Source organism: Microtus pennsylvanicus, chromosome 10 (genome assembly GCF_037038515.1).
Source record: "Microtus pennsylvanicus isolate mMicPen1 chromosome 10, mMicPen1.hap1, whole genome shotgun sequence".
Taxonomy (NCBI): Eukaryota; Metazoa; Chordata; class Mammalia; order Rodentia; family Cricetidae; genus Microtus; species Microtus pennsylvanicus.
The window spans coordinates 45,920,112-46,064,290 of record NC_134588.1 but is presented as its reverse complement, the minus strand read 5'-3'; the positions used below and the strand labels follow the sequence as shown (position 1 = coordinate 46,064,290).

At 41.6% G+C, this 144,179-nt stretch overlaps 3 protein-coding genes across 8 annotated transcripts in view; 1 reads left to right on the top strand and 2 right to left on the bottom strand.

Annotated features, from left to right (window-relative positions):
• Nmnat2 (nicotinamide nucleotide adenylyltransferase 2) overlaps positions 1-5,527 on the bottom strand; it is a 164,159-nt gene extending 158,632 nt beyond the window's left edge. The window contains exon 1 of the mRNA XM_075988245.1: positions 5,041-5,527. Coding sequence (XP_075844360.1) covers positions 5,041-5,125 — 85 coding nt within the window. The 5' untranslated portion in view covers positions 5,126-5,527. The remainder of the gene's footprint in view (positions 1-5,040) is intronic.
• A 42,114-nt stretch (positions 5,528-47,641) lies between these two features.
• Positions 47,642-114,493, top strand: Smg7 (SMG7 nonsense mediated mRNA decay factor). 6 transcript variants are annotated; one of them, XM_075988234.1, is made up of 24 exons: positions 48,092-48,354; positions 75,956-76,094; positions 83,316-83,347; positions 85,726-85,843; positions 87,495-87,627; positions 89,262-89,433; positions 90,641-90,712; positions 91,595-91,745; positions 92,092-92,227; positions 95,049-95,211; positions 95,845-95,998; positions 97,077-97,147; positions 98,558-98,618; positions 100,999-101,118; positions 101,999-102,287; positions 105,111-105,255; positions 105,663-106,045; positions 106,991-107,362; positions 108,001-108,150; positions 109,851-109,931; positions 110,324-110,483; positions 111,121-111,291; positions 111,411-111,556; positions 112,149-114,493. In XM_075988234.1, the coding sequence occupies exons 2-24, from the start codon at positions 75,991-75,993 to the stop codon at positions 112,260-112,262; spliced, it is 3,498 nt and encodes a 1,165-aa protein (XP_075844349.1). In that variant the 5' UTR covers positions 48,092-48,354; positions 75,956-75,990; the 3' UTR covers positions 112,263-114,493. The 6 variants fall into 6 exon arrangements, with proteins under 6 accessions (XP_075844351.1, XP_075844349.1, XP_075844354.1 ...); XM_075988235.1 differs by lacking the exon at positions 48,092-48,354 and adding an exon at positions 62,471-62,556; XM_075988236.1 differs by lacking the exon at positions 75,956-76,094 and having other exon boundaries at positions 47,642-48,354.
• A 1,214-nt stretch (positions 114,494-115,707) lies between these two features.
• On the bottom strand, positions 115,708-143,625 carry Ncf2 (neutrophil cytosolic factor 2). The gene is made up of 15 exons (XM_075988241.1): positions 143,314-143,625; positions 141,246-141,328; positions 135,826-135,934; positions 131,582-131,716; positions 128,513-128,620; positions 126,907-126,966; positions 125,628-125,671; positions 122,781-122,922; positions 122,498-122,566; positions 121,529-121,604; positions 120,133-120,155; positions 119,615-119,766; positions 119,371-119,482; positions 116,757-116,934; positions 115,708-115,963 (listed from the first exon to the last, which is right to left on the bottom strand). The coding sequence occupies exons 1-15, from the start codon at positions 143,485-143,487 to the stop codon at positions 115,851-115,853; spliced, it is 1,578 nt and encodes a 525-aa protein (XP_075844356.1). The 5' UTR covers positions 143,488-143,625; the 3' UTR covers positions 115,708-115,850.
• Between the last annotated feature and the right edge of the window lie 554 nt (positions 143,626-144,179).

Here is a 144,179-nt window from a genome sequence, read left to right as displayed (position 1 = left end):
GACCTTTCAAGCATGTTAAACTGTCCCCCGTCCCCGCCCACAAATAAGGTCTTGTGTGTATCTCTGGCTGCCCTGGAACTCTCCATGTAGACAAGAATAGTGCCTTAAATGCTTTCTTACTTCCTGGCAGCTTCCTGTCATTGACCTCCATTACCAGCCATAACTACAGAAGCTACATCCCATCTGCACCCAGATGAAGCCCAGAGAGCTGTCTCACCACCATTCAGAAGGACGGGAATCAGACCATGCCTCTTTTCAAATGACCTAATTGTTCAAAGTAAAGGCATGTTGAAATAGAAACACTGGGAAATCTAGTTATTTTACAGTCATCAAAATCAGGATATATTTCAACTCCAATTAAATCATTTTATTTTTCTAGCATTTATGCCCAAACTAATCAGTCTTTTTTCCTTTTCTTTTTCAACTTTATATTTGGTTACTCAATGGTAGACTTACAAATAAATGTATCAATATAAATATCTAGTATTATTAATTTTTAAGTAGAGATTATACATTAGTATGCTAGAAATGGTATTTCAGCATAATTTTCTTTAAAGTTATGAAAACTAAGAATTTACATAAAAATTCCTCGAGCTCCACATTGCCCTTTTATGCAATGAAGTTGACCCATGAAATGTGACACCATTAGTTCATGGGTTTACTTTGCCAAAAGCTTTTAATTTATCCCTAAGAACATTTTACATACAAAATTGTCAATTATTTCAGTCACAAACACTATGTTTTCCTCTGTTTCTGTAGTCCACAAATTGGATAAATAAATTCATGTCTCCCTTCAGAGTAAAGAAAGGGCTCATTCGAAAATATTTTACAAATATCCAAGCTAGTACTCAATGTAATTTATAAAAAAAAATGAAGAATTTGGCTTGGGGGAGGACTTAATTAGTACTTTCTTCCAAAGGACCTGAGTTCAACCTCTAGAACCCACATTTTATTTTATTTTTTTACTCTTTTTTTAAATTTATTTATTTATTAAGGATTTCTGCCTCCTCCCCGCAACCGCCTCCCATTTCCCTCCGGCGTAGAACCCACATTTTAAATAAACCTTAGTGATGCATCCTTGTGGTCCCCACACGGAGGAGGTGGAGACAAGTGGGTCCCCGAGGTTTGTTAGTGAGAGGTCAGCCAGAGGCCCTGTCTTTAAAAAGGTGGACGGTTCCTGAAGATAGCACTCAAAGTTGTCCCATATCCTTTACATACCCCTGTTCACACACATGCCCCCTTACGCATACGTGTTCCTGCACACACATGAACATACCCACATACATTTCAAAAAAGAAAAGTGAGTTCTTACGTTCTAAGAGCTGATTCTGTTTGTCTGTTTGTTTGTTTATATTCTTTCTCTTTTTCCCCTCTAGTAAGCAACTGGATTTTAAAAATACAGGCCCTCTACTAAGGGAATTTAAGGTTTTCTTGAGGCAGTGTCTCATGTAACTAGCCTTAAACTATGTAGGAAAGGCTGCCCTTGAATTCCTGATCCTTCTACTTTTGCATCTAGAATTCTGGGTTCTAAGCATGTGCCACCAAATATCACACATCTAAAGAAAGTTTGGCAATTTAATTATGTTAAATACTCATGTGTTCGTGGAAGAACATCTTAACGTCGTTTTAAAAAGGAAATAGTGCATGGAAACTTGTCTCTCTTGCAATGAGAAAAAGCTCTTAAGGAAATGCATGGCCCAGAGCACAGCCAGCTGATGGTCAGCTCCATTCTAATTAGTGTATGTCTAAAGGGAAGAGTGTTCAATAGACAACCCGGCCAGATTAACTGAGCACTTCTTCCTGGCTCATGCAGTACAGCTGTGTCTGTAAGAGGGATCTGAAATGTGAGGCTCCAGACAGCCCAGTCAAGGGAGCGGTGGTGTACTCTCGTAGCCCTGGCATTCAGAAGGCAGAAACAGGAGAGTCAGGAGTTCAAGGTCATCCTTGGCAACACAGCTATGCTGAGGCCAGCCTGGGGTACTTGAGACCCTGTCTCAAGATCAGATCACTTTGCTACCTATTTAGTCTCTGAATACCAGTTTCCCACCCGCAAAATAGATGGTGATATTTGTCTTTTAAGATTGTGAATACGAACAAGTTCGAAACATACATGAGACGCTTTTAACTAGAAACTGCCATACAAGTTATTTATTCATTCATTTATTTATTTGTTTGTTTGTTTGTTTGTTTATTGAGACAGAGTTTCTCTGTGTAACAGTGCTGATTGTTCTGGACCAGGCTAGCTTCAAACTTACAGAGATCTGCCTGCCTCTGCCTCCCAGATTAAAGGCTTGTGTCACCACTGCTCAGGCAAAAGTAATTTATAAAGCCAAGCATGGTGGTTCATGCCCTTTCCAACACTTGCAAGACTGAGGCAGGAGAATTACTATAACTTTGAAACCAGCTTGGGCTAAGAGTGAGACCCACTATCAAGAAATATAAAATGAGATAAAAATCAGTTCAGGCTTATAATCCCAGTACTCAAAAGGCAGAGGCAAGTAGGTCTCTGCGAGTTCCAGACTGACCAGATCTACATAGTAGATGCTAGGCCATGCAGGGCAATACAGTTGAGACAGGGTCTCCAATAGCTAAATAAGAGAAACAAAAGCATGATTTTACAGGGCTGTTAAGATGGCTCAGAAGGCAAAGGTGTTTGCCACCAAAGCTGACAACTTGAGTTCAGTGCCCAGTACACACAGTAGAAGAACAGTAACTCTCAGAAATTGCCCTTTGACCCCCTATGAACGTTGTGGCACATGCATGAACACACACACCTAAGAAGAAGAAAATAAGATACCAAATGTATATCAAAATGTGTATCAAAGATACCAGTAAGAGAGTCCACAACATCTAGTTTATCTTCCTCTCCTTGCTTTCTTGTCACGTGTTTATATACTTCTAGAAGAGCCTCCATTAGTAGAAAGATCCCTAGACCTATTGTGAACACACACAGCTTTTTCCTGGGTTGCTCTCTAGGTTACACTAAATGGATTCTCAGGAGGCTTTGCTGACAGATCTTCTCCATTGGCCCTCAACGCCAATGGGAAGTGAATAACGGCCATGGTCAAAAATCTCCTTTCACTTATTCCAAATGTAAAACCTTCTGCTACAACCCATGCCTGCTTTCACAGTCTATCCCCAAAGCTCCTGGAGAATTGGCAGGTTAGCATCCCTGCTCCCCCTTCTCACTGCTACCAACATCTCCGGCTGCAAGACAGTGTTCTTGCACTCAATCAACATCTGACCCACTTCTGATCCTACAGCAAATGGGATTTCCCACATCCTTGGTTCAAAGAAAGGAGGAGCACCCACCGGCCCACTAAAGATTCCTAGAGCTAAGGAGCTTCCAAGGAAGCGCAGTCCTTCCTGGCCAAGGGAGAGGGAAACAGTATCAACACAAGACTGCCAAAGGAAAAGTGGAAAAGGACGAATAATACAAGAGAAAAGACGCTGGACTCACAGGAAAGTAAAAAGTGGGGAATGCCTGGGATTTGCTACTTCAGAAGACTGAGAAGGTGGCCCACCCCGCGGCCCTCAGTTTAACTGGCAAGTTGGCGCCATCTCTGAATAAACACTTTTAAAAGCTTACAGAACAATGCGGAAGGGATGGCTACTAATTAGACGCCCTCTTCCCGGTCTGTAAGGTGGCTGCCGGATCTACCCTATGCAGGGTAGTTTTGTAACCTTGTCATGAGTATTTTTAATTTTTAATCGTAGGGCCAAGTGAAGATTCATCTTTTAGGTTTAGAGACGGATATTTTTAGCTTGAGCGTTTGGGGTCGTCCTTATGGGTACGTTGTGGCTTTCATTAAACAGCCTAGGAAAGCTCTGGCAGTCCTCCAGCCCTGGGCAAACACGTGTGCCTGCAGCCAGTGGCAGTGCGCTGTGTTTCAGCACCGCCGCCTGTGGAGAGCGCCTCACCGCAGGGCTGGGTCAGGGCCTCTCACCCGTTCCTTCTCCCACCTCCGGCATACTTTCCCTGAGTCCCAGGAAAAAGCACCCTCAACTTCTAACTTCTCGATTCCTGCTTTTAAAGTGACCCCCGCGTTCTTCTCTCAGGGCTCTAAACGCGCACACACCCTGCGAGCAGCTTCCGAGCCGCGTGGCTTCCGTACCGGTGGCGAGAAATCTCCATACTGCGTGGACAATCATCTGCTGGACGTTACACACGCACCCAGACGCTGGGGCTCCATCCCTCTCGCTGTACACCCCAAACCTCGAAAACAAACTCGTGAAGACGCGTCCCTACCCCACTCTCACGCACTTCTACACATCCATCCTCACAATCAAGCTGCAAGGCTGCCGAGTACCATCGCCGCCCTGGACAGAACGTTGGCCAACTTGGACCCGGATCCATCTCGCCAGCTCATGGACCACCTCCCGCAACAGCCGCCCCGCCCCCTACCCTTCCTAGGTAGCCAGAGCCAAACCTGGGCTGGCCAAGGGGTACCCCTCGCCATCAGTCAGGATTCACCGCTCTGGGCCACACGCAACCACAACCCCCAAACATTTGTCCCTGTGCCTCCGGGAATCGCCGGCCAAACCCCAGTCCCTGTCACTGGTGTGTCGTGTGCGAGTGTTTGTGTCTCCGAGGCACATTTAACTCCTTCAAGATTTCTGTCTATCCTAAACAAACAGCACGTTATCTCCAACCCTCTCCTCCTTCGCACCCCAACCACTGCCCCCATCCCTACCCTCGCCCGCAAAGTAGTCAAATCTCCGCACCGTCGCGCTCCAGGGCTATAACCGGAGCCCCCACCCCACCCCAGAGGACATTCACCCCCCACCCCGAGCCCCGCACCTCCCCCACCCCTGGCCCTCGGCGAGGCGATCTGGCCCCAAGCTAGAGAAGCCTGGAAAAACGCAGCCTGCGTCGGCTCTCGCTAGCGGTGATCGCAGGGGCTGACCAGGCACCAGACAGATCAGCAGGCGCACCCCTCCGAGGGGCGCACGCCTTCCTGCCCAGTCGCCCTGGAAAATCCTGATATTGGCGAGAGTAGAGCAGCGGAAGCAGCCTCCGGGGTGGGCGGGAGGACTCACCGAACATCTGAATGTGCCCTTTAGTGATGGGATTGAAGCTGCCGCAGGCCAGCAGGATAACGTGGGTCTTTGTGGTCTCGGTCATGATGGGAGTGGGTCCCTCGCACTGGTCTGGAGGTTGCCTCTTTTTGTGTCTCGATATGTCTGCAGACGGAGAAAGGAAGGCGAGGCTCCGGCGGTGGATGCTGTGGACTCCAAGGAGCCGCTCTAGACGCAAACCGCGTCACTCCCCGCCTCCCTTTAACGCTTGCAACTCCGGCGAGATCCGAAGCTGCTTTTGTATTGCTCTCCTCTCGGTACTCAGTCCCACTTCCTCTCTAGCTTCTTTCGCGTCACTGGTCCTAGTGCCTGACCCTATCATTTCTATCCCCCCATCCCATTTCACTGCATCACCCCATCTTAGTTTATCTACATGGCAAGAAGTGGTAGCAAACCCAGAGCCTCGCATGCTCACAGCATGGTGTGTGGGCTATGTCCTGCCTCTTTCAGATTTTGTTATCCTATCTCACTCTTTTCTCTCCCTGTCTACATTCCCTACCATATCTAACTCCAAAAATGTCTGAACTTATGAACTTTCTTTCTCACAGCCTCAATATCTTAAGTGACAAATAACAGTTGTTCTTTTCAATAGTCTTCATTTCGGACGTTTTTCTCCCTTACTCAGTGATTCTAAACTATTGAAAGGAGTCCGGGTCTTGACCCATGGCTACTAAGAAATAGTGAGGGTTGAGAGCCCTTCTGTTCACGCTGGTTCTTTGTGTGGATTGAAGCAATGACGGATTTGAGCAAATATGAATGAGGAAATCACCAAGGCTAGGTCTTAGGAAACTCATGTTCAGTCATCACTTTATCCAAACTGAGACGGTTAAGAGTCCATCCCTATTCCTGGAGTGTTCACCCTCTAATAGATGTTGTTATGAACCCCTCTGATAATAATACCTCTTCATTAAGTTTATGTTCTACTGGAGGGAGGTTGATAATAACCAGAAAGAAAAATAATAGGTGCAATTGTGCAAAACATAATAAATGAATTAACTCATTCTCTGACAGAACAGATTGGACACAGGGGTGGTCTGAGAAAGCCTCTCTGGGTACATGGCATTTAAGGTGGGCCCATGTGCCCAAGGAGTTGCTAGTATGGATATTTAGGCACAGGATAGGGCTTCCTGCGCTCATGAACCTGAAAGGAAGCCCATGGAACCAGAAGTCCTGAGCAGGCTGGAAACAAGTAGAGAAGTGGGTGCCGGTCATCACACGGGGGGTGGGATAATGGGTCAGGAGTTTTTCTGAATCACTAACTTGTAGCGGAATAACAGAAAGAAGCCTTGGAAACCTTTAGGCAGAAGAGCGTTGGATGATTGACATTTTTATGAGATTTCTGGCTGTTGGGAGGAAAGCAAATGGGAAGCTGGGAATGTGAGAGGAGGCTGGCGGCCACAGACAGATGGTACTGGCCTGGGACTTAGGGGGCTGGCAAGGGACGAGGCTAGGCAGTGGCGGGAAAGATAGGGTAGATTTTGTAGTTTTTAATCTTTGTAGATGGATATAGAGAAGTTCAGGAATATGCCTTAAAATAGGGGGGAAGGAAAGGTTTGAAGGATGGTCAAATGTGTTGTTTGGATGCAATATAGAACCAATAATTAGCTTAGTGATTCAGAAGCAAAAGTGTTGCTTTCCCAGGCTTCAAGTTTCTAACAATTCATTGCAAGAGTCTGTTCTCTCCTTCCATGTGTGGGCTCCAGGGGTTGAACCCAGGCCATGAGACTCTGTAATAAGTACCTCTGCCTGCTCAGCCATCTTTCTAGCCCTTAAATAAGAAATAAAGATTTCTTAATTTCTGCTGAATAGTAAATCAACCTCAGCTATGGAGAAATTTTCCAGTTTATTACTTTGTACATATGCACATGTGTTACAGCACTACTATAGAGCTCAGAGGACAACCTATAGTAATAGATTCTCTCTTCTCTCCCTCAGTGTGGGTCTTGGAACTCAGGCCATTAGCTTTGGTGACAAGTGCCTGACAAGCCATATTACCCGCCCTAAAGTTCAATAGAAGAGTCTTAAGAACTAATATAATTCACAAAGAAGTTTGTAACTTTTCTAGCATAAGATGCAAATTAGTGGGGCAGAAAGAGCAAGAGATTTCATAAACTGGGCAATTAACATAATTATATAGTTAAGCAATAAATATTTATTGAATGCCTGCCATATACCAAGCACTGATTTAGGGGTTGTGAACAAAATGAAGTTCCTGCTTTAATTCAGTTCACACTCTTGGCAAAAAAACAACAGACCATTAGAAAATGAATAGATGCATTAGTAACCAGATCATATAGAAACGTAAAGCGAGGGGAAGGAACAGAAAAGGAAAGAGTCTTCTCTCAGAGGGGCCGAGGATAGACAGGCTCTTTGATGAGATAGTACTGGAGCAGGAACTTCAATCACACAAAAGGCCATGTTGCATGAGCATTCGGGGATGCACATACAATGCAGAACAGGAAGTAGAAAGGGGATGGGGAGTGAGAGTGTTTAGGGGTGCTCAGCACACAGCAGCAGTGTGGCTGAGAAAGGAAAACCCTGGAAAGGGTGGGGAGTGACCAGCAAAGTAGGACAGGGCGCCTAGAGCCTCTGGGGCTTTCAGCGGGGCTCTGGTTGCTTCGGTGAGAGAGACGGGAAGCCTCCGCAGTGATTCTTAGTAGAGAAGTGACATGAGCTGGCTCGCATTCCGAGAGATCTGTTTGGAAGAAGACATAGATTTTAGAGTCGTTAGTCTAGAGTATTTTTAAAGTCATGGGATTGAATGAGGTCACCTAGGGAGGAGCAGATATAAAGACAGGAGACCCTCAGATGCAGCCCAGAGCACAAGTGAATAACAGTAGCTACATTCACCGCTCATTCAGAAACCCTGGGACTATGCACTGTTTAATTTACTTCACATTTTATGAGTCTCTGAGTGCATCCTGTTTCAGGGAGGAGCATTTGGAAGCACAGAGAAATGAATGATCTGGGTTCAGACAGCTGGTATGTTTAAAGCCAGTTGCACACACTGGTCATTTTGATCAAAGGCTCCACTCTGCAGCCAACATTACTCTCTGTTTGCTTTGCTTTTATGCCAGAGCAACCACATTTGGACATTTATTTAGTTTAGCTTTATTTTTTGTTTATTTTTTCCTTTATCCATCTTTTTTTTTCCTTTCATTTTTTGGGGGAGGGGTGGGAGGATAGGGTCTTGTGTTATTCAAGCTTGCCTTGAACTGTCATGGAGCTGAGGATAACCTTGACTCCTGAATCTTCTGCCTCCAGTTCCTAAGTGCTAGTATTACAAGCATGCACTACTATGTCCAGCTACCAGCTACAATAATTATTATTATTATTATTATTACTATGTGTGATGTGTGTGTGCATATTCCATTCATATGGGGGATCAAAATTGGTTCTTTCCTTATTCCTTTATGTGCGTTCAAGGACCAAATTCAAATTCCCAAGTTTGCATGGCAAACACCTTTTTCGACTGAGCCATCTCACTGCTCTTTGACCACAAAAATAAAGATAATAGCATCTACTAAGACCCGAAGATGTGCTGGTCATTGGTGATGTAGGTAGAACACTGAGCGCATACTGACAGTTAAGGAGAATGCTTAGGAGAGGCAGGAGGGAAGCAGGTTTATAACACAGCTCAGTCTACATTCTCAGCCTTGTAGGCTACGCCTTAACTAACAGTTTAAATTCTAAATTTAGAGTATTAACCTAACAATGTCTCTTTTAAAAGTCCATTTTATAAAATAATTAGTAGTTTACATTTATTTATTGGGGAGGGGTAAGACATGCATGTAAAAAAAATCAAAGGGCAACTTGTGGGAATGAGTTCTGTCCTTCTGCAGTGTGGGTTCTGGGGATGGACCTCAGATCATCACGCTTGGGGTGCAAGACTTTGCTTACTGAGTCATCAGACTGACTCTGTAATATTGTCTTTCATTCTTCATATTCTTGGACATATTCATATTTGCCTAAAAGGGCTCTGGAGTTAGAATGTGAAAAGATAGTGGCCAGGGATAAGAATGTAGCTCAGTTGATAAGGTTTTCATGCTGCATGCATGAATCTCTGGGTTTGCTCCCCAGCGTGGCATAGACTGGGTGTGGTATACATAGTAAGTGCAAGCTTTAGGCCAGCTTGAGATATATGAAACTGTGTCTAGGGGGGGAAAAAGAAAAAGAAAAACATAGAAGGCAGGACGTGGCTTACTTGCTCAGCCACTTGCTAGTTAAATGGCTTTGGGCAAGTCTTTCATTGCTAAGCCTTTCTTTTCTCAAGTGGAACGGTGCCTATTTCTAGCTACTGTAACCTGCAGTAAGACTGCCTAGATCCTGCCGGATAAACACATTAAAATTCATTTAGAACTATTATCCATAAGATGCATTCTGCGGTACATGGACTGTTTCGTGATGTGGGTCAAAAAAAGTGAGTGGAGGGCAGTTTGCTTGCTGTTTGTTAATTTAGTTTTGCTTAAGGCATATTGTCAATTCTATGCCAAACTGCTTGATATAAAAAATGCAGCCATTGTTTTTAGAGTGTTTTTTTCTTCTATCGGTAGCTATAAAGGATGTTGCTGAATGAAGCAAGCACAGAAGAGAATGGGTTCGAGGGTGTACCAATAATCTGTGTACCAACTAGTAAAAGTAAATAGACAGGGACAGTAATATTAATGAAGACTTCAACACTGGTTAATAAGATCCAGAAGTGGAGGAAATTACAGACTTAGGGATACCACTTCTCATATAATGGTTTATGGTGCTCTATTTCTAGGGGGGCTTATTTTAACCTAGGTAGTATAATTTGGTCTAATGTTTCAACTTTCCAGCTGCTGGACATTGCTTTAGGCTGAAAGGGAGTCAGTTGTTCTCCCACTGCAGGCTCCTTGCAATCTGCTTCAACCAGAGAGCCTCCAAATGGCTCACAAAAGCCTGTTCCCCCAGCACTTTCCTATGTAAATCCCATCCTGGTAGGGCATGTGTACTAGGCTTGATATGAAACATGCATGTGTAAAGTCAACTCAGGCACGCTCATTGATCTCCTTATTTATTTAATGAAAATTATTGTGTATTTTCTTTTTGAAAAATATTCTTAGACTTATTTTACTGTTAATCCTATTGCTGTGCACGTGAATGTGGTGCCCAAGGAGGCCAACCGGCGTCATAGATCCTCCTAGAGCTGGAGCAACAGGCGGTTAGGAGCCATGTGACATGGTGCTAGAAACTGAACTCTGGTTCTCTGTGAGAGTAGCATGTGCTCTTAACTGCTGTTGAGAGCATCTCTCCAGTCCTGTTGCATATTCTCATAACAAATAATTCCACGTTTATGAAGCTGACTTCCAAAACAATACTAGGGATCAATAAAACAATAAAAAGGTCCAACCAAAATGGGGCTCCCTCAGCTCATGGGCCAGGCCGTAATACCAAATGTTTCTGTTTTTCTGGAAGAAAGGAAATCTGATCCTGAGGAAGCCGTGAGCTCTTGTGGTTCTGGAGCTGCACCCTCTCCTCTGTGCTCTCGACTTCTCTGCACGGAGAAGGCTAACAGCATTGCAACTGTGCTCCTGTTTCTCGACAAGCAATCACCACTACTTCATTAATGTGATAAAAATGTTTCTGTTGGGTGGTAGTGGTGCACACCTTGAATCCAGGCACTTGGGAGGCTAAGGCAGCCAGATCTCTGTGAGTTCGAGGCCAGCCTGGTCTACAGAGCAAGTTCTAAGACAACCAAGGCTACACAGAGAAACCATGTCTCAAAAAAAAACAACAACAACAAAAGCAAAAACAAAAACAACAAACAAATAAAAAGCCCACAAGTTTCTACAACAAGAGTCCCCTTTCTCCAGTTCCAAACTCCGCCTCAGAACTCACTCAGGCTTATCATAGTTCTAATTGTTCAAATCCCATTTCACAAATAAACAATGTTCCTAAATTTAAAACCTGGCTTTCAGTTAAACACAGCAATATTGCTGGTTCAATACTAAAAGAAGGGAAGTCCTCTGTTCTTTACAAGCCCTGTCTGCTAATGAATTTCTCCATCAAATTCGGGTATTTGCCAGTCTTTTTTCCCCTGCGTCTTTCAGATATCTGTGATAGTACAAACATCACTTTGCCAGGAGGCTGAAGATACCAAGACTTCTTTTTCTATTTCTTTTCCCAAGAGCAGAAATGGAGATAGAGAAATCAGCTCTAAGAGACTTGGAAAGAAATTTAATTGATTAAGAAGTAAAATTATTCCCTGAAATGTCATCTGAGAATATCTCTGCCTCCTGCCTTGAAGTCACCAAAATGGAAAACACAGACTCTGGGGAGTAGTAAGTCAAGGACAGGGAACTTAAAATACAGAGTATTTTTCCATTAGGTCAATACTTTTTGCTGTTAAGTCAGAACTAACCTATAACTTCACCCCGTGACTGAGCATATTCGAACACAGCTGCAGCTGCTGAGCCACAGTGGTAACTTGCCGGTAGTAACAAAACTCACTGCAGAGGAAACGGAATATTAGAAAGACATTGCGTTTCTCAATCTTCTGGTCTCAATCTTTAGAATTTATACTCATCCTATGCCCCGGAGAGCTAGAATAAACTTGGCAGCTGCACACTTCCAGATTTTTATGTCTGTTTGTATTACCCAGAACTGTTTCAGAAGCAAATAACAGAAACTCGAGAAAAGGTTTAGTCCTAAGAGGAAATTTTGATCTATGAGACTGAGCAATCTAAAGGGTGTTTCTAGCTTTAGGCATAGGGTTCAAATAGCCGTTTTGTTTGTTTGTTTGTATGTATTTATGTATGATTTTATGTGAGGCAAGATCTGACCCTGTAGCCCAGATTAACCTGGAACTCATGTTATGCAGTTCAGGCTAACCTTGAACTCATGGCAGTACTCCTGCTTCTGCCTCCCAAGTGCTGGGATCTGCTCCTACACCCAGCCAGGATTTACATAATCTCAAGACTCTATTTCCTTTTCTCAGCATCGCTAGTGTGCTTTCTTCTACAATTGCTTTATTCTCGGATACAAGACCTCCATATCAGAGCCAGATGACTGCTGACAGCCTTGCACAGCGTTGTCCTTATGTGGGTCATGATCCCACAGGCCCAGGCAGCATCTCTTCCAAGAACAAGAGCAAAATAAGGAGCTAGACGGATGGCTCAGCACTAAGAGCACTGGCTGCTCTTCCAGAGGCCCTGGGTTCAGCTTCCAGCATCCACATGAGGTGGCTCACAACTGCTTCTGACTTCAATTTCATGGGGATCTGATGCCTTCTCTGGTTTCTACAGGAACCTACACTCGTGCACATACACAGACACAGACATACACATAAACAAAAATATTAGGTATAAAAAGAGACTCAAGTTGCTTAGTGTTGACCTGATTTTGTGCCATCACTGGTCAGTCGCTGTGACTATAAAGAGGAAATATTCTAATTGATCAGCCTTATCAAAAAGGCCAACCCCTTCCAAAGAGTTTAGACTGAGCAGCACTTTAAGATCAGAGTTAAGATGCTTGGCAAAATTATATCCCCAATGTGACAAGAATAAGAAAACAGCACAAATATCAAAGTATAATCAAAACCAGAAAACACCTTGTTGCTATCAATTAGCTCGATTATCAAGCTAGAGAGATGGCTCAGCAATTGCAAGCATGTTCTGCTCTTCCAGAGAACTCACATTCAACTCATGTCAGACAGCTCACTGTAACTCCAGCTCCATGGAATCTGACACCATCTTCCGGCATCTCTGGGCACCTGCATTTATGTGCACACACACCTGTGCTTGTGCATGCATGCACACATACATACACACACGTAAAATAGATTTTTAAAAAATAGTTGGGTTAGTGTTTACAATTTTTAGGTTTATTTTATGCATATGGTTGTTTTGTCTGCATGTGTAGTACCTGGTGTTCTAGAAAGCCAGAAGATGGCATCAGATCCCCTCGAATTGGAGTCTCAAATGGTTGTGAGCCACGTGGTGTGCTGGGAATTGAACACAGGTCCTATGGAAGAGCAAGCAGTGCTCTTAACTGCTGAGCCATCTCCCAGCACTTGTACAGTATCTCTAAGCAACACTGAAGAGCTAGAGAGCCACCAAGGCAAATGCACCATCCTTTTCCCCATCCAAAGCTTGGAATTGGAATAATGTTAAATAACTCTGTAGGCATGTGCTTCCGAAGACCAACAGACCAGACAGCACAGTTGTCCTACTAAGAAGACAACTGATTAAAAGATTTTTGTTTCCTAATTAAAATGTGTACACCTGTAATCTTAGCATCTGGAGTGAGGCTGAGGTTGGAGGATTTCAAGTCTGGGGTATATACAGAAACTCTGTCTTTAAAAGGTCAATAAAATATCTGGGCACAGTGGTGCATGCCTTTAATCCTAGCACTCAGGAGGCAGAGGCAGGCAAATCTCTGTGAGATTGAGGCCAGCCTAGTCTACATAATGATTTCCAGGACAGCCAGGGTTACATAGTGAGACAAAAGGAATCAATGAGACAAGATTAGATGAATGAATAATTGTAACAGAGAATAAAGAAAGACAAAAAAGAATATATAGATCACAGCCAAGGGCATACTTTGCTTTCTACCAATTACCTGCTGGATGCTTCCAGAATGATACCACTGTGTCTTTCTACCACTCCCAAGTTCTTTTTTATTAAAGTCTGGTTAGAGATCTTTACTCTTGGCTTTTGCCCACACTCCAGCCAAATGTCTTCAAAAGGATAAGTGTGATTATTATACCACTCTCTTCTGGCTTTCAGTCTTCCGGGAGCTCAGAAATACCCTCAGAGTTAAAGTCAAACTCTTTTCAAAGTTCGGAAACCACCTTTGCAACCTGATTCTGCATGGCATCCCATCCTCGCCTCTACTCCTTTCACCCCAACCACACATGGAGCTGCTTTCAGTCCTCAAGTGTGCCATAAAGGAGTAAGGTGTGGAGGCATATATCTCAAATCTTGTCTGACAACTATAAACAACTTTTTCAAACAATATAGTGATTAAGTGGCAAAGATTGTTCTTGAACCAAGCAATTTAATGTTCTACTTTCTGTTTTGTCCACTACTATATCTCTAATATGTCTAATGTCTATCACAGTTTGACACATAACAACAGTTCAAAACATTTTATTTAATAAACAAGGGATTTTTTAAATTATGACTTGAAACAGTCTCCTGGCACATTTTTAAAAATACCTCCTCTAGATGTATTAAAACTTAAGAAAATGCGGGAAAAATTTAATAGTCACAATTATGTAATACTGGGAACCTCTTTTTTCCTCTGGCAAGTTCTCTGTTGAGCCACGGCTCTGTTGTGGAATATAGATTATATTTTTATTGCATAGGTTGGCATCTGTTCCTAAAGCCTCCTTTATGTGTTCTTGAAGATTAGATGGCTAAAAATCTTTGAAAGTTTGTTTTTCAGCCTCCCTTGCAGCTAGATTTCTGAACACTAACTAGATTGTATCAGAAAGTTGCCTTTGATGTGATTTAGAAGGTATCCTGAGGTGGAAGTTGTTTTTCTATTGCTGTTGTAGATAAGTGTTTGAGGTCAACATCTATGTGCCAGTAATTGCCCAGGTAATGAGCACTGAAAGGCAATTTTGACAGTTGACTTCTGTAGCTATTATAGTGTGTCCTTTAATATACTTCCAGTTTCTTTATCCCTTTTATTAGCACTTAATTCATTGTTTTTAATTCCTTTCTTATTAAAATGCCTAGTTGTGCCTGTTTCCTGAACTGATACACCCTCTTGATTGCTGCTTCTACTATATCTACTTTTTATGCAGTGAAGATAAATATGAAAATGGAGTTATTTTGTAAATGTAAATGTGTGATGAATGAAAAACCATAAATCAGTAATTAGGATAATGGGCGGAAGAGTTTTAGTGTTTGTGCATATGTGCACTTGTGCATATGCTTCAGGGTCAGGGGATGGGGATGTTGGAAAGGATGGATCGAGCAGAATGATAGAAACAACTGGAAGGAGGGTGAGGAGATGAACAGAACACCCTAGGATTCTACATGAGAATAGCAGAGCTGATTTGGAATTAGTAATAAGCTACTATTATTAACAATGTGGGGCAGGTGAGATGGCCAGCAGGTCAAAATGCTTGTCACACAAATCTAATGACAGAGTTTGATATCCGGAATCCATGTAAAGATGGAAAAAGAGCACCAGCTCGACGGAGTTGTCCTCTGACCTCCACACATGCAGCACAGTTCAATCATGTCCACATATATACACATACTATAATTCACAATTAAAACAGAATGTAGTCCATCAGTACTGACATGAGCAGAGATACCATAATGCTCACAGTGCTCAAGCACATACGCTATCTCAGTTGACTTTACAGTGACTCGGTCTATGAGCTGCACCATCAGGTCCTGTACAGATGCTGAAGATGAAGACAGAGGAAGGCTTGTTTAAGGTTTCACCTGGGTCAGACCCAAGTTCCAGAGCCCTACTGCAAGCTACTGGCAACAGAACTTGCTTTGGTTTTTGAATAAATGAGGTTGGGTGTGGTAATATACACCTCTAATCCCAGTACTCAGGCTGAGGCAGGAGAATTGAGAGTTTGGAGCCAGCCTGAACTGCATGGTGAGACTGTTTTAGACAAAACAAAACAGTACTTTAAAAATATGTGGAAGAGGAACATGGGATGTACTCGCTCATATTTGGTTTCTAGCCATAAATAAAGTACATTGAGCTTATAATTCATGTTCCTAGAGAAGCTAAATAAGAAGGTGAATCCAAAGACAAACACATAGGCATCCTCATGAATATTAACCTTCATCAGGCGATGAAAGGAGACAGAGACAGAGACCCACATTGGACCACCGGAGAGAAATCTCAAGGTCCAAATCAGGAGCAGAAGGAGACGAAGCACGAGCAAGGAACTCAGGACCGCGAGGGGTGCACCCACACACTGAGACAATGGGGATGTTCTATCGGGAACTCACCAAGGCCAGCTGAACTGGGTCTGAAAAAGCATGGGATAAAACCGGACTAGCTGAACATAGCAGACAATGAGGAAGAATGGGAACTCAAGAACAATCGCAGTGGGTTTTTGATCCTACTGCACGTACTGGCTTTGGGGGAGCCTTGGCAGTTTGGATGCTCACCTTAGGAGACCTGGATAGAGGTGGGCAGTCCTTGGGCTTCCCACAGGTCAGGGAACCCTGATTGCTCTTCGAGCAGATGAGGGAGGGTGACTTGATCGGGGGAGGGGGAGGGAAATGGGAGGCGGTGGCGGGGAGGAGGCAGAAATCCTTAATAAATAAATAAATTTAAAAAAAATAAAAGACAACACAGACAAAAAAATAAAATAAAAATATGTGGAAACTAAGGAATTTAGGCTGTTAAGGACAAGAGGCATGCTGGGTATACAGCCTAAGTACAAAGGCTGCTGGGCCCTAGTGCAAAGACCCTTACTGTTCTTGGGACTAGGAGATACTCTCTTTGTTCTTTTCCTATGTCAAGTCCCAGAGAAGAAGGGACTAAGTGGTTGGTCATGGAGCTAAGAAGCAAAGTGAAGACAGTTTTTGTGTTGGATGACTAAAAAAATTGACACTTTGAAAATAATCTAGGAGTGCAAGTGACTTGGTGCCCTATACTAGCAACTTTCTGCTTGAAAATAGGACTGAAAACTTCTTGGCTCATTAAAGAGGAAACTAGGGAAAAGTGAGAATAAGCCGGGTTCCAACTGCTACTAACCTAAAGAGGACAAACATCCTTTGCAGACTGGAGTTGTCACTCATGATGAATAGACACCTTCTTTCCAAGGACGTATGCTTCTACATGGCTTCCTTGTTGTTCCCACACGTGTCATCTTGGTCATTCCTGCTTTAAGTATGATCCAGGGAGGAACCTTTTTGAGGGGGTTGGGAGAGCAAGATGCTAATGGTGTATAACAATTTCCTCTGAATTTAAACTTACAAATTAGAGGGAAGCTTACTGAGACTCAGAAAGCAAACAATTTACCAAGCTCTGAAAATAAACAACTCACAAGTCTCAGAAAAGTCCTGAAACTTACATGATTCACAAATCCTTTCCTCAAGGTTAAAAGCAGTGAGGATAGCTGGAGAGACTCTCCACCTGTGGGACTGCCTGTGAGGCATTTGGAAGACCTCGGGGGATTCTACTGTCTCAAGCTGTCACATGCTGAGGTGGGCCTTTGGTAATGTAGCCGCTTCTGAGTCATCCATGATCCTGTAAGTAACACTTCACCTGTACTCTGTAGGTAATCCCAATGAGTTCATTAGTTCACCAAATTGGACTTCAGTGAAATTACTTGTTGTCAGTGGCTTGGGTGAGCAGATGTTTGTTCTCATTTCATGAGGAAAAGTCACACAAGTGCCCCTCATGTTCAGCGTCAGAAACAAATAGCCTTTCAAATGTAGTTTGGAGGAGAGAAGAACAAGCAATTAGCCATTTAGGAAAACCAAAAAGAGCTGGTTCTCTTTCCTATTTCCTCTGTCTGGAAAAGGAAGATAATCCATGGCAAACAGGCACAGCAATTCATACCCATGCATCTGGGCCCAGCCTCAGAATTAAGGGAAGACGGAACCACCCCCTTAAGGTGATTGTATAGCTAGGCCTCTCCCTTCTGTCGGGTTTGCTGCCATCTGACTTGTACTAGCCTCTTTACCAGCAAACCCAGGTGGCAGTCGCTCTTGGTTAATAGAGCCTGGAGCTTAGCTAGGTAGAAAAGAAAATACAAGAAGGAAGGGAAAGCTCACTCTGCCAGCAACTTGGAAAAGAAGGTGTAAAGAGGATGTGGTGAACCGGGAGAGTCTGAGATTAAGAGCTACATGTGTGTGTGCATACACAGAAATTTCTGAACTTAAGTTCAGATGTACGCTGGACAGAGGGCATGACAGCATATTGGATGGCCACAATATTATGCGTATTGTCAGTCTTAAGACAGACAGATAGTTTGTAGTTACTTAAGCTGAAGGCAAAGAGATATTTCAGGCCTGTAAACTCAAAAGTTCCAAGATTTCCTCTTGCGAAGCAGGGGTGGAGGGGACTTTGGGTTAATGTCGTTTTCCTAAACACCCAGCAGCCTGTATAGGAGAAGTGGCCATGCGATTTTCTCCCTACATTTTTCTAGACAGGGCTCATCTCACTCTCCAGACCAGGGCAAGGAAACCAGTTTTCAGGGGCAGAAAATGAAACTGCGGGGAGCCTGAGAGATGAGATGCTTTTTGATTTTTCTCTTTTCTCCCTGCGTGTGTCCGGGAGAGCTTTGCAGAGATTATCATCACAGTTTGCAAGTGAGGAAGACTTCAAGAGTTCAAATAGTCTGCCTAAGGTCATCCAACCACCGTGCATGGCAGAGGAGGGCCTTAGCTAGGTCCTCCTGAGCCCAGGACTTGTTCATGCCAGGAGGCTGCAGGCTGCCGTTGGGAAGGGAGACTTGCCTCAGAGTCTAAGGCTCCTCTTGGAGCCCCAGGACTCAGAATGCAATGAGGCGGGGGGGGGGGGGGGTCCTCAATTGTTTGTTACCTTTGAGAGCTCAGACATGACAACTAGTTTGAAGGGGGGCAAAAAAACCCCACTTCTGTGTCAGCCCAATTGACACCTCAATGACTTCAGCTGGAGACTCCCCCCCTCCCCATAGAGCTTCAGTGGCACAAGGAGAAGGGACACAGCACCAGAGTGGAGAGTCAACACTGCCTCACTCGGCCATGGCCTATCCCCTCACTCACCTCTGCTGAGGCCTCTGTTGCCCACTCAGCTGTGGGACCTAGAAGTTACACAGCAGAGAGACTTCCTAACAGAGGAAAGGGCAGACCATTTGTGCTGACGGTGCTTTAAATCTTCCTTTAGGCCAGTAAAGTGGCTTCCAGAATGATCTGAGCAAATTCATCACTACGGAGCCATTATTAATACATAGTGGAGCATTCATTTCCCTATATGAACGCGCGGAAAGGGTACTTTGAAGTAATCAAACTTGGCATAATTAGAAATGATGGGACTTTTGCTTTGTCAGTCTCTCTGGAAATAGTGCAGGAGCCAGAATGTGAATTCAAATTAAATACACCACCAAAAGGTGGTGATTTCACAGTGCTGCGGCAAGAAGCTTGCCTTAGCAGCAGCCCTAACACACTGCTCCTCGGGCTCTCACCATCTTGCTCTTTGGATCTTCAGGACATGGGGAAGACATGAAGCACTTTTCTCATGCTGCTGGAATTCATTGTCTAGGAACTGGGGCTTGGCCGTGAGTGTGTGTGTGTGTGTGTGTGTGTGTGTGTGTGTGTGTGTGTGTGCGTGTGCACCTGAAAGCTCCCTAATAAAAAAAAGCAAGCTTGAGCAAGACAAAAGTTTTTGACATAAATAGAGGAGGTTTGGTGTGCACATATGTGTGCTTGCTTTGAACAGAGGGAAGCAGGGAGGGGTAGGGAGGGAAGAAGGAGAAGGGGGAGGATGAGGATGAGAAGAGCAGGAGGAGACCGCTACTTTGGGGATTAAGTAGCTCAAAAGTGAAAGCACTTACTGCTTTGCAGAGGACCTGGGCTCGATTCCCGGCGCCCACATACATCTCACAGCATCTGTAAGTGCAACTCCAGGAGATCCAACACCTTTCTGACCTCCATGGACTCTTGCACACACATTGTACGTACACATACACTCAGGCACACATACACAGAAAATGAAGATATTTTTAAAAGATTTCAGCACAGGAAATTTGGAGGCACACATTCATACCACAGCAATAAGCTTTAGTGATTTATTTATTTATTATGACAGAAAAATTCTGGGCAGATAGTATTTTTTTAAAAAAATCAGCATAGTCAATCTCAGAATATCTCAATTACACTGTCTTGTCTGTGGACACTGGTTTCCATAGTACCAAAGTAGATGCAGGATTGGGTCAGGGTCAAGATGGTTCACCTGACTTTACTGTGTAGGCTCTAAATCCTCCAACACGGCTGTCTAAGCCTGTGTTTTGAGCTTATCAATCATCAGAAAACAAACATGTCTAAAAATGTGGCTGCTTGAAATATATGGCAGACATGGACCTTCCCAGAAGTCCCAGCATTAGCCACACCTCTGACTTCAGTAGTGGTCCATGTGGTAATGGCCCGGGCAGGAGTGAGAGTCAGCCGTGAGTTATGATGGGCTCACTGTCAGCTCTTCGCTTTCTCACTGGCACGCCATTCTAAGTTAAGATAGCCAAGGTTGCCCTCTCCCTAGAAAATGCTTTGTAGTTCTACATGGCTGAGCTCTTTCTTGCTACATGGCTTTTGTAGAGCTACAGTGATGTCGTCTTTGCTTATCATTTATGCTTCTACCTTCTTCCAACCCTTCATTCTTCTCCAGACCATCTGTTTCTCTTCGCTGCGAAACCACAGCACTAAATTTGTGACAGCACAATCATTGCCATGGCAACAGGACATGGTTCTCACCATTGGCTGCTGATTTCACTCTGACCAAAACCAAGCAACAACAGTATGAGTTACTTTTCTCATTGTTGTGACCAAACACATGACAAGCAGCAACTGAAGGGAAGAGTTACTGGTTAAGCCTGTAGTCTGAGGGGGATACAGTTCACTGTGCTGGGAGAGGGTGTGGCACTGGCTGCTCCATGGTGGCAGGAACATGATGTGCGTGACACTGGCTCCCTAATCAAGAAGCAAAGATGGGGGCATGCGATAAGACTGAGCTGTAAAACCTCCAAGTACACCCCAGTTGCCCACTTTCCTCATCAATGTTCCACCTCCTAAAGCAGGGGTTCTCAACCTTCCTAATGCTGCAACCCTTTAGTTCGGTTGTGGTGACCCTCAACTGTAAAATTTCCCTTGCTACTTCATAACTAATTTTGCTACAGTTACGAATCGTAATGTAAATATCTGTGTTTTCTGATGGTCTTAGGCGACCCCTGTGTCAAGAACCATTGTCCTAAAATTCCCCAACTCTAAAACAGCGTAAGCAGCTGAAGACCAAGTGTTCAAATACTTGAGCCGGTGGGGCATAACTCACACTCAGATCACAGCTGAAACTATTATTTTCCGAGAGTCTCTTTTCTAAGTCTGTTTTTTCTTTGCTATTGCTATTGTTCTGTGTTTTGTTTTTGAGACAGGGTCTCAGGTAGCTGAGGTTGGTCTTGAACCCCTGATCCTCTTGTGTCGGTCTCACACATACTGGGACTATAGGTGTGTGCCATTAGCCTTGTTCCTTTTTGTTTTCTCTTTGAAAATTCTCCTACCGTTGACTCTGTAATCTTGGACTCAGCCTGAATATATGTTTGAATAATTTAAATGTGAAGTATTTGTTCAGCAAACAATTAGATATGCAGGTCAAAAATAATCACAATTTGGAAAGATCATAGACAGCTACCCCTTCCCCACTGTGCTCTAAAACGTGATTGAATGTGCATGACTAGCTCACAGCCTTCTGGCTTGGAGAGAAGACAATGCGGAGTCCGTTTAATAGACATGAAACTTCTAAGGCTAAGAAGCAGGCTTTGATGACTGATAAGCAGCGGAAGGCAGCTGACCTAGTTCCTGCTCAGTGGTTCTCTTATCGTGCTCAGCACAAGAAAGACACAAAGGGCCTTTTCATCTGAGTTCAGACTGTCTAACCAAAGGAAGATAGAGGGGAAGCTTTGTTCACTTAATTGACCAATACCTGGAATATTTTGTTCATTTGCTTTAATCATATATGACTTAATTACTATTTGGGGGAAACTCTGAATCCATTTGCTATGCTGTGATATTAAATACTGGTATGAATTTTTTAAATGAACTGGTTGCAGGAGCATCAATAAAAATGTCTTATTGCTTCACTAATTTGTCAGTCTTTTAAATGGTGAAAAGAACTGTATAGTGGCGCTCTGCTGGACTTACAACATAATGTACAGGTAGTATGTACAGAAGGTAACGTTTTGTATAGGACACATACATGTATATATTGTATAGCATGTGTAGATCAGAGACAAGTGTCCTTATAAGAATTGGCCATCTTTGCCTTTTTATTTCTCTCCAGCTTTGTTGAGAATGGAGGACAAAGAGGTACAGTGATGAAGGGAAACGATGGTGCAGAAAACAGAAGAGAAGCAAAAGTAGTTCCTGTTACTGAAGAAAAAAGAAAAGGAGGAGGAGAAAGGGGAGGAAGAAAAGGAAGCAGAGGAGGAGGAAGCTAGGTGAGTAACCACACCTATTATCCCAGCACTGGGGAGGTCGGAAGTTCAGGGGCATCCTCTGCAACCCTTTCTCAAATAAAAAGAGAGGGGGAAATTGCAGTGGAAAAGATCTGAAGAAAGAAAGGCATGGAAAAAGTCAGGAAATGTGAGATGAACGCAATGACTACAAAGCAGAGCCAGGACGGGAGGCAGCTCTGCACTGTGGGGCTTCAGGGGAACAAACGGGAAGAAAGGCTTTAACCAAATCCTGTTGTTTGTTTGCTATGCACTGTGATCAGCATCTTACGACTCTTTCCAGAGACGGAAGAAAACAAATTATTTAAAAACTCTTTAAAGACAACTTTGTAATATTTTTTAAATGGGACAAAATAGTCAGATGAACACTAAGGCTGGAGAGAGCCTAAATTCATATATTCTGCCCCTTACACACACACACACACACACACACACACATGCATACACGCATGCACACGCACGCATGTATGCATGTGAACACACAAATATAAGTGTACACCCTCTTTCTGGTGCAGGTTTTTTTTTTGTCAGTTTGATACAAGCTAGAATTATCTAATGAGGCGCTTCAATTGAGAAAATACCTCTTTCAGGCTGGCTGGTAGGAAGTCTGTGGGAGTGTTGTCTTGGTTAATGGTTGGTGTGGGAGGGCCCAGGTCATGGTGAGTGGTGTGCAAGTGGTCCTAGGTTGTATAAGAAAGCATTCTGAGCAAGCCATGAGTAGCAAACCAGTAGGCAGTATTCCTCCATGGCCTCTACCTCAGTTTCAGTTTCTGGATTTTTGCCTTGAGTTCCCCCTGACTTCCCTTCATGATTGTGGTGGTTTGAATAAGTATGGCCCCCATAGAGTCATGCGTTTGAATGCTTAGTCCATAAGGAGTTGCACTATGATGAGGTGTGGCTTTATTGGAGTGGGTGTGGCCTTGTTGGAGAAAGTGTGTCACTGTGGAAGAGGGTTTGAGGTCTTTATGTGACAGTCTCCTTTTGCAGCTTGCGGATGAAGATGTAAAACCCTCAGCTCCTTCTCCAGCACCATGTCTACCTGCACGCAGCCATTCCCACCATGATGATAATGGACTAAGCCTCTGAACTGTAAACCAGCCCAATTAAATCTTTTCATTTGTAAGAGTTGCTGTGGTCGGTCATGGGGTTCTCTTCACAGTGATAAAAGCCTAAGTCAATGTTTGTACCCGCGCAAAATAAATGCAATGCAGATATCAAAGAATATTTACCACTTTAATGATAAACTTACAGAACCAAAGTTCCAGCGTAGTACAGGTAGGGAGGAAAAGAGGTCGAGCCGCCTCTCCGCGCACCATTTATTGGCAGGCATTCGCCTGAGGCAAACCCCGCCCTCTAAAGGGGGCTGTCTTAACCCTACAAATGTTGAACTATAAAGCTATGAGGTGAAATGAACCTTCTCCTCCCCACGTTGTTTCTGGTCATCATACTTTATCATAGCAATAGATAGCAAACTAACACACCCCCAGCCTACCCCCACAGACACACGATCAACTTCCATCTCTCACCATTAGACACTGTTGGTCAGGACTCTCAAATCAATGTTTGATTGTCTAGAACCTCTAATCTAGTGAAATTTAATTTTAACCTCACCAGAATTTAAAAATTTTAGGTGAATCAAAGAAAATGAGTGAGAAAAAAACCAATATAATTTCCTCAGGGAACCCTAAGGCCAAAATCCATTTCTTAGACCAAAGAAGGTTAGGATATCATTCCAGAGGGCACCATAGTACCCGAAGGACAGGCTTCCCTGAGATGCAACGTGTACATTTGCTCTAATTTGACACTATTCTGACTCTTGTAATATATTGTAATTGCTTCAGAAGACACAGGACTTAACCAGATCCAGGCCAGCCTGGACATACCATGAGACTCTGTTTCCTAAATCCTCAAACCACAAGGGAGAGCTTCCTGTTTGAGCCCATGCACTGAGGTGTGGTTGTTAGTGTTGAAAGTGACCTGGTGTAGCGGTTTCCTCGTCATTTTGCATCATCAGTATCTTCCAGGCTTGAACCATCCTACAGGATATGTAGTCATTTGGGGGAGAGTAAGGCAAAACAAGGTAAAAGTGATGATCCAGGGAGAAATGGGAGGTGAGGCCAGAGCAGGAACAGCAGTAAATCCAATGTCCCCAACTGCAGTCTGAGCTGTGTTGTCATGAAAAGGAGTTCTGTGAAAAGATACTTTTGGGTACACTGCATATTTTTCCTACTGGGGAGGGTCACACTTCTGTGTGGGAGTTCCTGAAATGCCACCAAGAGCAGGAAAGATTACTTGAACTACTAGAACTAACTTACCCACTCCTGGGAACATACATCATGACAGCAACATTGCTCATCCAATATGACACCAGTTTTTGAGAATATACATCAACATATATTTGGAGTAGATGATGTATATAAAAGTTTTATAATTGACATGCTATTATGACAGCCCCCCCCCCCCCGCCACATCTGAAATACCCAGGGACCTAGAATTCAATCACTGTTAGTTTTGACATTTCTTTTTTTTTTTTTAAATGTGTAGCCCAGGCTGGCCTCGAACTCGTGATCCTCCTGCCTCTGCCTCCTTCAGCAAATCCTACTGGCGTGCGCCACCACAACCGGCAAGTTTTGACATTTCTAAGCACCTTTCAGTGTAGAGCTTCACTTGGCTGTAAGTCTGGGTGCACTTCATAAATCTGCATATTTAAATTGTATCCTTTCTTTAATTTCTCCTAAATGCTTAGTGACCCTTACTACCCAGGAAGTCCTGTGACAGGTATCTAAATATCAACTTATTTGTAGGCTATATGAGTTTTTCATCTTCCTTCCAACATTCTAATTTTGTTTCTCTAGAAACAGCGTACTTCAGAGAACCTGCAAACCTACCCTGATGTTATGAGAGGAGCCACGTTGAATATCTGAGCAGAACACAGGCTAATGGGATGCTTTTATAACGAAATGAAATGAAATAAAATAAAATGAAGCAAGAGCTTCTTCTAGGATTAGTGCAAACAGGAGGAAATATTTGGGGTTAGGTGGTTCCTTGGCAATCCATGAATGGTACCACCTGAAAAGTAGCCTTAGTTGATTAATTGGTTGGTTGGTGGTTAGTTTAGTTCTAGCTTTCTTAGACAGGGTCTTGTGTAGCTCAGACTGGCCTTGAATTCCTAATCCCTCCTACCTCCTGCTTATGAGTACAGTGCACAGGACAGACATGTCTGGCTAGCCTCTTCTCTTCAGATGAAGGAAATTTAGCCTATAGGATAATGTTCTCTTTGAAAGTTTATGCTTGACTGTGTGGTATATTTCTTCAACTGTCAAAGAATTGCTGTTTCACAATGAATTTAAGTATTCATGTGTTGGGGAATATTATTTTAAGGTGTGTTACTTTTGTTTATGCTGCATTTGGTTAACTCTGTGAAGCTGTGATTCTTTACCTGTCTAAAATACCTGATGGTCTAATATAGAGGTGAATGGCCAATAGCAAGGCAGGAGCAAGGATAGGCAGGGCTGGTAGGCAGAGAGGATAAATAGAAAGAGAACAAGGTGAGGAAGACATCAGTGTCAGCCACCCAGCTACACAGAAAGCTATGGAGAAAGAAGGAAAGTAAGATACACAGAAATAAGAAAGATAAAATCCCAGAGGGAAAAGTACACAGGATAACTTAAGTAAAACTGAAAGAAACAAGGCAAGCTAAGGTCAGGCATTCATAACTAAGAATAAGCCTCCATGTGTGATTTATTTGGGAGCTGGGTGGTGCCCCCCCAAAATACCAAAAGAATAAAAGAGAAAAAGAACACTCATGTGTGCGCGGGAAATCGATTTGAATTTAATGAATAAGCAAATGGCTATCTCTGACTTCAAGCAGATTTTGCTTTTGAACACGTACAAGTCACCCAAAGGCAGGAAAAGGTACGTTATGAAATGTATTTTTTCTCCCTATTCTGTCCCTCAGCAATTGTTTTCTCTCCACTTGTTTCTCTTTAGCAGAGTTCTAGGTGTTCACAAACATGCATGCCTTCTTTTCTTCTCACAGATAACACAGGGACACACTGTGTTGCCGACTGTCGAGTCTTAGATGTCCTCTGCACTAGTAGAGTGAATGCAGAGTGAGGGCTTGGCTGTTTGGTCAGCCACCTGGTTCTCACTGCATGCCTGTGGTGTTGTAGTTCACAATTCCATGGGAAGGTACTGCTGCTGTGATATCATATTATTAGTACTAGGTTTGCCGATAAACTCTCACAAGTAGAATTTGTGTCCATTGGCACATGTACTTTTAATTGAAAAGATAGTTCCAAATCTTTGTTCATTATACAGCCATCAACTATATATGGCCATTTCCCTAAACCTGTTATCAAACCTGCATTTTACAAAGAATTTGACTGTATGAGAATAAGCACACACAGAGAGAGAGAGAGAGAGAGAGAGAGAGAGAGAGAGAGAGAGAGAGAGAGAGAGAGGGGGGGGGGGGCGGTGGGGGGAACTGTCATGGTTAGAATATTAACTATCCCCACAGGTTCACGAGGGAAACACTTTGTCCCTAGCTGAAGATACTTTAGAAGGTGGTGGGAATTTTAGAAGGTGCCATTGAGCTATAGGAAGTAGGTCCCCAAGGGGGTGCTTTTAAAGGTTACGTGTAGTCCTTAATCCCCTCCTCTCTCTCTCTCTCTCTCTGTTCCTTGTGCTCCATGAGGCAAGTTTCCTTCTTCACTCATTTCCAGACACATGGTATGCAGTCTTACCTCAAGCCCAAAGTAGCGGAGGAAGCCAACCACAGACAGAAACCTCTGAAAGCATGAGCCAACTCTTCCCTAAGAAGTCCTCTCAGATCTATCGGTCATGACTAAGAAAGCTAACAGGAGCCAAGAATTTGGGAATTTATGATCCGGCCATTAACTATCTTTTCCATTGATATCAAGGGGCAGACTTTCTCATTTGCCGAACTCAAGAGCCTGTACTTGAGGAGAGAATCAGAATTTTAAAAAATTATCAAAGGATCAAAATGAGATGACTTTGAAAAGTTACACTTTCTACATCAAGAGCCCTTGCATACACTCGCTTCTGAGTTTGGCACTTTGGAAGGGGTGGGGGAGATCATAACTCCATGGGGATTTTCTAACCTACAGCAAGCAGAACACTTCCATTATCAATGTACCCGTGAGTATAGTATTTGTAAAATAAACAAAAGCATTTAAAAATTACTAAATGTAAATGACAAGAAAAAGATCTCTTCAGGTGAAATCTAGTTTAGCTGTCTTCTCCTCTGGTTCTCTCCATCCTCCCTGCCCTGGGCCATCCTTGGGACTTTATATGAACTGGAAGCATTGTATAACACAGGTTTCATTTTGGTTTTCTCCTCTCTCTTTCCCCTTCCCTCCCTTTTATGCCTCCCTTCCCTCCCTTCCTTTGTTCCTTCTGTTTCTATTATGTGGAATAATTTGAGGAGTATTGATAGTAGTTCTTCTTTGAAGATCTTGTAGAATTCTGAGCTGAGACCATCTGGTCCTACGTTGTTTTTTTCCCTTTGGTTGGGAGACTTTTGATGACTGTTTCTATTTCCTCAGCAGTTATAGTGCTAACTCTTTCTTTAGGTTGCTTTTGGTCATAGTATTTTATCACAGTAAATAGAGAAATTGAATCATCAGAGGAATGAGGTTGTTGCTGGGAAGAAACTGACTGTGTTATACTTTGGAAGAATATGGACACTTTTGGAAGTCTGGGATAGAAAAAGCATTGAATACTATAATGAAGAACTTAATGGGCCATTCTGGTAGGATTCTGGGAGACAATAGTGCTGAAAAGTGTGGAGAGTAGAGACTAGAGGTTCAATTCATAATGTTTCATTGAGGAACAAAGACTCTATCAGCAACAGAGTTAGAGGCATTCACGTGGTAGTTGACTGTTTTCTGTCCATATTCTAAGCACTTACCTGAGGCTAAATTAAAATGGAATGGACTAATTTCTTTGGCATAAGAAGTTTCAAGATAACATAAAACTGAGGCTGTGGCATGGTTATTTCTAAATAGTTATATATATATATATATATATATATATATATATATATATTACAAAGAGTCACAGTTAAAGAGATTGCCTTGAGTCGTCACAGAAGAGACAGACTTTGGAACTTTGAACAATGTGGAGTCTTGAATATTGTCAGGACTTTTTAAGTCAGACTAAATACACCCTGCATCATGATATGGCCATGAAGCTAGAGGGGGCAAATGTGATGGTTTGAATGAGAATTATCCACTATGGGAGTGTATATTTGAACACTAAGTTCCCAGTTTAGGGAAGATTATGGAACCTTGAGGAGGTGCAGCCTTGCTGGACAAGGTATGTCACTGGGGGACAGCTTTGAGTGTTTATGGCTTTGCCCCACTTCCTGAACTTTCTGGATATTTCCTGTATACATATGTAATACACTCAGCCAGCTTCCTACTCATGCCTGACTTCCTGTATACAAATGTAACCAGCCAGCTTCTTTGTGCCATGCCTTCTTGGCTATTACAGACACGCTGTGCCTGTGGAACCAAAAACCAAAGTAAACTCTTTCTTCCCTAAGATGATGGCGTTGATCACAGCAGCAGAGAAATACCTAATACAACATGTGTGCTAGAATCAAGTCCTCTCAGATTGTGGCTTTCTTCTTAGATTCATTTTTGAGGTATTTGGTCAAACAGAAGTACTAAACTTAGGATGTTCAAATTGTTTTTCCATTCCTTTACAGTTTGTGCTATTGGTGTCAATTTAGGGGATCCTTACTTTTCCTAAGGTCATAATGTGTTTTCTTACAATTTATTATAGTAGTTAACAAAGCTCTGAATTTCTTTCAGGTTTAGACATTTATTTAGCTTTGAATTTGTAGAACTTGTTTGTTTTTAAATTGTAATATGGAGAAATTTGGAGTCCCCAAACATTTTTATATTATTAAAATACTGTCCCTTCCATTCTGATTTCTTCATGAGCAGTGGAATCTTTCAGAGGCTGAACAACATGTAACGATGCATATGAAGTTATCACATCATATGACTTATAAATTTGTTTTCATTTCTAATGTAATAAAGATCAGTGGATATGATTTACATAAGCAAGGAGATGTGAGAATTTCAGTTAATTTTTAGCAAAAAAGTATCCTGAAACAGTTTGAAAACTTCTAGATATGAAAACCCATGTCTCATAAGATTATGAGGTATCAGTGTAGTTTTTTCTTTTTCCTTTTCTTTTTCTTTTTGTGGTTGTAATCTTTTTTTAAAATTTATTTATTTATTTATTAAAGATTTCTGTTTCTTCCCCACCACCGCCTCCCATTTCCCTCCCCCTCCCCCAATCAAGTCCCCCTCCCTCATCAGCCCAAAGAGCAATCAGGGTTCCCTGCCCTGTGGGAAGTCCAAGGACCACCCACCTCCATCCAGGTCTAGTAAGGTGAGCATCTAAACTGCCTAGGCTCCCACAAAGCCAGTACATGCAGTAGGATATTAGGACAGAAATTTTCTTTTTCCTTTTCTGTTTAGGACAGAAAGTCAATATGCCCTGGACCCACCAGGTTTATGGTATACACTTTATCAATTATCCTGTGTCCTACTGTGTTGCTCTTTTTAAATACTGATGCATGGTATCTAATTACCATGATTCTACAATGAACATTCTTCCTTGGGGAAAGGGAAGCAAACTGCACTTCATTCTCTTAGACCATTTCTCTAGGTCGTGTCTTTAGTGTCAGCTTGTCAAGTTCCACACACACAAAAAAAAAAAACTTGTTGGAATTTTGAAAACACAGTGAACTATGCAGAATTATAATCCTTACCCTATTGATTTTCTAGTCTGACATTAATATTATGTACATTTTATTCTAGTCCCTTTCTTGACTTTTGGTACTCAAAATATTCTTCATGAAGGTTTTGCACATTCTTGATTAGGTTGCTAAGCATCTAAGATTGTTTCTGTTGTGTCTGTAAAGATCTTTGGTGCAGAGGTATATGAGTTTCCTGTTACTAGGGGATGAAGAACTGCTATTGATTTTTCATATTGATTCCACATTTAGCAATAACACTAAGATAGTTATCTTATCTTTTCTTCTTGTTGAATCTCTTGTAAGGAATGATATTATCTACATATATTTTCATGTTTCTTTGTTTTTCCTTCAATAGTTTTTCTCTTACTTCCAGAGAGTAGAACTTGAGTTATAATGTTTACGCAGTCCACAGCAAGCCTGTTCCTGATTCTAGCAGGAATGATTCTATAACCAATTTAAGCTTAGTTTTAAACTCTTCATACATTGGTATACCAAGTTAGTCAAGAGATTTTATGTTTAATTACAATTCTTAAGTCTTTAATGTTTTACTGCTTTAAGTTTTTGTCTACATGTTTATATTTCGCGAGGATGAGGTGTGTGCACTCCAGCGCACAGGTGGGAGCCAGAGGACAACAAGGGAGCTGATTCTTCTCTTCTGCATTTGGATCCCATGCAGGGACTGAACTCATGTGATCAGGCTTAAAGGCAGGTTTCTTACCCACTGGGCCATCCTACCAGCCCGTAATTCTTTATTTCTATCCATTGAGAGAAGCTATGGATTTCTCTTATTTAGAAAGTTCTTAAGAATTGTAGTGCCATCTTGACATTTGTGGTAAACTTTTTGTACTTACTAGATTATTTTATAATCTTTACTGGATATCATAGTTATTCTGTGGCTTTTGTGTTGGGTCTAGGAATGAGCTTAAGAAAGCCTTTTTTTCTTAAATACCAAAACTAGAACTTGTAATCTTATGTTGGTAAAGAAAGACCAAAGCCCTAGGTACAATTTCTAGCACTAAATATGTTGTGGTGTGAACCTGTGGTCTTAGCACTCAGAAGGTAGGGACAGGAGGATCAACGTCATCTTCAGCTGCAATGATGAGACACTTCTCAAGGGGAGGGGCACGAGGGGGTGAAGAAGATGTCCAAGTGAAGTTCATTTTTTAAATTGTAGCATGTGTGTGTGCGTGTGTGTGTGTGTGTGTGTGTGTGTGTGTGTAGCCTTCTCACAGGCCTTTTTATAGTCTTCTCTTTTTTTTTTTGAGAAAAGATTTCATGTATCTCAGAGCCTAGGCTTGCCTTGAATTTGCATATGGTGGCCAATACCTGTAATCTCAACACTTGAGAAGCTGAGGCAGGAGAACTACCAAAGTCTGAGGCCAGCCTAGGCTAGACAGTAAATTCTGGGGCAGCCTAGGCTAGAGTGAGAATCTGACTCAAAAAAAGAGTAATAATTGGGTAGTCATGCTGATGCACACCTTGAGTCCCAGTACTTGGGAGACAGAAGCAAGCCCCATCTACAGAGCAAGCTGCAGGCCAGCCAGGACTACATAGTGAGATCCTATCTTAAGAAAAAGAAAAAAACAGAATCCCCCATTAAAGAGAAGACATGATCTTAAATCATGTCCACAAATTTTCCAGCACTAATCGATGGGTCAAGCCCTTCTTCATCCCTGAGTTTGAGTGAGCTCTTGACTAGGAGTGGAAGGACACCCTCTGACTTCTGAAGATAGATGTTAAAGGGCCACAAAGCTATGTTTGAGGGAACAGTCTCTGTTGGACCCCTGTTCCACCTTGTAAGAACTCCAACTGCCCTGAAGTCACTTTGATATGATGAGATCCAAACCACTTAGAAAAGTCTTAAGACAGAGGGAAGATATTATCTTAGAATGGATCTTTTTACCACATTAACCAAGTTAAAAATTAAAAACTTACGTGGAAAAAGTCTCTGAACTAATTATAAAAGGAAAAGTGAAACTTTGTCAACTAGCAGGTATAGACCCAGAAGTGATTATAGTGTTCTTTACTACTGATTAAATTAAAAATTTTGGGAAGACAATGAACCATGGCAAAGAGCTTGTACTAACTTTTTGGGTGAAATTAACTTTATAAAGAGAACTACTTAGATTCTTCCCCGAACTGACCTGATGTACCAATAATTGGAGCCCGTACATTTTATACTGATACAAATAAATCAAGAAAGGCAGGTTACAGATCAGCAGATTTAAGCAAGGTGGAACAAAGCCCTTATGATTCTGTCCAAAAGGCAGAGTTATATGCCATTTTCATGGTACTAAGGGATTTTAAAGAACCTCTCAATATAGTTACTGATTTCCAATATGCAGAAGGAGTTGTCGTACATATTGAAACTACTGAATTTATACTGGATGATACAGAATTGACTTGATTATTCATTCAGGTTCAAGACATAATTGGGCTTTGTCCCATATACATAACACACATCTGATCCCATACGGGTCTGCCAGGTCCTCTAGCTCAAGGTAATGCAGAAATTGACCAATTATTGATTAGTAGTGTGCTGAAGGCCTCAGAATTTCATAAGAAACATCATGTCAATAGCAAATGTTTAAAGAAAGAGTTTTCTATTACCTGGTAACAACCTAAGAAGATTATAAAGAGATGTCCTACTTGCTCTTTCTATAACCAAATACCACTACCTGCAGGGACTAACCCAAAAGGTACTCAAAGGAATGAAATCTGGCAGATAGATGTTTTCCACTTCACAGAATTTGGAAAATTAAAATATGTGCATCACACCATTGACACTTATTCAGTTTTTCAATAGGTAACTGCCTTGAGCCCAGAAAAGGCTGATTCAGTCATCACACATTTATTAGAAGTTATGGCCATCATGGGCATACCTGCACAAATAAAGACAAATAATGGTCCAGCATATGTGTCTAAGAAAATGAAACAGTTTTTGTTTAGTTAATATAAAGCATATTATAGGTACCAAAAAAATCCTACAGGTCAGACAGTTATAGAAAGAGCAAATCAAACTATAAAGGATATGCTAAACAAACAGAAAGGGGTGGAAAATACCCCCAGAAATAGATTACATAATGCTTTATTAACCTTGAATTTTCTTAATGCTAATGAGAAAGGAACAATGGCAGCAGAGAGACATTGGATAATAGAAAAAAAAACTTCTGAATTCAATCAGCTGCTATATTTCAAGGATGTGTTGACCTCACAATGGAAACCAGGAGATGTGCTATGTTGGGGAAGGGTTTCTACTCTTGTTTCCACAGGAGAAAAACTATGGATACCATCAAAATTAATAAATATTCGGTTTGAAAAAGAGAAACCTCTTGAGAAAGAGAAATGACAGCTCATCCACAGAGGTGACAACCATACAGGTGTTAAAACAACAACAACAAAAACTCATAAGGGTTGGGTCTGTGTTCTGTTCTTGTCTTTGCAGGAAAATACTCATATTCAAAGAGTTGAGAGACCTTGGACATCTAGATGCCCAAAGGTGAAAACATAGCTATCCAGAAAGAAACAACAAGCAAAGAGAAATCTGACTTATGATGCTGTATCATCAGTATGGTAAAATTTGATTATCTAGACATGTATACATCTCTATTTAAAAAATCAGAGTTCACTTTGGAGTTGGACAATGGCTATCCTTCTCTAAATCCAAGCATGTTGTTAAAAGAAAAATTCAGAATTTCTATCTCATGTCAGGAGCCATCTGGTGTGGGAGAAAAAGAAGATAGATTTGAAGGAAATATTTTACTTTTCTCCATGCCCATTTCATCTACACCGTATCTCTCATTGAATATATGTCTATATGAATAATGTTTAAGTTTTCAACAGTAAACAGTAGATTTTCCTGCAGTAATCTTTGAAGTTTCCAGGAAGAAGGTGGTGGTGGCACATGCCTTTAATTCCAGCATTTGGGAGACAGAGGCAGGTGGATCTCTGAGTTTGAGGCCAGCCTGGTCTACAGAGTGAGTTCTAGGAGAGGCTCCAAAGCTACACAGAGAAACCCTCCCTGGTCTCGAAGGGCGGGGGGGGGGGGGAGAAAAGTCACGTGGCACTATTCCAATCCACCCCTGGTCACTCCACCCTCTTGTCTTTTAAAATCTCCCCAGCAATTTCAAGTTAAAGTCTTCTCTGGTGACATTATAAAATGGAGACAAACTATGCCTGATGTATCTATCGGAATTTCTATCCTGTGGGATCTGTGAGCCTAATAACACGGCTGCTGCTTCTTGCCAGTAGGTTCTGCAGTAAGGAGTTCCTTACACAGCAATATACATAGAACATACCTAACAGTACTTTCAAGAAAGAAACAACACAGCGATGGAAGTAATGAGCAGAGATGATACTGAGAATCTTCTAAGGTTCTTAAAATTATATATATGACCAAGAGGGGTACAGGGAATTAACTCCGGTCCTCTGGAAGAGCAGCAAGCACTTTTAACTGCTAAGTTATCTCCTCAGCTCCTAAATTTTTTTCTGGAAAAAAAAATGCTAAAGTATGTACTGCACCAAGAAAAGTGAATTTAGAATGAAATTTTTATATAGACAAATGGTAACCATAAAAATTAACAAATGTTGTTTATAAATTGAACTCTCTGTGTAATGGTTATGCTCCCACAAATATGGAATTAACTTCTAGATGAAAATAACTATCTAGATCTAGAAAACATCATATTGAGTGAGGTAACCCAGACCCAGAAAGACAAATATAATATGTACTCACTCATAAGTGGCTTTTAGGCATAAAGCAAAGTAAACCAGCCTACAATTCACAATTCCAGAGAACCTAGACAATAATGAGGACCCTAAGAGAGACATACATGGATCTAAACTACATGGGAAGTAGAAAAAAGACAAGATCTCCTGAGTAATTGGGAGCATGGGACCATGGGAGAGGGATGAAGGGGGGAAGTGAAGAAAAATATATAGCTCAATAAAAAAATGGAAAATAAATTTATGGTTTATAATAAAAAAATAATTATCTAGTACATCAAGCAGCTAAAACATACCTTTTGGAAGTGGGAGGATAGTTGTATTTTTTAATTTTTGAAACTGAGGAAAAATAATAATTAGGTATATTTATCAGAAATTTGGGGTGTCTTTTAAAACTATAGTCAAAACTTAATCTTCAGGGCCAGTCAGATGACTTGTTGAGTAAAGGGCTGTGTCCTTTAACTGAGTTTGATCCTTAATGAAAGGAGAGAATGGGCTTCCATAGGTTGTCCTCTGACCTATGTGGTCTCTCTGCCCACAATAATGAATAAAAATCCAATAAAAAATAGAATCTACAAAGTCCAAATCATCAGAGGAAAGTAAAATGGAATTTTCCAGTTACCAGGCAAAATAAACAGAATTACAAATAAAAAAATCAAAAATACATGAAAGAACCAGGCACAGTGGTGCAAATATTTGATTCTATCGCTTAGGAGACAGAGGCAGGAGAAACTCAGTGAGTTTGTGGCCAGCCTGGTCTACACAAAGAATTCCAGGCCAGCCAGGGCTGCATAGTAAGTCCTTGTCTCAAACCAAACAAACGAATAAAAAGTGAATAAATGAAAAAAACCTAAGTACATGATGGAGAAAACTAGAGACCACCTCAAACTGATTATACCTCTGGGAACTCCAGGTATAAGCAGAAAGTGTCAGGATTTAAATGAAACAAAACCCCAGCTATCTGCTGTTTATAAAAGAGGAGAATATAAAGGAAATAAAGGGAATAGTTCTAAAAGATCATGCTAAAGGAAAGTTTCGGGAGCACAGCAGGAAGCTCCAGAGAAAGTAGGGATGCTCAGCCTGCAGGCTTGTCTTTCCACCCAGAAAGCTGGGAATTGGAGTAGTACAGGCTCAGGCTGCAGCAATCAGCTTTCAGTAGGTTCTGGGGACTTAAACTCAGGGCCCGTTTTATTTTATAAACTCCAGTCTAGGGTAGACTTTGTATCTTTTTCTAAGTCCCAACTTTACACCTCTGAGGATTCAAACTCTCAGCTCACTTCTACTTGATTCCAAACACAGGAACCTGACTGTAACCCACTAATCCAGGCATGTTGATTGGGGTTTTTTGGTTGTCGTTGTTATTATTGTTTTGTTTTTTTGGCAGAGTTTCATAGATAAGCTCAACCTGCCTGGAACTCACCACTGCACAGCCAAGTATGACCTTGAACTACTGGTCCTGGGTTGTTTCCTTTGCCTTTTAATAAGACAAAGTCCCTCTTCTCTTTCATTCATTATATAGGCAATCTGTGGGAAAGTCATTCAAATAATCCTCAGTTACAGTCTTACATGCTGATGACGATTCCTCTTAAATTTCTCTAGATTCATAAACTCTCTTAATCCAGACAAAGGCAGTGAGTGTGATTGAGACAGACAGCTCAGTGGGTAAAGGTTCTTACTGTTTAAGCCTGACATCCCACTTCAACCCAGAACTGACTGACATGAAGGCTAAAGAAGAGAACTGACTCGGCGGAGTTATCTTCTGACCGCCACAAGTCCCCCACGGAACAACACACACACACACACACACACACACACACACACACACACACACACACACAAATATATATTTTTTAAGTTTTAAATGCATCCAAAGTGAATTCATCATCTCTACATCTTGAATGCCTCCAAATCTTCCTTCCTTTTGCCTCTCAACTTTTATCCAGCTTTCCAAGTAGAAACCTGGGAATTTATTAAATTCCTTTCCTTCTTTCTCTACAACCAGCAGGTTATTAGTTATTATATTTCATCTGACAAATATTTGTAATCACAAATTTAGTAAGTACTGTTACACTAAATTAAATTTGGCCTGTGAGAGACTCCATACAGGAGCCCTGACTCATGAACTTCAACCTTAGCCTATGCTAACCCAAAGCTAAGCTTGGTATACATTTGCAACAAGTAGCTGAATCTTAGCCAATCACAGTTGCTAAATGCAGTGGCTCACTGCTTAAAACGTGCTCAGATAAGACAAAGACTGACCTTCAACCCATCCACCTGTCTCTGTACTCACTTCCATTTTCAGTCCACAAATACCAATTGATCACATTACAGCTCCGGAGCTCTTAAAAGCTGTTCTAGATTAGAGGGTGCCTGTTTCTAGAACCATGAATAAAAGCAGATTGGGATTCCCAGAAGTAAAATTGTGGTTTAGGTAGAGTTATGTTTTAAAGTTTTGTTTTGTAAACAAGGTTTCATGGACCACATGCTAAACTCAGGTATTTGTCTTGGAAGAGCAGAAAATTCCTATCCAGGGATTGATCAATCAGACATTCTCTTTACATCCTAAACTCTTACATCCACTTACTCTCCCTCTGTGGTAGCATTCCTTTTTTCTATAGTTAATATACACTGCTGTGTACAGTGGGGAAACATCCCATTGCAAAACTTGTATCCTATATACTTGGTCCAACCATAGGGCCATGTGTTAAAGAACTAAAACCGTGTGTGTTTGCAGCACAAATAATAAAAACCTAGAAACAGAAATTGGAGTTCAACCTGAAAACCAGAAAAGCAAAATAGTCAAGCCATTGGAGAAGTCTTACCTATACCAAGGCTGGGCAATGGCAAACTAAGCAGCCTGCATTGATCTTGTGTAGCCTAGGATGGGCTTGAACTCACAGAGATCCATCTGACTCTGTCTTCCAAATCTTGGGATTAAAAGTATCACTATTGCCTGACCTCTAGTGGAAATAGCTTTGTCTCTGGTCTTCCAGCAAGATTTATTTATAAAATACAAACAATATACCACTACATTTCCCCTATTTTGTCTAAAATAAAAAAGGCTATAAATAATATAAGAAAAATATATACAATAAGTACAATGACTATATACAATATATACAGGCAATAAATACATCAACAATGTTTAGTCCTTTTGCATTTGGCAAATTCAGAGAAAATACTCCATATCTATCCTATCTTGGTGAGTTCAAAGTACCTAATTTACTTTTAGGTAAGACTTTTCTAGAGGCTTGGCTGATGTGATTTTCTGGTTTTCGGATTGAATCCCAATTTCTGTCTGGGTTTTTATTATTTGTGCTACATGTGTCTTATTGATGAAAGAATTGGGTGACTTGGAAGATCATGACAGAAACACCTCAACCACAAGTTCAGAGAGCACACTAGAGGGAATGAAGAAGGCGGTGGGAGAGCTGGGATGCATGTGCTAGCCAGGGCCAGCTGGGTTAGCTCTGGTCAAGTTTCCTTGTGCTCTTTAGCTTTCAGACAGCTCTTCCTCTCATCTCATCACACAAACAACTAATGAACTGAGACATCCCCCACCGGTAGATGAAAGCTGGTTTCTGTCTTGGCAGTTTATCCTTGGCGATATGACACAACTGATCTCCTCCTTGAGTACAGTTCTACATCGTTTCCTGTTTGTTCTTTGTAAAAACAAGAGTATGTCAGCTCCTCTACAATCTGTGTATACACTAAAAGTAGCAGCATCTGTTGAGCTTCTATCAAGTTCTGGTGATGTTCCGATATTACATATGTCGGTCACTGTGATTGGACAGTTTGCCTCCAGAAATTTAATTATCCCATTTGCTTTGAAATCTGAAGTGATTTTTCAAGAATCTTACATCAATTTATTAATTCTATCCCATTACAGGAGAAAAATAACAATGCTAGAAGTTATTAACATTTTCCTGGTGAAAATCAGAGATTCTTGAACTTTTTGTCCTAGGCCCTGATGTAACTTTCTTTGTGACTAAATATATTATTGAAACATTACTACTGTGTATGTGAATGCATAATGTGTGTTGGTGAACAGGAGGCCAGAGAAAACTTTGCAGAACTGGTTTTCTCTTTCTCTCTTTACGTAGGCTGCAGGTATTAAACTCAAGCCATCAGGCTAGTGTAGCATCTGCTTTAAGCCACTGAACTATTTTGTTGGTCCTTTATTTTGATTTCTTTATTTGTTTTTTGTTTCATTTTTATTGAGACATGGTCTTGGTCCATAGCCCAGGCTGGCTTGGAGCATATGGTGGCCCTCCTACTTCAGTGCAGTACTGGGATTACATACTAGAGCCCCACCGCTACAGTTCTTTACATCTTAGTCCTCGATTTCCTGCACTATTTCCTCACTAGCTGATGGCCTTTCCTCTTGTTTTCTAGAAGAAAGTGTGCATCTTTTTCCTGCTATTTAATGAACTGTTTGGACAATTCCAAATTAGAAATAAAGTTACTAAATTTAAAAATCAAAATTTCAATGCTTTTTGTCTATACAGAATGATGGAATTCTGCTGTGAAATAACCTGAATTTTAAATGAGTTCTCTTTACTCGCTGCCTAAGTAAATTTCATTTAATTAAAATTTTCACTTTGTTAAGTGTAAGAGTGGGTTTCGATTACCCACAAGGATTGAGGGCCCAGTAGAGTTCTTTTCTAATCGTTTAGGGATTTCCTCTAGAAACATACCCAGTAAAGTGATAAGGACATTTAAGCATGTACTTAAAAGTCATGGCTCAAATTTCTACAACATCTTTTAAGTTAACTGACTTAAGAAGTGCTTGTTGAACATGGGTACACCAGTCACTGTGCCAGAAGAACGACTGCAGTCAGCACAGAGGAACAGTATCTAGTGCTATGGCGCTACAGCCCAAGGTGACCCACCTGGACACAGAGTGCCAACATGACTGGCAGGTAGAAGGGCAGAGCTCTGCAGCGACCTACAATAAATAGTGTAGCTGCTTCCTTGATGCTGGGGGGTGGGAGGCAGTTAAGGCTCCTCTAGGAGAGCTCAGCTTGAGTTTTCCTGTATAAGAAAAGAAGTCTGAAGAGAAATGGTATCAAAATAGAAGATATAATTTGTGTCAAAGACTCTGAAATGAAAGCATCTCTTTTCTTTTCAAAGGATCTAAGAGGTCAAAGTCATGATAGCCAATGTGGTCAGGATCAGATTGTACTGGGATTGTCTAGAGGACCGGAGTTCCTTCCTTGGTGCTAACAAAGAATTGGAGACCAAGAAAGACAGAAGAGCACACCATAGAGAAAAGAAAAATAAACAACTTTATACATTCAGGATTGGTTAAGCCTATGGCTAAAATCAATTAAACAGATGCTGGCTTAGGTATCTTACAGAGCCCCAGGGACTCTCCTTTCCCACTATTGGTCCTGGAAAACTACTCCTGTGCCTTCCTCTTCTTTCTCCCCACAGAGTCTTCTGGGGGCAAGAAGCAGCCATCTCAGAGAACCCACTTCGGGTTTCCTTGTTTGCCAATGTCCCCCATAATTCTGCTTCAAGAATGAGGCGGTAGGAGAGTTAGAGGAAAGGGCCAGAACAGAGGTCACCTAAAGACTGGAAACCTTGCTGTAAGGGAAACGAAAAGAAAGCCAATGGAGATGTTAAGCCATGCAAAAAAAAAAATGTTCTTTAAATGCTTCATATGGAGACAATGTGTTTTGGAATGAGCTCATGTCTTATTCCAACGACACTGAGAATCTTTCACAAGTATGGGACAACCTATCCAAGTTTCTATACCTGGAAGTTTTCTGATCAAGACTCTGGGGAAACAGGACAAGTAGGAGAGTGCTTGGGTACTTAGCCGTGGTTATGTTTCAAAGTGATATTTAGCACATTTTAACACAAATGGAAATGCTGAAGTACTGATGACAGGAAGAGGAGAAAGACGCATGCCTGTACCTGTGCATCTATGCATGATTCCCCATGATTTTAAAGAACAAAAGTATGACAATGAGAGCCAGTCTTTGTGTTGGGAATAGTAGCTACCTTACACTAAGAAAATAGAAAAGATTGGTTATTGGATAGATGACAAAAGGGAAAGCAAAAGTTTTGGTAGTACCACAGACATTGACTAGAAACGAATTCTTTTCAGGCTTGGTATCAGAAGATGCCTTTAGAAGCCTTCTTGTACTTTGTATACTGAAGTGTTTCATGAACCCTAAGGCTCTCTGCCAGTAGGGTATGAGAGGCTAAGTTTTTGCTCTATTCTTTAATACTTTCCCGCATTCTCTATAAGCATTTATCTATTCCTTTTAGTCTTCTTCATGCTGTCTCTACACTTTTTTTGAGACAGGGTCTATCTCTATAGCCCTGCTATCCTGGAACTCACCATGTAGACCAGGCTGGCATCTTGAACTTACAGAGATCTGCCGGCCACTGCTTCCCAAAGCTGGAATTAAAGTCATATGCAACCATGCCTGGTTCTGTTTTATACTTTAAAGTGGTAGATGTTCTAGTATGGTAATTTCTTAGAGGTATTTGCTTATTGGTACTCATGAAAAATTCTTGGAGATTAAAGTTTTCTCCAGCAAACACTAGAATAATGGATGTGTGCAGGTGCTTGTGTATGCATGTGTCTGTGCACATGTGTGGAGGACAGAGTTTGATGTCTGCCCAGCTTCTAGAAAGCAATTATTATTATTATTATTATTATTATTATTATTATTATTATTATTATTACTGCCAGGGATCCAAACTCTGGTCCTCATACTTGTCCAGGCAATGCTTTATCCACTGAGCTATCTCCCCAGGCTCCAAATCCAAAGGATTTCAACCTGGACTTTGGACTATAAAGCTTTGCAACTCTTTTTCAGGCTAAATGACTACAGGGAATGAATGATGAGGAAGGCTGCTGATCCTGATCTAAGCAGGCCTGAGTTTAAATGTCAGCTTGTCTCCAACTCACTATTTGAAGAGCATGAGTCACTTATTTGACCGAATCAGCTCTCAGCAACACCAGACAGCTTCATGTGTATTGTAAAGGTGGATGTGCAATTGGTAAACTCAACTCATCAAAGTAAAAATGCATATATCAGTGCCCAATTGTGTGTATATGATTTGGAAGCATTCAGAATATGTAGGCCAAATATTTGAATACATTAGTACTTGTTAAAGTCTCATGCAATGTGTGTGATATCTATTATTAAAAACAGGGAGGAGGCTTGCTATGTATTAATTGTTGGGTTATGGAAGCTCTGGATTTTTCCTATGAAACAGGAATACTAAGGTTAGCTTCTTAAGTTCTTAGTGTTTGGTGGAAAAGTCACTTCTCTGTGCATATGGGTAAATGGCACTCGACTGTTTGGTAGTAATAAAGGTTTTTGAGGTTTCACATATCTAAAGAGGGACTCGCAGTGTCTTGGCGCCATGTTCTTTTCAGCAATCAGAAACATGGGTAACAAAAATCTATATTCTAGCATTGGATAACAATAGATTTGACAGTGTACTCAGCTCTATGATTATTACAGACAAAAACTAGGGCAGTGTTTTTAAATTACAAGTAATTTTTATGTTGCAATGTCTCTAAGTTACTCATATTATCTTGATTTACATTTCTTAAGGGCCGGTATTGTATATTAGACACTCAGAAAATCACACGTATCAGCATTAAAACTTATAGGAAACCTGTAATGGGCAATGTCTTCAGCAAAATGAAGTTCAGACACTGAGACAGCAGAGCCATGGCACACTTAGGTCTGTTAGCTTATGAATTTTCCAAGAGATCACTTGGCCAAAAGACAAATGGAATCGCTTTAAGATCAGGTAGGGTTAATGGAATAAGGCAGCTGCTCTTAAACTTTTATTTAGTTTAATGTAATTTATATCTACTAGGGGTCTAGGCAAAAATTCTGCAGAATTGTTCTATAATTCTCTGATTCTTTGAGAATGTGATCAAGGCTATTGATTAAAACAGTAGGAAGAAAAGAAAAAAGTGCGCATTATCAATATGTAAATTCAAAGTAGTGTTTTTTTTTCTGAATCTGCTGATTTTTGTTTCTGTTGTTCATTTGTATAATTTTTTAGACCGGGTCCCTGTATATAGCCCTGCCTTTCCTGGAACTCATGTAGATAATGTGCTCTCTAGTTTTATGTCAACATGACACAAGTTACTTATCTGAAAGGAAGGAATTTCAATTGAGAAAAAAGCCTCCAAAAGATCCAGCTGTAAGACATTTTGTTAATTAGCGATTGATGGGGAAGGATCTAGCCTATTTTTGGTGGTGCTATCCCTGGACTGGAGGTCCTAGGTGCTATAAGGGAGCAGGCTGAGCAAGCCATGTGAGCAAGCCAGGAAGCAGCTCCCGTCCATGGCCTCTGCATCAGCTCCTGCCTCTAGGTTCCAGCCCTGCTTGAGTTCCTGTCCTGACTTTGTTCAGTGGTGGATTATGATGTGGAAGTGTAAGCCAAACAAACCTTTCTCTTTTCAACGTGGTCATGGTGTTTCATTCCAGCAATAGAAAGATCTATCTAAGGCAACCAGGCTGGCTTCAGATTTGTAATGATCTTCCTTTCAATTTTATTAATTTTTAAAGATAATTTTAAAGATAGAATCAATGTTTTATATTCTGTGAGACATAAATATTACCATTATTTCTATGTACTTAATAGGCATATTGTAAATGGTACCGAAGATCGTTATAAAAGCCTTAGAAAAGCTGATATAAATACAGAGTTTGTTTCTGACCGCATCCGTTTCCGTTTTGTTCTTATCTCAATGGCCACCTCCAGCATTTACATTCTTCTCACTTCTTGTACTGCAGTGTCTCTACCAGAAGGTGAGTTATTCTAAGACAAGTATCATCCTTTTTCACTGTGGTATCCATGGTAACCTGGACAGTTCCTGCAATATAATAATGCTCAGTAAATGTTTATTGAAAATATCAGCCAGCAGTAATAAAGAATTCATCTTTCTTATCTCATTTTCTGTTTCCAAAATGAGAAGATATGAACATTTTCATAGAGTTAGCATCAGAAGTATATGACATGCTTATTATTTACTAAAGACACAAGCCCCGGATATTAAAAGGTTGTTGTGATGATTATTTTATTTGGTATGAGATTGCATTTTTGTTAAAATCTTGAAAGTATCTAACTACTACATTTCAGGAAATAAACAGAATATTTAGAATAGTCTTGAAAATATAATAGAGCAATAAAACAAGAGAAAGATGAAAAGTTATGTATAAATAGAAAAGGAAAAATCAAAGGATCTCTACTTGCAGATGGAATGATGCCATACTTAAAAGGCCCTAAAGATTCCACCAGAAAACTCTTAGGCCCCCATTTTCAGCAAAATATTAGGGAACAAAATCTTCACACAATCATCAGTACTACTTATAATGAACTTACTTATAAAAATTACAATTCACAATAGCTTTAAAAATACCTTGGAAAAACTCAACTCAGGAACTGCAAGACCTAGACAAAGAAAACTTTGAGACACTAAAGAAAACTTCCCCTGATTGTGGATTGACAGAATTAAAAGTGTGAAAATGGACATATTACTAAAAGCAATCTACAGAGTCAACACAATCCCAATAAATTCCAATGACTCTCTTCACAAAACACCACCACCACAACAGCAATTTTAAAGTGCATATGGACACACAAAGGACCTCAAATAGTAAAACCAGCCTTGAGCAGAAAGAGTAACGCTGGAGGTATCACAGTACGTGATCCTTGGATTACATCAAAGAGGCATAGTGAGAAAAATTATGTGGTGCTGGCAGAAAAAAAAACCAAAAAATTATAAGCCACTGGAACAGAATAAGGGATCTACAAGCAAACCTACACAGCAACAAAACTATCAAAAATTATACGTAGGAAAAAGGCTGCTGGAACCATCTATAGAAGAATGAAACTAGAAATGTATTTCTCTACTGTGCAAAAAAAAAAAATGGACCTATGGTATTCTAAGACCTAAAACTTCAAACAACTAGAGGAAAACATGGAAAACATCTGAAGCTAAACGCATGGATGAAGGACTTCTGAAAAGGGCTCTGATAAGGTATAATCCCAAGGGTTAACAAATGTGAAATTTAAAATGCTTCTCAATAGCAAAGAAAATAGCCACTAGAGTGAAGAGACCGCCTGCAGATGGGGAAAGCTTTGCTAACTACACACAAAACGAATCAGTATCTAGCACTGGTTCTCAACCTTCCTAACACTGCAGCCCTTAATATAGTTCCCCATGTTGTGACCCCAACCATAAAATTATGTCATTGCTGCTTCTTAACTGCAAGTTTGATACTGTTGTGAATTGTAATGTAAATATCTGGTATGCAGACTACCTGATATGTGACCCCTGTGAAAGGGTCGTTCACCCCCAAAGGGGTTGTGACCCATAGTTTGAGAACCCCCAATCTAAATGATTTAAAGAAATGCAAAAGGTAAATACCAAAGCACAAATCTTTAGCAAATGGGCCAAGAGAATAAAGGTTTTCAAAATAAGAAATATAAATATTTGAGAGAATTTCAACATTTTCAGCCATCAGGGAAATGCAAATTAAAACTGCCTTGAGATTCTATCTCACCTTTAAAAATGGTTGTCATTAAGAAAAGCAATCACCACAGATGCTGGTGAGGATGTGGCAGGGAAAGGAATTCTTATAAACAATAGTGGTAACGTAAGCTGGGAAAGGTTCTGTGGAAGTCCCCCAAGAAGCTAAAAATAGAACTGCCATGTGATAGCTCTACCACTCGTGGGTATAGACCCTAAGGACTCTAAGTCAATATACCACAGTGATACTGGCACATCCATGCTTATGGCTGCACTATTCCCTACAGCTAAACAATGGAACCAGCTTATATATTCACCAACAGATGAAAAAAAAGTTACATATATACACAATGGATTTTTCAGTCATAAAAATGAAATTAGTGTATTAAAATTTTTTTTGGAAAAGGCAAGGAACTGGGGATCAAACATTAAAAAAATAAGACTATAAAAGAAAAACACTACATTTTCTATCATACACAGCATCTAGATTTAAATTGTGTATGTGTCATGAAAGTTCAAAGAGGACCATGAGAGGGGAAGAAAGGTCTTGAAGGAGGGAAGTCCGGGGAGAGGATGGAATTCAAACCACAAGAAAGGCAGAAGGGAGGACTAAGTGGGGGAGGGCATCAGTAAGAGGGAGAGGAAAGGAATGTGGAGAAACGCAGTGGGGTGGGGGTGAATAAAAATACGACATATTCGTAAAAAATGCCATAATGGAAGCCATCACTCTGTACACTAACTTTTAAAAAAATGACTATTTGAGTGTATATAGTAGTAACTTCCATTCGTTGACACTCAGAGATAAGAAAAGTAGAATTCTACGCACCGGAGATGTGAACAGTTTCTCACTAGGTGGCTCTCTTTCCCGTGAGTGGGCGGCGCGTTGGTGCTGGTGGAAGATTGGGCCCATTGTACTTCTGCAATCACCGCACGTCACAGCGCCACAGCGCATCACACTTGGCGCTTGCTTACAGCATGAGGGGGCATAGTTCACTTTCTATTTCGTTAATGACAATCTGTCCTTGAGATTTATTTCCAAGTGGGCTGTACTTTCGTTTTCTGAGAACTCAGACGTGTTCCAAATAAACACCGTCCTAGTTTCTAATAGGCATTGGATTCAGGGAAGGATCTGGAAAGCGTTTGTTTAGGTAGCATGAAAAACCAGAAGAAATCAGGGACCCAAACCAAAACCAAGATCCCATTGAAATACTGATTTGAACTATATAATGAAGACCATATTCCTGGGGGATTTTATGACCTTACATAACTCTAAATCATTTTGGAATAGCTGCTTACATAACTTTTCAATATGAATTGAAAATAAAATTTGTAAAATGCCAATAATTACTTCACTCCATCAGAATGACTTCCTCCGTGATAGACTCTACGTCATTGGGAGTCATTGTTTTATCCCTAAACTTGACACAAAAATACATATACGCGAAAATGTTTTTTCTCAAAATGGAAATTTATTTTCGTAGACTTCCTCATGCTGATAAATCCAGGTACTTCTTTTCATACAATTTTTTTTCCTAATTAAAAAAGTGGCAAGTTCGAAAACATTGCGGATTTTGAAGGTAAGTCTTCGATGATGAAGCGTGATCCCCACTGGGTGCCTCTGAAAGGAATGGCAGTAGTCAACCTTCCCGATCACCTCAGCTCTCAGCAGCTCTGCCGGGAGGGCTCGCAGGTCATGGAGTAGCAACTAGATCCATTAGGAAAAGTCGAACATTCCCGACTGCCTGCCGGAGCGGCATCACGGTTGCAGTGTGCAGTTCTCCTCCCTTAGGGACCCCCGTCTGTCGGCTTCAGGCAGTTGTGGGGAAAACTCCTTCCAGGTCCCCGCAGCCTGGCGCTGCTGTATCACCGTGGCTTTCCCGCTCCAACCCACCACCCGCCACCTTCAGACCCCGGGTTTTCTTCTCAGGCCCGGCCGACTCCTCACCGGGCTCTAAGAGGAAACTATGGAGGCTATGGAGGTGGATTCCACCCGCGGAAGGGTGGAAATACCCTCGGCGAATGCCTTGGAAGGGGTATCCCCGCAATTTTTGCTGGGAGGTGGGGTGAGGGAGGAGGAAATGGATTTCACTGTCTGGTGACTATCTCGATTCCCAACCTTTAGAGGGCAGGGAATCCAAGCGGGGAATCCTGGGCGGTTTCCCGGGAACCCGTTCCTCTAGGGGAGGGTCACCCTGTCTACACACAGCGGTTACTATGACAATACAACCACAGCCTCCAGTTTCCATGGCAGCGGCCAGCCCAAAGCGATTGGTCTCCTTTCTATTTCTCCCTGGGCTCCGCCCTATCCCCCCCCCCCAACACTCTCCCAGCGTGCATGGGGAGGGGCAGCTGAGGAGAGAGGGGCCTTTTGCGTCACTCTTGGGCGCGCGAGGGAAGACAAGAGTCAAGGAATTGGCGGGCGGAACTGTAGGAGGAAGGGGTGGCGTTTCCGGTGGGGAAAAGTGGAGGAGTGGAAAAAAGGAAGCGAGAAGTGGGCGGGCTGAGGGGAGGAAGGCTTTGAGTGTGACTCCCGGCGGATTCGGGCTCGATGTTCGCGGGGAGCGTGGGGTGGCCCCCTCGCACGGGGGGAGAGGCGCGGACCATTAGGAAGCCGCCGAGCGCCGCCACCAACCCCCTCAGCGGGCGCGCAGTCGCCACACAACTTGCTGACCCCAAAAGGGAGCGGTATAGAGAAGCGGAAATCACCCTGAGGGACCGGCACTGCTAAAGTCTCGCGAGAGCGAATCCGACTTCCTTCCTCTGGTTCTCCCTCCTCTTCCCCCGCCCCCTTCCCTTCTCCCTCCTCTTCCCCCTCCCTAGCCGGAGCGTCCCTGTGTCCCACAGGCCGGAGCCGCAGCTAGAGCAGCTTTCCCTACTCCCTCCCCCTCGCCTCACTCACTCTCCCCCCCCCCCACCCCGCGCCGAGCGAGGAGGAGTCGGAGGAGAGGAAGATGGCGGCGGCCGCCAGCACCCGCGGGGCTGCGGGGCCGCTCCGAGGAGCCTGAGAGACCCACGGAGGCTTCGCGGAGAGACGCGGCGGCGGAGGATGAGCCTGCAGAGCGCGCAGTATCTCCGGTGAGTGCCGAAGCCCGGCCGAGGTGTTGTGGGTACGGGAGGAGGCTTGGGGGCCAGGCACAGCGGACTCCGAGGTGGTGGGGGAGTTGCAGCGTCCTCCTGTCCCCGGGCCTGGGGGCGCGGGCAGCTCCGGGAGGGGGTGGGCATACACATGGCTGCCTGATCCCCGGGCCGCCGAGCTGAGGTCCCGCGAAGCCTGGCGGTGATCGGAGGGAGGTTGGGGAAACGTGAAAGAGAACGTGTGTGCGCGCGCCTGTGGTCCCATCCTGAGGGCCAGGGCGGGGAGAAGCACCCCGGGAGCGGGCAGCGACCAGGACTGGAGGTGGGTGTGGAGGGGTCTGCTCCCCACACCAGGGGAAGCATGGAGTGTGGGCTGGAGCGATGGGTGCCTAGAGTAGAGGCTGGAAGTCAGCACACCTGGGGGGTTGGGAGGGCACGAACTGGAGGGCAAATTAGAGGAAGGGGAGGAACCGCAGGGAACCGGAGCTTGTTCCTTTTCTCGTGGGTTGGGAGTACTAGAAATAATGCCTTCTGTGGTTAGGTGGAGGGGTAGGGGGAGCCCGAAAAGGAGAGAATGGATGGGGGAAATGAGGGAAGAGGGAGGTGCTATGAACAAGGTTATATTCTCAGAAGAAACTGTAGTTGGAAGATACCATTCTGTGTGCATCATTAAGTGCGATGTAGGGAACTTGTATGTTGGAGATAGAGTGACGCATGGGTGTTGGTGTGCCTGTGTGTCGGTGTCTGGGGTGAGGGATTGATTGATGCACGCTTACAGAAGGCACATGCATTGACACTACCTGACGTCGAGAACATTTTGAATGGAAAGACAGCAGCTGTTACACAGAATGGTTTCATGGATTCTGAATAAAAGCTTGGAGGAAGCTAGAGGGGAAAATGAAGCCTTGATGGCACAGGAAAATAAGGTTAATTGCAGACTTGTGAAGACTTAGGAACCTAAAAACTGGTCTTTCAGGAACAACTTTTAAAAAGGCATGTCATGGGAAGATGCTTTTTAAAGAGTGATTTCATACCTTGTGGAGAAGGGAGTCGAATGGGTAGATAACTGAGCGATGAACTTAATTTAACTGTTTAGATATTAGCGAAGTGAAAGATCGATGTGTGAGGGTGGACCCACATATACTTATATTGCAAGAGAAGGTATGTTGTTAGGTGATACACGAGGTGACTGTTCTGTCCTTGAAAGTAGTTATTCATTTATACTGGAGAGGAGAGTGGCACCCATGAAGCTTTGATGCATGAATTCCAGAGTTTAGCACAGCGTGTACGCCTGATACTGTAAATTGACATCCTTTTTTCTTCTCTGCACCCTTGTTACTTATTGTATTAAGGAAACTTTAAATTATGGCTATAGGTGCTGTAGTCAGAAATAGAAACTACCAGGGCAGTTCTTAATCTGAAGGAATTTGCAGCCTAATATCCAGGAGGCAAGTAAGTGCACAGCACAGACTGGTGTAGTCATCACTACAAAGAGTGCCATGTTGATGAGTCCCAAGGCAGGAGATGACCCGAGCAACTGGGGGAATCAGGAAAGGCTTCCTTTGTTCATTTGCTCATTTGTATGCTTATGATTCATCAGTTGTTTGGTTGATCACCTGTATGGAAGGCATTGTACCAACTGCTAAGAATAGAAAGTAAGAACTCCACCCTCTTACAGAGCTTATGAGTTTGCTGGGCTTTAAAAGAAAAGAACACTTAAACTCTAAGGCCTCGAAGTGAGTCCACAGGAGTTTAGATATTGAGGATCATATATCTGGTGTGTGAAAACATTCCCATGCTCTTCGTCAGCTTCAGGCCAGCTTTCTGTGCTGCTTGTCTATGCTCATTCTTTCCCCAAGTATCTATTGGTGGCTTTCTACGGTGTGGGAGCTGAGGTTCCACTGGTGAACATGGACAAATTTATCTTGATAGAAAATCAGTAAACATGAACAGATAAGTACACTAATGGGTCCTTTGAAGTGCTAGAAAGAAAAATAAAAAAGACCATGAATTTTATATAAACACAGTAGTTAAGGAGAACGTATTCTGTAACCTAAAAGGGCCTTGAATTTTATTACCTTTATAGATAAAATGGGTAAACATTAGAAAATTTGTGATGAGGGGTTTGGGATAAAGCTTCATTTGTAGAATACTCAGTTAACAAGCACTACATAAAACTGGGTGTGATGTAGCCAGTCTGTGATCCTGGCATTCTTTAAGTGGGACCTTCAAAAGTTCAAGGTCATCCACAGTTTGGCAAGGTCAAGGCATCCTGCATTTCATGAACCCCTGTCTCAAAGAAAGAAATCTGAGATGACTTGTTTAGAGGCAATCTATATGTTCATAGCTATGCTTTGGGAAAATTACTGTGTCATAAAATAGTGCATGTTTAAGGGTTAAAATAAAGTCTTGGCAGTCAGAGGGTGTGATGGCAGATAAATTGGGAAACTGCTGATACTTTTAATGCAAAGAAAGCTGACTTTGAGAAGCTTCTGTAGTTATGTTTCTTTTATTTTATAAATCAGCATGGAAGGAAGGATTATCTTTAGGTATGGAACCAGTGACAGCTTTGTGTGAATTTAGCTCGAGAATAGAGAAAACAGAATGAACAGAGTTTAAATGACTGATACATTTCCAGCTGCAATTGCCAGACAAAAAGAGGGCGGCCTGGGCTCTAGATTTCTCAGAGCCAGTTTTACTTTTGTGGATCTGTCCTACGTAAAGAAATCAAGTTACAAGTCTGATACTTAGCAGTACACATAGGAGGAAGCTGGCCAGTAATAAAGATTTGTATTAGCTTCAGTTACCCTCTGGATTTCATTTAAAGACTTCTGAGGGTCTGGGTGGTGGTAGCACATGCCTTTAATCCTAGCACTCAGGAAATAGAGGCAGGTGGGTCTCTGTGAGTTCAAGGGTAGCCTGTTCTACAAAGCTAGTTCCAGAAACCCTGTGTTGAAGAAAAAAAAGAAAAGAAAAAGACTGCTAAAGGGAGACTGGAGGGTATCTCCAAAGAAGCATTATGTTGAGTTCCTTTGAAAATAAAAGTGTTTTTTTTCCAATTTAGTAGATTTATTTTTATTATATATATATGGGTGTTTTGCCTGCATTGATATGCAGTGCCTGTGAAGCCCAGAAGAGGGTGTCAGATTCTTTGGAACTGGGGTTACAGATGGTTATGAATAGCTGTGTGGATGCTGGGAATCTGAACTGGGACCTCTGGAAGAAAAGCCAGTGCTCTTAACTGCTGAGCCATCTCTCCAGCCCTCAGAACAGCTGTTTTATAGTAACTTAGGGGAGGCAGCTTCTGACCTTGACTTTAGGAAGAGTTTTGTTGCCCGCCTTGTCAGTGGGAGAAGACCGTGACTGAACAGTTTTTAGACTGCATAGCTGCAGATTTTCCCTTGTGTAGCATGGAAATTTGTTTCCACTTAGCTGAATTTTAATTTTAATTTGTTAGAGTAAGTGAGCTGGGGTGTCTAGCATTGAAATGGTGGGGTAGTTGAAATGTAGGAAAGGTGGCCATTTCAAAGAGTGAGAAAAATAGATTATGAAGTAAGACGTCTCTGTAAGAACAAGAAAGAGTGAACTTAGCATTAAGGGAACTGAATTCACCTCAAGTTAAAGAAATAGCAGAGATGAAAAGAAAACCTGTGTAGAGGAAAGAGATGGTACTGTGAACAAGAAAAGACTGCGCATTTCTCTCAGCATTATCCTTTCGTCCCCAGCAGTAGGCTGGCCTGACTCCTGCTCAAATGGGTGTTGAATAGACTTAATTTTTGTAAATTAAAAAATGTCCTTAAAATGAATATTCTAGGTAGGAAACATTGGGAGTATATTACCCAAATCAAAGTTGAAGTCAGGTGTTTTCTCTTGATTTTTGACAAAATGAAAGATTTTAAAAAAGATTTTGACACTTCTGTTGTGTGAAAGAGTGGGTTGAATATAGTTTTTCTGTTGGGGGCAGGAGGGTGAGGATAGGCCATAGATGAGATTTAAGTAAGGCATAATATACATTAGAAGAATGACTTTTTTGAAAGAGTGGAAATTAATAGACCAAAGGCACTGACTTGGGTTTCTATTTATGTGATTAAAAAGCCATGATGAAAAAGCGGGTTGGGGAGAAAAGGGTTTATTTCATCTTACACTTTATAGTCTGCCATCATTCAGGGAAATCAAGGCAGGAACTTTGGAAGAAGTGATGGAGAGGAGTGCTGTTTACTGGCTTGCTCAGCCTGCTTTCTTATACCATGAGGACCATCTGTACAGGAGTGTCATCACCACCAATTTGCTGAGCCCTCCCACATCAATTGGTCCAGAAAACGCCCCCCCCCCCCCGGACTGTCCTACAGGCAATCTGATGGAGACACTTTCCCACTTGAGGGCATCTTCCCAGGCAACTTTAATGTGTATCAAGTTGACAAACTAGCCAGGACACACAGAAAAATGGGGATGAAGGAAGCAGGCTTTAAAATACATGACAGAGAAGACATTGAAGTTCTGAAATATGAGAAAGAGGAGTAATCATAGACATAGACAGTACTAGTCAAACAAGTCAAATCTTATTATAAAAGGTGTCAAGAGGTGTTACCAAATAACATCTGCTGCCATTGTGAGAGGTACTATTTCTATTTTGTATACCTTCCTACTTTGCTTTCTTCGTTCTTTGTCTTAAATGTTCTTCTATGCTGTGGGTGTTTCAGTGAAAATCAACTTGGAGTTGATTCTCTGGTGTTAGACTCCTTTACAGAAATGGTCCATAAATGCTCCTTGAAATGCCTCTATTGAAAGGACATGTAATGTCATATTCCATGTTAGAAACTTTGGAGCCAGAAATGAAGCAGCAGCCAAAGAATTAATTGTTTTTCGAGGCAACAGCAAAATGATTGTCATTTGAATTGGAAGGAAAATATTTCTCTATTGTTGTAAGATAAAATACCTTATGGTAAACCTTGACTGAGGCTAGATAAAGTAGCAAGCATAATCTTAGCTTGGTGAGAGGAGCAGGGAGGATAGAGTATTAGGAGAAATAGATAATTAAGTGGAGTGGGCTCTTCTTTCTAGAACAGTCTGGCAGTGCTGAGCCTGGTCTATTGTTTCCTCACCCCTTCCCACCACTCTCAGCCTTTCTAAGATGTGAAGTAGCCTCAATTCCAGAAAATCAGTCAAACATGGCTGGTTGACCAAATATGGCAATTTTTTTTAAACTAGAGGCTTAGAAGTTTTTGTTATAATAATGTTAACAGTATATTGCCTGCTTCAGTATTGAATGGCTGAATTATCTTGGTTAATTTCTGCTTCCTTTGTGGTTTCAGTTGAATTAAAAATGTATACTTCCTGTCTTAGCTATGTTCCTTCTTTGCGTTCTCACAGCTACTGTCATCTGTCTTTATGGTAGAGGAAGCAATCACTGACTGAGCTTTTTGTTGATGTTTTTATGGATAGGTTAGAGTAAGATCTGAACCCGCTCGTATAGCCAGTTTCTCATGAGGCACTTGGGGTGGGGAATGGTTCACACTGGAAAAGGACTAGTTTGTGCTTCACTATCTTATTTGAGTCTTCAGCTACATCTCTAACCCTGACTAGACTTTTAAGTTTTTATTAGTTGTGTGAATTCATGCCTGAAAGTCTAAATGGATTAGTTTAACTGATCATCTTGTTTAAAGATGAGCAGATAGATGTCTTGCAGAAAGAGGGTTGTTCATTTGCATGTTACTGGTGGGTGGGTATCACAACTGTCATTGAAGTTTGCCATAAAGGTATATTTTATTGCTGTAGCTTAGCAAAGGGCCTAGGAGGTCGGAATTAAGAAGAGCTAATTGTCAGTTACAGGGAAATAAGTGATTTGGCAAACACGTCACATAGTGAGAACTTGTAACTAACTCCTTGCTGGTTAAAATGCAGTGGATCTGCTCAGGGAAGTTGCTTGCAGCCCAGTTTTTAGGCAGAAAGAAGAGGTGACTCTGAAGAAAAGCTTTAGAGATCTCAAGACACACTAAGCATCAATTCTGCTTGTCTGGTTTTTCTTGTTTGTTTCATTTTTGAAAGGGATTTTTGCAAAGCTTGGCACTTGGTTGATATAGTGGGCTAAATATTCTTCATATGGACATAGTTTGTCTTTTGCACTTTGGGCCGTTAGCAGCCTAGCCTCCATCAGATGCCAATATCATTCTCCCCCAATTTCTTTTCTGTGACAACCAAAAATGTCACCATGCATTGTAAGCTGTTGCCTGGAGTGTAAATTCTCTGCCAGTTGAAAATACTGATTTAAAGAATATATATGCATAGTATGTTAGTCAGTTTTACATCATTATAACATACTGACATAATCACCTTACTGAGAGAACAAACTTAGCTGAGTTTCTGGAGGTTTCTACCCATGGCCAGTTAGCCTTGTTGAGTTTTGGCCTGTGGTGAGGCAGCAGGTATGTCGTGAGTGTGTATTCATGTTATGGTGACTGGGAAACAGAACAAGGGACTCATTCCCCGTCTCCATTTAGAGTACTCATGTGCTCAGTGACCTCAAGCCTCCTATGAGACTCCTGAGAATTCCATAATCTCCCAATAGTACCAATCCAGGCAGGGACTAAGCATTTAGCTCTTGTGCCTTTGGAAGATGCTGTAGTTCTAAATTGTAGACTTAGCATGGGTTCCTTTTCCTCTAAGTAATGTATTATTTCTTAAGCTTTGTCATCAGTTTTCCCTTAGGTAGTACTAAGCTAGCTACCGTGTTCCTACTTATAGACACATGTAAATATTTCAGTTTGGTTTTTTTAAAATTTGAGTTTTGCTCTACTGGTAGTTACTCAATATTATATGTAGAGCACTGTCACAGCTTTCTCCTGGCAAGTTTAAAGTTACTGGAGGTACATGAGTGCTTCATTTCTCTTTTTTTTTAATTTGTGAACTAGAAGTAATAATTTGTCTGATGCAGAGTATTAAAGCATAAGGTGCTTAGAATGGTTCTGGTCCATAGTAAGTATTAGATGTTTTAGGTATATACACAATCTAAAAGTTAGCTTGTAGTGCTGACTTCTGTGCCTCTGCCTTCTGGGCATTTGTCTTTGAGAAGTCTTACTGTCTGTCTTTAGTTCATTTCTACTGCTGTAATACAATACCCTGTAAAAGGCAACTTAGGGGGAAAGGGATTTATTTTAGTTCACAGTTCTGTATTACAGTCCATTATTTGTGGGGAAGTCAAGGCAGCAGGAACTTGAAACAACTAGTCACATCATATCCACAGTCAAGATGGAAGAGAAATGAATGCATAAATGCTTGCTTGCTTGCTTGTGCTCAACTCATTTTTTCCACTCTTACATAGTTCAGTAACCCCTACCTAGAGAACAGTGCTGTCCGTGATGGACTGGGTCTTCCTACATGAGTTAATGTAGTTAAGAGGTCACCTACAGACCAGCTCTCTTCCCAGGTGACTGTATAGATTGTGTCAGATTGACAGTTAAAGCGCTCCATCAACTGTAATATTAAACTCAACACGTAAGAGTAAACTCTTTCCACAGTAGTGTAAGTTTGAAACCAGCTTGGGATACATGAGGCCTTGTCTTATAAGTAAATAAATAAGCTTTATATAATTCCCTTCTTCCCATACAATTCTTTAAGCGTTCTTATTTTCCTCATTGGAGTTGCTCCTTGTGATTCTGTCCCTCCTTCCACCCACCGAGGTTCAAACTTGCAGTCATCTTTGAGTTGTAGTTCTTTACCACTCTGGAAATGTTGCTTTCCTCTTGTCTTTCCTTTCTCCTTACTTGTTCTGTCAGTGTTTTACTCCTACTGTGGAAATGGCCTTCCAACTGGTACCTTGTCTGCAGTTGTTCCCAGATCACAAGAAGTGCTGACTGGGCTTTAAATACTGCTCATTACTGTGTTGTTGGGAAAATGGAATGTGAATAGGAAGAGGTGGCTTAGTGTAACAAATTCTGGTTCTCCTTCACACTAAATTCTGTGTTTTTTCTTTAGACTCCACACCATCTGTCCCACTACAAATACATATTTTGCATTTATTCCAAATTAATATTCTTGAAAAAATACTTTATATGGCTTTCCCTTAATTATACTCCTTAATCTGACATTGTTGACCTCATAAAATAACTCATCTACTTCCATCAGTGGCATTAAAAACAAAACAATTCAAATGATTTGCTCCTTGTCTCTGAACATGCCATATTTATTTCAGATTAAAACTACAGGAAGTTCTATCCTCCACTGGCCTAGTTATACTTGACTTTTTAAATGACTTCCTTTTTTATTCTGTTGATTTCTGTTTTCTTTGGATCCAAACTATTTCTTCTTTTTTGGTACTTGTAGTTCCCTTTTTTTTTCTTCCTGTTTTCACATTAATGTTAATCATTCTAGCTAGATTTTGGTAGAGAATATGTCTTAACCATCCATCCCATTCATGCACCCATCAACCCACTGCACTCCTGCCTTAGCCTCTTGAGTTCTGGGGTTGCAGACTAGGGTCTCCACACCTCGTCATATGTATTTTACAGTAGGCAAGAGTATACATAGACAAGTAGAACCTTTTTTTTTTTTTTTTTGGTTTTTCGAGACAGGGTTTCTCTGATTTTGGAGCCTGTCCTGGAACTAGCTCTTGTAGACCAGGCTGGTCTCGAACTCACAGAGATCCGCCTGCCTCTGCCTCCCGAGTGCTGGGATTAAAGGCGTGCGCCACCACCGCCCGGCCAACAAGTAGAACCTTTTACCCCTTCAGGTTGCAGTGAAAGCTTCCCAGCACCATTTTGGGGATCTGTGTATTACATGCATGCAGTGCTTCTTACGCAGGCCAGAATAAGGCATTGGATCCTCTGAACTGTAATTATATATGGTTGTGAACACACATAGGTGCTGGGAATCAAACTCGGGTCCTCTGGAAGATCAGTCGGTGCTCTTAACTACTGAGCTGCCTCTTTAGCCTCTGGTGGTAGCATTCTTGAAACAGGGTTGTGATACATTGCTTAGAGTGATCTCCAACTCTGAGCTCAAGTGATCCTTCTGCTTCAGAGGTCTCATGTACTAGAGGCATGTGCCACTGTGCAGCCTGAGCATAGTTTTTAAAACAGTAGCAGAAGTAACCAAGTTAAAAGTTAAAGGGAAAGGAATTGAAGAGAAGTCAGTTCTTATGCAGTAGTTCTTTGGGACATATGAGACTTGAGTTTTCTCTTCCTTTTAGTAAGCAGTCTCAACTACGCTTTACTAGTTATTTGGAACACTTAAATTATTAATAATAATTATTAAATTATACCAAAAGCTTTAGCAAGTTTGTGTAATTCTGAAAGCAAATTTGTATTGCAGGATTTATCTTATTCCTGTGATAAGCAGATAGGGAGCAGCAGGAATTCTGTATCATTGGGGGAAAGATGATATGCCTCGGTTCTTTAGTTACTGACAAGTGAAGCCTCATTGGCTTTAATGCAGGTATGCTATAAGAAAAAATACTTTGTAGAATCTTTGATAATGGACTTCTGAGTTTTTTTCTCATCTGTGCCTATTTCCCACCCCTTGCTGGGGATGGAACCCTAGAGGTTCATGCATTCTGGGCAAGTGCTCAGCCACCGAACTACACCTTAGCTCCTTATTACAGTTCCCATGGCATTTGTTTTGTTGCTATCTACCTTGTAAGAGTTTTGTTTTGTTTTTGTTTTTCAAGACAGGGTTTCTCGGTAGCTTTGGTGCCTGTCTTGGAACTAGCTCTGTAGACTAGGCTCGCTTCGAACGCCCAGAGATCCACTTGCCTCTGCCTCCTGAGTGCTGGGATTAAAGGCGTGTGCCACCACCACCCAGCCTAAAAGTCTGTTGTATTTAAATAGCCGTGCTATATATATCAATAATTTGCATTGGTATGGATCTTGGTTTGTTGATACAAATTTAAGGTCAGTTTTGTTTTGCTGTGTATATGTATTTGTGATCTTGATTCAGGTATTGTGTTTGTCCAGCTCATTTAAAAATGTAATGTATAATTAAGAAATAGAGGCTAATAGATAGTCATCTATAATAGTCAAACTTGTAGGCATGTTAGTTAGGTTTTCTAGATATATAGAGATAGGTAGGCATTCTTCAAATCTTTCAGAGACCTTCAGAATATGGCATTTAAGATGTTTAAGAACTTACAACTTTACAGGACAGTGAGACACATCTGTTCCTGGCAGCACCAAGCTATGTCAAGAGGATGATAGGCATTGAAGAGACTCCTTCTGGAGTTTGTTAATCATTTGGACAAGAAACTGATCTTGCCTGGGCTGCTTGATGCTATGCTGTGTGAACTGGACATGCAGGACCCACAGAGAAATGACTGCTGAACTTGCCTCAAGATGAGACGATCCTTCGAGGTTCCTGCTTCATGAAAGAGACTGCCAGACATTCTGCAGGACACAGAAGAAAGTAACTGACAAACTGCCAAAATAGGTGGAACTGTCTTTGAAATTTCCTGGTTTGGCTAGGCAGTGGTGGCGCACACCTTTAATCCCTATGAGTTTGAGGCCAGCCTGGTCTACAAGAGCTAGTTCCAGGACAGCTAGGGCTGTTACACAGGGAAAACCTGTCTCAAAAAAACCAAAAAGAAAATTTATGCTTTATGGAAAAGTCTGCTGGATACTATAGGCCTGTAGGCTAAAAATAGATGCTCCAAAGATACAGAAGAACTTTGGGTGACTGTCCAGGCAGTGAGATAGCTCTGTCAATTCTAGAGTATTGAAAGTTGCTTACCATGCACTTGCTGTTTACTGAGGTAATATTATATCCTTCTGAAGTCTTTGATGGAGTTGAAGAATAGTTACAGTTTTCCTTAGATATAATAAAAGATAAAATAGATATAAATTTTATAACTGTATTTCTTGCTTGGTACCTGTTTTGTTCTATGTAATTTTTCTATGTTAAAGTTAAAAACTTTTCTTCGTATTTAAACAGAAAAGGGGGAGGTGATGTGGGATTCCCCTCTGTAGACTGTGAATACCATTGGTTAATAAAGAAACTATCTTAGGCCTGTGGTAGGGTAGAGTAGAGCTAGGCAGGGAAAACTAAACTAAATGCTGGAAGAAAGAAGGCGGGGTCAGGGAAAAGCCATGTAGCCTCGCCAGAGACAAACAACAGAACTTTATCCGGTAAGCCACAGCCTTGTGGTGATAAACAGATTAACAGAGATGGCTTAGTTTAGGATATAAGAGTTAGCCAGTAATACACATAAGCTATTGGCCAAACAGTATTGTAAATAATAGTTTCTGTGTGGTTATTTTGGGAGTCTGGGTGGCTGGGAATGAACAAGCAGCTGCCTTCTAAACATAACTGCCATATTAGTGCATCAGTTTCCCCAAGCCCAATGTTTACAGACTTCAGAAGTTGTAGTCTTTTTTTCTCTTTCTCTTCTCAAGACAGTATTTCAAGGCTATCGTCAGTCATAATGCTGTATATTATATTCTACTAATGCTTCTTAGGTCATAAATGATTTCATTTCTTATTAGGTTATCACCTAGCTGCATTTTCTTTGATATACTGTACAGCAATGATACATATATAGTGAAATTGAATGAAAAAGTTTGGTCTTTTTTTCCATTTTTTCTTTTTTGGTTTTTTGAGACAGAATTTCTCTGGGTAACAGTGCTGGTTGTCCTGGAACTTGCTTTGTAGACCAGGCTGGCCTCAATCACAGAGATCCGTCCACCTGTCTCTGCCTCTTGAGTGCTGGGATTAAAGGTATGTGTCATCACCACCTGGCTTAATATATAATTCTATGAGATTATATTTCTCAAATTTAAATAACTATAATAAAAATGCCATTTGTTTTTCTGACCAGTTGTTCTTTAATGAAAAAAAAACAGCATTTTGAGAAACAATTCAAATGAGGAGGCATATTCGTTATAAATTCTGGCTTACAAACGGATAGGAAAAGAAACCAACATATTTATTTTCTAATTTAAAAATAATTTGACTAAATTTGTACACAGGAGTTTGTTTTGTCTTGTATTGTTTTTGCTTCTTAGAACAGGAGCATGATTTTAAAAAATGACTAAAAAGGTCTTTGAATTAAGACCGCCTTAATTTGTATTTGGGTTGTTCTGAGTTCAGGTCCCTGACCTTACATACTAACAGCATAACCGTAAGTCTCCCTAGCTTTAATTTTGCTGCTAGTGATCATGGTAGGTTACTAGAAGAATTTAATGAAAAACTGGACTTCTCGTGTAAAGTCCAAAGTTTTAGATGGGCAAAGAGCCTATTTTCAGTGTCGATGTATTTTTATTATAATCTTTGTTTGTTTTTCAAGACAGGGTTTCTCTGTAGCTTTTGAGCCTGTCCTGGAACTAGCTATTGTAAACCAGGCTGGCCTCGAACTCAGAGAGATCCACCTGCCTCTGCCTCCCAAATGCTGGGATTAAAGGTGTGCGCCACCACCGCCCAGTTTATTTTCTAATCTTTAAAACCTGTGAATATTCTAGGCCAGCCTGGTCTACAAGAGCTAGTTCCAGGACAGGCTCCAAAGCCACAGAGAAACCCTGTCTCAAAACAAAAACAAAACCCTGTGAATATCTTACTCTTTGTTACTTGTTGAGAGGAAACTAAAGATTTATTTGAATTTGCATAGCTAACTGGCAGACTTTAAAGTGCCATTATCTACTGGACCCAGTGTAATTACAAGGACCTATAATTGTGGAAAAAAGCAGAAAGCTAGAAAAGCCTTTCTTTTGTCTTTGAAGATGGAAGGAGGGCCACAAGTTAAGGGATTCAGGCAGCCACTGGAACCAGGGAAAGGCAAAAATGCTGATTCCGCGCCCACCCCTACCCCCACCCCCGCCACTCTTCAGAAAGCATGCAACTATGGTGATTTTAGTGCCCTGGAGATTCTGTTGAACTTTCGATAATGTAGGTTGTTCTAGGCCATTTATTTATAGTAAGCTGTTAAGCAAAATTAGTAAGTTAAAACAATATTTTCTTTCATAGAGCATCACTGAGTTGAAGGTGTTGATCTTGGTTCCAGCACTGTTTAAAAGCACCTGATTCCACACATCATCATCAGTGCTGATGATGATCTCTCCTCATAAAGCAGATTCTTTAATATATGGCAAACCTATCCATTGCTGTAGCATATATTAGAATGTGTTCTGCTGGTCAGCATTCTCTGTTATAGATAGACGCTAGGATTATCAGTACTACAAGACAAAATAAGTTTAAGAGCACCTGATTAAACAATCTTTTGAGAAGCATACAGGAGCTTGGTACATAGCCTTGGTTGACCTCATTCTCGCTCTAGCCCATGCTATCCTTAAATTTGTGGCATTCCTTCTACCTCAGCCTCTTCTGTAGGGTTACAGATAAGCACCACTCCACCTGACTGTAAAACTGGATTCTTACAACTTTTAATGTGCTAATATGTGTTGTAAGCATCCAGGAAGGAGGTGTAGTTGTTTCTCAAGAGTTTCCTATGACTGGTGTTTTCTTAGGGAAGGAAACGATGTGGTACTATTCTTTAAGTTTTTTTGTTTGTTTCTCTCACTATATATTACTCTAGCCATGCCACAGCATACATTGCCATTCTTAGAACTCTGCCTCTAAAGTCTTATATTCAGCCATACCAACCACAACACCCCCCCCGCATTAATCTGCTTGTAGTTTAGACTTCTTATATACTGATTTTTCTTCCTTCCTCCTTTATTAGTCTTTTTTCTATTCATCCTCACCCTATCTTGTCTTTTCCTGTCCTTCTTCTGACATTGGTTTACTATCTTAACACAGTACCCTCTTCCCCTCATCCCATTGTCCTTGCTCACTTTTCTAGAAACATTCCACACTGAATGATTCTGACAGTCTGCCTCTTTGGGTATCCAGTCATTTAAAAAGTCTTCTTAACTAGCTACTTAATGTAGTCTTTAATGTGTATTTTCCCTCACTGGCTTGCCTAACTCTTTATAGTAATTATTTTACACTTTTACTATTTCTTGAAGCTTTACTGATGGAGAAAGATAGATGATTTTTGAGGTTTAATAATACTGCTATATTGCTGTGTTTTGTCAAGCTACACATAGCAGTTTGAATTCATTTAAACTAAAAAAAAAGTTAAAATTCAGTTTCTCTGTCTCATTAATACATCAATCTTTTTTTTTCTCTTTTTCTGTAGTACTTTGGCATTTCACATATGTTAAAATTTTTCCCTGACAAAACAAGTCATACAAAATGGACTTTATTAATCTTCACTTTTTGGAGGTAAGGCTAGAATCTCATGTAGCACAGGCTGGCCTCGTACTTACTATGTAGTTATGTAGCTGAGTATAATTTTGAATTTCCAGTTTTGCCTTTATCACTTAAATGGTAAGATTAACAGGCTTAAGACAAACCACACTTGGTTTATTGGTGGGGAGGGGTTTGTGAGTGGGAACCTGACTGGGATCAGACTCAGGGTTTTATGCATGCTAGGCCAACTATACCTTATGCACTATGTACCCTGGAACTTCAATTTATTTAATTTGAACTTTAAAGATGTGTGCTTAGGTCTCTCAAGTGCTAAGTATGTTAAACAATTTGGGCGTAAAAATCTACTTTTAGGGGGCTGGAGAGATGGATCAGCAGTTAAGAGCACTAGCTGCTCTTCCAGAGGACTCTGGTTTGGTTCCCACAAGACAGCTCAACAACAATCTGTAACTCAGATCCCAGGGGATCCAGTACCCACTCTGGTCTTTTCAGGCACTGCACATATAGAGTGAACAGAAGATGTTCATGCAGACAAAACACTTGTGCACCTCAAAAGGGGGGAAAAAATTAAATCTTTCAGTAGTATATTTTATGAAATCTAAAAATCAGTAATTAAAAATTATGGTATTGAATTTAGACATGGTATATAATTGTGAAATATTAATTAAATTTTGAAAATTTAGAGCAAAAAATTTAAAATCTTTAATTGACTTTATGTTGAATATATGTTGAAATGGTAATATTTTGGGCACGTGAGGTTAGATTATAGTATTAAAACCAGTTTCATTGTTTCTTTTCAATTTTCAGCATCACTAGAGAACTTGATTATGTATTTCTTTCTATTGGCCAGTAGTAATATAGATCATGAGGAGATTCCAACAAAGGATTTTTATTATTGAGTGTTTAAAAGGAGCTTTTTGTGTGATATTACATTTATTACCTTGATGTTTAAATGTACAGTTGTTTGTTTAGATAGGATTTCTCTATGTAGCTATGGTTGTCCTGAACTCTGTAGTCCAGGCTGGCCTCAAACTCAAGAGATCCACCTGCCTCTGCCTCCTAAGGACTGGGATCAAAAGTGTGCACATCCACGCTGGCTAACCAATTGTTACCTTTCATTATAGTTTGTCTTATTTGCTTTATATTGCTTCGATAACCAACATGACCAAAAAAAAAGCAACTTGGTTAGGAAGGAAAAGCTTTATTTAGCTTTCCTATTATGAGAAGCCAAGGCAGAAACCTGGAAACAGAAGCTAAAGCAGGTACCATGGAGGAATGTTGCTTACTGGCTTGCTTTACCTGCCCACAATTGGCTGGGCCCTCACTCCATCAATCATTAATCAAGAAAATGCTCCACAGGCCTACAGACTAACCTAATGCAGGCATATTCTCAATTGAAATTTCTTCCTCCCAGATGACCCTGACTTGTCAAGTTGACAAAAAAAAAAAAATCCAATCAGGACAGTAGTCATCTAACATTTATTTACGAACTATATTAAAAAGCACTATCCTAAAGAGGAACTTGAGTATGAATTATACTTTTGCCTTGCAAAGAGTCAGAGCGTGGAGTTTAGGAAGATAGAATTGGAAGGTAAGTTGTTGGCATATTGAATGAAAGACTTTATATACATTGGGTTGTAAATTGGTGTGTTTTGAATTGGCAAGGTAAATTTCGGGAACTCTGCAAATGAAGTTATGACAGAGATGAGAGCCTGTATTAGTATTATTGGGATAATGGGAAACATTACTGATAGATTTTGCAAGGATGCAGTCAATGGCTTTTAATAACTAGTTAGATACGAAGAATGAAGGAGAGGAAAAGAGGTAGAAGATAATGAAGTTGGCTAGGGAAAAAGGACATAGGGAATAAAAGTATGGCTATTGAGTACATTCAGTTATGGTGAGATACCAAATAGGCAATTCAAAGCGCTGACTGCTTCCAGAGGACAGGTTTAACCCCAAAACTCACATGGTGATTCACAGCTGTCTGTAATGTAGTTCCCGATCACAGCTCAACATTCTCGTCTGACTTCTATGAGCACCAGGCATGCACGTGATTAGTACACAGAAATATATGTAGACAAAACACCCATCCAAGTCACATAAAAATTATGTAAAATGAGATCATAGCATGGGCTGATTGCAAATAATTTTTGGTTATGTTTTAAGATCTTAGTATACAATAACTGGAAGGAATCACAACCTCTGCCAGCTCCACATCTATGGATTCAGCCAACCCTGCATCGAATATATTCAGGAAAAACGAAACAAAAGCCCAAAACCCTTTGTGCCATGATAGGGTTCACATACATGAAGCCCACAGTTCCCAGCAATAATAGTAAAACTGTTTCTGTAGTCAATATGCATGGATTTTTTTTCTCTTGTTGCCATTCTCTAAACTATATAGTACCAACTTTTATTTACTAAACATCTGCATTGTATGAGGTATTAGAAATAATTCAGAGATGATTTACACTATAAAGATGTGTATAAGTTACATCTGTCTTTTTTCTTCTCCCCCCCCCCCTTTTTTTTTATTTTTGAGGCCAAATGGGCTGTCTTCAAGCTATGTAACTGAGGTTAACCTTGAATTTTAGATCTTTGCCTTCTGAGAGCTGGGGTTGTAGAGAAGTGGGATTACAGGCCTTTACTACCTCACCTGGTTTTTGAATTTTGAGGAATTGAACTCAAAGCTTTGTGTATGCTAGACAAGCACCATGCCAACTGAGGAGCATCTCCAGCAACTGGGTTATGTACCTAGTTCAGCTTCTGTTCTTAGACTTTTAGTAATCTATTGGTGCAAGTGTATGTGAATTAAATAAAAGTAGAACATCTGGGGGGGGGTGGTAATACTATGTTGCTACCACTACTTTAGTTAATTCCTCCCAATCATTTATATAATTTAAGAATTTGCATTTATAAATGCAGTTTGATTCAAATAAGCATTGTTTAGAAACAACACTGACTATTTTCACATTGCAAGATGCCAGCCACTTTGTGTCTTCTAATCCAGTTTAATCATTTATAAACAACAGAGGTTTATTTCTTCCTGCTTCAGAGTGTGAAGGCCATTCTGGGTGTTGGCATGGGGTCTGAGAGCATGATCACAAAGAGCCCTAGCTAGTTCTCTCTAGTCCCTATATGAGGCACTAGTCCCTAAGGGAGTAGCCATCATATGACATTCATGTCCAAGAGTCTGCGCCTATTAATATTGTTGCATTGGAGTTTAGCTTTCAGCATGCATTTGGGAGGAGACAACATTTAAACCAAAGTGAGTAGTTAAAAGTTACTCCATTTACTTCTAATTTTTTTTTCATTTTATAGATTAGATCTGCCTTCTATTTTGAATCTGTTTTGTACTTGAGGTTGCTTGTTTCTCTTTCTCTTTTTTTCTTTTCTTGGTTTTTCAAGACAGAGTTTCTCTGTAGCTTTGGAGCCTGTCCTGGAACTAGCTCTTGTTGGCTGGGCTTGAACTCACAGAGATCCACCTACCTCTGCCTTTCGATTGTTGGGATTAACGGTGTGCACCACTACCAACTGACCTGGTTGTCATCTAGGTTTTTTTTTTTAATCCAATTATAGCATTATTTTTTTTTATATTTTTCTCTCCTTTAAGTTCCTTGGTACTTTTGTCAAAAATTGGCTATATACAAAAACACATATTCACATATGCGTGAGTGTCTTCGTCAGTGCTCTATTGCTGTGAAGAGACACCATGACTGCAACTCTTATGCAAAGAATTAGGGCTCCCTTGCAGTTTCAGAGGTTAGTCTATTAGGGCGAGCAGCACAGTGGCACACAGACGACACGCTGGAGAGGTAACTAAGAGTTCTACATCTCATCCACAGAAAGCAGAAAGAGAGAGCCACTCAGTCTGATTTGGGCTTCTGAAACCTCAAAGCCCACCCCAAGTGACAAACTAACTCCAACTAGGCCGCAGCTACCCCACCAAGGTCACTTATAAAGTAGTGCCACTCCTGGAAGACTAAGCATTCAAATATATAAGCCCCTGGGGGCCATTCTTATCAAACCACCACAGTAAGTGCAATAGTAGATGTTTATTTTTGGCTCTTGTACTACAGTATCACCTCTTACATTCCCTTGCTTACTATAGCTCTTTAGTGGATTTGAGGTTTTTTGTTGTTTGGTTTTTGTTTGGTTGGTTTTTTTTTTTGTTGTTGTTTGCTTGTTTCTGAGACAGTGTTTTTCTGTGTAGCCCTAGCAAACCTAGAACTCCATAGACTAGTCTGACCTTAAACTCAGAGATCTGAATGTCTCTGCATTCTGAGCATGGGATTAAAGTCATGCACCACCACTGCCCAGCTTTAGTAAGTTTTAAAGTCAGGTAACATACACATTCTCAAACTTTATTCATTTGTAAAATTGTTAGTTATAAATACTTGTGTTTCCAGCTAAACATGAAAATGTCTACCAATTTCCATCAAAAACCATATGTTCAGGCTTTTATTGAAATTGCATCATAACTATAGATAATTTGGGGGGTACTTGCAAGTGTTTCCAAAATGACTTTTGGTTCTCACTTTCTGTTTATTTTCTTTACATTGTTTTCTTCATTCCATTTGTTTTGAGTGGAGTGGGCCCCTTTTTACAGCTTCTTACGATCAGTGCTTTTAGAGCTTTCTCTTCTGTATAAACACTCAAAGCTCTGGATGCCATCCTGCTGCCTTTGCTGCATACTATACATTATGCACATTTCCAGTTTCATTTGGTTTAAAACACTTTCAAATTTCTCTTGGCATTGCTCCTTTGAATTTTGGTTCTTTAGAAATAAATTCTTTGAAGGAAAAAAAAGAAAGAAATTCTTTGATTTTTTTTTTAAGTTATTCGAAGAATTTGGCAAACATTTCTTTCTTTAATTAATTAATTATTAAAGATTTCTGCCTCCTCCCCGCCACCGCCTCCCATTTTCCTCCCCCTCCCCCGATCAAGTCACCCTCCCTCATCAGCCCAAAGAGCAATCAGGGTTTATTCCCTGCCCTGTGGGAAGTCCAAGGACCACCCACCTCCATCCAGGTCTAGTAAGGTGAGCATCCGAACTGCCTAGGCTCCCACAAAGCCAGTATGTGCGATAGGATCAAAAACCCATTGCCATTGTTCTTGAATTCTCAGTAGTCCTCATTGTCCACTATGTTCAGCGAGTCCGGTTTTATCCCATGCTTTTTCAGACCCAGGCCAGCTGGCTTTGGTGCGTTCCCGAAAGAACATCCCCATTATCTCAGTGTGTGGGTGCACCCCTCACAGTCCTGAGTTCCTTGCTCGTGCTCTCTCTCCTTCTGCTCCTGATTTGGACCTTGAGATTTCAGTCCGGTGCTCCAATGTGGGTCTCTGTCTCCTTTCATCGCCTGATGAAGGTTAATATTCAGGAGGATGCCTGTATGTTTTTCTTTGGGTTCACCGTCTTATTTAGCTTCTCTAGGATCACTAATTATAGGCTCAATGTCCTTTATTTATGGCTAGAAACCAAGTATGAGTGAGTACATCCCATGTTCCTCTTTTTGGGTCTGGCTTACCTCACTCAGGATAGTGTTTTCTATTTCCGTCCATTTGCATGCAAAATTCAAGAAGTCATTGTTTTTTACTGCTGAGTAGTACTCTAATATGTATATATTCCATACTTTCTTCATCCATTCTTCCGTTGAAGGGCATCTAGGTTGTTTCCAGGTTCTGGCTATTACAAACAATGCTGCTATGAACATAGTTGAGCATATACTTTTGTTGTATGATAGGGCATCTCTTGGGTATATTCGCAAGAGTGGTATTGCTGGGTCCAGGGGTAGGTTGATCCCGAATTTCCTGAGAAACCGCCACACTGCTTTCCAAAGTGGTTGCACAAGTTTGCATTCCCACCAGCAATGGATGAGTGTACACCTTTCTCCACAACCTCTCCAGCAAAGGCTATCATTGGTGGTTTTTTTTTTTAGCCATTCTGACAGGTGTAAGATGGTATCTTAATTTGCATTTCCCTGATTGCTAAGGAAGTTGAGCATGATCTTAAGTGTCTTTTGGCATTTGAACTTCTTCCGTTGAGAATTCTCTGTTCAGCTCAGTGCCCCATTTTATAATTGGGTTGATTAGCCTTTTACGGTCTAGTTTCTTGAGTTCTTTATATATTTTGGAAATCAGACCTTTGTCAGTTGCAGGGTTGGTGAAGATCTTCTCCCAGTCAGTGGGTTGCCTTTTTGTCTTAGTGACAGTGTCCTTTGCTTTACAGAAGCTTCTCAGTCTCAGGAGGTCCCATTTATTCAATGATGCCCTTAATGTCTGTGCTGCTGGGGTTATACGTAGGAAGTGGTCTCCTGTGCCCATGTGTTGTAGAGTACTTCCCACTTTCTCTTCTATCAGGTTCAGTGTGTTCAGACTGATATTGAGGTCTTTAATTCATTTGGACTTGAGTTTTGTGCATGGTGATAGATATGGATCTATTTTCATTCTTCTACAGATTGACACCCAGTTTTGCCAGCACAATTTGTTGAAGATGCTCTCTTTTTTCCATTGTATACTTTTAGCTTCTTTATCAAAAATCGGGTGTTCATAGGTTTGTGGGTTAAAGTCCGGGTCTTCTTTTCGATTCCATTGGTCGACTTCTCTGTTTTTATGCCAATACCAAGCTGTTTTCAATACTGTAGCTCTGTAGTAGAGTTTGAAGTCAGGGATGGTAATGCCTCCAGATGATCCTTTATTGTATAAGATTGTTTTGGCTTTCCTGGGTTTTTTGTTTTTCCATATAAAGTTGATTATTTTCTTCTCCAGATCTGTGAAGAATTTTGATGGGGATTGCATTGAATCTTTGGCAAACATTTCTTGATGTGAACAACTAATTGTAGCTGGCTTTCTAAATTGATTTGTAGTTATATGATTTAGTTCTTTTAAATTTATGAAGACTTGTTTTGTGGTTCAGTTTATTGTCTTTCTCAGTGCACTTGGGAAAAAAATGTTGTGTTGGGCAAAATATTCTATAGATATTAATTAGGTAGGTTAGTTGGTAGAACTGATCTAACCATACTGGTTTTCTGCCTTATCCTGTTATTTACTAAAAGATGAATTTTGAAGTATTAAATAGTTGTAGATTTTTCTATTTTTTTCCTTTGTTTTATTTTTACTTGTGTGTTAATAACAAATGCTATAACAGTATGCTTTCACTTATTCCTCCTTCCCCTTCTCTGTATGTGTGTGTATATTTGGAGACAGTAGCTCATGTTGCCCATGCTGTCCTCAACATGCTTCAACCTCCAAGGTCCTGCATGTCTGGCCTCATTAACCTCCCTTTCTTTTTGGCTTGTACTGTTGTTAAACATCTATATTTGTTTTAATCTCTATAATCTAGTAATTTTTCCTTTGATTTTTGAAAGATTTTTTTTGCTGAATATAAAATTATGTTGAAGTTTTCTTCTTTTTCTGTACTTTGAAAATAATGCCTCTCGCTTGCTTTTTTTTATTTATTTTTTTATTTTTTGAGACAGGGTTTCTCCGTGGCTTTTTGGTTCCTGTCCTGGAACTAACTCTTGTAGACCAGGCTGGCCTCGAACTCACAGAGATCCGCCTGTCTCTGCCTCCCGAGTGCTGGGATTAAAGGCGTGTGCCACCGCCGCCCGGCTCGCTTGCTTTTTTTTCTGTAGGGATTCAATCATGGTTCTTACCTTTATTATTTCTTGCAAAATATGTTTTTATTTTCTTTGTTTGCTTTTAAGATTTTCTTCTATTAAAGTGATTCCATAGGTTTTCTTCTGTCGTTGAACATTTGCAATTTATTGACTATTTTAATCTGTGGGTATCAGTTTGGGGAAATATTTGATCTTTTCAGGAAAGCTAAAAATTTGAATAATAAACACACACCTTTATATATTAGGATACTACTTAAGAGAGTGGGATAGCATAAAGACTTGACACACAATAGACCTTAAAATTGCATATTTGTGAGTTTTTTCTATAAATAGCATTTGACTCTTCAGGCCAGAGAAAGCCATAAAAATTACTTGTGATGTCTTAGTTTCTTCAAGGAACATTATCAGTTGCCATGAGAGTATGTATGTGATCGTTCTTTTCTATCATTTATGCAAGAAATTATAGGATACCTATTTTTTAGTGGTAATTGTCTTTTTGACCAAAACCTTTCTAAAATTGGAATTTGTTTAGGAAAGAGAGAAGCATATAGAGAGACCTCCTGGCAAAGAGCTTGAGCTAGAAGCTAAAAACCAAGACAATTTCCTGGACTTCTTCAGGTTTAATAAAAGTAGACATTTAGGTGGATTGCACACTGTTTAAAATGGAGGCTGAAATCATAAGCAGTAGTCAATATTTATAATTAAGGTGTGACTACATGGCCATTGAAAAGTGAAATTGTGTAATGAAAATACTTAGACTCTAGAATTCTGGGTTTAAATCTCAGTGCTATCAGTCTTTGAAGCCTTTGGCAAGTTTCCTATAAAGACTTTCTTTATAAAATTGAAGAAACCTCAGGTTACTATGAAAAACTCTGAATTCTATCAAACTATATATATATATAGTTTGACTACAAATATATAATATATTTAAGACTACATATTTAAGACTACAAAAAGAATCTTTACATTACAGTATACCAAGAATATTCTCTACTTCTAGGTGAGCTCTGAAATTTAAAAATAAAAGATATGTAAAAGTCAAATTTTTACCAGAAACCACTACTTAGCCCACATTTTCAGTTTTATCGAGGCAATTCCTTTTTAATTGACTTCCATATCTGATGTAAGAAATGGGTCAAATAATCAAATAATAAACTAAACCTGATACAGGTCATATAGAGCCTATGGTACATTATTTTGGCCCCAGTGAATCACCTGCTTCCTGCCATCTGCACCCTTGTCAACAGTCTTCGTAGGCTGACCTTGGTATGTTGTTACTGCTCTGGCACAGATACTTGATGTGCATTTGTGCTTTCCTTTCTAACACTTTTAGCACAGAATGAAGCTGAGGATGAGAGACCACTTAAAAGATCTGATTTTCTCAACTATTAATAGCCATCCAAGGCTAGTGAATTAGACTGTGAAGGTCAGCACTAACATTAGCTAGCCTGAGAGATGAAAACTTCAAAGCAGCAAAATCTCTGGAGATTTTGAAGACATGTCTTAGATTTATCAGGTTCCACTGAGCTGTTATATTAAGCACTGACTGACTTACCAATAAGAGCAACTATGAAATGGTAGATGTGACCAGACTCTATAGCAAATAACATTTGTCAGCTCTAGCCTCTTATTGGCTAGCTCTTACATATTGATCTAACCCATTTCTAATAATCTGTGTAGCCCACGAGCTGGTTTACCAGGGAAGATCTTAACCTGCGTCTGTGTTGGGTGGGAGAGTCATGGCGACTCACTGACTCAGCTTCTTTCTCCCAGCATTCTGTTCTGTCTACTCCGCCTACCTAATTTTCTGTCCTATCAGAGGCCAAGCAGTTTCTTTATTACTTAACCAATGAAACAACAGATAGAAAGATGACCCTCCTCCATCACTGGAGTATGGGAGGTGGACCAAGATGGTTCCGTGGATTTCAGTAGAAAAAAACAGGGAGAATTTAGCATTTGCTAATGGAGAAAACAATAGATGTAGGTGTTAGAAGGAAAGAGCTCACTGGGGGTCGACAATACATCACTGGCAGGTGATGCTATATAAAAGCATTTGCTTTTACTTTTGATAATGATAAAATCTGATATTATTAGATGTGCAGGGGAGTGTTAGTGCCTCTTTTAGTAATCTGAGTACTGGTGTTTATATTCTGTTACTGGTGTGTCACCAGTATACACATGGGATTTGTTTAAAGCCCAGGACAGCACTGCCAAAAGAGTTCAGAAGTCTGAGACATTTAGAAACTACACTGAATATAGAAAACTGATAAAATTGTTAAACATGGTTATCCTAGAAGCCAAGTGGGGGAAAAAAAAACAGTATCAAGAAGGCAGAATCTCTTTTAAGTGCTGCTGACAGGTTGAAAAGTGACCGGTGGATTTAGTTATGTGGAAGTCATTGAGGATCTATCTTATCAAAACAAGCTTTTCTTTGGAAAAGTGGGGCATAATAAGACTGAATTGTCTTCAGCTGTGTCTGAATGGAGACAGGGTCTTGCCCTGTAGCCCAGACTTAGGGCAGTCCTCCTGTCTCAGCTACTTCTCCCAGTTTATGAAAGTTTTTTAAGATGGACACATAACATTTATTTATAAGATAGGATAAGATAAGAAACAACAGAAGAAAAGTCCAGCAGAGAGGAGAAAAATGGTTAAAAACTATTTCCTGATAGCCACAGGGACTTGCCTGCATATTCTGTATGCCTAGGAATGATGGTACAGCAGCAGCCTGGGAAGGGGCTGGTACAGAAGGGCCAAAAGCTTAAGAGCAGTCTGGGCTACAATGCAAGTTCAAGACCAGTTTTTTTAAAATGAAATTCTTGAAAAAAGAATTGGTGATATAGAAATGTATAGTTTAATAACAGAGCATTTGCCTAGTATAAAGAACCTGGGTTCAGTTCCCAGTACCACCAGACATACATAAAATATGCCATAAAAGGAAAAAAGTTTCTGAACTAAATAAAATTAATGACAAATTTAGAGAGAATGAATAACTCCTACTAATTCCTGGGAGCCTACTATACATACAGTGAAATACAAAAATAATGCAAGTTAGGAAGTTGGGCTTTGTACTTCCCTAATCTAAAGGTACTCAGTACTTTACATTAAATAAAAGACTATGATTGCTTTTTCCAGTGTCAAGGATAGAATCAAAACTCCTGTTCTCAGTTCCTTTCCTTTTTAAATTTAAAAACATTTTTCAGAGCACTTTTAGACCTTCACTAAAGTTATTTCTTTCCCCATAGTTTTCAAGTTTTTAACTGTATAGTTAAAAAACATTTAGCTGTTTCAGATTCTCTTCTCTCCCTTAACAATATGTGTTAAGGTTTCTTTCTCCTTTTTCATATACTAAGACTAAGTAATAAGTAGTTATCAGGATGTACCATAGACTGTTCATCTGCTACAGGGCCGTTTGGTTGCTTCCAGGATTTGATAATAATAAATAAAATTGCTGTAAACATCTGCATGCAGATTTTGTGTAGACATCAGTTTTCATTTTGTTTGTGTAGGTGCTGGAAGCACAATTTCTGCACTGTGTGGTGAGTATAAAATGTGAGAGACTGCTGGACTGTTCCATTGGCTGCACTAGTTTGTGCTACCGCTAACAGTCAGGGAGAGTGCCTATGGAGCCACATACTCATCAGTTATTTTGGTTTTGTCAGTGTTCTGGATTTGGCCATTTTACTAGTATAGAGTGGTCTCATTTTTCTTTTGATTTGCATTAACCATAGTTTCAGTTCTATTTTCTACTCTTTCAAATTTGTACCATGACTTGATATTCTGTTAATCCTACACCTGCTATTCACATATACAGATACCTGATTACTTCACTTTTTTTAAGGTACTCTTTCCTGACCATTTTTCTATCATGCTAATTTAATTAAAATTGCTTTCTTTTTAATTTTTTCTCTATTGTAGGACATGTTTATTCATTTAAAATTTTTTTAGCTTGCTTGCATACTTCAAGAAGGTATAGGTGTTATTACAAAGAATCAAATGTTTTTTAAAATGCTAACTGAAAACTTGCTGTGGTATATCTCATCTACTATAAAAATTGGGATCAGAAGAAACAGCTTTCTCATTGTTGATGACCTAATCTAAATTTCTTAATTATGTACAGTATTGAACTGTTTTATTATGCATCTCAGATGTTTTAATTTCTGTACAATTATTTACTCTCTGATACATAGTACATAGCTTGCACTTAATGAAAGCAGAGTCTGGATTTTAGAGAGACAAGTAAACGCTCATGTGTTTCTTTAACTATATAAAGTGGTGTATTTCCTGTATTTAAAAAAGTCTGATATGCTTGGTTCTCATATTTCTTGTTTCTATTTTTTTTTTCTAAAATACCTGAAAACTAGTATTAGATGTTAGGATCCTAGCTTTAACTTGAGACATTGTCCACATTGACTTGTATTTATTTGGGTGAATTTCATAGTAAGTACCATGCTAGATGTACACACACACACACACACACACACACACACACACACACACACACACCTGAATAGATCAGACCTTATTTAGTGGAAAAATATGTAAACAAATGATTTATTTGTATAGTGCTGTAGCAAAACTGCACACACGTGTACTGGAATAATTAGCCAAACCACAGCTTTCTTACAGGCATTACCTCAGTTTTTACTCGAGCCAAGAATGAGCTGGTCAGATGAGGGAGTACATTCCAGGTTGAGTGAAAGTGCCAATAAAGATGCCAAGAGGCAGAATAGCAAGAAACTAAGAGTAACAGAGGCTCTCTGGGTCAGAGTCAGAGCTTCGCCATCTGATTTACTATGTTAAGGAAGTTGGAATTGCTTTCTCTCATTTTTTCTCACGAATATACTTTGAAAGTATAGCAACAAAGCTCATTTCTGTCATTTTAGTGCAAAAAATTATGAAAAACCTTGTATTTGATTCTAAAACTGATTGATATGCAGTTCTAAGTTCACTTTCCTAATTTGTAGAAGATAGTTACATTTTTTTGACTGGTCGGGGGTTGTAGTTGACTGTAAACGGTAAAGATAAATGCAGTAATGGGTGACTTCTTTTTTCAGTGCTTATAGTAATAATAGCTTCTGTTACTCTTCTTCATCCTCAGAACATCTCAATGAGGTGGTTTATTTAATTATCTTCTAACTAAACTGGAACACCTTAGGTTCCACTAAACTGTTTCACTTTAGGTTATAGCTAGCAAATAGTAGCTTCATTTGTTTAAGAAGACACATAGCAGTGTCTCTTATGCTCCCATTTTGTGAGATCACATATACAGAATACTTCAGTATAATGTCTAGCACATAAGAACTATAAATAACGCCAGGTGGTAGTGGTGCACATCTTTAATCCCAGGCAGAGGCAGTCAGATCTCTGTGAGTTCAAGGCCAGCCTGGCCTACAGAGTGAGTTCCAGGACAGCCAGGGCTGTTACACAGAGAAACCCTGTTTTGGAAAACAAAAGCAGAAAAAAGGGAGTCCCATGTGGTTTGATGTTGTTCCAGGGCAGTCTCACTCTGCAGATCCCCGCTAGGAAACTGTCCTATAGAGATCACTCAGCTTGTAAACAGTGAAGCACACATAAGGGCGTCATTTAGGGTCTACAACCAAAATCTGTTAGAAATATATACGGCATAACATTTAAAGGGGTTTTAAGAAACTAATATAAAAGGAAGAGAAACTTTGTTATTTTTCCTTTGCTTTTTGCATTAAGTCGTTTAAAATCAATTTTTAAAAGTTTTTCCCTAGGGGCGTTCTCTGTTTTTTGTGTTAACTCATATTTTCCTCCTCTCCTCTATCTAGAGTGTCTTAAACCATTCTACCTTGTGAGAAATTGGATGCTCTTGCAGATAGTCATTGTGGGAGAAAACGTTTCATTTAAGTCCCAGATGAGGACCGAAAACTTGAAATCAGAGGAGCATCTGAAATCAAGTAATATTAGGTAGGATAAAAATTACAAGGGATTTCTGCATTGTTTTTCATTTCCAAGGTGTATATTAAATTTTTCATATTCTGTGGACGTTGTGAAAAGAATTTGAGACTTCCTGAAGGATTGGGAAAGGATATGCTAAAAATTCTATTTTACTTATGTGGCTTTGTGAGAAATTAAAGCTAGGTTTACTTTGACATTAACATTGATATCTTGTAGTCCAAGGAAACTTTAAATGTACTGAAATACATTTGTATGTTTAGATACAAAGTTTTCTGAGTATTTATAAGCCTAGGTACATGTGATTCATCTTTTTCATATAAAATTTTTTCTTTATTATGTTTATGGGTGTTTTGCCTGCGTGTATTTGTGCATACCACAAGTGTACACTATGTGAGTCCAGAAGAGAATATTGGATACCCTGGGACTGGAGTTAAAATGATCGTGAACCCATGTCGGTTCTGGGCAATGAACCTGGGTCATCTGGAAGAATAGCCAGAACTTTTAACTACTTCCTGAGATTCATCTTTTTAATTTTTCTTCAGAGTTAAAGAAACTGTCTTTTACATATTTGGTGATTTTATTTGACCCCAAGAAACATCAGTTCTGGGTTTTACTTGTCAGCATGGATTCAATTAAATGCCACAAGGACCTTGAGAGTTTGGTGGTAATATATTACAGAAGACCTCTTCTGCATGACCAGTTAGTAACTCTTGCTGTAGTATCTTAATGACATAGCGTGTCTGATTCATATCAGAGGTGTGGTTTTACACTTAAAGTTTTATACTCTATAAATTGATACTACCATGATTGATGGTGACATTTGTAACTACTTCATTTCAGAAAACCTGCTTCATTTTTATAGTGCTTATGAGCTCTGGTTCTGGAATTGCATTGCAAGGTAGAATCAGAGCTCTGCTACTTCCTAATCCTGTGACAGTAGGAAAATTATTTCATCCCTCTCTCCTACTTACCTGATAGAAAGACTGAAATTTAAAGTTGTTTGCTTGTTTTCAGCGTTGAGGGTCAAGCATGGACATGGCTCAGCAAGCATTCTACCACTGAGCTACATCCTTGTCTACCCCTGCTATTTGTTGTTTTAAAGTAGAGTCTTCTTAGGTAGGCAGGGCTAGCCTTGAACTTACTGTGTTACCTAGGGATGACCCTACACTTTAAATCCTACTGCCTCCATCTCGGGACTGCTTCTGTGTTACAGGCATGTACCTCTGTGCAGAGTGGAATGTAAAGATTTTATAATAAATGAAAGCATGACAAGAAGACTTAGCAGATAATACATTATTAATTATATTATCAGGCTATTAATTTATTTTTTATTATTTATTTATTTATTTTGGTTTTTCAAGACAGGGTTTCTCTGTGTAACAGTCTTAGCTGCCCTGGAAGTAGCACTTGTAGACCAGACTGGCCTTGAACTCGTGGAGATTCTCCTGCCTCTGCCTTCTGAGTGCTAGATTTAAAGACATGCACCACCACCACCTTGGCAGGCTATTAATTTTAACTGATGATTTGGACTCTGTTCTCAGCATGGCATTTCAGTCATTTATTATTTGCTTCATATGTTATCATGTCTCAGGTTTTTAAATTTTACTTTGAAATAATCAGATATAATCAACTGATATTATAGAGAAAGGACAGAGTTTAAAGAAAAATGGCAAAACATCCTAACTCGGTTCTTTTGTATTCTCTCTGTCTGCCACCAATGTTATTTTCTATTCATAGTAAAAAAAATATATTGGTTTTATCACCTGTTCACATGAGAACATAGTTTTATGGTATCTAAATAATTTATCTTTCTGTCCTTAAACGTTTTGTGGAAGTAAAGAATTAGAGTCCTTAACTGCCCCTTTGAACTGTTGTCTTTACTCCACTGTGTTCTTCCAGAAGAGATCCCAGGAAGCAGTAGGGGAAGGGATACCTGACTGCAGTTAGAATCCGAACTAGGAGGTAGTTTGGTCCCAGATTTTCCTTCTTTGAGATGTCATTTAACATGCTTTGTCTTACTTAGTCTCATAGCAACCTTCATCTCTGAATGCCTGCCTGTACACTTACTTCAGCTTTCTCAATTACCTATACTGTCCAAGCTGCCTGAACTGATGTTGGATTCTTTGCTCTGTATTGTCTCCCCTTCCTAGTTTAACTTTTGGAGATTTCTTGGAAAGGAGAGTTTTTCTAGTTAGTATTATCACTATCTCATTTCCAGTTATGATCTTGAATCTATGCTTTATACACCTAGTGTCATTTCCCCATGTGTGTATGTGCCCTGTATGCATGCAGTGCCCACAGATGTAAAGTAACCTAATAGTGATTCTATGCTCTGACTTTGAATTCTTAAACACAGCATGCAAGTCTTCTCATACATAATCTGCTGCCTTCCTTGGTTCTCCAACTTCATATGTAGCTTTTGACTTTGCACTTTATCTGTTTACTGTCTCAGTTTTGTCTTTGGCTCTCGTCCTTGAGATTCCTAGATCAGAATGGAATATATACATATACTCACAGACTGTAAGTAGGTCATGTAGTGATGTATGGTATAGAGCAGTGGTTCGGTTCTCAACCTTTCTAATGTTGCAACCCTTTAATACAGTTCCTCGTGTTACCATCACCCCAAATATAACATTATTTTATTACTATTCATAACTGTACTTTTCCTACTGTTATGAATTGTAATGTAAGTCTCTCATGTGCAGGATAGCTCATATTTGACCCCTGTGAAAGGTTGTCATCCCAAAAGGGGTCATGCCCCTTAGGTTGAGAAATGCTGGTGTAATTGGCATGTACCAAGCTTTTATACACTGACAGAAAGCAAATCCATTTTTGTTAACCTTAACTGAGGAAAGCTCTGAGTAACAGCACCTTCCCTAGAGTTCCTTCTAAATAACAGTAGTACAGCATTTTTATTTTTCTCTAGTTGATTTACTATTAGAAAACTTGCTGTCTAGAGAGCTTATATTTATGTTTCTCTGTGTCCATAGGATATTCACCATACAGTATTTGGCTTACTATTTGGCATAATTAGGTTATGATTTGATTCTTATGTTTATGACTATAATAGATGAATATTGTAGTTATCTCAAATTGTTCCTTAGAACTATATGTTGAACAAGTGAACAAAGTAAGTTAAAAAACCCACCTTGGCTCTTCCTACAAGGGAAGAAAAAAGAAAACCCAACTACCCTAGCCACTTATCCCAAAATAAGTGGCTTAGCATTTGTGTGTTTTATTTTGATAGCTGTGAGTTTAGAATGGTTTCTGATTTTTTTTTTTTAAACAGGGAAAATAGATCTGAACTTCAAGAAGAAAAATCTTTTTATGTGTCCCAATGCTATATGGACTATTACTACTATATGTTTGAGTTTTATTTTCTTAGACTCAGACGTGCTTGGCTGTAGTGATTAGGAACTAAACTCTGAAGCCAAAGTACTACTTCCAAGTCTGTGACCATGGGCTTGTTACTTAACCTCTCTATATCTGCTTATGTTTTCTTCAGGTATAAAATGGAGACAGTAATAGCACATAGTTTATATTAAATTATTTACTTACACAAGGCCCTTAGAACAGTGTTATAGTGCTAGCTTTTGTAGTAGCTAGTGCTTGGAATGCATTAAATATATTTATAGATCTTGATTATGTTCTCTCCATGTGAATTGTTTCAGATTATAGTTTCCAATGTGTTGTCACTGATCCAGACTTTTTGTCAGCACTTTATTTCACTTTTTTCTTTTTTATTGTTTGACAGGCATAGTTTATTTCTCCTAATGAATACTGATATAGTAGCACACCTGTAATTCAAGCCCTTGGGAAGACTAAGGCAGGATGGTCATGGAAGTTCAAGGCCAGCTGGTACCATATAGCAAAATAAAAGAAAACAAACAAAAATCCCAAAGACAATGTATATAATATTTTGAAAGTTTATATATTTAACTAACTTTGCTCTTTTATCATGAAGAGTATTGTAACATGAGAGCTGGCTTGTTTGTTGGGGTTTCTGTCCCGCCCGGTACCCCACAACTGTTTAGCCCCAAAGAAAATCACACATAGGTCTCCATAAATTATAAGCTGATTGGCCCATTAGCTCTAGCCTCTCACTGGCTAACTTTCACATCTTGATAACCCATTTTTCTGATCTATGTTAGCCATGTGGCTCAGTACCTTTTTCAGTGGGGCAGCTCACATCCTGCTGCTTCTGTAGTCTGGGCAGGAGTGGGAGGGATCTACTTCCTGTCTGGTTTTCCCACCTATAATTCCTGCCTGGCCAATCAGCGTTTATTTATAACATGATTGACAGAATACAGACAATTCTCCCACACCAGAGTATGGTGGTTTAATTTTGGGATTCTTGCTATTTTCATTCCTTTCAGTATTCCTTCAGTTTAAAGTAAGAACAGACACACCTCACCATTGCTCATATTCTTCTGAGCAATGGTAGACATATTGTTATCCAGACAGGTGGGACTGTAGGGGCAGGTGTCCTGTAAGTGTAAAGACAGCCTGTGCCACAGCGAATTTCAGCCCTGCCAAGGCTATGTATATAGTTAGGTCCTGAGCTTTTGTTGTTTTTGTTTTAAGATGCTTGTATCTATATGAGCATTGAGTAACTATAAACTAATGTTAATTTTTGAAGTTTTTTTTATCAAGAATTGCTGAAATATAGTTTTGTTGTTGTTGTTGTTGTTTTTCTTTAGACTAGAGAGTATTCCATTTTGAGAAAAAGACAGGAAAGCTGTGACTGGTGGGGGAGGATATGTGTTTTCTCAGTTTGTGTGACCTTGGATTTTTGAAATCATACGCTGGCAGCCTTGTAAAGATTTTTTCAGTGGTGAAAGTTAAGACCTAAAGTGATGAGTGAAGATGGATAATGAATTTGGTATACAATGTTCAGTACTAAGCACAGTTATCTGGTGAGCATTGTGCATTTATATTAATAGTTTTTTATGTTAAACCCCATTGTGATTCTCTTCAAAAGATAAATAGATATAGATATATATGAATATGTAAGCAGTGGATGTCTTTAAAGACTACAAGAAACAAAAGTATTCTATATTTTACTGAAGTTAAAATTTAAAATTTATAATCATGGGGACTGGAGTGGTGAGAACACTGGCTTCTCTTCAGTTCAGAGGATGCTTGTTTCATTCCCACCTACGTGATAGCTCATGACCCTCTGTAGCTGAGTTCTCGGAATCTTCTGGTCTCTGCTGGTGCCAGGCACACAAGTAATGCACAGATGTACACACAAACTGTCTTAAGTTAGGGTTTCTGTTAGTGTGATAAACACCATGACCAAAAGCAACTAGGGGAGGAAGTTTATGTCACTTAGACTTATAGGAATAGTCCATCATGAAGGGCATTGTCTGCTTTCTTAGTCAGCTCACTTTCTCCTACAACTCAGGACCACTAGCCATTCTGGGACACCTCCCCCAGAGAGCCTGGCCCTTCCACAGAATTAATCAGTCGAGAAAATGCCTTGCAGGCTTGTCCACAGGCCAGTCTGGTGAGGTCATTTTCTCAGTTGTGGTTCCTTCTCAAATGACTCCAACTTGTGTCAAGTTGACAAAAACCAGGACACAGGCAAAACATCCATATACATGAAATAACAGTTTTTAAAAATTTAGTTACTATATAAATAAATTTATAATTTATCCAAAAAAAAAAAAAAATTTAGTTACTATAAAATATGTAAAATAGTGCTTTCCCTAAAATGTTTAGTACCTTTATATTCTTCTAGTTTTTGTTCCAGTTTAGTTCTTTTGAAATGGAAGTCTCGTGGTGTAATAACTTAATTGTTTTGTTAGTTGACATGTAGTCACACATATACAGTGGGTACAGTGTGATGTTTGGGTGTATTCTTCACCCAGTGTATTTATCACTTTGTGGAGATAACATTTAAAATCTACTTCTCTGGTTGTTAAGATTAGATGACCAGCATGTATTGTTAGCTGTAATCATTCTTCTGTGCAAGAGAGTACCAGAACCGGTGGGAGAGCATGTTTCAGAGTTCCTGATAATCAGAATGCTAGTCAAAAGGGATTCTGATGTTACGTATTTTTAAAAGCTGTATTACTATAAAGCAGCTTTGGTAGACAAAGAATTTCCTTATTCCAGATGTGTTTCACAAGGAAGTGTAATGCTCTGACTCATACACAAAGCAGGAGTGATTGTTAGCCAGTAAATGGAGGTGGTGTTCTTAACCCAGGGACTATCCTTTTCAAAAGTACAGTGACAGACCAACTGCTAGATTAAGGAGAGAAGAGTGGTGAAAGCTAAGAATTCAGAGACTACAGAATTTGTCACTAAAGACTTTGTAGTGGAAAATCACTAAGTTCAGGCAGCTAGTTGGCAAGATGAAGCATGCTTTCAAAAATACCTTTTGCAGTAGTTCAGATGAGGAATGGGTATAGGGAGAGAGGGCAAAGTGGTAATGCAGTGAAGGTACAACTGCTATTTAGAGGATAGCGTTTCTCAGGAATTGCTAGATAGTAAGACTTTGCAAGAAGGTGGGCATAAAGAACTTCTGGGGATTGCCTTCCACAGCTCGAATGCTTTGATAAAACTACCATGAAAAAGAAAACATTCCTAAGAGAATGAAGTATGAAGTTAAAGGTAGACCATGAGGTCAGTTTAGGGCCTTTCCTATACAGACAATTCTTGACTTTCAGAGGGGGAAATTCTTGTTTTTTTAAAAAAGAATGTATGGGGAACTTGAACTTGTTTTTATGCCAAAGAGATGGAATTCTCAAGATTGTCAAAAAGGAAAGAAAAATCAAGTCCTTAATGAAATGCTAGAAAGAGCATTTCATTGAAATGAACTTTGATCTCATAAGGGGAGGACATAAGGATCTCATAAGAGCAGAGCTATGTAACTGTCATGGCCAGTGGGGAAAGGGACAGGAACAAGCAGCTTGAGAAGAGTAGAAATTTGAAATGTCATGGTAACTGGTAAATTGAAAACAAACTAGTCTTCAAGGTGTTGGGGGAAACCTTGTAATACCTTTACAGTTAGATTTGGGGAAGTTACCAGTTTAATCTGTGAAGTAATTTGTAAGTTCTAACATCAATTTCCTCAAACCCAGTGTTATACTGCATGTTAAGGGAAGGTATAGACTTCCCAGCCATCTAGCCTTATTGTAATGCATTGTTTTACTTGATAATTCGATATAATTATATTAATTTGACTTGGTTTGTTTTTAACTAATGTTATTTTTTCTTATATAGGCAGGCAGAAGTCCTGAAGGCTGAAATGACAGGTATTGACTGTCTTAATCTTTATTAGTACCTATTTTATTCTATTAAGTTAATGGAAGAAAATTCCCTTTTGGGGGGTATAGTACCAAATCCTGTGCTAGTTGCTAAGAACAATAATAACTCTGCTTTAAATGTCTACTGGTCTTATATTTTGGGTTTTCCCTTAAATACTTCTCAGGAGGTTAATGTAGTATATGCTGCATTTGAATTGCTATTAATTGCCTGATTGTTTAATTTTATAAATCTTTTCTTAATAATATATAAATTAATCACACTCCATTGTAACTATGTAAAACTTTGTTTGATTAATATTTTCCCAGGAAATGCTCTTTTCAGTTTGTAGTTACTCAAACCTGAGTTGTAAGTAAGCCTTCAGGAAAATTGCTTATATAGAAACTGCGCTCAAAGTCTGAAATTCAATGAGCAGCCTTTTCTCATGTATCTTTTCTGCTAGGAATAATAGCTAAAGTCCATTGGGAAGAATTTTGGACTTAACTGCTGAAATAAAAAGATAATTCAAAGCTAGTGATCAGCATGTCATTGATAACAGCATGTGTTATCCTAACCTATCAAAGAGAGACATGATAATAGATAGTATTCTAGTCTGGGAGGAATTTAGTTGTATGGTTAACACATGAACAATTCAGCTAATGTTGATTGATAACCAGCATTCTGACCAAAATTTATAATTGAAAAGGGACTATACTACTAGGGAGATAGTGTTTCTTCAGCTTTGACAGGGTATAATGTTTATGAGGAGCCTGACTATTGTATCATAAAGTATAAGGCAAAAGAGGAACAAGGGTTGCTCACTGCTGTTCTTCCTATTAGCACATTTGTGGCCATCATCCACATTGTGTGATACCAGTGTTAGAATTAGAGCTTGGATTAGCCTTAGAAATATTTTTTGTATCATGTATATGGAACAGCATCAAGCTGCATGTACCATATGCTTTTTCCCAAAGCATCAAACATTTGTTTAAATTTACTCATTTGAATGACTTCTGCAATCCCCTAAAGCCCAGTATAGTGGCGCACACCTGTAATCCCAGCACTTCAGAGTAAAGGTAGGAGGAACACAAGCTCAAGGCTAGCCTGCGCTAGACATTGAGATCCTGCCTCCAAACAAATGAACAAAAAACACTTTATAAGACTCAGTTTTTACTAGCCAGCAAACCTCTGTATTAACTCAAATATCCAGGGCACTCTTTGCTGAATAGGATTATAGTGAATTATAGATACTAATGGCCAACCTAAAGAGGAGTGGAAATTGTGACAATATATAGCAGCAAACTCCTAGATGAAATTAAATTGTTTAACTAGATACTGGAAATTTGTAATTGTAAAGTTTGTTAAGTAGTTCTGTGGAAGCTTACTGTCAGCATACTGTTCAACCCCTACAGGACTTTGGCAGAAAATGTGACCCCATTTCTTAAATACATAATCAGAGCCTGGCTTCCTGATTTTATTCTATACAGTTACTCTTCTGACCTTTTGAGCAGTTTAATACCAGGCCTCAGCCTTTCTTCACATTTAAGTTATAATATGGACTAATCACAGAAGTGCCTTGGATGGGCATGTCCCATTCATGAAAATAACTTTCATAGTTACACTAGGGTAGTATAATAGAGTAGTAATAATCCAGGCATCTGCTGGTTGGTGAACTTACAGAAAAATTTTGTGAGGATCCTTGTAGGAATGATTCAAAATCAAAGGGAACCATGACTTGAATGAAGATACAGTTATAGGGGTAAACAATTTGATAGACGACATTATTTCAAATGGAGTGACTCATTTGAGATATATGACCTGCTGTGATATGAACAGGCAGAAATCCAAACCAACAGCAAAGAGTGAATCGTTTTTCAATGGCCATTTTAATTTCATAATGAAAATTTAAATCTGAAAGATGGGTGGAGCGAATGGGTCAGCACACAGGAGTTTTTTCTGTGCACAAGCATGGAAACTGGAGTTCAGATTCCAGCAACCATGTAAAGTTATGCTGGGCATACCTGCAACCCCAGCGCTAAGGAATAAGGAAGGTAGAGACGGCAAGATCCCTGGGACTCACGAGTGCAGGTGGAGTGATGCTCTCTTTGCTCTACTCACCCAGTGCATACACCCACGCACATTCATATAAACTCCATACACATACACTTCGTACACATGCACATGGTGTACACGGTTTTAAAAAATGGCTAAAACAACAAAAGCATTTTAAATCCAATTTAGCTATTAGCCGAAAGGCAGAAGTGAAAGTCCTTTGAAATACAGTAACATAAAACTTGTGCAGCAGTGAATGGGGAGAGGAGTCATTGGTGTGGCTCATGGATTAAGTGACTTAACAACATGGTGGTGTTTTGTTTGCTTTGTTACACAGATTCTAAGCTGGGTCCAGCTGAGGTCTGGACATCCAGGCAAGCTCTGCAGGACTTGTACCAGAAAATGCTAGTTACTGATCTGGAATATGCTTTAGACAAGAAAGTAGAACAGGATCTGTAAGTATTGTCATTTGAGATGTTCCTGTGCAATCAGGAATCTTCAAGACTTTGAAACATTAATGCTTAATTGATAATTTTTCAACCTGCCCTAGTGTAAACTTTTTAAATGAAATTCTAATACTTGTGATTTTAAAAAAAGAAATTTAATGATTAGTGTTTTTTTTTAGGTGCAGTCTTAGAAGGTGAGAGGAGGACTGTTTAGGTTTGAATTTTACCAGAGACAGTTCTTAGAACATACTGGAGTGGACAAATTTAAACATATGTATGATACTTCAAATTTTAAGTGTATCTGTATTGAGTCTTATAATTAAACCATGATAGTAAAGATAGACTTTTCTTTGATAGTGGGATTTTGCATTTGGTCTTAGTCCAAAAGCCAAGAAACTATGGTCAATGTCATACTGTTTGTTCAACAGGAAAGTGTATTCGATTGTAAGTAAAGTTCATTTAATCAAATCTATGGCTATATCTTCCTGCTCACCAGAAAACTAAAGAAAGATTTTGTGTGTTTAGGCAATTCCACGTATTCTTTCTAGGAAGCATGAAATGCAGATAATCAGTGAGTGAATAAAGGTCTTTGGTAGAAGATTTTGTCTTATAAATTGAAACAGGGACGGTAAGTTTGATGGAAAATTAAGCAGCAGTTAAGAACATTCTTTTTTTAATCCTAGCACTCAGGAAGCAGAGGCAGGCAGGTCTCTGAGTTTGAGGTCGGCCAGGGCTACATAGTGAAGCCCTGTCTTGAAAAAACAAAAAAGAAAACATTCATTCTAGAAAGGACTAATAGCCCAAGTTGTGATGATGTTGTTTTTTTCTTTTTCCTGTGCTTTTTGTGCCCTGTGTTTTTAGAAAGTCTAGTAGTTTAACTTAATAACTAATCAGAACTCATGTCTGTAATAGTTGAGTCCATGATGAGAAAGCATCACCAATAGTAAAGGAGTATTGACGTCCTAAACTATTTTTTTAAAACCTTAAAATTCTGGAGCCTCAAAAATAAGAGATTGATACCTTAGTTCACTAATATTGAATTTAAGCTGATAATGTAATGATTAATGTCATTTTGGTATACTAAATTTTAGCATTGTGTTGTTTAAATAAAAATTTGAGATGTGGCTTCTATTTCATATTGTAAAGAAAGTATTAAGCCTTAACCTGTAAGATAAACAAAATCATTAAACATTAAATAGAAGTGAATGTTGTGCATAATTATCTGGGGAAAGTAAAGGGTAGAACTTGATATGTACAAAGCACCCCCCCCCCCAAATGTGTCACCTTGAGTAGGGTATAATTATTTTTGGCCCAGTGTGTTAAAAATATTAATAGCTTATTTTTTTACTTTGATCTTGCCACTATGGTTTTGGTTTTTATCCTGGGATTCTTAATTAGTTCTTACTGTAATAGCTCTAAAGGGTCATAGTAGAAACCACATTCTGCTTACTGGAGCATTTGGTCCACTAAAGTCAGTTGTATTCTACTGCATGTATAGTCTTGTTCAAAGAAAAGCATGAAGTTATTTAATTAAATAACTTTGATGCTGGTTTGCTGTTTGGTGTGGTATATAACAAACAGCTCTTTCTTGTTCTCAGGGGGACCAGTGTCTGCCCAGTGAGTTACTACTATACCAAATAGAATTACGTTTTGTTTTCAGCTGGAATCATGCCTTTAAGAATCAGATCACAACACTACAAGGCCAAGCAAAGAATCGAGCAAACCCAAATCGGAGTGAAGTTCAGGCAAACCTTTCTCTGTTCCTAGAGGCAGCTAGTGGCTTCTATACTCAGGTGAGTTCTGCCTTGTGTATGAATTCTCCTAGCTTTAGTGATACTCTATTCTTTGTACATAACTTTTGTATATGTGAATACTATTAACTACCTTATAAGATATCCGAAAGTTGATCACATATCTTTTCACATCATCTAGATGTCTGAAATTATTCGTACTACCTTTTTTAAAGATACAGACTTAAGTTTGGGAATGTAGTATTGAGGTCTTGGGTTCAAATCCCAGTATTGCCAGAGAGAGGGAAAAAGAAAGATACATGCTTAGGAAGGAGGCTTAATTATATGAATAAAAAGAGGTATAATGAGAGCCAAGCCTTAGGGAGGTATGGAAGTAGTCATATAATCAAACCAAGTGTAGTCATTATGAAAGTAGTAGCTACTTTGTGCTAGGTAAGCTGTTGCAGTGTTGGGTTAGAGAGATGGCACTGCCATTAAGAGCACTGGCTGCTCTTCCAGAGGTACTGAGTTCAGTTCCCAGCAACCACATGGTGGCTCAGAACTATCTGTAATAGGACCTGAGATGCCCTCTTTGGCATGCAGTTATATGTGCAGTGCACTCATATATAAAATAAAAATTTAAAAGTCTTTGAAAAAAGTTGCAATGTCAGGTGAATTTTTGTGCTGATTTACATAGTAGAATTTATATGGATCATAAGATGATTCCAAAAATTGAATCATCTTTTTTATTCAGATTGAAAAATAAGCTATATTATTTTCACATATTTCCCTTTTTCTTAGTCACATCCTGATGCAGTTTACAAAGAAATAAATGTTCATGGACTTTTCTTTAAGCGTAATGATTTGGAAAAATTGCTATTTTGGACTGGAAAGATGGCTTGGTAGTTGAGAGCACTTGACTCTTACACAGGACTGGAGTGCTTACTCATATAACAGCTCTCAACTCTCTGCAATTCGAGTCCCAGAGGTCTTCTGATGTCCATGGACTTTTTACACGTGTGGTATATATACGAATACTTGGACATTGAGTAAATAAATAGACATTTTTTCTCTTTTTCTTCATTCAATAAAATGGTTAAACCAAAATAAAGCCAATATATAGGTGTGGACAAGCAGCACAGAAAGAACTGGCAAAGATTTTTTTTTTCAGTGCATAGTCTTTAAAATCCTATCATTACAAGGGCTGATAACCTGAGTTTGATCCCTGGAGCCCATGGGGTAGAACAAACTGACTCCTGCAAATTGTCCTGACTTCTTTCTCCCCATGTGCCATGTAACAACGTGGCACCCCCCCCTTACACACACACACACAAAATCAATTTTAAAATATTTCATCCATTTAATTACAAATAGATGAAATAGCAATTAAAATACACACAATACATATACAAATACTTGAACATTGAGTAAATATTTTTAATTTCATCTATTTGTAATTAAATGGATAATAAAATATTTTTAACTTGATTTGTTTTGTGTGTGTGTTGGTTTTTTAAAAATGCTTTATCTGAAAATGCTTTGATAATGAGAATCAACCAATCAAAGATTAAATTTAACCCGCATACAATTTGTATGGTAGTCTCAGCAGCATGTGATACATAGATGCATTCTTCTATGTAAACTTCACTGTTAGAACATTCTGACTTTACTAAATTTTGCTTGTGTTTTTTCTTTAGTTATTACAGGAACTGTGTACGGTGTTTAATGTAGATTTGCCATGCCGTGTGAAGTCTTCCCAATTGGGAATTATTAGCAATAAACAGACGCACACCAGCGCCATAGTGAAGCCACAGTCCAGCTCCTGTTCCTACATTTGCCAGCACTGCCTCGTCCACCTTGGAGACATTGGTGAGCCTTTGAAAATTATATTATTTAATGTATACATTAATAACACATTCATCCTTTTCTTTGGAATAGTCATAGGAAGAAGCCTGTTATATGCATGTGTGGTTTAGATTGATATACGAAGAAATTATAAAATCCCCTTTAAGAACTTACATTTTTTTTCTGTTTTGAGATTGGCAGAAGAATTTTGAAAAAAAAGTCACTAAAATTTAAATTCTTTTCAGATTTGATCCAGATATAGGCAAATAGTAAACGCTAAAAATGTAGTCAAAGGTAAATCATCAAAGTGATGCTGTATTTTCTAAATTAGAAACTTGAACTCCTTTGGAATACAGTTTGTAAATTAACCTCTTTGAGAACTAGATTGTCTGTATTTCTTCCTGCTGATGCACTGAAAGTTCATTTCATGTTGCTTCCTTTCAAAGGTTAAATTTGTATTTCCGTTACATATATATTTTATCTGGGGTTATTATTATATAACTTATCTTTCTGTTCATTGCTTTAAGGTGACCTAAAAAGGTTATAAAATAAATTAACTATAGGATTATGTTTTGTCCTGAAATAACAAGGAATGGAAACATTAGTGTGTTTAAATTAGTAGATTTTAGATTTAATGCCATAAATGAGTGACATTATGAGAGGTCACATCAAAGGTATCAGTGAGCTCTGCAAGGAGATGCAGCGACAGTGTGTTTAGAATGGTTTTGCTTTAAATGTCTTCTTTGCACACACCTTCTTAATATTGCAGTAGATGCGAGGCATTTTTCAAAAATCACTCTATAAGATATTGAAGAAATATTTAATTTTCAGATCATATTGTATAGTGTTTTTTTTTTGTTTTGTTTTGTTTTTAAGTGCCATATAACTCACCCCTTCTTGTGGGCCGGCTCCAGGTCACCAGCATAGTCCATAGTGGGAGCTGGTGATGCATGACACTGGAGGACCTGAAAATGGGGGCTAGGTAAGCTTTAAAATTGGTTACATGCTGAATGTCTCAAATAGAGAAGGCTGGATGGACACGTCACACATAATCCTATAGTTAATTTATTTTAAATTTTTCTATCTTTAATGACCTTTAAAGTAATTTTAATGTCTTTGTTATCTTGAGAATTTAAAGCTCTAGCTGTTTTGGACATGCCCTCCTGGTGGTTTTTGTGTATATTTTTATATATCTATCTGGTTTTAAACTGAGTTTTCTTTTTCTTCTTAGCTCGATACAGAAACCAGACCAGCCAGGCAGAGTCCTACTATAGGCATGCAGCTCAGCTTGTCCCCTCCAATGGTGAGTGGGCCTGCCACTTTAAGGCTGACAATGTCACTTTGTTCTTTATAGCACTGTAACAGATAGGCTCTACTTTTGAAGTGTGTTGAAGCAGCAGAAGTTGAATTTCAAGATCACTGAGTTTCATTTCTTCCTTTTTCACTTTTATACTCCGAAAAATTTCTCTTTAAGTTACTTTGTTAGAAAGCCAGTATAAGTGGAATTAATATAATCTGATAATGTTTCTACAACTCTAGCATTCTTAATTGTCCAATAGAGTAATGATCTTTCAGGATAGCTATTTCTCCTTAGAAAACCTATCAGTCACCTAAAAGATAATATTTTTGATGGTCCCAAAATTGGCATTCTTGAATTAAAGAGCTTAATAGCAGATATGTAATGTTACAATTCATGCAAAACTATGTTGGAATTTCTTTAGATATTAGAAAATATCTCAAGTAGAGCTGATGATACACCTTACGAGGAGAGCTGAGTGGTTGTGATGAGTCCTCATCACCCACAGTGCCAAGAAGATTTACTAGCTAACCCTTTCGGAATCCATGAGTGCTTATTGTATTGATCCTATTGTACAGGATTTGAAAGTCTAGTTTTGTAGCCCAATATGCCTTTGAACTCTGATCCTCCTGCCTGAGCATGAGTGTTTGGGTTACAGTGTGTGCTACCATACTCGATATTTAATTGTGTGACTTTTTAACCTGCCCGTGATAGGGTGTGCCATCACTGATGTGTACAGTTTCACATTACACCCAGCTGTAATTGGTAGTCATGAGATCCGCCTTAAACAGTACTTTGCATTATTAATTCAAGGATTTAACTGAGCATTTCTATCTTGATAGCAGGATTGGTTCTTGGTGACTTTAGAATCTTAACTTTCTCCTTTAGGTCAGCCTTACAATCAGTTGGCTATCTTAGCTTCTTCCAAAGGAGACCACCTGACCACAATTTTCTACTACTGCAGAAGCATTGCTGTGAAATTCCCTTTCCCAGCTGCCTCCACCAATCTACAGAAAGCACTTTCTAAAGCACTGGAAAGGTAGGGCTGACTTTTTTTCCAAGAGAATTTTGTGTAACCTGGAACCTTAATCTCTCAAATTTTGGTGTCCAGGAAATACTGGCCAGGGATATATTTATCTTTTATCTCTAAACCTATAATCTAATACCAAAATTATTTTGTGTGCAGTTACTGATTTGTACCCAGCATGTGCTTTATTGCAGTTAAATGCAGACTCATCTAAGTTGTAAGCTATGAAGCTAGACTTAGGATGACCCTTTTCCTATCTACTGGATGCTCAAGTAGCTTGCAAGCTAAATCCAGTTGTATGGGTTTTGCTAATTGTGCTGTTTAAGATTCATGCAGGTTTTTTTTTTTTTCATTTCAGCCGGGATGAGTTGAAAACCAAGTGGGGTGTTTCTGACTTCATCAAGGCGTTTATTAAATTCCACGGCCATGTATACCTGAGTAAGAGTTTGGAAAAGTTGAGCCCTCTTCGAGAGAAGTTGGAAGAACAGTTTAAGGTTCGAGTTAAAAACAAAAAATGTTTGTCTTCTCTAAAACAGAAACCTTAAGATTTGGAGAGAATTAACTTAGACTTTTTGTCTTTTTGTGGTATTGAGGATGGAACTGGGGGCCTAGTATAAGCTTCTTAACAAATGCTTTCCCACTAAGATACACCCAGAGGACCAGACTCCTAGTTCCTGAGCTATGCTATCCATACATGTTGTAGCAGCCTTCTCATTGACCCCCACCAGCTGACAAAACAGTTCAAAGTGGAATGTATTAAGAAACAAGACAGTCTGATATACATTACTTTATTTTCAATGTATTTAAGAATCTTAAATATATTGAAATATTTGACTGTTCAGTATTAATGTTTAGGGCGCTGGAATCAGCAGTGAAACAGATACTCTGAATCTTGTATTTCTGGGTTACTCCTTTGTATAGAAAAGCTGTCTATAACTAAATGTTGAGAAGTCTTGCATTTAAGCGGTTTAAATACTTGGTTAGACTGGATGGTGCATACTTTTAATGTAATCCCAGGACTTGGGAGGCAGAGGCAAGTAGATCTTTATGAGTTTGAGGACAACCTGATCTTCATGGCATCCAACCCAGCCAGGGCTACATAGTGATAAACTGTCCAAAACAAACAGTAACACAAAACTTGCACAGTGAAAGCATAAATTAGCCAAATATAGTCAATGTAAAATAATTACAGATAACTGTTGTTTATAAGATATATTTGCAATAGAAATAGTGTATTGCAAAATAATCTTTCCTGGTCTTCTTCTGTTTCCTTCCTTCCTGTTTGAACTTATGCCATGGTACTTATAGGGTTGCATGTGTAAAAGAAACATGGACTTGAGTGTTCTCAACTACTTAGTCTAGAAAAGAATATTGGAATCTGAATAGACGTGTTGGATTAAAAGTATAACCGACATAAATGGTTAGCTTATTTAGAAGGATAGGTGTATAAATTTAAGGAGAAATTTTATTGGAAAATTCTGTCAGAGATTAGGAAATTAAGTAATGTTTGTCTTTGGAAAGGGACTTAACATTATCAACAAATACAGTGGAATGGCAGATCACATGGAGGTTGAGTTATCAAAAACAAATCTGAATTTTTCTCCAAAGTAATGTAGAAGACTTTGCTTATATAACTCACAGTGGCTATTTTAGACTCTGCCTCTCTCGACAGATGGATGGGAGGGGGGGCGGGTCTCAGAATTCAGTAAAGGCGATGGACGTGTTGGGTGCAGCAGGAACCCCAGGCAGTGGTCTGCAACTGCAGGAATGATCTTGTCAGGATCGTCAGTTCTGGTTTTATTATTTGAGGTTTTTGTTTTGTTTAGATATGGTCTCACTGTAGCCTCTATTGACCTCAAAATTATTGCTGCAGTCATTACAATCATGCCAAACTTTTCTGTCTCAACTTCCCTAGTACTGAGATTATAGGTATAAGCTACTACATCTGGTGTATTGTCAGTTCTTACCAGAAGAGTAGTAACACTTGAGTCTGCTATCTTCCAGACTGTTCCCCTGAGAGAAATGCAGAAAGGCTGGCTACAGCTAAAAAAATATCCATCCTGGTTGCTGTCAACTTTATTAGGAACTTAGTTTCCCATCACAGATGTTAAAACAGAAGTATAACTACATTGAGACCACCAGCTATAAGAATCTGTGTGGTAATATTCTATACTGCTTAGCAGGTTACTCTAAACAAAATTGTTACTAGGTAAATAAAACTTGGTAAAAATTATGTAAGTGAAAGTTAAGGACAAATCTTGTTACACTTCATGTATCAAGGGTTAAAGGAATACTTGAATCTTATTTTTGGAATTCTTTCACTGCATAGATCTGCTTTCAATCATTTGTCCTTTTAAAACTTGTTTTGTTTTGGTTATTTATTTATTATGTATACAATATTCTGTCTATATGTATGCCTGAAGGCCAGAAGAGGCCACCAGACCTCACTACAGATGGTTGTGAGCCACCATGTGGTTGCTGGGAATCGGACTCAAGACCTTTGGAAGAGCAGGCAATGCTCTTAACCACTGAGCCATCTCTCCAGCCCTTGTTTTGGTTTTTTGAGACAAGGTTTCTCTGTGTAGCTTTGGAGCCTATCTGGGAACTCACTTTGTAGATGAAGCTGGCCTCGAACTCAGAGATCCACTTGCCTCTGTCTCCCAGTGCTGGGTTTACAGTCGTGCGCTACCACTGCCCAACTAAAATAAAACATTTTATTCAATATGTATGTCTCTTACAAGGCAACCTCTAATGGATTAAGATATCTAAATATATGTATAACTCCAAGTATTATCATTATCTTATCAGATCATATTAAAAGTATATATTGTTTCCAGAGCTAGAGAGATTACTCAGCAATTAGGAATGCTGGTTGCTCTTCCAGAAAACCCAAGTTCCATCCCTAGTACCCACATGGGAGCTCACACTTATCCATAACTCTACTTGCAGGGAATCCAACACCATCTTTTGGTCTCTTCAGGTACCAGGCATGCATATGGTGCACAGGCTAATATTAATATTGGTGTTTATGAAAACAATATTCATAAAATAAAAGTTGATAAATCTTTTTCAATACGTAGACAGTTTCTTAGGGCAAAAATGTTTGTTTGGTAGTGCCTAAATTTTTTTAGAGAAGAATTTTCTTTGTAGACATTAGATAGCTATAAAATACTGGAATTAAGAGTGGGATAGTTTACTCGTCCAGTAATCCTATTACACTACTCTGTGATTCTAAATGTAGTTAATTACTATTCTTGTGTGTAAGACGCATCTTGCTCTTGATAATATATGTAGTATTTTTGTCTCCTGTTACAGAAGCTGCTGTTCCAAAAAGCTTTCAACTCTCAGCAGTTAGTTCATGTCACTGTCATTAACCTGTTTCAACTTCATCATCTTCGTGACTTTAGCAATGAAACAGAGCAGCATAGTTACAGCCAAGATGAACAGCTATGCTGGACCCAGTTGCTGGCCCTCTTTAGTGAGTATTATACCATTTAACTTTGAAAGATGCAGTTTGCATAATTAAACATTGTTATAGATACAGCCAAATGAGTCCTGTATTCTCTTTGAGTTTTTTGTTGTTTGGTTGGTTTGTTTTTTTTTTGTTTGTTTGTTTGGTTGGTTGGTTGGTTGGTTAGTTGAATTTTTTCTTTTTATGTTTGTTTGCTTTTGAGACGGTGTTTCTCTGTGTAACAGGCATGGCTGTCCTAGAACTCACTCTGTAGACCAGGCTGGCCTGAACTCATAGAGATTTGCCTGACTCTACCTCCAAAGTGCTGGGATTAAAGGTGTGCACCACCACCACCGTATTAATACTCATCTGCTTTATATAATATTTGAACAGAGAAAAGAAAATGTTTCCTCTCTGCTTTTCTGGTTTTTGATATAATCTTACTGTGTATTCCCAGGCTGACCTTAAACTCATGGTCCTCCTATTTAGCCTCAAGTACTGGGAGTATAACTGTGGGCTACCATGCCTAGCTGAAAATTTATTTAGAAAGAAACTAAGATGCATGAGTGTTTAATATAGCAGAAAGCTCATAGTTGATTGATATTTTGAACTGGTGTTCTGTTTAAAATCTGAATCTTTTTCTCTACCCTACTCTCCAAGTGTCTTTTCTTGGCATCCTGTGCAAATGTCCTCTCCAGAACGATTCTCAGGAGTCCTACAATGCCTATCCCCTTCCTGCAGTCAAGGTCTCCATGGACTGGCTAAGACTCCGACCTCGAATCTTTCAGGAAGCAGTGGTGGATGAAAGGCAGTAGTAAGTGTTACGACATTTTAAGGTGGTTTGATTTGATGTTCATAGACATAGGAGAACTGCCTTCTAAAACAATCTTGAACAAATGAAGACTGTGTTTTCTGCCTACTCTAAGGAAATTGAAATGAAAACATCTATGCATGCTTTCATTTATTTTTGAATTCTTCATGTGAGACACACAAGTCTTAGATAGAAATTTGTGACTCCTGTATTCCCCCGTTGCTATATTTTTTGGTTTTTCGAGACAGGGTTTCTCTGTGGTTTTGGAGCCTGTCCTGGAACTAGCTCTTGTAGACCAGGCTGCCGTTGCTATATTATGAAGAGGTATTTTTTACATTTCAGAATGAACTTGGCATAAAAATCTTTTGGGTTTTTTTTGTTTTGTTTTGTTTTGTTTTTTTTTTTGTTTTTTTTGTTTTGTTTTGTTTTTTTTTTTTTTTTGGAGACAGGGTTTCTCTGTAGCTTTGGAGCCTGTCCTGAACCCACTCTGTAGACCAGGCTGGCCTCAAACTCACAGAGATCCGCCTGCCTTTACCTCCCGAGTGCTGGGATTAAAGGTCTGTGCCACCACTACCCAGAACATTTGAGACAGTTCTTTAATTAATACTTTTTATTTTAGTGATGAATGACATTTTCAGTGTACTTTTGATTGTAGAAATAATGTTTCAAAAAAGATTTTGCAGTGGTAGAAAGTTCCTCTCCTGCATATCTTAGTTGTTTAAGTTTCTGAATTTACTGCTTTAACCTGGCATGAACACAGAAGTGACTTATTAATAAATGATGGGATCTCATTAAGACCCCTGATCTCATTAGTTCCAAATTCTTTCTCTATACATAAGTGCCTTCCTTTTTTATATTGTCATGAATGGGATACATAGTTTCCTTTTGATATTAATGTAGATTTTGTAGTACAGGTTTTTAGATACTGCTATTTTGACATAAAATTTTTGTGAACTCTAAAACTTTGGTTTTGTTTAATAAATTAGGCCAGCCAGAAACTCTAAATAGATGCCATTTTTATAATTTATTAATGTTCTGGTTTCTCATATAAAAATAAAATACAAATTTTTTTAATTTGCAGCATTTGGCCCTGGCTAATTTCTCTTCTAAATAGTTTCCATCCCCATGAAGATGATCTTTCAAGTACTAATGGTAAGAGCTGCCTAAATTGTGTACTGTTTCTGTGGTTCTCCAGCACACGGGGTAGGTTGAAAGCCAGGGAGCCTGGGCTTTTGGTGAAGTATGTTTGTTTTACTTGAATTCAGTATTTCAAAGAGGCTCTGACTTCTGGTACTGATGAAGTAGGTAGATGTGGATAATTCTCCTGAACTCCCTCAGCATATAGCTTCTCTTATAGGCCTTACAGTAGGCATTCATGTCGTTTAAGTTCTATCCTTTTCTTCCCCATCTCTTTATCATTGCAAGTTGTCCTGGGTTTTTGTTTGTTTGTTTTAAGATTTATCTATTTTACATGTATGAATATTTTGCCTGCATATATATATATATATATATATATTCATGCCATGTATTGCCTGGTGCCTGCAGCAGTCAGCAGAAGGGTTTGGATGCCTTGAAATTAGAGTTTGCAGACCTAGAACCCACATGAATAATTCCTAGCATACCTGAAATCCCAGAACCAGCAAGCCAAAAACAAGAAGATTCCTAGGGCTCCAAGTCTTGGAATTCTGTTAGCCATAGGAATAAGACTTGCTAGCCAGTCTAACCTAATTGATGAGCTCCAGCCCAATAAGAGACCCTTTCTCAGAAGATGTGGGCAGCATTCCTGAGGGTGACACCTGAGGTTGTCCTCTGGCCTCCACTGATAACACAAATATACGTGTGCACATGCATGTACTTTCATAGTTTAAATTTTCCTCATACATAGTGCTGCACTGAGCAACATAGAGCTTCACTCTCTTCTCTATTAGTAATTTGCATTGAGTCGCCTGGATCTTTTTTTAGGCTATTTCTTATAAGCTCTCAATGACATTAGTAATGTCACTGGATAACTGGTCATGTTATAGCCTGAACATTGGGTTAGTAGATCTGATCTGAAGCTCTGTATTCTAATTTTGGCTTTTTTAAGCTTTTGGCTTATTAATTTGTCTTTTCCCTTCCTCTCTCCCTCTCTCCCTCCCTCCAAGACAGGGTTTCTCTGTGTAGCCCTGAGTGACCTGAAACTCGCTCTATAGACCAGACTGGCCTCAAACTCGGAGATCTTTCTGCCTCTGCCTCCTGAGTGCTGAGGTTAAAGGCGTGCACTGCCACACCCAACTGAAGCTCTATTTCCTGAGACAGCTGATGAGGAAGTTCTTTGTGCCAGCTCCTTGTGTGTTTCCTATTTGAATTTTAGGGGATTATCTAGATTCCAAAGCTGTCATGCAGGCTTTTGTTGGATGACTTGTCTTTAGCAGAGTGTGACGTACGAAAGCAGAGAATGGACATCACACATTCTTTTGATATCTTTTTTTATTCAATATTTTCATATTGTAAATATTACTCTTCCAAATAATGGGATTTTAATTAAAATGTTTACAAATTTTGTTGTCTTCCTTTCTTTAGCCACACCTCTTCCAGAAGAGTTTGAATTACAAGGATTCTTGGCTTTAAGACCTTCTTTCAGGTAACTAGCTGTGAAGTTGTTGCAGTGTTAAAATTTGTAGGAATCAGCCGGGCAGTGGTGGCGCACGTCTTTAATCCCAGCACTCGGGAGGCAGAGGTAGGTGAATCTCTGTGAGTTCGAGGCCAGCCTGGTCTACAAGAGCTAGTTCCAGGACAGCCTCTAAAGCTACAGAGAAACCCTGTCTCGACAAAAAAAAAAAAAAAAGTGGGAATCTGGCCTATGTGGTGAACCTTTGATTTGACCTTAGTGTGTTGTTTCTTTTTAACATTTATTGGGTGGGGAGGGTCGTGGACCATGGCATGCATACACACACCCTCTACTGTGTGTTTTTTACACACGTGCACACACACAGATTTTAAATCAGTGTGAAGTGTTTTTAAAAAAATGCAGAACAAAAGAATGGAACAAAATTGCTTTACCTGGTGTTACTTAAATTCTGTTTTTTAAACTTACCTTAAGATTAAAAGATGTCTGAAAGATGAAGCTTTCTGTTATTCATTCATTCTTGTATTTTGAGACAGGGTCCCACAATGAAGCCCCAACTGCTCTAGAACTCACTCTGTAGACCAGGCTGGCCTCAGATTCACAGAGCTCTACCTGCCTGTGCTTACTGAGTGCTGGGATTATAGGTGTATGCTACCAGACCAAACTATTTTATTTTTGAGGCAGTCTTCATAGTCGTTGCTGGGCAGAAACTTCTACATAGACTGCATTGGTGTTGAATGTGCAGCAGTCCTGCTGCCTCTGCCTGCCATATGCCAGTATTATAGTCATGTGCTGCACCAGCCATTCTCAGCAAAGACTGCATTTTAACTAAAAGTTAATACTTTACTTTCTTTTTTCCAAATTAGTAATAGTGATAGGACAGTGTGGGCATGGCTGTAAGAACGCTTATGCAAGCATTAGAGTGAATCCCAGCATCCATATGAAAAGTCAAGCATGACTGAATGTACCTGTAACCCCAGTGTGTAACTGGAAACAAAATAAATAAAAATGTCAAACTCAAGTTCAGTGAGAGACCATCTCAAGGGAATAAGGCCAAGAGCGATAGGAAAAGATACCTGTAGTTGTTCTCTGTGTGTGTGCATTATCTCCTTCTGCATTAAACACAACAATTTTACAAGAACATTCTAAAAAAGCAACTCCATTCTTCTTTCACTTTGCTTTTTTATTCTTTGTATAGTTTTATTATAAGGCTTATCAGGTTTAGTCCTGAAGGTAGGGACTTTTCTCACTTTGTGTGCCCTTCAGCTGTTAGCTTTCTTCATGGCTTTGGATTTGGAGGAGATATGTATGGCTTTACTTTGTAGCCCAGCTGTCTTCAAACCTGCTGTCCTCCTTCTTCCATCTCCTAAATGCCAAAATTCTAGGCATGCACCATCACCCCTGACTTAAATAATTCTGTTTCGTTTAAAATTATTGACAAGAGATTTTAGGAACTCTTTTTTTCACATTGGTTTAGACATCTGTCTATATAATTTATGACATTTGCACATTTTCCTGGTTTAGGAAATTTTTCAATGTAGAAAGTGTTCTGCTTGCATGTATGCCTGCAGGCTAGAAGAGGGCACCAGATCTCATTATAGGTGGTTGAGAGCCACCATGTGGTGGCTGGGAATTGAACTCAGGACCTCTGGAAGAGCAGCCAGTGCTCTTCACCACTGAGCCTTATCTCTCCAGCCCAGAGTAGAAGTCTTAAAGTACACTGACACTGTTTTTAGCAGGCATCGCAGGAGTAGAATAAATGGGTAGGAGCGGTTCTTTGGTCTTGCACAGGATCCAGGTTTGATTACTACAAGGTACCTACAAGGCAACTAAAAACCACTTAACACTCCTCTAGTCCTAGGGGATCTGCTCTCTTCTGATCTCTGGGAATATCTGGCATACATGTGGTACATACATGGAGGCAAAACACTCACACACATAAAAAATAATCAATGTGCTTCAGAGACCTTTAACATTATGATTATTTTTTAGTCAAATTATTTAGAAAACAGGTATTTATAAAATTGTTTGGTCTTCATACAGTGATAGAACATTTGCCTGGCATGGACAAGGACCTGGGTTTAATCTTAACCCAATTCAAGTAACAAAAAAATAGTTTATTCTTATAATAAAAGAATCATTAATAAGAAAAACTTAGATTATTTTTGTTTCTTACCTAGAAAGTAAAAATACTACATTAATATAATAAACTTTGATATTTGGTTTTTGCTTTGTTTCTTGTATTTGAAATCTTTGGAAGTATAAATTCAAGCAAACACCACTGATTATATGCGGTCTATGTCCTGTGTGAGAAACATCTTGAAGTTTTTGCATTTGATTGTCTTGAAAATTTCTTAAGTATTTAATCTTCTTAAATGTACTCTGTCCTTTCTAGGAACTTGGATTTTTCCAAAGGCCATCAGGGTATTACAGGAGACAAAGAGGGTCAACAGAGACGAATACGACAGCAGCGTTTGATCTCCATAGGGAAATGGATTGCTGACAATCAGCCACGGTATGCCCATGGCTTTCTCCTACATTCCTTTTTGATCGCTTTGTCAGCACAGACAGACATGTGCCTCATGTATATTTTCAACTTTGGTGTAAATATTATTGATGATGAACTAAGTCGATATTTGTAGTGTATCACCCTGGTGATCATAGTTTATTTAAATGTCTCTCTTCTTACTATTACACTACCTGTTATCTGTGACAAGAAGAATTAGTCTTATTTATTGTGTGCTGCTCCAGGTTACAGGCCATCTGTATCATTTGAATTTAATTGGACAGTCTCAGGTTCAGTGAGTGATTTGTATGGCAAGGATGTGCTGATGGGTTTCAATCAGGGCAGAGCAGGGGATACTAGTTAGAGACAAAGCAGAAGGTGATGGCTGGTGTAGGGAAAAAAATACAAGTTATTTCTAGCTCTGTTCTTTTCTAGGTCTGTGTTTCTTGCATCTTTCTGGTGGATTGTGTGCTTTTCAGAGACAGTTACTATTATTTCATGCTTATATTCAAATTTCTGCTATGCTCGGTACATTTGGATGCTTGCATGCTTAAATAACTAAACTTACCATTTCTGAGCTTCAGCTTCCCTTTCTTTAAAATAAGTATCTATAACTACCTTATAGGCTATGTCAAGGACTTAGACTAGTATCATAAGTCTCTGTAAATATAACCAGTTATTACACGGGTAGGGCAGGAGAATAATGAATGGAGTGTGGTGATGTGAAATGTACTCATTAGAGTCTTGGTTACTGAATAATATTGTCTATGCTGTCTGGATCTGTATTGTTCTCTTTCCATCACATCATTTTTTTTTTGGCCTAAAAATATATTCACTTGTTGAAGTTAGTTTGTTTTTCATAATAAATCCATATTCTTGCTTTTTTTAGGTTGATTCAGTGTGAAAATGAGGTAGGGAAATTGTTATTTATCACAGAAATTCCAGAATTAATATTAGAAGACCCCAGTGAAACCAAAGAGAACCTCATCCTACAAGAAACATCTGTGATAGAGTCACTAGCTACTGATGGAAGCCCGGGACTGAAGTCAGTGCTGTCTACAGGCCGAAATCCAAGCAACAACTGTGACCCAGGAGAAAAACCAGTGGTCACCTTCAAAGAGAATGTTAAACCACGAGAAGTGAACAGAGACCAAGGAAGAAGCTTTCCTCCCAAAGAGGTGAGCAGGGACTGTAGCAAAGGAATAACTGTAACTAAGGATGATGGAAAGAAGGACAGCAGCAAGAGGAGAGCTGAGACCAGGAGATGCACCTTAGGAAAGTTACAGGAAACAGGAAAGCAGAGTGTGGCAGTGCAGGTAAGCTGTATTTGAACTATAAAGCAGGTAGAGGAAGGCTCATAGAAAAGGCAAGGTTTCTCGTTTTTTCATAAAGATGGGTACATTGGCCATTCTGAAGTTTAAGTGCATTCTTTGACTGCATAGGAAGGTATGTAAAGAGCTGTGGTAGATGGCTAGTTTATCAATTTGAGGGAGTTCTCTTTAAGTGCTCCACACTAATTGTATTTTTCTTTGGAAAGTAGAATTATCACTTACTAATCTTTCAGAAGAGTTTTCAGGTTTCATAGCATCCAGTAGAATCAGAGGTTTATTACAGCTTTATAGCTATATATATATATACACATTTATATATGCCTTTAAACCCAGCACAGAGGCAGGTGGTTCTTTGAGGTAAAGACCAGCCTGATCAGAATAGTAAGTTCCAGGCTAGCCAGGGCTACATAGTGAATCTATATAAAAATAAATAAATAAAAGAATCACTGTACAAAGTAAAGCTTTTTTGTAAAAGACTGAAGCACCTTTTCTTTGCATTATACCTGTTCCAGCCAGTAGTGTTGTATGGAAATAATATCCTGGAGTAATATCAAGTCTTGCTGAGAAAACCATTTCCCAGCTATTCTGTAGCCTTTTTTTATGCTTTTCCAAAGAGATACCAGTAATTTTATATAGTGTAAAAGGATCTTGACGGTTTTATTAATACCATTAATGTTTTGGTGACTACTTAAATAGCTATGTGACTTGATAGTTCATTGTGGGAAATTCTCATAGATGGCTCTTGTAAATGAGGATACATACCTCAGTTTACTGCCTAATAGAAGGGGGGACAAGTAAAATGTGGTTCCCTTCTTTTTTAGTGTTTGTGTGAGCACACTTTGTATGGTTTGTATGTTTGCTGGTACACACTTGTGTACATATCTGAAGGTGAGAGAACAACTGCAGGTATCAGCCTCAGGAAGGCCATCTGTTTTCTTTGAGACAGTCTCTTGTTGACCTAGTTCTCACCAGTTAGGCTAGACTAACTAGCAAGTGAGCCTTCTCCCTGATGAGATTCTAAGTGCACGCCACCACGCCTGGCATGTTTATGTTGGTTTGGAGGTTGAATTCTAGTTCACATGTTTGCAGGCATTCTACTGACGAAGCCACCTTCCAAGTCACATACATGTAGGGAATTACCTGAACAGAGGGTACAAAGGAAAGGCAAAGAAATAACAAAGCAAAATCCCATCTGTTGAAGGGAGGCGGCTTGTTGGTTCCCGGTCGCTTAGCCCTAAAATAATCACATAGAAACTATATTATTTAAATCACAGTTTGGCCCATTAGCTCTAACTTTTTATTGGCTAACCCTTACATATTAACCCATCTCCATTAATCTGTATATTACCACGAGGTCGTTTTAGCACATCTGTCTCCACAGTGACTCCATGGCTTCTCCTTTACTCCGCTTCCTTTCTCCTAGCATTCAGCTTAGTTTTCCCGCCTAGCTCTGTTCTACCTTATCAGGCCAAGCCAATTTCTTTATTCATTAACCAATGAAAGCAACACATAGACAGAATGACTTCCCACGCCACCCATCAAGTTAACTAGACTTATGTTTGGGGACTAAGTCCAACATATTCTATATGTCCTCTGTAGTGGCCTCCCAATAAGAGCCATGCTGATAATAAAATCTCCTTTTCTGTCCTCTATCCATTTCAAATCTACTGATAAATAACAAAGTAAGTCTGGCATATAGGCATGGCAGTGCCTGCCTGTAATCCCAGCACTTAGAAGATAGGCAGGAGGATTGCTACAAGTATGAGGCCAGCCTGGATTACATAGCAACTTCTAAGCTAGCCAAGGCTTAGCAGACCTGTTTCAACAAAACAAATAAGAACAAAAATTTGGCACACAATTCACATGACATAATATTATCAGCTCTTTTTCAATTAACTACTGTATTTTTCTTTCCCCTTTTCTTTCTTTTCCTTTCCCCTTTCCTTTCCCTTCTCTTTCCCTTTTTGTTTTTTCAAGACAGGGTTTCTCTGTATATCCCTGGCTGTCCTAGAACTCTGTAGACTAGGCTCAAATTCACAGAGATCCGCCTGCCTCTGCCTCTGCCTCTGCCTCCGCCTCCCAAGTGCTAGAATTGGATTAAAGGCATGCGCCACCACCACTGCCTGGCCACTGCTGTCTATTTTCTTGCCTTTTGCTCAACCTTGAACACTGCACGTGGCGTTTCTTTATTGGCTTGATGTTTAGAACTTTGGGCCTGTTTGTTGCTGCTGGAAGTATTCACACGTTTAAAGAGCCTTGAGCAAGTGCTCCCTAGTTGAAATTAAACTATATGTCACCTGTAAAATAATAGTTTTCATTAAATCATAATTCAGTATGAAGAGACCCTTACCAAATGGCTGAAGATCTTAGGCAAGGCTTTTAGCCTGTTGACATGAGGTATCTTATACCAAATGGTTTGTATTTTTCTTTTTCTTATTTAGTTTTTCTGTGGTTATGTGAAAGCAAAATAACCCTACTAGTAAATCTAAGACTTTGTTTCTTTAACTGGTAATTTATCTTGACTTTCCTGTATTTAACTTAAATGACTTTAAGTTTCTTCAGCATACTTTGGACATAATGAGATTTTAAATTTTTTTCTTAGAGTGGGTGGTTTTTCCTAACACATGGGGACCAGGTTTTTATAGTTAGTTTTGCTTCTGTTGATTATAGGTAAAATCCCAGACGGAACTAAGAAAAACTCCAGTGTCTGAAGCCAGGAAAACACCTGTCACTCAAACTCCAAGTCAAGCGAATAATTCTCAGTTCATCCCCATTCATCACCCCGGAGCTTTCCCTCCTCTTCCCAGCCGACCAGGTAGGTACACATTCTCTACCTAATTCAGCTGTACGGAGTTTATGTTCAGTTCTTGGATGCTTTGTATCGTTAGTGTCATGTTACTAAGCTATAATGTATAGGAGAAAGAAGTTTAAGTTCTCTAATACTTACAGGATTCTTGTTGAGCCAAATTTTTTTATAGTTTACATATAAGTACTGGTTAGTTACCATGAAGGAATTGTTATCATTAAACATGAGAAGCATCTTTAGGAGAGTCTGATTAATGTGTAAAGGAAAAGTTATAGTCTGTGTTTCTTAATTTGAGTTTAAACCATGCGTGGTTGACTGTTGCTTTTATAATGTGTTAGAAACACTCTCCCCTCAAATTTTGTCCCTTTCTTTTGTTAAGTTTCTTAGAACTAAAGCTGTGTTCTTCTGTTTTGAAGGGTTCCCGCCCCCAACATATGTTATCCCCCCTCCTGTGGCATTCTCTATGGGCTCAGGTTACACCTTCCCAGCTGGTGTTTCTGTCCCAGGAACCTTTCTTCAGTCTACAGCTCACTCTCCAGCAGGAAACCAGGTGCAAGCTGGGAAACAGTCCCACATTCCTTACAGCCAGCAACGGCCCTCTGGACCAGGGCCAATGAACCAGGGACCTCAACAATCACAGCCACCTTCCCAGACACCCCTTACATCTTTACCAGCTCAGCCAACAGCACAGTCTACAAGCCAGTTGCAGGTTCAAGCTCTAGCTCAGCAACAGCAATCCCCTACAAAAGTCATACCAGCTTTGGGGAAAAGCCCACCTCATCACTCTGGATTCCAGCAGGTAGGCAACAGTTGTGTGTATAGCCAGCTAGAATAGTGAGAAATGCCGAGAGAATTCAGTGTTTGGCCATTAATAAATACTAGTTAAATTTTAAGGTTGTTCCTGCTTAGGCTTACCGTGATTGTGTGAATACAAGAGTATTCTTTGTGTTGTTAGGAAGTTTGAACATTTACCTTCTTGCTTTATTTTAAAGGGTGGTGTGTTAGATCTTCACTATCATTTTTCCATGCTACTTAATTGTTCATTCTATTAAAGATTTTCTGTAAATCTTATTTTCATAATGTGAATGTGTGAGTGTATAGGATGTAGGTGGATGCATATGCATGAGTGTCTGTGCTGGAGGACAGCCGTAGTGTCAACCTTAAAAATGCCCTTCACGTTCTTTGACACGGGGTCTCTCACTGACTGGAGCTTACCAATTAGGATAGTCTAGCTGGCCCTAGGTCCTCCTGTCTCCACCTCTCTAGCACAGAGATTGTAAGCTTGTGCCATCATGACCAGCATTTTTGCATGGGTTCTGGGTACAGAACTCAGGTTCTTGCTTTACCAGCTTTCATCCTCCCCATCCCCTGTGCCAAAATATTTCTTACTTGAACATAAATAACAGAATTGAAATAGAATTGTTATCTTGAAGAGGTGGTGAGATGAATGTGATGCCAATCTTAAATGGTATGTCCTTACAACACAAGAAATAGAAGGGTGAAGCACATTCTGTCTCACATACACATTCATTGAACTTCTTAAATAATTGAACTGAATAAAGATGGAAATTCAAGGTCCTTCTCAGAATTGCTGAGTGTTGAAATATCTTAAGGACTAAGGAAACTTTTTTTCTAGAGTCTTAGTTATAAAATATCATAGACTTACTCTCTGAATCCTGAGTATTGTCTATCAATAAGATTGCAATTTATCTTCAACTTGTTGACAGCCATCTCTTTTTTTCAGTATCAACAGGCAGATGCCTCCAAACAGCTTTGGAATCCCCCTCAGGTTCAAGGCCCACTAGGGAAAATTATGCCTGTGAAACAGCCCTACTACCTTCAGACCCAAGACCCTATAAAACTGTTTGAGCCGTCATTGCAACCTCCTGTAATACAGCAGCAGCCTCTAGAGAAAAAAATGAAGCCTTTCCCCATGGAGCCATATAACCACAATCCCTCAGAAGTCAAGGTCCCAGAGTTCTACTGGGATTCTTCCTACAGCATGGCTGATAACAGAGCAGTAATGGCACAGCAACCAAATATGGACCGCAGAAGCAAGCGGTCCCCAGGAGTCTTCCGTCCAGAGCAGGACCCTGTGCCCAGGATGCCATTTGAGGTGTGTGTTCCTTCCTATCACCATGTTCCATCAAGATGGGCCTAGGGTTGCAGAGCTTTAGGATTTCTCAAGTTGATTCACTGAAGTTTATCAAAAATGGGCATTGTAAAGGACTTGGCCTCTTCAGAGTCATACATGTTTAATTTGGGGAACTGAAGAGTTCAATAGTTGATTAGTGACCTGTACTGGTGTGACAGAAGAATAATTTAATGGCATCATGATAGATAATTCTGAGAAGAGCTCCTTACTTAGGTTGAGTTGTCTAAGTTTAAAAATAGGTTTCATGGATATTTAAACAAATTGCTTTCTTAAGTGAAACAAAGTCAGTTATCTCCTTTCTCTTGTTATTCAAGAGAAGCAGGTGTATAACTTTGAAAGAGCTGCTTTCTGTGTCACGTTACTCACTAGCTGCCTTGACCTGTGTCCTGCTCTAGTCATAGCTTACTCTTCTAGGACTCGGTCTTCTCTGTTGGCTGTGTCACTTTGCGTTTGTGTTTCAGCTTTTTGGTCTGTATGCTGCATCACAATTAATTACGCCTCTGCTCTCGGCTTTAGTTGTGTTGTCGGACTAATCATGCTACTATTCTTATGTGCTTTTGTCCCTAATTGCATCTCACAGTGATCCTTTCTGTCACTAGGATCCCAAGAGCTCCCCTCTGCTTCCTCCGGACCTGTTAAAGAGTCTGGCTGCCTTGGAGGAAGAGGAAGAGCTGATCTTTTCTAACCCTCCTGATCTTTACCCAGCTCTGCTGGGTCCTCTCGCCTCTCTTCCTGGACGAAGCCTCTTTGTATGTATTTGACATAACTCTGCTGCTTTCTCTAACAGCTTCTTTTCTGAGGCTTTTATAATACTTGGTGTAGGTGAGCTCTTCTTTTCTGGGGCTTTCCTCTTTATGGGAATATAAAGTATATTTCCGTGTTGCCTGAAACTAACCTGATAATGTAGTAGCAATGGTACTGACTCTAGTTACCCCAGATTATAGTCATAGCCCAGATATGGGTTAGCCAGAAAGCATCTTGCACTGGTGTGTGATGCTGGCCAGTTAACTCCTTTTTTAGGTAATATGTATAGCTGAACTCACAAGTCAAGTGTATTCTAAATATTAAAGGAAATACTTTCCACGTTTTACAACTGATTGATGGCTCTTTCTTGCTCAACTCACTGAACCATAAAAGAGCACTAATCTGAATTCAAAGTTGGAATCATAAAACAGAATGGGTAAAAATGAAACTCTCTGGGAACAGTTAGAGTACTATAAATGAATGACTTAGAATGCAAATGATTGGAATAATATAGAATAAAATGTAAGAATTGGTTACTGATACCTGTTTTAAAACAGTCTTCTAGAACTCAGCCTGCAGAATGTCATTCTTTATGCTCACTAGTATTTACATCATATTTTAATTGAGGGTGTGGGGTATAAATAATGGAAGGAAGGTATACATCATGAAATCCCTTCCCCTTCGCTACATCTTAATACAACATAAAATGATTTTGAACTTTTTTTTCTCTAATTTTTTCTTTCCCATAAATAGAGGGCAATAAAATACTTAGAGAATTGAATTGTATTAATCATAGAATCAGGAGAAATAAAAAATAGCTTTATGATAGTTTCTCCCTTCCCTCCCTGGGGATAGAGCATAGGGGCTTCAGCGGCTCGGCTGCTGCGCTGTTGCCTCACACATGTGCCTGTCTTGTACCTTTCTGCTGGTGTTTGAGACTGCGGGTGGTGCCTGTGTCCACTGTTCTTGTCCATGAACTCTTCTTACTTATTCCTGCCCATTTGGTTGGAAATAGAGCTGATGCTAGAACAAGTGGGGCCTTGAAATGTTTGTTTTTTGCGTGTTTAAAAAAAAAATGGAAAACAAGAGCCCTTCTGGTTCCTAACATAGTTGATAATGTAATATTTGTGTAGTAACGTGATATGTAAAATGCTTTACATGTAATGAGTGTTGAGCACATTATTAAACTGCTATCTAATGATAGCATGCATTTAGAGAAACCAGCTTTCTCGCCCCTGCTCCAGTAACTTCCTTAGGACCACTAAATAGAATCTCAACTTAGTAGTTTAATGTATGTCACAAGTATATCTGCTTGAAAGGAAGCATGAAAACAAAACCAGCTATCAAAATGGTTTTAAATGGCTTTTTTTAAAGACATTAATATTCTTAACATTTTAGGGAGTAAAACGTGCCAGGATAATTTATCATCTTTTGCTAAGGGAATTCCTGAGGGTCATACCTCGGGCTCTCCTGGTTTCTGCCTGCATCTCTGCACTGGACCAAATAAACCTAAGAAAGAAGGTTCTGCCTCACCTGTGGCAACCGGGGGGTGTTATCATACTGACAGATATGAATTTAACCTTTCCCGAGTCTTACACTGTACACACGGGACTGATAGGGACTGATAGTGGTAATCTTTTGCTTTGATAATCCGTTTACTTTAAAATGGAAAGAATCACTGTTTTGTTTTTTTCTGGGACTAAAGAAATCCTTATTGGAGAAGCCTTCAGAACTCATGTCACATTCATCTTCTTTCTTGTCCCTCACTGGATTCTCTGTCAATCAGGTAAGTAAAGTTAAGAATCTTGCTTAGTGTTTTTAGTATAGATTATTTTCTTCTTTTCAGTGTAGTATTATTTTTTGAGTCTTAATTTTACCTTCTTTGTCTGATTGGGGCAGACTAATGACCTATAGATCATGAATTTGAGCCTTTTAAGTTTCTTATGCTGAATTTCTTAGAGCTTAGTCATTCAGTCAAATAACCCAGTTTTTTTGCCTCAGATAGTTTACATGGAAAGCAAAATACAGAATGAAAGAAAGGTAAAGAGGAAGACAAAAGTGAAAGGAGTTAGTCTTGGGAGTTTGTCTTACTAAGAAAGCTTTAGGTCTGCTGAGCATCCGTGGATGTGATGCTGCCTTTCTTCATCTCTTTCTGGACTGTTAACTTACATCTTTCAGGAACGATATCCAAACAGCAGTATGTTCAATGAAGTGTATGGGAAAAACCTGACAACCAGCTCCAAGGCAGAACTGAACCCCTCAGTTGCCTCCCAAGAAACATCATTGTACTCCCTTTTTGAAGGGACCCCTTGGTCTCCATCACTTCCCGCCAGTTCAGGTATCAACTAGTCCTTAAATTATAAAATTTGCCTTTTCTTTTCATCCATATTGAGTAAGAATTGGTCAGATTCTATATTATCATATTTCTTTGTCTTTTTAAAAATGTTTTGGGGATTTATTTTTATTTTATGTGTGTAAGCATTTGTCTGCACGTTTGTGTACCACATGTGTGCAATGCCCATGGAGGCCCTAAGAGGGTATTGGAACCCCTAGAACTGGAGTTATAGATGGTTTTGATTTTGGGTGCTGGAAATCAAACCCTGGTTCTATAGAAGAGTGCCCAGCGCTCTTAACTGCCAAGATGCCCCTTTTGTTTCAGTTTCATAAAGTCTAATTTATAATAATTCTTAAGATCAAGATATTTTCATTCTGATGGATAAAAATTGTAAATATGTAAGTGAAACAGGTCAGAACTGCATGTCTGATAAATTTTCCTGCAGTTTGTTTTCTTTGTAAGGTGGACTTGGATGTGTGCACTCCGACATGTTAGTGATCTGGCAGGCTGCCTCGGTGGCCTTTTCTCCAAAGCTTTATTGTAATGCTCTCATTCACATTTGGATGACCACATCCGAAGGAAACAGCTCTTTGGTTTGTGAAACACTTGTTAATATCCATATGTTATTATTATTTAACAGATCATTCAACACCAGCCAGCCAGTCTCCTCATTCCTCTAACCCAAGCAGCCTGCCCAGTTCTCCTCCAACACATAACCATAATTCTGCTCCATTCTCTAATTTTGGACCCATTGGAACGCCAGATAACAGGGATAGGCGGCCTGCAGATCGGTGGAAAACTGATAAACCAGGTAGATCCCATTTCTTTCTCTACCAGGCAAAAAGGATATGACTTGCTCTAACTTTGCCTGGAGCTTGATATTGGCCACTGATAAGACATTCTGAATTCTTACCCACTTTCATCTCTTAGCCATGGGTGGTTTTGGCGTTGATTATCTCTCAGCAACATCATCATCTGAGAGCAGTTGGCATCAGGCTAGCACTCCAAGTGGCACCTGGACAGGCCACGGCCCCTCCATGGAGGATTCCTCCGCTGTCCTCATGGAAAACTTAAAGGTGAGTAGATTTCACGAGGCTCCTGCTGTGGAAGTTCCTCTGCTTTCCTCCATGAGGGCTAACTCAGTGTGGTGTCAGGGTGTCCAGAAAGGTAAAGGGTTTAGTTTCATCCTTGTCTTAAAATTTTGGTTTATCTTGGTGTGATTGATTTAACCAATTAAGAGTATATAATTATTTGACCAATTAAGAGTATATAATTTTAAATGTTTTGTTTGCCTAAAACATTTATAGTAAACTTACTCTGTTATGCCATATGAGTTTTAGTAGAAAAACTTAAAATATGATTTCATCTGGTCGTGGTACTTGCTGTAATCTCAGACTGGTATAGCTAGAAGGGATAATCTTTCCAGGCCAGTCTAGGGTACATATGGAAACTCTGTCTTGGGGTTAAAAACTGTACTTTCACTGTTTGAAGTTTTAAAATAATCTAAGGAATGAGTCTCTTGGTGACTTTTTCTTAGAGCTGAGTTGTTTGGGATTTAGAGGACATAAACTCTAAATGCCTTTAGGACTAGCTAGGATTTAAAATAAGTCCCTGTCAGATGACCAAGACATTTGACCTCTGCTGACAATTTTCTGGGCTATTTTTCAGTCTATCTGGTCCAGTTCCATGATGCATCCTGGACCCTCCGCTCTGGAGCAGTTGTTAATGCAGCAGAAGCAGAAACAACAGCGGGGACAAGGTGCCATGAACCCTCCACACTGAGGCCACAGTAGCGACCCAGGGAATGAAGGCTCCATAAACCATGGCATGTTGGGTTTGCAGGACTGGCCCACACAGTCCCTGCAGGTGGCAGCCCTCTTGTCTGTTTCTTGCTGTCGAGAGGGTGTAAGTGTTCCACCAGCCCGCTGAGTGTGCACGAAATGTTCGCAGTGCAACAAAAAGAAAAACCCATCAGGAACTCTGGTTCCCCGGGGCTTTCCGGAGGAGAGAGGAGCTGCTGTTTGTTTCACTCCGTTACTAATAGCACGCCTCTCACCTTCTCCACCGCGCATGTCCCCAACACGTGGGAAGTGGAAGCTGAGAAGGGAAGGCAGATGGGAGAAGCCAATAGGAACTTCTCAGTCCTTTTTTCCTCTTTGGGGAATAAAATAGGAATCCATTATGAGTGCTTTGCTGACTGAGAATGTAGTTGAAATTACTCTTAAACATCTTTTATTGTTATTACTCTCAGTAGCAAAATAACACACTGAATTCTTCCATACACAGGTGTACTTCTAGTCAGTGTGGAGCAAAGACAGTCCCGTTTGTGCTCCTGTGAGAGGTCGGTGGTGACAGGACAGGGAACTGACCTCTTAAAGCCAGTGGGAGTGTTCCATAAGGGAGAGTACAGGCCTCTTAGAAGGTTCTGGAAGGCCTTCCTCCAGCCTGGAAACTCCAGCAGGAAATGCCCTTCACTCTGTAGGTGCTCGAGCCCTAATCGAGGATGCAGTGTGGGTGGTGCTGCTGGGCTAGACCAGCAGGTGGCTGCTGTAAGATTTCAAATTAATGTTTTTGATTCCTACACTTTTGCAGTAGCGTAGCAAGCAGTCTCACAGAAGGCAGGCTAGTCCATTCATAGCCTGGAACACATTTTAATAGGTGGATGCTTTCAGTGTGGTTATTTTTTGTTAAGTTGGTTTTGTGTCCCCATCCTGCTTACCAGCCTCTTGCACCAGTCTCCACCCCTTTAGCCATATGCTGTATCCTAATAATTGTTTTATCCCTAACCTGTGCAACATCTCGCCAAGAAGCAGCAGCATGGGGCCAGCACTTGGGGCCCAAAAGACGGTCTGAAGAGGAGGAAGCAGTAGTGCCTGCATCGCTACAGAGGAGCCAGGCCTCTGCCCATCGCAGGCTCCCAGCCTTCATTCACCTCAAGAACAAAATTGAAGGCAACAGGGACAAATGCACACTGTGCACAGAAGAAATCACAACGAACGCCGCTTTGAAAAGGGCGAAAGAAAGGAATAAACTCTTTATTTCATATTTATTGGGAGAAAAGAGGACTGAAGATGTTCTGTGTAGGAACAAAAGGACAGCATTTCTGTTAGTCATTTCCTGGAAAAGTAATATTTTAAGGGGAAATTATGGAAACAATCTAAATGTCCAATTGCTGTGCTAGGATAGGGATTATTTTCTGGGAGGTAGGTGTGTGTGTATGTGTGTGTGTGTGTGCGCGCGTGCGTGTGTCCCTACACATGGCTGTCTACTCTTCCAGAGGGCATGGGCTGAGTGCGGGAGTTAGGAGGAACTGAGCTGGAAGACAGCTGTAGAGCAAAGCACATCAGGAACCCGGGTGTCATGGGATCTGGGTCCCCCAGCAATGAGAAGGGGTGAGGTAGTGCTCATTGCTCTTCAGAAAGAGTGCTTGAAGCCCCAGGCTTAATGCTATTGCTCTTTTAGTTTGACATGGTATTTGGGTTTTCTTGGTTTTGTTTTGTTTTGTTTTTGAAAGGTCTAGAAGTGAAACCCCCCACCCAATGGCAAATGAAACCCTCTGTGCTGCTCCAGTCCCCTCCATTTGTCCACCTTTGTCCTCTTCCCTGTTTCTTCCCTGCTGCCTTTACCCAGTTTGTGTGCATAAGCTCTGCATTCAGACAGCTGCAACATTCCGATGTTGGAAATGTCCCTGATTCTTGCACCTTAGACCAGCCAACAGATTTACCAGCTTCCTCCCAGTAGTACCCACTTCCCATCTACAGCCCCAGTCTGCATGAGAATTTGGTGTTTGGAATGTTTTATGACTCTTGGCGGGCTTCCTTGCCTTGCCATCCTCAATATGGGGTAATGAGGAAGAGGAGGAGAATCTTCAACTGGTTTTGTGTAATAAACTTTCCTTTGTGTTTTGTTTTGATTTGATTTAATTTGTTTTTTTTTCCTCCTGTCTGTCTGTGCAAGATCTGCAGCTGCTGAAATCAGCTTTGCCTTTAATTAAACCGTGTTCTCTCCAACCAGATCTGTGTATGGAGTGTTTATTCTGCCTTAAAGGATACAGAAGTCAAAACACCCCTTAAAACTTTAACTACTTACCCATCTGCAGGAGCAAACAAAGATGGCTACAGCTCGGTATGCTTTGGGGTTTCTTTTGCTTTTCTTAGCATTCCAGTGAATTGTTCTGGAAAATGATAGTTAGAAACAGGCTGCCACAGCTCTTTAAGAGAGCGGCTTCTGTACAGCAGAAGCTTTCTGTTTTGTAGCTCATCGCTCTGCTTATGTCTGACCTTTAAACTCCACTGACTCTGACAAACACCACGTAACTTAGCCTTGCTGTGGCTTCTCTTCAGTTTGTCTAAAGTTTCCAAAGGCAACTTCAACAGTGTGCTAGGGACCAGAGCTCACACCGACTAGTCGCTCTCCTCGATTGTGATTCCATGTAAAACTCACGGCCAGGCAGTGATGGCGCACACCTCTAATCCCAGCACTCAATCTCTGTGAGTTTGAGGCCAGCCAGGGCTATATAGAAAAACTCTGGCTTGAAAAACAAAACAAAAAAATGTCATTCCTACCCACTTTTTACTTGTACCTACAAACTTGAAAAATAGCAAAACTTTCTGTGCTGCAAGGAGTAACAGGGCAGTAAAGTCCCATGGTCTAGTGCTTAGGGGTCCCTGTCCCCAGTTAACCTGAAGGACCACCAAAATGTGCTTTATCGTGTGAGTTAGTCTTGAATAATACATGTAAAGCAGCAGAATTTCTCTCTTAATGGGCAGCAGACTGCCTCCTGAACACAGCTTGTCATCATTCAAGTGCCAATGACATATGTTCACTATTGAACTCTTAGTAAATGTCCATCTGACAAGGCAATAAAGAACTATTATTTTAAGAGCTTGATTCTCATGGAACTGATTTCATGGGTGCCCAATTCAGCCTAGCTTCTCTTTACAATGTGTATGTCTTCTGAATTACATGTAAATTTGCTTTTAGCTTCTGGAATCCAAACTCTTAAGGTTCGGGAAGAATAATGTTCCCACTCAGCCATTGGGCTTAGACACTGGTAATCCTGGTCTGTTTCATAACAGAAAGGTGCACCCGTTGACGTACAGCTCCAGGAATCCTTTTAAAGTTCAACGCATTTGGCTAGCCAGCACCCAATAAGACTTATTCATTCCCCTTCCAAAATATATGCATCTGCCCCTTCTCATCTACAAGGAAATCTTTATCTCAAATTCTCGTTTCTGTGTGACAGGTTCAGTTTTAATAGGGAAATGTTAGAGAACATTTCCAAACATGTCTGGATAGTACACAGCAGAGATGGATAAATCTTGCAAAAACAGCACTCCTTTTCTTCAGCTCCATAGGCTACAGAGCATCCTAGACTTCTCTGGGAGTGCCTTCCAAATCCTTGACTGCACGCTCTTCAACAAAAGCCTTAGGGAAAATGCCAACCTTCCCTTTACACTCCCCTTCCAGCCATTCTTCATTCACTGAGAAAAGACAAAATATACATCGATTACTAAAACCATACAGGAAAAATTGTATCATTGTGAGTGGCTGGCATATACACCCAGCTAGTCATCTTCCCCTGTTCCCATTTGTGCTAACAAATAATAATAATACTGGAAAGTATTTTTTTTTTTTTTTTGGTTTTTCAAGACAGGGTTTCTCTGTGGTTTTGGAGCCTGTCCTGAAACTAGCTCTGTAGACCAGGCTGGTCTCGAACTCACAGAGATCCACCTGTCTCTGCCTCCCAAGTGCTGGGATTAAAGGCGTGCGCCACCACCGCCCGGCCTGGAAAGTATTTTGAGGTTAAAGTGAACATAGTCTTACCGTGTTCTGTTCTAGATGTGATAAACACAGTAAAATGTAGGGTGAATTGCCATAAATAGACAAAGACTGAACATGAGTCCTCAGGTGAGTTTTGTTTGTTTTTTTTTTTTGTTACTGTTTTTGAGAAGCCATTTATCTAGGCTTTGCTAGGATTCATTTTGATAATATGAGAGGGCATGCTGTTAATGCCATAGTGAGTGATTAATCAACACCTTAAAAGTTGGAGCTAGTTGAATTTAGTACATTTGTAAAAGTAAGCATTATAAGAGATGTCATAGTCTTGTGCCTACTAGAGTAATTGACAGGAGAAAGCCACATTTGTTCCCTCTTACTGAAAGCTAGGAAGTCAGTTGAAACTATTGACTAAGAGTTGCTGTTTTGTTCTGTCTGCCCTTGACCTTGTTTTTGCTGATCAGAGAGAGTGGTCTGTGAACTTGGAGAAGCACTTACCATGTGATAGCACCAGGATTACATCTCCTTCCACAAATTCCAGGTCTTCTGGCTGAATGGCCTCATAACTGAAGATCGCTACCACTTGGCTTCCTTCCTTAGGCTGAGGCTCTGCTGTCCGGGTATCAGCTTCAGAGGTTTCACTTTCCTTGGGTTCATCCACAAAACCTTGATCACCCTGAAATAGAAGGGAGGGGCCTATTAAATTCATTAATTTGTTGGCCAGTGAATTCTGAAAACCACTAACAAACAGTTGATGCTCAATACTTACCATAGGAATAAATCATTCTATGAGCACTCTGGGTGAGTAAGCGAACCTGAAAGGTGGACAGAGCTCTGTGTAGGCCCTGCGTTGCCTTCCTGTAGTCCCAGGGTAATGGATGTGTTGTTCCTTTCAGATTGGGAAATCATTTGAGCAACAAGTCTATTTAGCTAGTTTTTATACTGTGTGTATGTGAGCTATGGTGTGTGTAATGTGGAGATCAAAGGACAACTTAGAACCAGGTGATGGTGGCGCATGCCTTTAATTCTGGCACTCAGGAGGTGGAGGCAGGTGGATATCTGAGTTCGAGGCCAGCCTGGTCTACAGAGTTCCAGGACAACTTGGGAAAGTCAGTTCTCTCCTACCATATGGGTTCTGGGAATTGAGACTACCTACTGAGCCATCCTGCTGTCCCTAAGATTCTTGGTGCCGGGTTCATCTTCTTTCCCTAGCCCAAACACTGAGGATCTTGTTAGGAATTCGGCTTTTGCGCTCCATCTCAAACTTACTACATACACCAGCCTTCCTCAGAGCTAGCTCTAGGTAATTCTCATACTTTCCAAAGCTTCAGAACCATGACTTATAAAACAGTTTCTGATGCAGGGTCTCATTGGATAGCACAGGGCTGCCTGGAAGTCATTTTCTTGCTTCAGTCTCCTGAGTGCTGAGATTGGATGTATGGTACCATGCCTGGCTACATGTCCTCCTTAGACAGTGCAGGGAGGTGGGAGTAGCCCCCACCAAGTCCACAGACCTGGTTTGGTCTTTTTTGTTTTTTATGTGTTTTGCTTACATGTATGTCTGTATGCCACTTGCATGCCTGGTGCCCATGGAAGCCAGTAGAGGGTAATAGATTCCCTGGAACTAAAATAACAGGTGGTTGTGAGCTGCCATGTGGGTGCTGGGAACCAAACCTAGGTGCTCTGCTATCAACTGCTGAGCCATCTCTATAGCCCAATCCTAGGTTTGTATACCAGCTCCTGTGTGCTGGCTGTGGGTCCCTGAGTAGCAGCATAGCCTCTCTCTGCTGGTTTCCATACCTGATGTTGAAACTAGGGAATGACATGAGGAAGTGTGGCGGCCTAGCACGTCCCCTGGGGAAGTACTTGAATGTGGCTGGTGTGTGCACTGAACACAGTTAACGGCAGTCTGCTTGGCTTTGCCTGATTAGTGATGGGAACAACTTAGAGCCTCCACAGACAACAGTGGCAAAGAACTCCAGCAGTGACGAGCCTGGGTGGAGTTCTAAAAAGACTGTTGGGAGTTTGGGGGGGGGGGGATCTGTGCATACAGCTGCAAATAGATTGGCCTCGGAGGGAAAAGTAGTCGTTTATAAGAATGTTTTAAGCCCGGCGGTCGTGGCGCACGCCTTTAATCCCAGCACTCGGGAGGCAGAGGCAGGGGGATCTCTGGGAATTCGAGGTGAGCCTGGTCTACAAGAGCTTGTTCCAGGACAGGAACCAAAAGCTACGGAGAAACCCTGTCTCAAAAAACCAAAAAAAAAAAAAAGTTTTAAGTGAGATTATTCACATTTAGAGTAGAATTCTTTCTAGGCAAATATTCCCCAACCCACAAAAAAAAAAAAATGCAGTTACCATTACAGCGTACACCATTTAGCAATCAGAAAGGGCAACCCATGTGTAAAATCCACTCATAGGCTGACAGACTTTGAGTGTCCCTTAGGGGACAGAATAAGAAGTGACAATAAGAACTTCTCTCTATTCACCCATCACTGTCACTGCTAGCCTCTAACTTTGCTCCTGACTCATGAATCTCACTTTCAAGTCAGGTGGCTCCTGTCTAGACTTCATGGCTAGTAAGACAGCTTGGCCTTGTATTGTCACTACAGCATGCTGTCTGACAGCAGACGTGAAGCCAAATCCTTTACTCCTGAGCAGCTCTGTTATCTAGGTCAGGTCCCTTGACCTTTCTCTTGCTTCCTAAACATGTGATATATCTACCTGTATAGGACCACAGTAGATAACCAAGTCTCAGGAAAAGGCTGTTACTGCCTATGCAAAATAAATGCTCACTGTTTTCTGTCACCCTTAAATGTTCCTCATAGAGACCTAAGATGAAGCAAGTGTGTGTGAGCTTGGCTTAGCCATGGTGTCAATCCTGCCCTTGGTGAAAGTGATGTCCATGATCCTCGAGCCGCCGAACTAGGGGAGGCAGCTTGGGTCTGTTTTCTGTCCACTTCTGGGCCTACTCATGCAACCCTCTCCCTGCTGTGAGTGAATGAGCCTGGAAGCCCATCACCGAGAGCCTGTTGCCTGGCATGAAGGAGATGTAGGCTAAATGCTGAATTCAGCTGGTGGAAATGGCCTGGATGTCCCGGCTCCCTCCGCTCACCACTGTGTGCTCACACCAAAGAGTCAGGCAGTAGTTCTTCACTTGGCTCCAGGCGTCCTTCATGGTTTCTTCTGAGAGGAGCACAAGCTCCATGCTGTCCCGAGGCCGATAGCTAGTAGGGATGATGGGGAACGAGCAAGGCAGAGAGTTACCAGCTCAGAAAGCTCCATAGCCAGTGCTCTGCGTCAGCACAAGGCACCCCCCACCCCGCGCTCTACCCTGAGATGCCACCTTCATGACTCACCTCAGTTGAGTGTGTCCTGGCAAGAGCTCCAGTTTCTTGGACACCATGTCCCGAAGCCGGCTGTAGGGGAGGCCAAGCTCAGTCTCCATGACCACCGTGTATTTGTAATGCACCTTGAGCATGTAGGGCATGGGCACACTGAGCTTCACTTCCTGCCGGAGGAGGAGCAAAGGACACCTTAATGCTGGAGGTTTTCTGCAGCATCCTGAATTACCACAGCCTCCTGCCACTTTGTGTAAGGGCCCCAGGAGTGCCTCAGGGAGTGGGGGAGGGACAAATAGAAAACTTTTTCACACTCCCCTGAGAGGCCTTCAGAGAGCTCTAATCCAACTCACTGGGATGACGGTTTCTACTGAGCTCTCTGCTCAGCTGGGCACTAGTATGACATGTCCTGTAGATGCCGTGTCGGGGGGCAACTGGTACAGCCCTTTTCACTGCTATCCCATAGTCCTAAGAGGCATCCCCACCCCAAGCCATACTCATCCATTTTCTTCCCTTGGAAACAAGGAAGGCATTACCTTGGGCTCTTTTTGCTTGTGACCTAAATGGAAAAGGACATGGTAAATGCATACTCGTGGTGGCACCCTTCCATCCACAGTGTCCAGCTTCTTACCCTTTAACATCTAAGAACCTCTGAAGAAGCATGGAGACCACAAACATGGGAGCTCCACGTGGTATCAGAGGACTGGCCTAAGGCTGGTGAAGCAGTATAGCCCAAAGCAGAGAGTAGTCAGGCGACATGAGCCCAAGCCCCAGGCAGGAACATTAGAACCGCTACCATCTCATGGTCCTGGAATTTTGAGTATTTTTGTGGTTTAAAAGCACATGTTAACACATTATGTGTGTGCGTAAGAGAAGCTGTTTACCACCGAAGATGTAAGAACCGTTGATCACAAACCCAGCTGATTTTTAGAATCGCTTGGGAGGTTTTGCCAACATCAACCAAAGGCCTAGAAATATGATAGTTCAATCTCTCAGTGCTGTGTCCTTTCATGAACCTCCAGACAGAAAAGGTAAGAACTTTATGGGGCCCCTAAGGCATATGTATATGGGATAGGTGGTGTCCTAATGAGACATGTACTCCTTAGGCAGGAGCTGCGCTTGTTCATAGGGCAATTAGATCCAAGTAGACTGTGTCTTGGGTCTGTAATTTATATTTAAGTGACTCACAGGGGCAAAGGTATTGATACATTGTTTGCACTTAAAATTTTTGTTTTAGCCTGTGTGCATGATGGGAGGGCACATACCCTGATATACACAGAGGCCAGAGGACAACTTTGTGGAGTAATTGCAGTCGTCACCAGGTTTATGCAGCACGTACATTTAACTACAGAGCCATCTTGCTGGTGTATTTAAGTGAAAAGCATGGTTCTCATTGTCCCCTACTTCCAGCTTTTCTGTAGGTCTGCAATTTTCAAATAGATAGAGGAGGGGCATCAAAGCAGTTCTGATAATCAGGTGGCATGGACAGACACACCTGTCATCTCTGTCAGAATCTGCTTAAAACTCACCCGTAACAAAAAGCTATTGCTTTCCCACACAGCCCCACCCAGCTGTTTCACATCCACACCTTCCAGTGAGTGGTCCCTTGTTCAAGCTGCAGAGCTGTGCAGAAAGCACACAACTCAGTGGTTTGAAAGGAGCTGAAGTGAGAAAATGCAGTTACTGCCACCTTCCTTCTTGGACCTGGTTTAGGTCATCTGGTGACCGCTCTCTGGACGGGCACTTACTGCCCCTTCATCTGCGCTCACTTCTAAGCAGGTGGGGGTGGAACCTGGCTGTCACATCCCAGGGGATGATGGTGTAAGCAAGACAAGGCTCTGAGTAAATGTCATCAACCAAACCAGAATTTCCTAGATGGCTAGGGAAGCAGCTCTTCTCATCCCAGAGAGCTCCTTCTCTGGGGACACTAACCTGGTGACAACTGGGATCGTCCTGGGGCACTGGAATTAGGAGGAGGTGGAATATCAGATTCCGGGGAGGTGTCCTCCTGGAGGTGACAAGAACAGACAGACAAAAAGCTTGAGGTCTTCCCTGGAAAGAACCCAGATGCAAATGACTTCTTAAAAGTTGGGGTGATACGGCGGAGGTGACTAAGGAAAGGAGGGCTAATTCGTAGAAGCAACAAGAACCCTGATACCCACCTACCAGACCCTTTGCTATCTTATCGGCCATGTTGAAAACCCACCAAAGTGGGGTGCTCTGTCTCAAATGCTTCTGTCTCGACTGCAGAGTATCCTGAGAAAGGGGAGAGTCCACGTCCCACCTACAGGGCATTTGGACCTTGAAAGCAGCTCCGTTTCATAGCTGCCCAGGGAGGGCTCTGCACATGTGCATCTTGTTACACAGTGTGAAGGGACAGGCCACGTGCTGTCCTCAGTGTGCCGTCGAGCCAAGGATGAGAAACTTCTGATCCTCCTGCCTCCACTTTCCAAGTGTTAGGAGCATATGCCATTAAGCCCGATTTGTTCAGTGTTGAGGATTGAGCCCAGGGCTTCATACACGCTACGCAAGCACTTTGCCAACTAAGCTACATGCTTGGCCCTTGTTGTGTTTTTAAATGGCATTGTACCAAGAAACACATTAACCGTTCTCCTTAGTGAAAAGATGTGCCTGGGACACCTAGCTCTAATGGTTAGCCTTCGCTTTCTAAGTCTCCCTGACCAGGAGGACTCACGGGTAGAGCAAGTCCAGTGGCCTCCGCTAAGCATGGCTGGTCTTTTCCCCTCGTGCCCAGGTTCCGCTCTAGGCATCTGATCCCGGCTCAAGTGGCCCAGAGCTAGTGAGTCTTCCTTCCATGACAGAGAGACGACCACTTTCAGACTTTCTTCCCTTAGAGAGGGAAGGGTGAGTGGGGTGGCCTAGGCCTTGGCCCTACATTACCTGGCGCTGCGACTGAGGATGAATTCGAAGCTCAACTGGCTCCAGGTAGTTGCAAGGGACAAGTCCCTTCTGCAGGGTCACATCCCAGAATCCAGAAGGAAGAACAAAGATTCATTAGTACCCCAAACACAGAACAGTCTGCAGCCATGCACAGGGACGGCACATGGACGATGACCCTTGGCAGGGCTGCAGATAATGCAGCAGATCCTGTCCTGTGGAAAAGCTCTGCCCTTTGCTGCCGGGACTCTATACCCTTAGCACGAACCCCTGACCCTCCAAATACCTGTCCATTGAACATGACCGTGGCCCAGTTATCACTGCCCTTCTTCAAGACAAAAACGATGTTCCCTGGCATGACCTGTAGTTCTTCTGGCGTCTCGGGCACAAAGCCAAACAGCACTCGATGTGCCTCGCCTTCCAGAGCCCTGAAGGAGACACAGAAGACTCAGCCTATCGTTCCGCTTGGACTTCGTCCGCTCACTGCAGGAAAAGCACCTGAGGCCAGAGATTTAGCTTGGCACTCACTCTAACTCCTCATCTTACTGTCTGTGAGACCAGTGCAGGGTGCTGGCCTGCGTAGGATCCTGAGGGACTGGGTGAGAAACGGCATGTGTGTTCCACACAGGCGTTCCCCTTGTCTTCTGGGAATGTGATCCAAGAACCCAAGAGATGAATGAACCCATATATGGTACCAAACCCTTGTCTGTCCTGTGCTTCTCCTATACCTACATAGACAAATCTGACGGCTTTCTCTTCTGAACACACCCCCCACGTGGCTGTCTTGTATAGTCTGTGGCATGCTGGCAGAGCCAGCACAAATTCCTTTCCCTGCACAGCTAATCACTAGAACACCCTGCGCACAACACCCGCTTCCCCCATCGTTCGTCCGTTTTATTTTGTCTTTGTTTTGTGAGACAGGATATCACTCTGTAACTCAGGCTGGCCTGAGCTTTCAACAATCCTCCTGCCTCTCAAAGGCAGGGGTTAGAAGTGTGAGCCTCCTCCATACCCTGCCCTTTTCCCTAGTAAGTCAACGCCCACTTTTTAACATAAAAGACAGCCTCACAGCATTGGCATAAACAAAGTGCTGGTCTTGGTACTGCTATTGTGTTCTGGGTCTGCGATTAATCAACACAAGGGACTCTTGAGCAAGAACCATGATACCATGGCAGTCCTTTTCAAGAAATATGGTTCTTTGCTTTGTTTTATTGAACTTACTTCATTTCTTTTTTTTTTTTTTTTTTTTTGTTTTTGTTTTTGTTTTTTTTCGAGACAGGGTTTCTCTGTGGCTTTGGAGCCTGTCCTGGAACTAGCTCTGTAGACCAGGCTGGTCTCGAACTCACAGAGATCCACCTGCCTCTGCCTCCCGAGTGCTGGGATTAAAGGCGTGCGCCACCACCGCCCGGCTTCATTTCTTTTTTCTTTGCTTTTATTACTGTGTCGAGGGGACGCATGGGCCACAGCGCACAGTGGAGGTCAGAGGACCAACCTGTGGAGTTATTTCTCTCCTTCCACCTTGGCAAGTTTGAAAATGCAGCTCAGGTCACCAACCACAGAGAAAGTACTGCTGCCCTCTGAGCATCTTCCTGGCCACGTTTTTGTTTTCGTTTTGTTTTCATTAACATGCACGGTATTAGGTTTCATTATGGCATTTTTCAAATAAATATTTATTTTGTTGATTTTCCTCCCTCTTCTCTCAAACCCAATGTTCACCCTTTCACACACACCCCAGCCTCCTGTTTTTCATGTCCCAGGTGTCCAGTTAGACTGTCCCACCCCCTCAAGCCCCCTTTTACACCCCGCTGGCGAGACAGACGGCTACCGGGTGGAGGACAGGTGGCATACACAGCGCGGTGTACATCCCCACTCTAGATGGACGGGATTTCCTCACAACTCCCTAAATATATATACCAGACTGGCCTCATAGTGGTGGCAATCCTCCTGTGTGCTAGGATTAAGGATAGCGCTGCCACACCTAATATGAAACTAGTGATTTATTCTGGAATTTTCTATTTTGGGGTCATGGTAGGCCTCAGGTAACTGAAGTGGCAGGCAGCAAGTCTGTTTATAGAGGGAGACCCTGAAGAAGACAGTGGGACTGGAGCACCAGAACCAGTACTAGATGGTGAGGGCTGGCAGTCCTCATCCTCCCGTCCCGCTTACCCAAGACATTAGTTCCCAGGTCCCAGCTGCGTGGACAGGAGGTCCGGCCAGGGGAATGACATGGGGGAAGTTGGAAGTTAGGGAATGCCAGGGGAGGGATCACCTAGGCCAGCCTTGTGGGAAGGGGATGGAGAGCCAGGCTCTGAGAGAGGCACAGTGGGGGGAGCTGCAGCTGCTTTGCTTTGTTAGGCCACGCCCTTTCCCCTTCACTGACAGCCCCCACCCCCGCAAGGCCCTGGGTACCCCACACCTGGAGAGTCTCTGTGGAATGTAAGTGAGGTTGCCTTGGAAACTGCCCATGGCGTGGGGGTCAGGTTCCACCTGTTTATGCCCACTGGGTCTGATGTGAGGGATTCATTCTTTTCCGTCCAAAGAGCTTGGGAAGGATCCCCTTCAGCCCAACTCTGGGGTCACCTGTAGTACCTCCCCCCACATACACTTTTTCTGACCCCCTTTATCAGAGGAGGAACTAAGCTTGCTTTGTTCCTTAGAAGGAGCACTTAAGAAAGCTGAGGTGAGGCCACTCTGTCTCAGTGTAGAGTGACTTCCTTTTCTTGATTCTTTCCCCTTTTGCAGAAAGCACGTGTCAATAGTGTAACAGCGCCCACACAGGAAAAAAGACTCTGTGATAACTTCCAGAATCTAGGGAGCTTCCGAGGGGCCGTAATCAGGACAAAAACAGCCTGTCACCTCTGACCTGGGCCCTGTTCCTTTACGTCAGTGAGCTCCCATTCTGTGGGTGACCACGCCCATTGGGACCCCAGGTTTCTGCAGCCAGACCACTCCACCACCCAAGGCTCCCATGCCAACTGCACCATCTGGTTCGAACCTTGCAAACAGGAGAGGGATAACGCCCTAGAAAAGGACATGGTTCAGACCTGACCAGCTTTATTTCCTCACATCCTTACTGCCAGCAAGTCAGGTGGAGGGTGTAAGCATTCTGCATCCAGGTCTAAATCTAACTCACCTGAAGATCTCTGGGGTTTTGGGTCTGGGTGGAGGCTCAGCTGTCTGTGGAACATTCCGGAAAAGATGAAGAAGAGGATGGCAAGAGAAAGAGAGAACAGTTGTTAATGTCATTTGAGCATTATTTCAGATGCAAAACCAAAGACTTCATTTCTTGGTGCTCTGGGGAAAAGGCACAATTTGGGAAGTCAGCAGCCTGCCAGCTTGCCTGGGGGTGGGCTTCACCAGCACAGCAACCGCCATGCCCCAGTGCTGGCGTCTGGAAAAGGTGTTCTTGCTGGAGGGCTTCTGACCTCGAGCCTTGTCCCTTTCCAGTATTGTCCAAAAGATCTGATCTCTAATTAATGTTTGTCACAGTGTGTGACATTTCTGGATATTTAAAATCATCAATTCGGAAGACACTGGCCAGACAAGAGTCTCCATTTAACGTGTGTTCCCTGTGCTGTGCTGAATGCCATTGAGTCTGTTATCTGGGACTTCCTTCGTTGTCCTCTAGCTGGGCTGGAGCTCAAGGGGCCTCAGCCAGGTTCTCTTCAACTTTCCCATGCCAAAGGAGATAAGGAATCTAGATGCTGACCCTCATTTTGTTCTTGTGTTCATCCTGTCCCCATGGCCCAAGCATGGATTACATGGTCAGGTAGTGACCATCCTGCCCCATACTTGAGGTAGAGGGCAGAGAGGTGACCAGGGTCAAGGCCCTTTCCTCCGCTAGGCTAGCGCTGGCCACTGCTCTTACCCGTCACTGTGTTGTGCAACCAAGCTTGGGTTTTCCTTAATCTGCTTTGCCATCTTCCTGTTGCAAGGGACCCACTGTCACTAAGGACCATCTCTGATCTCAGCTTGGGCTGGTACCCTGCCTTGTGTCCCCAAAGGAATTTTTTGCACATGAGATAACGGATAGAGCCAAGAGAATCAAAGCCTCAAGCTTTGTGCCCTGGTACAACCCCTCCCCCACCCACCCCTGAACCCACGAAGAGGCTTTATCACAAAACTTCCAGGGTGTGCATTTCCGTGTTCTGAGAGAATGGTCAAAGTCTCCCAAGGTGACCAACAGATCTCTTGGAAAGAGAAGATTGGGATTTGGAAGAGCTGGTGAGTTGGCCTCAAAAGATGTAAGACAGAGAGCTGAAGTGGCCACATTCCCGAGCAGCCATGCAAACCAGGACTGAGACTAGAGAGCAGCCGCCTCAGCTCTGCTGAGAGATGGCTGAAGATGACTATGAACTTGGCATCCTCGCTTCTCTCACTCGGGGCTGCGTCCCAGGTAGATCTGGCCTCACCTGTGGCTGCAGAGGGGCGAAGCCAGAAAAGTTGTCTTGATGAACCACGGATGCTACAACCTGAAACACAGGGCAAAGAGGGTGAGCATGCGGCTGCTGGCTCCGCTGGCCCATCTGTGCCTTTCCCTAGGACCTCCTTTCTCATGCCACAGAACCAGTGCCTCTGCTGCAGGCTCCAGAGGGACACGAAAGGTAAGGATTAGCACGCCCCACCTCTGGATTAGAACTCTCTCTCAGAAAAAGTTATTGCTGGTATTCAGCATCAAATATAACATCAAAGTAACCATTTTAAGTAAAAATAATGTTGTGGTATCTCCTATACCCACAAGACTTTGCAATGCTATTTGGTGCCGAACATTTTAACCATCCCAAAAGAAAGTGTTAGACCTATTAAATGGTTTACATTCTCCTCTCCTAGCTGGCAACACGTTTGTAAATCTCAGTGGGTTAAAGTGCTTAAAGATTTTATAGAGAATTGTATCGTATGTGCCTTTTCTCCCCGTTTTTCATGTGTGTGTGTGTGTGTGTGTGTGTGTGTGTGTGTTTGTGTGTGTATGTGTGTATGTGTGTGTGGTGTTTTATGCCTAAGGGGCAGATTTGTGTATGTGTGTGTGTGAATATGCAAAGAGAACCCGAGGTTAATGTGAGAATCATCCTCAATTGCTCTCCCACATAATTCACAGAAGCAGGGTCTCTCAGCCAAACTCAGAGCTAAGCAATGTGGCTAGTCTTGCTAGCTAGCTTGCTCGGAAGAGCCCCTGTCTCCACCTTCTGAGTCTGGAATTACAGGCAGGAGTCCATGGCTGCCTGGCAATGAAATGGGTTCTGGGGACCTGTAATCTGCTCTATATGCTTACACAGAAAGCACCTTAACAACTGCGCCATCTCTCCAGCCCTCGCATGTGACATTCGTTTTTGTCTTCTTACAGACAGCGTACATTCTCACCCATGCTGTAGCATGCTTTAGTACTTTATCCTTTTTGTGGGTGAGTAGTATCCCACTGTCTGGATATACCACCTTGTATATATATATTCATGTATTGAGGGCGCTCTGGGGTATTTCCATTAGCCATGTTCCGCTGGTCTCTGTGATCCTGCCAGCTCCAGTTACTCAGCCACTGGACAACTCCCATTTCCAAACTGTCAAGGTCAGTGCAGTTTGGTAGATACTGCTTCCTCCCTCCAAATCATGACTGAAGGAATTTAAGATCTGGGTTCAGAAGAAATCCTGCTGGAAGGAATCCAGCTGTAGGCTGTGGAAATGAAAGTGACTCCCCAGAATTCTGAGCAGCGAATTATAGCAGTCTTGAGCCAAGGACATCTCCCACTGGCCCTTGCCCCTTACCCCCCAGCGGTGTGAGCTCTACCTATGCTTTTAACCCTCTGCCTCAGTTCTGAGACTCAGCATCCTGAGAGGAACCTCAGGAGGGCTGGGATGATTGAAGAAACTGGAAATGTTTGTTTCTTACTTTCAGCAAGATCCTCATTGCCATCCCTGAATGCCACAGGGGCAGGGCAGGGGCAGGACAGGTCTTCTTGAATCCCTTTCACCTGGCCCCACGCTGTCCAGGGCACAGGAGAGGGGAGGGTGAGCAGTCCCACCTACCGTAGCCTTGCCCAGATAGTCCTTTTTGGCCAGCTGAGCCACCTGCCTCTCATTTGGCCGGAACAGCCTACCCACAGGGATCACCACGGGCTCAAACAGTTTCTGCTTCTGTAATAGAATAAACAGTCACATGTCACTCAGCAGTACTGGGTTCATTCTGAGCAACGTGCTGTTAGGTGACATTGTGTAAGCATTACAGAGTGTGCTTATACAACCTTGGTTGTTCAGCCCTTGTGAAACGTGGTCCCCTAGCTGACTAGAATATCTTCACATCTCTTACGACTGTATCTCCTCATTTGAAAACGGGAGTGACGAAACCATTCCTGCCTTCCTCATCAAATGGACCACTGGGAAAAAAGTCTCAAGAGAATATCTTTTTCAAACCACAGAGGCTTGTTATTCTAGAGGGCTAAGCAGGAGCGGTTGGGCTTATTGATTCTTTCAGAATTTCATACAACATATTTTGATCATATTCGCTTAGCCTCTTCCCCGAACTCCTACCAGATCCACACTCACCTCCTTACTCCCCATAACTTTGTGTCCTTTATTTATTTGTTTAACATAGAGTCTCACTGTATAGAACTCACTGTGAGGACCAGGCTGTCATAGAGATCTGTCTGTCCTTGCCTCTGGAGTGCTAGGATTAAAGGTCTGTGCTGCTCTGCGATGTCTCGTTTTTTTTTTTTTTTATGTTTGTTTTTTGTTTTTTCGAGACAGGGTTTCTCTGTGGCTTTGGAGCCTGTCCTGGAACTAGCTCTGTAGACCAGGCTGGTCTCGAACTCACAGAGATCCGCCTGCCTCTGCCTCCCGAGTGCTGGGATTAAAGGCGTGCGCCACCACCACCTGGCCTCGTTTTTTTTTTAATTCACCCTTCAATTCCAATTGTGTGCTATTCATATTCTTCTGTGTGTCATTGTCAACTGGAGTACAGCTGACCCACCGGGAGCCACACCCTTAAATAAAACTTGACTTTCCCTCCCCTAAAGCCACCAACCGTCCCTAGCTCTTCAGTTAGGGGTGGGGACCATGAAGGCCTTTCTACTCCAGCTACAGTGTTGACTGGCTTGATCTTCAGGCAGCCACACCTGTGAGCTCAGTACAGTGGTCCTGTCATAGGGTAAGACACTGTTTTGTTCTGATCCTCCATGACCTCTGGATCTAACGATTTTTCTGTTCACCCCTTCTGTGATGGCCCTGAGCCCTGGGCTTGGGTCGTGACACAGATGCCCCGTTTGTGGCTGAGTGCTACTCCGCCATTGGTTCTCCGCACTTGGACCAGTTGTGCTATTGTCTGTGTTAACACCATGTGTGGTAACCACCATCCGCCACTCTGCTGTGATGAGAACGGAGAGCTGCAGTGAACTATGGGTATAGGGGTACAAGTTTAGAGGGCAGTGTGACTGTGGTGGTTTGAAAGCAATTGGCCCCCTAAGACCATAGGGAGTGGCACTAGTAGGAGGAGGTGTGGCCACTGAGGGGGTGGGCTTTGAGGTCTCCTCTGCTCAAGCTATGCTTAGTGTGGCAATAGTTCACTTCCTGTTGCCTGTGGATCGAGTTGTGGAATCCTCAATCCCTTTCTAGCACCATGTCTGCCTGTGTACAGCCATGCTTCCCACCATGATGATAATGGACTAAACCAATTAAATGTTTTCCTTTGTAAGAGCTGTTGCGGCCATGATGTCTCCTCACCGCAACAGAACACTGACTAAGACAGTGATACTATGCCCATTTAGCAAAATAATAGTGGTAGGTTCACCTTTGGCCTCTGCGAGGTCCTCAACAATGGGTATTTGGTCAGATTCACAGTGGCTGCCCCCCAGCATGGGTGCCACTGTTGCACCCGTTGGCCTATCCTACCAACACTGATCATGACTTCAGTTCACCAGGCTCACAGCTGTGGAAAACCATGGATGACTCTTTTTTCTCCCAAGCCTGCATAGAACCTTCTAGTACTATTAGAGCTAGTCAGCATGGAGAAATCTTCTGGGTCAGTACCATCTTGGTTTCTCCATGTCCTTTGACCAATGTGTGTGCCGTATTAAACAATAGAGTCTTATCGGAGCTATCCCACACAGAAGATCATGTTCATCCCAGAAGTCAGAGGTTGTCAAATAAAAAGACCAGCAACAAACGTGAGATACTTCCCCCTGGACCGTCAGTCGGGGGTGTCCAAGAGACCTCCAAAACAAGGCCTACTCTCTCCATTGCTCCCGGTTCCCCACTGGAAGCAGTCAGCTTACACTGATGTTATTCACCACTTCTTTTTAAAGCACAGCCCCTTTCCCCTCACTGTGGTACCTTGAGTTTCTCTCCCAGGAGAGGGCACCATTACAAAAGTGGCTCAGGAGCCAAGCAAGAGTTGTGACAGCAGTCTCTTGGGACTAGTATTGCTCATGTACACACGAGCATACACGATCTTGAGCCCCCTTCTTGGTGTTTCAATACAGCTTGTTTAAAACTAACTTTTGGGGTCAGGAAAGTGACTCAGAACTTAAGAGCACATTCTGCTCTTCCAGAGGACTAGAGTTTGCTTCTCAGCACCCACATCAGCTGGCTCGCAACTGCACATAACTCCAGCTCCAGGGACTCCAGCACCCTTCTGGTTGCTATGGCCACCTACCCACACATGCACATTCTCACACATAGACACATCATTTAAAATAAAATATCGCCAAAGAAAGAAAAAACAACCTTTGCTCCCAAATAAAATCAAACTATGAAAAATAATTTTTCATAATTACTTCATAGAACTGGAATGTTTTTGTGGGAGCCATGCTGAGCCTGGCACTGTGCCAGACAGTAAGGATGCAAAAGTAGGCAGAAAGACACGGGCTCTATCTTCACAGTGCTCACAGGCTGCACATAGCAGCAAGAAACTGCAGGCATTGCCCAGGCCCCCCCCCCATGAGCAATCCAAGGGCTGCCCTGATCCGTTCTCTAGGATGTGGCTTCTCAGCTCAGATGTTGGAAGAGTGTTTATTAGCCAGAATCAACAGAGATGTTCCCCCATCGCGGTGTCCTAGGAGACAAATGGGACCCCAAGGGTATCCTCTCTGTCACCACACTCACCCAGATGCTTTCCATGGCCTTGTCAATTTTGGAATGCCTGGGTTCAGATTTCATGTTTGTAGCCAGCGCTAACTGTTCTTCTGCCTTCTTCCATTCCTCTTTCTTGGCATGCATGAAAGCGATATTATACAGCACCTGGAAGAGCAGAGGCCACGTGAGACTTGAAACTGCTCCAAAGTCAGGTACCAGGAAGGATTCACATGCACACACAGGGAATGCCGTCTGGGGACATAGTTCCCTTCCCAGCATTCAGGGGCTAGACAACAATTAGCCTAGCTACTGAGTTCTGTCAGACATAGGGGCTGTGTTAAGAAAACATTTTATAGTGGGGCGGTGGTGGCACATGCCTGTAATCCCAGCACTCAGGAGGCAGAGGCAGGCAGATCTCTGTGAGTTCGAGACCAGCCTGGTCTACAAGAGCTAGTTCCAGGACAGGCTCCGAAGCTAGAGAGAAACTCTGTCTCGAAAAAAACAAAAATAAATAAATAAATATAAAAAAAATGAAAGAAGAAAAAGAAAACATTTTATAATGTCTAAAGCCAGTATCACGTGCATTCTTTGAACAGCCCACTAGGTCAGGAGGGGCCGAGAACTAATGTGTTGTCCTAATACAGGGAAGAGGAACTTTCCCAGGGGAGGCAGAGGCAGAGTTGGGAAGAAAAATGAAGGTGTGTGATCTCTAATTCCTATTGTTGCCATTGAACCTAGGTTCACAGGCCAGGTTCAGGGTGTGCAGAAGTTCCAGATGCGTTGTTCTGTACCTGAGCCAACAGACCTGGCTGGGATTTCATGGGTAGCGAGACTGTTGCACAGCAGCGTGCCTGAGCCAACTCATGGTCTGGGTCCAGCGCAGCAGGAGAAAGAGGTGGCACACACAGAGCCCCGGGGACACTCTAGCTGTGGTGGTGAGGGAATGGCAGAACTTTCCAGGTCTTTAGTTAGATTGTAGAGCCATCAGAGCGTATTTCATTACAACACTGCACAATTGACACAGAACCAATTACACTTTTGGATACACTAGTAAGACAAAGTTATGGAAATGGAGGGGTGACTCTTGAGGCTCAGTTCTGGGGGGCACTGAGGCGCTATCTTTCCTCTCTTAGATCGTGTGCTGTAGGGGACATCAGCTGCTCTGTCTGGAGCAAGAATGGAGGCCTGTTATCCACAAACAATTCTACCCTCCCAGACACACCTGGGTGATGAGATTGGCATTTCCGTGGAGGTAGTGACTGGTGCAGGTGCTGGGAGCAGGATTAACCTTCAGGAGTGGACCTGGAGACACCTTTCCCACCCATTCCTGAGCACCAATGAGCCGGTGCCTTCTGCATAGGTCTTTGACTTAGAATGGTTAAAATAAGAATTTTTTTCATGGTGTGTGTGTGTGTGTGTGTGTGTGTGTGTGTGAATCTTGGCACATGTATGGGCTCAGAAGCCAGGGTAGGAGTCAGTTCTTTGCTTCTACCATGTGGCTCCAGGGGTTTGAACTAAGGTCATTAGCCTAACAGCAAGCAACTCTTACCCACTGAGCCATCTTGCTAGCCCCAAGGACTCAGGATTTGAACTCATAATATTTTTTAACTTAACAATGGTACAAAAGAAGCCGGGCGGTGGTGGCGCACGCCTTTAATCCCAGCACTCGGGAGGCAGAGGCAGGCGGATCTCTGTGAGTTCGAGACCAGCCTGGTCTACGAGAGCTAGTTCCAGGACAGGCTCCAAAACCACAGAGAAACCCTGTCTCGAAAAACCAAAAAAAAAAATAAAAACAAAAAAAAAACAATGGTACAAAAGAGAAAGACATTCAGTAGAAAGAGCACTTCAAAGTTTTAATTTTGATCTTTTCCCAGAACTAGTGACACACTCTACAATGGTCTCTTGCAATTTGGTTCGTGTCATAGAACCTTGCCTACTGGTCACCCAGGCAACCATAAAAGAAGGCAAATGACACACTGTAGGAGGCATGGAGGTCTTGAGGGGTAGGGATGGGGTGTCTCTGTCACCACACAGCAAGCAGAATAAAAACCCATGGGGGGCAAGACGGTAGTTTGGTTCAGCACTACTAAGTTCCTGTGCTGGTTCAAATTTTGAGAGTCAGACCCTGATCAGTTTATCTCAGGCCTATTTAAGCACAGCACAGTTTGGTGGAAACTTTCCTGGGGATAATTAACTCAACCCTGTGTGCACACTAAAGCACAAAGTTAGCTAAATAAAGACCGGATGTGACCACACTGCAACCCTTTGTAAAGTACACGTGACACCTTCCGTAAAGATGGGGTCTATAGATTGACTGAGAAGAACGGACTCGTGATAAGGGTCTGGGAAAGGATCCAGGGGGGTTGGGCCACACAGCACTAGGGTCACCAGACTATTAACCATGTTAATATCCTAACTGGGACTGAGGAGTAGCTCCATTGTACCCGCTTAGATGTGCAAAGCCCTGGATGTCCTGCCTAGTACTACACAAACCCTACTGGAGGTGCATGCTGGTGTTCTGAGCACCCTTGAGGGGAGGCTGGAAGATCAGAAGTTCAAAGTCATCCTTGGCTACATACCAAGTTTAAGGCTAGCCTGAGCTATAAGAGTCCTATTCAGAAAGAGGGAGGGAGGGAAAGAGAGAGGCAGAGACAGACAGACAGACAGACACACAGACATACAGAGAGAGACAGAGACAGAGAGACCTAGAGAGAAAGAGAAAAGAGACAGAGAAGGGGCAGAGAAGGGGGTGATTATCTGGACAGAACCTGTCATTGTAAATTGAGAAGCATCTGCCTTAACCTTTCCACAAAGTGAGGACAGAGAAGAGATTACAAAGAGCTTCAAAGCTGTTCTCATTTTTCTCTCGGTTACCTTCTCTTGAGACCTTTCTCTATAACCAGTGTTTCTAACTAGAAGGGCCTTAGGGACCTTCACAAGAAATGGCAGAAGTAGGGAAAGGACTGGTTTCCTGCTTCCTGGGTCATTTCAACCCCAACCACAGTAGAGACGCCCTGCTGTGAAGGTCTGCTTGCCACCACAGAACACAATTCTTTCTAGAGCTGTTGCCCCCCCCCCCCCCGCCCCCGCCGCCCTGTATGTGGAAGTGGCAAGTGGCCTTCAGCAGGATCATTGGCAGTGTTTGGAGACCACAAGGTGAGCACCACAAGATGAGGCAGGATACTCATGGCATCTAGTGGGAAGAGGCCAGAGCAAGGGCCAAAAATCCCCTGAGGTCAGCCCTGTAACAAAGCGTCTGCTCCAACTCAGAGACCCACGGTCTTTGGGAGCTGGTTTCGTGCCAGCCAATTCCCAGAGCCAAGCCCCCATCTTCCCTTGTGAGCCATGGCATAGCTGTGCTTCTGCTGCAGGGCAGGTTGGACAAGTCCCCAGGGACTCGGGCAGTGATAGAATCTATTTTTACTTGCGAGCTCTGAGCAACCCTCGGGACACTTCACTTCTTGTGCCTGCGAGACCGAAGCCAGAGAGATGCTGTTTGTTCGGCCATGCTTCTAAATAAAGGTCTGTGACATTGGCGGGGGTTTTCATTTTCAAAGCTAGTGGTTTATATTTGGAAGTTTGATGGAGAAGGTTATTTGGGAAAGAAAAGTTCATAAACTCTCAAGCCAAAGCCAGCCATGCCTGTCCTTTTTGGTAACACAGGAAAGAGGTTGTCCTTGTTTGGAGAACTTCACCACACCGTGTACTTTGTACTGTTCATTGACAGACTTGTACCAAATGACCCACAGTTTCTCTCTGAGTGTTAAGTACCCAGATGGGTTACAATGGGTTCCTCAGAGAGAGAACCCGTGATTTTGGATCTGTTAGTAAAATGCTGAACAAATAGTTTGCCAGCTTGAGCTGCTAAATAAAATATGCAAATTCCTGCAAATAAATATTCTCACAGGCTGGCACACTTCTGTCTGGTCTCCCTTCCAGAGCACACAATGACCTTGTTTTTGCACAGGCTTTTGAGCATGAAATTAAGAAAATGCTCACTCTCAGGTAACTAATAACTCTATGAGGAGCCTGAAGTCATTGCGTCTCCCTCCCCTCCTCCATCTTTCCTCCCCTCTCATTCTCTTTCCGTTCCTCCCCTTGCCAAAGTTGGGATCAGGTCCTGGGCCTCATACAGACTAGGCAAACACCTTATCTCAGGGTGTTTCCTTCACAGGGCACAGGAGTCAGCAGGACTTCGCAGGCCTCCGCAGGTGCTAAGACCAGTGTGTTCCTGAAATGTCCTCTCCAGACCCTCCTGTCCCTGCCCTTCTTACCTCACAGGCAAACAGCTTGAACTGCAGCCCCAGGATTTTGTAGTCTATCAGCTGGTTCCCTCGAAGCTGAGTCAAGGCCTCTTTAAGGTCTTTGATAGCTAAGTCATATCTGCAGGGCAGGAGGGGGTAGGGAGAAGTAAGTCAGTCTGTCCAGGTCACAGAGGAAGAAATGCTGAATCCATGTCTCTCTGTTTCTCCATTCTCCATCCGTCCCACTGGAAGAAGCCTATTTCGCTTGACCAGTTCTACCTTTCCACCAACCCTGAGACCAAAGATTCTACAGATGAGTTGTAATTTTGCACCCTGGAGACCCTCAGTCTATGACAATCATGGGGGTTTCTTCTGTATGGGCTGTGTACACAATTTCAAGTTTCTGATGACCCCGGTGACCTTCAAACCCAGCTCTCACTCTCCCTGGAGAGCTCCAAGCAGTACCGCCCCTGCCCACCCTGCTTCTCTTTGGAAGCTTCTCGGGGCAGATTCTGACCACCCTCACTCAGGTCGGAGCTGCCCGGCACAGCTGCCAGCACTCCCTTGTCACAGCCATAGCTGCGGGCATCCTCCTCCTGCCTGCCACCTCCTTCTGTGTCTTCTGCTAAGTTCACAGTAGCTCTTGAGGTTGTAGCCTTTCTGCCTCCTGTTCCCACTCTGGGAAAGAGGGAAGTTACTCCCACACGTATCCTGTGGAGGAGGAGAGCCTAGGCTTCCTGGTCCCCTCTCCGTGAATGCACAGGCCCTGTGTGGCTGTTTCCCTGACGCCAGGAGGCCAGGAGGGGGGCAGGTGGAGGCACAGGTGTCCTGTTCCCCGAGCAGGTGCGATTTCCACTGTGTTCCACAGCCTGTCGGGGAGCAGGGGAATCTCAGAGGGCACACTTTAAAGTGTCACAGCTCTAACAGATGTGCCGTGCTCCCCGGGGAGCCGGCTGAGCAGGTGGACTTCAGCTGTGGAAATGCCCTAAATCCACCTGGCACTGTAGGGACTCAGCAAAGCCCACCACGCCATCCTCTGTCTCATCAAGATGTCCACAGTGTGAAGGAAAAAGGACGCATTACCCAGAGTGCTTGTTTTGTGTGAAAAAGCTAGGTGGGGTTAACCCCGCTAAGGTCCTTTGGTTGCTATTGTTTATCTTTTGAAATAGGGTCGTATGTATCAAGGCTTGTCTTGAACTCAGTTTGCAACCTGGGATAACCCTGAACTTCTGATCCTCTGCCGCTACCTCCTGAAAGTCGAACTGTTCCCAGGTTATGCTGGAGACCAAGTGACCTAGGGCTTCTTGCTTGCTAGGTAAACACTGCACCAGCTGAGCTACAGTCTCAGCCCAAATGCACATTGTTAAACTTGTCTTTGCACAAAGCATCTGCATGGCAGCTCCCTCCTCCTCTGCTGCAGCTTCTCTCCTCACCCCAGTTCTGTGGACCCCAGCTGTACCCATGGTGAGGAGCTCAGCTTTCACATATCCCTGGTCTCCACTGCAAAGGTCTGCATAGGATCAGTACTCAGGAGAAGCCCGAAAGAGGCTCAGCTCGGGCTCCTGCTGGCCTCCTTCAGAGTTCTCTTCTGTGCCATCTGGAAGCTTCCTCAGAAGCAGCCACACCCCCAGGGTGGGCAGGCTCTACTCCAGAGGACTTTTCCGTGCCATTTCTGTAGCAGGCCCTGCAGAGACGCCTTAGTAACCGCTGAAGCTGCTGCTTGCTTCTGCTACCAACACACACACGGTCAAGCATCCTAGAGTTCATACACACACTCTCCAGGATAGCAGAGTCTCAGGATGCTGCCATGCATCTCCAACAGGTAGACAGGCCAATCCGCCCACCTTTCGCCCAGCAGGAAGAAGGCCTGCCCCCCTTTCTAAGCCAGTTTTGCCTTGTTCTGAAAGGTCTCACCACACTTCCACCTCCACAGCCCTAAGAGCCAGAAGGTCTATGCTGTGGAGGACAGCTTACAGACCCTACCTTTTTGGGATGACAAAGTTGGGGACAGAGAAGTTTGATGGGAGGGAGGGAGTCACCCTGAGCTACCATCTGTGGCTTGAGAAATGCCTCTGACTTTTTTCTGCTAGAATTGAAGACAAGAAAGCAACACAACCCTGAAATCAGATGAGGGGGTGGTGGAGGAGAAAGAACCTTCCTTGGTGTGGCCCTTGTTAAAAACAAACCCCACTGCCGAGGGAAGGAATGCCCAGCCCACTCAGCACTAAGTCCCCCCTCTAAGTCACCATGCCCTTCAAGCCTGTTCACAAGCCAGCCCAGCTTTGTTCTGAGCCACCATCATAGATAGCCCTGGCGACTGGTTTCTCCCTTTAATCTATACCTTTCTCAGAGCAGAAACTTGCTTATATCCATTTAACTAATCCAACAAAAGTGGGTTTGTAAATATTTCCGGATATAGTGTATACCTGTGATCCCAGAGTTTGGGAGGTGGAGGCATGAGGACCAAGAGATCAAGGCCAATCTCAGCTACAGAAACTCTGTCATGAAGAGAAAAAATAAAAGAAGAGAAAAGAAAAGAGGGAACGGGGAGGCGCTCAATTGTAAAGCGTTTATTTCTCAAGCACGAGGACCTGAGTTCAGATCCCGAGGACTCACAAAAACAAAGCCAAGCACAGGACTAGAGAAATGGCTCAGTGGTTAAGAGCACTAGCTGCTCTTGCTGAGGACTGGGGACTGGGGTTTCCCGCCAAGCACTCACACGACAGCTGATAACCATCTATACCTTCAGCTACAGAGGGTCTGATGCAAGCGTGGGCCTCCATGGCATGCACGGGATACACATACATACCTGTACACAAAACACTCAAACACAGGAAATCATAATAATAATAAAAGCCAAGCGTGGCAGAATGTCCTGTAACCCCAGGTCTGGAGAGACAGAGACAGGCAGATAGGTCATGGGGACCTACTGGTCAGCCAGACGAACAAAGTGGTCAAATCCATGTTCGGTGAGTGAGTTCTGGCCTTGGGCCACATTGGGAGGCTTTGCTCTGAGGGTGTTGTCAGCCCGAAAAGTTGAGTGCCCAGTTGTTGCTAAGAGCAGCCACAGGTGTGGTTAGTTACCTGACTGAGAGTAAAACCAAAGTCTTCTAGGAAGAAAAGTCACAGACACAGAGCCCCTCCTGATAGAGAGGGCCCTGAGGTAGGGGAGAGGCAGAGGCGGCTGCCTCTGTAGACAGTATGGTCGCTCACTTCTCAATTTCCTCTTCTCATCCCTGCTTCCTGCATCCAGTATCCTCTCCAGAAGTCTAGACTATATACAGAGGCTAGCTCAGCCCACCCCCAGTCTAGACAACCTCAGAGGATAAACTCCAAGGCCTTCCTTTTCATTAGCTCTAATAACCTATGATGGAGCAATAATAGAAAAAAGAGATGGGCTGCCAGAAGGAATTTCTACGTGAAAACATCTCAAAGTCTCAGAGCCAGGAAGGCTAAGATTTTGAATGACTTAGGGGAAAAAATCTAGAACTAAAGACGTCAGACATGGTGGCTTATAGTCCTAGAATTTGGGAATTGAAAGCAAGGGGTTAGGAATTCAAGGCCATTCTCAGCTACCGTAAAACCCTGTCTCCAAAGCAAACGGGTGGAGAAGTTGAAGAAAGGGAAGGAAGGAGAAAAGGGAAGCTGTGGGGAAGACCCAGAAGAAATAAGATGCAGGACGCCATCTGAATGATGATGGTTAAATTTGAGAAAACTAATCTACCAGATTTAATCCTCAGCTCTGCAGCCCTCTAATGAGGAAACGACATTAATTCAGCATGTTCTCATGCCCAACCTAGCTCCTTTCTCTTGCTCCATCCTTTGGTAGTGTTTTCACTGACTAACACCTGGTTTTAGGGGGACTTGCACGTGGAAATCCATTTATGAACCTTAAGGTCCACCCTCCCTCAAAGGACTCACCAGCACCCATAGCCAGCCAGCAGCTGTTGTTGTAAGCACGCCTGCCCCAGACCTTGTCAGGGTGGCCGCCTCTGAAGTCCCCTTCCTTCTAATCCTTTTCACCAGCGCCACCCCGATTCAGGTCCTCATTTGCAGTGAGAACAACTGTGTTCACTTCCAAATCAATTTTCCGGGTACCTGTCTTGTTCCCTTTGTTCATATTCTAGAGTGACTTCAAAAATGCCCATCTCCACCATCTGCTCGAGTCATTCCAGGGATTGAGCATCCAGCTCCCTCCCCATTCAGGCCATCCTCTGCTGCCTCCCCTGTTCCCCTCTATGCCCTGTGTCTCACCCTCCCCATGCTCGGGCCAGTTTCCCTGCTGGAGAGGTTCTTCCTTCCTGTCAGCCAGTTTCCTCTCCCCTAGAGCCTGGGGACATACAGGCGGACACTTTGCAGAGTCAGTTTGCTCCCTGACTTTGCCCAGAGTTTCTAAAATTCACCTTCGGATATTATCCCTTTGTTATTTATATACTCGGTCTTTGGGCATTAGAGGGGAGAATAGGGGGTTAAGGTTAAATTCATTTTGTGTTTTTGTTTTCTACTGTTTTGTTTGTTTGTTTTTCAAGACAGGCTTCCCTGTTCAAGCCAGCTCTGGCTGTCCTGGCACTCATTCTGTAGACCAGGGTGGCCTCAAACTCAGAGATCCCCCTGCTTCTGCCTCTCAAGTGCCTGGGATTAAAGGTCTGTGACACCAAGTTTGGCTTTCCTTTTTTTTCTTTTCTTTTCCATTCTTTTCTTTCCTTCCTTCCTGCCTTTCTTTTTGTGTGTATGTGTGTCCTTTTTCTGTTTTATTGACTGTAAATACCCAGAGCATGTACAGTGTGATGGGGAAGGGACTTCACTATCCCCTACCCTCCAGAACCTACTGGATGACACGCTGACCAATGCCCTTCCAGTCTAGAGTCTGTGCAACAAATGGGCTTTGTCCTAACACATGTTTTGAAAACACTTTTTGAAATTTGCCATGCACTGTGAACTTTTTCTGCTAGACTATATATACTATTTGTCTGTGTTAACTTATACACACACTGCTAATAGTCTGTATTCTTATTTTTGTGATTGGGTCATCTCCCCTACCCAATCATTTAAACTGGGCTTTGCAGACACACTCAGCAGGGATGACACTAGCCATTGATTGGATTTGATGATTTCACAAGGACCCTTGTTAGTGGGTGTCCTCATTAAGGACACTGGTGGGAGGCCCAGCAGCTCACAACCAGACAGCTCATTGTGGTTGTGCCCCAGATGACCTACACTGAGGTCAGGCTTGCCTCCCTTCCCTAGTAAAGTCTCTTGCAAGCTATTTCTTGCATAACTGACCCAGAAAAAGCTAGCCACTGAGGCTGGAGAGAACCTACTGAATTAGGAATACCAGCTCAAAGATCCACGGAGGTTGTCACAAACACACACACACACACACACACACACACACACACACACACACACACACACAAGTGCGCGCAGTGGGGTAGTCCTGGACCACTCACTTCTCCATGCTATAGTAGAGCATTCCTCGCTGGAAGTAGGCCACTGCCAGGTGCTTGTCTCTGTTGATGCTTTTGGTGAAGGCCTGCAGGAAGAAGGGTCCATACTCAGCCACAGAGCCAGGGCAGAGAGGAAGTGTAAGAGTAGCCCCAGGGAGAGGCAGGCAGGTGTGTCATAATGATTCAGCAACTCAAGGTGACAAAATTGGCCTGGGGTACAGACATCTTGGGTCGCAATGCCCTGGGGTGTTGCTTCCTCATTTCATAGCCTGTGGTAAATTACCTAACCTCTCTGAACCTCAGTTTTTTTTCCCTCTGTGAAATAAGTGATAAGGCTAGATATCTCAGTAGTTAAGAGTGCTTGCTGCTCTTCCCAAGGACCCAGGTTCAATTCCCAGAACAATGTTAGCTCACAATGTCTGTAATTCTAACTTTAGGGGCCTCCTTGAGAATCAGGTGTGCACATGGCGTCAAAACATACATGCTATCAAAATGCCCACTCCCATCAAAAAACAGTAATAAAAATAATATGAAAGTTATAGAGTTAAAATACATGTTGTATTTGTTTGATATAAATTTATCGTATAAGTACTTAAATCATTAGAATAATAACAAGAATACATATATAATATTAATAAGAGATTAAGCAGGAAAACAAGGGCAGAGGGGATGAGAGAATTAGCAATAGCAGAATGGGGGAGAAAATCCTGGCCAGTAAGGGTAGAAGTCAGTGATCTGAGAGTGTGTGAGGTGGCTGTGGCACAGGTTAGCCAAGAGCCCCAGGTCCAGGCCAGGGCACGAGCACCCAGGGCCTGCGAGGAAAGCTTCATCCAGGATCACCGCCTCCTCTCTCCACAGTGTGCTTTGTCTCCACAGCTCTCAGGCTGCAGCTGGCCCCTGAGGGAAGGTGGAAGGGCAGTTCTCCCTCCAGCCAGAGGCTGGGCCAGCGCATGCTCCGTCCCACCCGCTTGCTGACAGTTTGAGCAAATGAGTTGCTGTTTCTCTTCCTGCCCGGATGTGGACGTGTGGACAGTGTTCGTTCACCTGCCAGGCAGGGGATGACTGGCGAGAACTGCTTCTTTAGAAGTGCTGGGGGTTGGGGAGATGGTTCAGTAGGTAGAAGGCACACAGCGTGACCGCCTGAGTGTGACCTCAGCCTGGTGTGCGAAGGCCTCGTCCTTTAATCTCAGTGCTGGGGAAATGGAGTCAGGATCTCCAGCAAGCCTAGCCTAATATGCAAGTTCTGGGTCAATAAGAGACCCTACGATAATAATAATAATAATAATAATAATAATAATAATAATAATATTTACTGTGCCATCTTGTAGATTTGGGTTGATCACTGGGACCAGATAAAGATGGAAAGAGAGAACTCCACAAAGGTGTCCTTTGACCTTAACAGGTGCACCACCCCACACACATACACACATACATATGCAATCAATCAATTAATCAGTAAATAAAAAAAGCTAGGTGGTCATGTCAAATATCTTTAATCCCAGCACTCAGGAGACAGAGGCAGGCAGATAGATCTCTGTGAGTTTGAGGCCAACCCAATTTTTAGAGTGAGTTCCAGAAGAGCCAGGACTGTTACACAAAAATCTTGCCTCAAAAAAAAAAACAAAACGGGGATTAAAAAAAAATGCTGAAATGCCCCATACCCTTGATAGACTTCATGATTCATTTCCAGTGTGATTTCCTTCAGCCAGCCTCAGAACCCTTAGAGGAGCACCCTGTGGTGTTGGTCAGAATTGCTTGAGCTGAACTGATGGGATGCTAAGTGCCTGGAAACCTTAAGAGGCACCTTACAATCGGGTGCAAGGTGGTAAGACAGAGAAAGCACGCGTTCAGGGGGAGTTGGTAAAAGGTGGGAACAAGAAGTCTTCCTGAGTGGTTAAAGAGAGACCTTGGGGACTGCAAAGTTCTTTGAAATAGCAGAGCCCCACCCATCGGGTGGCTCAGAAAACCTGTCCTGGGAGTTTTTTAAAACTGTCTGCCTGGCCAGGGGCCCTTAGAAGGGGATTCCCAGGGTAGTTCTGGGGAGCTTTTGTTCTTTTAGGGTTTCACTCACCTGCTCGGCTGCCGGCATGTTCTCCAGGATGGTGTGCATGCAGCCTATGTTGAAGCAGATCCTCGAATGGGGGTCCTGCACCTCGCTAAAGGCCTGCAGAGCACCCTTCCAGTCCTTCTTGTCGGCTGCCAGCACCCCTTCATTCCAGAGTCTGATGGCCTCAGCCAGGGACATTGTGAGCTGTGTGCCAGTAGGCAGGGTATTTCGAGGTATTTCTCACCCTACCTGCAGGGCACGCCAGGCTTCAGGGGACCAACCTAGCACTCAGAATGGGGTCTAGCCTCCCTCTGGGTGACTTCATAGTGTCAGGAAGTTTCCCCACCTTTCAGGAACTGACGCATAAGCTAGCATGAGAGAGAAAAGGAAAGAGGAGAGGGTTGGAGGAGGCGGGCTGGAAAAGGGGAAGTATACTAGATGCTGCCTGCCAAGGGCCGGTCAGTTCCTCTAAGTGCTTCTCTACATGCCGGGCACCTCCCATTCATCTCTGCCTCCCACGCCCTCTGTGGGGCAGCTTCAGGTCAGGGGGACCTCAGCAGGTCTGGCCAGGCACGCCCCTGTTGTCGCTTCTTTCATCCTTGAATGAATTCCTTGCTCTGGGTCTCGGGCTGTTGACAGGCTTCTTTGTGGTCTATGGACACATCTGTTGATACAACTCAGGCTGCCTTAAACTCCCCATCTTCTGGCCTCAGACTCCCAGGTTCTGGAGTTATAGGTGTGTAAGTACTACTGTTCCGTTTTAGCTTCAAAATATTGGGGAAAAATAAATATGCTACACATTTCTGAGACAGGATGGGATGTCTTGAGGATCCATCCAGTCTGAAGTAACTTTAAGAGAATTCAGGCGGGTTCGGTTTCTTGAAAGTTCT

Coding starts and splice junctions, on each gene's coding strand:
- Smg7 (XM_075988234.1), top strand. CDS start 75,991: ATGCTCTTGCAGATAGTCATTGTGGGAGAAAACGTTTCATTTAAGTCC. Junction 95,212..95,844: donor CCAGTTGCTGGCCCTCTTTA/GTGAGTATTATA, acceptor CTACTCTCCAAG/TGTCTTTTCTTGGCATCCTG. Junction 111,557..112,148: donor TCCTCATGGAAAACTTAAAG/GTGAGTAGATTT, acceptor GCTATTTTTCAG/TCTATCTGGTCCAGTTCCAT.
- Ncf2 (XM_075988241.1), bottom strand. CDS start 143,487: ATGTCCCTGGCTGAGGCCATCAGACTCTGGAATGAAGGGGTGCTGGCA. Junction 122,923..125,627: donor AAAACCCCAGAGATCTTCAG/GTGAGTTAGATT, acceptor TGTCTCCTTCAG/GGCTCTGGAAGGCGAGGCAC. Junction 115,964..116,756: donor AATCCTGGTGCTATCACATG/GTAAGTGCTTCT, acceptor GTCTTTTCTCAG/TGAATGAAGAATGGCTGGAA.